This window comes from Corythoichthys intestinalis, chromosome 11, assembly GCF_030265065.1.
Source record: "Corythoichthys intestinalis isolate RoL2023-P3 chromosome 11, ASM3026506v1, whole genome shotgun sequence".
NCBI classification, from domain to species: Eukaryota; Metazoa; Chordata; class Actinopteri; order Syngnathiformes; family Syngnathidae; genus Corythoichthys; species Corythoichthys intestinalis.
The window spans coordinates 6778007-6922185 of record NC_080405.1 but is presented as its reverse complement, the minus strand read 5'-3'; the positions used below and the strand labels follow the sequence as shown (position 1 = coordinate 6922185).

General features: G+C 39.3%; 1 protein-coding gene across 3 annotated transcripts; it reads right to left on the bottom strand.

Annotated features, from left to right (window-relative positions):
- Positions 1-35545: 35545 nt before the first annotated feature.
- pcdh10b (protocadherin 10b) lies at positions 35546-97508 on the bottom strand. Of its 3 annotated transcripts, XM_057850111.1 has the most exons (6): positions 94562-97508; positions 90090-90148; positions 89775-89881; positions 55520-55651; positions 55289-55439; positions 35546-38265 (listed from the first exon to the last, which is right to left on the bottom strand). In XM_057850111.1, exons 1-5 carry the CDS (start codon positions 97073-97075, stop codon positions 55336-55338), a joined length of 2916 nt encoding a protein of 971 aa, XP_057706094.1. In that variant the 5' UTR covers positions 97076-97508; the 3' UTR covers positions 35546-38265; positions 55289-55335. The 3 variants fall into 3 exon arrangements, with proteins under 3 accessions (XP_057706094.1, XP_057706093.1, XP_057706095.1); XM_057850110.1 differs by having other exon boundaries at positions 55289-55651; XM_057850112.1 differs by lacking the exon at positions 55289-55439 and having other exon boundaries at positions 55494-55651.
- Between the last annotated feature and the right edge of the window lie 46671 nt (positions 97509-144179).

The following is a 144179-nucleotide window of genomic DNA, read 5'->3' as shown; positions in this document are numbered from 1 at the left end:
AGCAGGTAGATTGAAATATATAGACAGTTATGGATATGCAGTGCTAAACAAAAGCGTTTTTAGCCCTGATTTAAAAGAGCTAACAGTTTGAGCATACTTCAGACGTTCGGGTAACTTGTTCCAGAGGTGAGGAGCATAATAACTAAATGCTGCCTCACCCTGCTTGGTTCTTGTTCTTGGAACATGCAGAAGACCGGTTCCAGACGACCTTAGGGGTCTAGATGTCACATAGGAATCTAACAAGTCAAGCATGTATTTAGGCCATTAAGTGTTTTGTAGACGAGCAGTAGTATTTTAGAGTCTATCCTTTGACTCACTGGAAGCCAGTGTAGCGATTTCAAAACCGGTGTAATGTGGTCCAGCTTCCTTGTATTTGTGAGGACTCTGGCTGCAGCATTCTGTACAAGCTGCAGCTTCCTGACGGATTTTTTATCAAGACCTGTAAATATACCGTTGCAATAGTCCAATCTGCTGAAAATGAATGCATGCATAAGTTTTTCCATGTCTTGTTGAGTCAGAAGCCCCTTAATTCTGGTTATATTTTTTAGGTGGTAATAAGCGGATTTAGTGACGGACTTTAGATGGCTATCAAATTTTAGGTCTGAGTCAATAATTACGCCAAGGTTTCTGACTTGTAGCTGTAAGTGACATTGTGCTAAGTTGGCTGCTTATCTTTGACCTTTCCTTTTTTGGCCCAAAAATGATCACCTCTGTCTTCACCACATTTAACTGGAGAAAATTCTGGCACATCCATTCATTGATTTGATGAATGCATTTACTCAGGGAGACTAAGGGACTATAATCATGTGGGGACACAGAAATGTACAGTTGTGTGTCATCTGCATAGATAAGGAAAAACAATGCTATAAAATAATGCAAACTGGTTAAACTTGAGAGTAGCTGAGATCTGTCATGACAGAACATCGCTTCAATGATATCTGGCGCCATCTAGCGTCGTGAATGGGGAGAGTAACTGAGATCTGTCATGACAGAACATCGCCTCAATGATATCTGGCGCCATCTAGCGTCGTGAATGAGTATAATGTCTAGACCGCGCATAAAAGACGACCCCCTCTTTTTCAGTCTTATTTCAATGCAAAAAACACCGTCTTATATTCGGGCCAATACGGAACCTTCGTTTTATGGCCAGGTTGAAACATAAGCGGTTACGCGACGTCTGTAAACGGGGGTTTTCAGGTTAAAACGGACTAATTAAAAATAGTTTGGGGAATTCATGCGCCACGAATCTGCTATGGCAGCATACAGACATATTGTTCTATCAAACACAACAGTTGTTTTGGCTTAAAATACAGCAGTTTCTTTTACAGAGGAGTGCAAGAGCAGAAACTGCTTTTTCAGTCTTGTCTGTGTTTTCCACCATATCCATTTTTTAAAATCATACTTAGGGGGAAAAAAAGTGAAAAAACATGTCTTTTATGTATCTCTTTCCAATCTCAATCTAAATCTGAATAAATACATCACTTCAATGATATCTGGCGCCATCTAGCGTCCGTGAATGGGAGTAATGTCTAGACCGCGAATATAAGACGACCCCCTCTTTTTCAGTCTTATTTCAATGCAAAAAACCACCGTCTTGTATTCAGGCCAATACAGTACATTATTTTTTTGTGTGCTGAAGCAATATCTGGGGGTACCAATGTAATACTTTAAAAATTACAAGAAATGCAGTACATGAATTTTTTGTGTGCCGAAGCAATATCTGGGGCTACCAATGTAATACTTTAAAAATGACAAGAAATGCAATTCTTAGTCTAGAAAGACAAAACTTAACATTGTGTAATCGTTAAAAATATACTACATGCACAGAGGAATAGCATTTTATGTAGGAGAGTTCGTTTATGATCACTGATGCAGTTCATAAAACATTTAACTACAAACTTATAATTATTACAAATATAACTTTAGGAACAGATAAACACTATTCTCCAGCTATCACAAAAAAGCACATGATGCTTATTAAAAGCTATGACAGCTATGAAAACACACTGATGAGCCTTTTTGGTACGGATTTTAGAAAGTTCACAAAATTGTCGAATTTTACGCAAGCCACATGTACCTGCAATTTTTTTTGAGTCTGATTAGACCTTCAACTACTCCACTTTCATTTGTAGTGAGAAAAAAATGGCAAAGGTCATTTTCACCTTCCTGTTTGAACCACTCTGCTTAACAAGAACTCTATTTTTTTCATCAGTCACCTGAACACGTCTTACAGTGGTATGAAAAAGTATCTGAACCTTTTGGAATTTCTAACATTTCTGCATAAAATCATCATCAAATGTGATCTGATCGTTGTTAATATCACAGTGATGAAAATACAGTGTCTGCTTTATAGGTTTTCATATTTTAATGAGGATTGCATGCAAACAACGACAGAAGGGGGAAAAATAAAAGTATGTGAACCCTCTACCTAAAGAGACTTAAAGAGCAATTGAAACCAATGTTTACCAAACATTTTATGTCGGGTGTATGCCCAATCACTGATGAGTGGTTTAAAGCTGCCCTGCCCACTATAAAACACACACCTGGTACGAAATGTCTTGATGAGAAGCATTGTCTGATATGCATTATGGCTAGGTCAAAAGAGCTGTGTGATGACCTGCAATCAAGGATTGTTGATTTGTATGAAGCTGGAAAAGGATACAAAACCATCTCTGAAGGTCTGGATGTTCATCAATCGACAGTCAGAGATGTTGTCTACAAATGGAGAGAGTTTGGCATTGTTGCCTTGTATTGTTGCCTCTCTCCCAAGGAGTGGCCGTCCACCAAAGATGACGCCAATAGTTCAGCGCAGAATACTCAGAGAGAAAAAAAGAACCCTAGAGTGTCTGCTAAAGACTTACAGAAATCACTGGTACAGTCCAATATCTCCGTCCACACATCAACTATATGTAAAACTATGGCCAAGAATGGTGTTCATGGGTGGACTCCACGGAAGAAGCCACTGCTGTCTAAAAAAAGACAACAAAAAAAAAAAAACATTGTTGCTCGTTTAATGTTCGTAAAAAGGCACTCCACAGATTGGGAGTTGTTTGGGAGTAACACACAACATCATGTGTGCGATGAAAAATGGAACAGCTCACCAACATCAACTCCTCATCCCCACCATGAAGCATGGTGGAGGGGGCATCATGATTTGGGGCTGTTTTGCTCCCTCAGGGCCTGGACAACTTGCAATCATTAATGGAAGAATGAATTCAAAAGTGTATCAGGATGTTTTGCAAGAAAACCTAAGGACGTCTGTCAGACAGTTGAAGCTAAAAAGAGGATGGATGCTGCAACAAGGCAATGATCCAAAACGCAGAAGTAAATCAACTTCAGAATGGTTTCAGTAAAACAAAATACACGTTCTGGAGTGGCCAAGTCAAAGTCCAGACTTGAACCCCATTGAGATGCTGTGGCATAACCTAAAGACAGCGAGCGATTCATGCCAGGCATCCCAGGAAGCTGACTGTACTGCAGCAGTTTTGTAGAGAAGATCTGCAGGTATAGGAAGCGTCTGGTTGTTGTTATTGCTGCCATAGGAGAGGCCATAATTTGTAGTACATCTGGCCCATGCCCGCACCAGTTATACAGTGTATCAGAAAAGTGAGTACACCCCTCGCATTTCTGGAAATATTTAAATATATTTTTTCATGGAACAACACTGACAAAATGACACTTTGACACAATGAAAAGTAGTCTGTGTGCAGCTTTTATAATAATTTATTTTCCTCTCAAAATAACTCAAAATATAGCCATTAAAACCTAAACCCCTGGCAACCTGCAAACAGTTTGCTGAAGACATGTCAACAAAGCACATGATTTACTGGAATCATGTCCTACGGTCTGATGAGATGGGCGGGCTTTCTTGTGTACCGTCTTCAGAAGAGGCTTCCTCCTGTGGTGACAGCCATGCACACCAATTTGATGTAGAGTGCGGCGTATGGTCTGAGCACTAACAGGCTGACCCCCCACCTCTTCAATCTCTGCAGCAATGCTGACAGCACTCCTGTAACGAGTCACATGACATTTTGGAGGGAAAATGACAAGCAGTACTTAATTTTGACATTTAGGGATGTAGTTTCTATGGGGTGTACTCACTTTTGTTGCCAGTGGTTTAGACATTAATAGCTATATTTTCCGTTATTTTGAGGGGAAAATAAATGAACTCTATAATATAAGCAGCACACAGACTACTTTTCATTGTGTCAAAGTGTCATTTTGTCAGTGTTGTCCCATGAAAAGATATACTTAAATATCTGCAGAAATGCAAGGGGTGGACTCACTTTTGTTATACACTATAGATATTTTTCATCAGGCACCTGAACACGTCTTATGGCTCCCTTAATACAGGTTTGAGATCAATTGATTTATGTTTTTTGCGATTGGAGTAGGAAACTGTCTAGTAAAATAAAACAACTTTAGATCGCATATGTCTCATGAACAGTCTCACAAAAATTTGAGGAGGATCCAACCAACTACCTAGGCGCCAGTGTCTCAAATGTGCACCCTGTAAATCGATAAAAAATTCACATTCAATCCAAAATACCCGATTTCCTGTTGGGTTTGGGATATTATCAAAATTTACAGCAAGTATCTGCAAATTTTGGTGAGTTTTTGAGCATGTTTAGGCTTCCAAATTGTCCAGTTTCATTTGCCATGAAAAAGGAATAATAATAATCCTTTGCATTACTTTACAACTCTCACATCACTCGGTGCATGCACCCTAATTAAACATTATGTATAGACACAATCCTCATTATTACAGTATCGAATGTTCAAAATTTTACCTAACCTAAAGAGATCCAGTGAGTTTCCCGCATATTTTCAAGCCCAATCAACTTCCCAGACCTAAGGCAAGTGTATAGCAGAATGACGAGTCATGGGAGAATGACTTGTGAAGCGTCGAGAACAAAAAGTAAGAGACAGTGAGCAGTACTTAAACCCAGCTACTTTGGTCTAAGTCTCCAACTCCTTTGAGATGCTGTAGCTGCTACGCTGATTTACAGTCACAAGTTAACGAACTGTCACTGATAGAAACTGAGAAATGAATTGAAAAGGAAATTGTCACGGGAGAAAAGTCATCATATCATCGTGCACAAACCGTGAAGCAGAAAAGTGACAGCGATGGCAGAGATATGCTCCTGTGACCGAGCAAAAATGTGACAGCAGTAGAATAGCGAAATTCATTGCAAATACCATTAAGCACAAACCTCATGTGTGTGATCTAATTAGCTGTGTGTCTGTTTGTGCGCACGCTTCAGAGACTTCTCGTCTGTCAGGATGGCAGGATGTTGTAGTGATTTTTAAGTCATGTCGGCTGCCTTGCCAATTTCAATTAACAGACTCCTCCTAATGATCAAACCACAGCCCACACTAGCCTTAACACAGACACAAAAAAACTTCAAACCTTACTAATTGTAATCATAATCCTACCAGTCCAACTACAGCCCTCCCACCTTCACGCTTAGTTTCACACTTTGTATCTGACATCCTCCCCCAGAGAAGTGGAATTGGGAGCATTCTGGGTAGAATTTTTAACAGACACGGAAAAGACTGCCTTTCTGTCTTCACCACCTTTTTCCTGGTTTTGTCTACCTATGATCTGCCGCCTGAAGGGAATATATAAACAACACAACCTTACTCCCCTCAACTATTGTTCCCTGCAAAAATTCCTAGCAATTAATGAAGGGAGTGTGATAGTATGCTGTATGCTGTGACACAGATAACAAGGGGAGGCCAAGTGACACTGATGAGCTGGTTCCACTCGACATGCGTTATACTTTGCTCATCTCCAGATTCTACACTTGTTCTCCCTTTGAAACATCATTTGGATCAAAGTTACATACAGCACAGGGGGAAGAATTAAATTGGGAATTCTTGGGCCACTCTATCATAAAAAGTCAGAAATAGCTCTTTAAACTACTGTAATTTCCCAAATATAAGGCGCACCCGTGTATAACGCGCACCCTAAATTTACTTGTAAAATCTAGGGAAAATTTTTGTACCCGTGTATAACGCGCACCCTAAATTTACTTGTAAAATCTAGGGAAATTTTTTGTACCCGTGTATAACGCGCACCCTAATTTTAGCACCACTAAATAGAGGAATACAAGAAAACAGACCTCGTGTACAGATACAGAAATGTCCTTTTACTGACTGGTGAAACACAGCACAAGAATAGCACATTGGTAGTTCAAAACATTACAGTAAACTGACCATATGTACGGTAATAATATCTGATCTGATAACTTCTTGAACTTACCAGAAAACAAAAAAGATGTGACTTTTCTTTTAAAAGCTGCTGTATAACTTGCTCGTTTCATCATGATGAATAAATGTTTCCTCCATGGATTGATACGGTAAAATGAAAGTGAGAACGTAAGTCGGAAATCCGAGAGAGCTCATCGCTGTCGACACGACAGTAACAATAGGAACTATTGTTATTTGGGTTTGAGTTTAAAAATATAAAAATCGGTTTATACATATATGTATATATATATATATATATATATATATATATATATATATATATATATATATATATATATATATATATATATATATACGTACAGTGGGGAGAACAAGTATTTGATACACTGCCAATGGGTTTTCCCATTCACTGTGTATCAAATACTTGTTCTCCCCACTGTATATACAACCCTGCAGAGTTCTCAGCCATTCTGATGTACAACTACAGCAAGCACTCAAAAACTAATAAAAGTCTCTTTGTGTCAAATATGCATTGCAATGGAAAAACTGCTGCTTTTAATAACTAGCAAAGCAGTTTCCCTACAAACTCACAAACCAATCCATCAACGACAAAATCTGATTAGTCAGTCTCACTCTTTAAACATGAACCTTAAATTCATATGCACAGAACATTTCCCTGCTACACGTTGTATTTGATCAAATTTTAATCTACCTAAAGTTAAATATTTTGAATCTAATTAAAGAAGGAATTAATAGTAGCATGTTACTGCTCTCTAATGATAGATGATTAAAAACAAATCCAATAAACAATAGTCACTTGCAATTAAAAAAAAAAAAAAAAAAAAAAAGTAATAATAGCTAATGTTAGAAGTACAGTAAGGGGAGATGTGTCTATTTAAAATGTTAAGTAACAATTCATATATTTTTTATACCCAACTTGCTTGCTAGTAGTTCGCTTGACTATCCGATGGAATGTGATGTGGGCTGATATGTCCTCATTGTATCAAAAATTAATAAAATGGAGACTCACATTTAGGTTACAGTAATACTTCACTGTTAAATATGTCACTATGGTCATTTAGCCTTTTTTATATCATGTGGTATTAACTTTGCTTTTCACAAACAAGATGTAGCTATAACTTCCCATTACAAAGCATATTCAATGGTGCTGCAAAGTTCTTTTTATGTAAGATGACAAAAACGACGCCATATTTATCATTTCATATTGCACATCAGCCACTAATGCTTATATCGTCTCTGATTATCTATAAGCACCTACGTTACCTGGATAAGTCCTGCCTTTCGCAAATGCAACTTCTAAAGAGCTTTGCTTTTGCTTCGGCAGCGTGGTCTTTTTTTCTCGTGTCCTCCTAGGCTTGAGCGGCACGTTTTTCATGTAATTCGTCATGTGCTTCGGGATACACGTTTTTAAGGTGTTTCGTGAGATTTGTGGTATTACCACAATATCTGACAGTTTTGGCACAAACTGTGCACTTCGCCTAGTTGCTATTTATTGAATTGAAATATGTCCAAACCAGACTTCTTTTACGTTCCGTCGTCAATGCCGCAGCCAAGCTACCAGCCTACCAGCTTCCAAATGTTTGTTGTGGCTGTGTTGGTGCCTCGTGAGAGGGGCAGAGGAAAAGGATGCTGATTGATACACAGGATAGGGACGTAAATGGTGGCGGGAGCAGACGCCGGTGCACTGCTTATGTGTGTGCACTGCTTACGTGCGTGTAGAAGGCGAAAGAGAAACATAGTACATAAAGTGTGCACAAAAATATAGCCATAAAATAGACAAAGAAAATATAATACTGTATATTAATTCCAAATATCGATACTTTTGCTTGGGGATCGATACCTAAAACTTAACGCGCTGGATCGAAATATCGATATTTTGGTATCGATCCGCCCATCAGTAATCCAAATGCTCTCTAGCGAACCACAGACGGGCCTGGACGTGTACTGGCTTCAGCAGGGGGACACGTCTGGCAGTGCAGGATTTAAGTCCCTGGCGGCGCATTGTGTTACTGATAGTTGCCTTTGTTACTGTGGTCCCAGCTCTCTGTAGGTCATTAACTAGGTCCCCCCTCGTGTGGTTCTGGGATTTTTGCTCAACGTTCTTGTTATCATTTTGACGCCACAACATGAGATCTTGCATGAAGCCCCAGATCAAGGGAGATGATCAGTGGTCTTGTATGTCTTCCATTTTCTAATAATGGCTTCCACAGTTGATTTCTTTACACCAAGCGAAGAGTAAAGAGTTACAGAAAACGTTTGGGCTCCGTTATTGCCAACAAAGAGTACATAACAAAGTATTGAGATGACATTTTAGTATTGACCAAATACTTATTTTCCACCATGATTTGCAAATAAATTCTTTAAAAATCAAACAATGTGATTTTCTGGTTTTTTTCTCCACATTCTGTCTCTCATGGTTGAGGTTTACCCATGTTGACAATTACAGGCCTCTCTAATCTTTTTAAGTAGGAGAACTTGTAAAATTGGTGGTTGACAAAATACTTATTTGTCCCACTGTATCCATTCCCACCTTTTTCCCAGACCCTATACAACAAACACGAAAAAAATGACACACACAGCCACCATAACATAAATAACAACATGTAAATAACATTTTTCACACTTACACAATACAATACACAAAAGTACAATACAATAACCCAAGGTGCTATTACACTAGGATGACGGGCATATCAACACTTTTCCAATACAATACACCACATTAAATATGGCTCCAATTAACAACTCAAGGTGTCATTGCACCACCAGGCATAGAAATCTAAGAATAGCATCAGTAAACATCGGGGAACATAAAAGTGCAGCTGCATGACAGTTATTGGAACAAAATACAAAATAAAAAAGTTTTGAACTTTGCATTTCTACCACAATTGAAACGAGAACTTTGTTTTACTTGTTTTCATCGTAGCAAATGTACTGCTTATTGGAACAGTCAGATCGATCCGATATAATTTTCAAGGTCCCGATAGGCCTGGTGCAGGCCTGGTCCATGAGGGTATATGCCTTTGAAAACGTCCCCGAAAGCACAGCATTAATCAACATCAAGACTTCCTGCATCATTAGGTCCTTTGAGTAAAACTGTCCCAATTCATTTGAACTTGTCACAGTACCAGAATTTCAGTAGTCAATGCCAATACAGGTAGTCCACGGTTTACGAACGAGTTCTGTTCCTGCACCTGCAATGTTACCCGCATTTCCTCGCATGTCGGAATTAACCCTTTAAATACCTCAAAACACCCTCTAAATAATAATTTAAACAAAGCTATCCAAAAACATGTACACTGCTGGCCAAAAGTATTGGCGCCCCTGCAATTCTGTCAGATAATTTTGAATTTCTCCCAAAAACTGTTTTTAATTACATATGCTTTGGTAGTAATACCTTCATTTATTTTGCTTGCGGAAAAAAAAAAAAAAACACACACAAAAGAGAAAGGGGGGGGGGGAATCATTATCATTTTACACAAAACTCCAAAAATGGACTACACAAAAGTATGGGCACCCACAGCCTAATACTTAGTAGCATAACCTTTAAACAAAATAACTGCGAACAACCGCTTCTGGTATCCATTAATGAGTTTCTTACACTGTTCTACTGGAATTTTAGACCAATTCTTCTTTGGCCAACTGCTCCAGGTCTCTGGGATTTGAAGAGTGTCTTCTCTAAACTGCCATTTTCAGATCTCTCCACGGGTGTTCCATGGGATTCAGGTCTGGACTCGGGCTGGCCACTTTAGAAGTCTCCAGTGCTTTTTTGAAGTGTGTTCTGGGTCATTGTCCTGCTGGAAGACCAATGACCTCTGAGGGAGACCCTGACACTGGACCCTAAATTACACTGCAAAATTTGTTGGTGGTCTTCAAACTTCATAATGCCATGCCCATGGTCAAGCAGTCCAGTGCCAGAGGCAGTAAAGCAACCCCAAAACATCAGGGAACCTCTGCTATGTTTGACTGTGGGGACCGTGTTCATTTCTTTGAAGGCCTCATTTTTTCCCCCTCTAGACTGTATGGTAATGCCTTTTCCAAAAAGCTCTACTTCTGTCTTATCTGACCAGAGAACATTCTTCCAAAAGTTTTTGGCTTTCTCAGGTAAGTTTTGGCAAACTCCAGCCTGGCTTTTTTATGTCTCTGGGTCAGAAGTGGGGTGTTCCTGAGTATCCTACCATAGAGTCCCTTTACATTCAGACGCTGACGGATAGAAAGGGTTGACACTGTTGTACCTTCGGACTCTAGGACAGCTTGAACTTGGTTGGATGTCGAGGTTCTTGATCCGCCATCCGCACAATCGTTCGTTGAAATCTCTCGTCAAATTTTCTTTTCCGTCCACATCTAGGGAGGTTAGCCACAGTGCTATATGCTTTACACTTATAGATGACACTGGGCACTGTAGACACAGGAACATTTAGGTATTTGGAGATGGACTTGTAGCCTTGAGAATGCCCACACTTCCGCACAATTCTGCTTCTCAAGTCTTCAGACGGTTCTTTGGTCTCCTTTCTTTTTTCCATGCTCAATTAGGTACATACAAGAACACAGGACAGAGGTTGAGTCAACTTTAATCCATTTTAACTGGCTGCAAGTGTGATTTAGTTATTGTCAACACCTGTTATGTGCCACAGGGAAGTTACAGGTGCTGTTAATTTCACAAATTACAGAAACATCACATAATTTTTCAAAGGGTGTCAATACTTTTGTCCGACCCATTTTTGGACTTTTGTGTAAAATGATGATGATTTTATTTTAATTTTTTTCATTCTCTTTTGTGTTTTTTCAGTGCAAGCAAAATAAATGAAGATATTACGACTAAAACATTTATAATCACAATCATTTTCTGGGAGAAATTGAGCATTATCTGGCAGAATTGCAGGGGTGCCAATACTTTTGGCCAGCAGTGTATTATACGTCATTGTACTGTACTCGCTAAGACGTTGGAGCTAAGTCCTAGCTAAACAGTGAGCTAAGCTCCGAAATGACAATGTCAGACGTCAGTGTGGTTTGCTGACTTTATTAAGTTGTTCATGACATCAACACTTGCAGAATGAAAATAAAATAAAATGAAATTAAATCAGTCTCATCTTCAATTACAACAATTCAAATTTGTGTTTACAAGTAGCTGCTGATACAGCAATAACAAACGATTAGCATTTATCAGTTAGCATCCGCACATCATCAAAAACAATCACATAAATTCGCACCAAGTATTCAACCACAACTGAAAACGCACAATAAACAATACGAAAGGGGTTATGTACAGCCGTTACCTCTGGATGCTTCACAAGCAAGAAATTAATGCGTAGGCTGTCACCTCTGCCACTCGGCTGCTCTGTGTGTGTGACTGTGCGTGTGTACATGTGTTTGCTTCCTGTTCTACACTTCCTGCACCAAAGTAAAAGCATGCATCACAAAACAAAAGTCAATATAAAAAAAAAAAAACGACGAAACGCAGTCGTCGTAAAGTCGAAATCGCGTAAGTCGCATACATCGAAAACCCGGGCACTTCATAATGGTATTGACAGGTAAGGTCGGTCATGCACTACGCCTCGCATTGAAGTAGGGGGCCGCCCACATCAAGAAGAGCTATTCACAAACACATGCGCGCAGCGATCTATTGTGTTGAAAAAGCATAAAAGCTGTACAGCATACAAACAGGAAGGATTGTCTCAGGAGTGATATGTTGGAGGATTCAAGGTAATTGTTATATTTTTCGCACCATTTTGAAACGTTGTGAAAAAAATAAATGGGAGAAATTAGCCGCCACTGCATAGTTAGCAACATTTACTTATTTTCCACCATGATTTGCAAATAAATTCTTAAAAATCTAACAATGTGATTTTCTGTTTTTTTTTTCCACATTCTGTCTCTCATGGTTGAGGTTTACCCATGTTGACAATTACAGGCCTCTCTAATATTTTCAAGTGGGCGAACTTGCACAATTAGTGGTTTACTAAATACCTATTTGCCCCACTGTATATGGGCACACAAATCTCCAAAATTGGATTCAGCACGACGTAGATGAGATGTAAATGAGATTGTATGATTGTTCTTATCACTTTGTTGATTATTCTTGGACAAAATTATAACAACCTGTGAGCCTGTGTTGTTGACGTGAGGTGTAGATTGAGACGCCGGCCACTTGAGTGACCAAAATGAGGTGAAATTATAAATTATATCACTTTTGCCGAAGGCAGAAAGTCTGACTCGGATTTTGCTGTTACAAGGAAATACTACAAGATATGTACATATAAACAACAATTGTATGCCATTCTTTTTTTATTGCACATATTGATCGCAATAAAACGTCTGGACAACATGATTCTTTTTTTTGTTTCATTAAAAACAATTGGTGCATGTGTAAAACAGGTCAATAAATCACAATTTCTAAAATTATTGGGAAAATAGTATACAAGAAAGTGATATCTGACAGCAGAGCGCCAGAGCCTCGCCAAACTTTCACCCGACATTACGGCCTCCAGAAGGGCTTTCTCTCGCTTTCCTCGGTAATTCCAGCTCCAATAGCATATCTTAAAATGGTTGCAGTTAAAAAGCTTGTAGTAGGATCTCGGGATCTGCTGACGATTCGTCTCGAGGCGAGCCACCACCTCCAGCCCCAGCCTCTCGGCCCCCTCCGGGTAGAACGACGTAGTCTCGATATATGTCCAAGATCAACTTATCTTCCCTTGCCTATCAGCGTTTTCCACCTTGAAGGAATTTAGTCCTCCCAGCCCAAACCGCACGGGGAGGCCGGCAACAGAACGGAAATGTGCTCCGCCGCTCGACGCCCCCGAAGAGCCAGGCCAGGAGGAAGCTAAACTCCGCGCGTTCCTGTGTTAACCCTTTGCACACTGACTCCATGTTTCAAAAGCTTGAAGAACACTCGCCGAAAACAGGTTGACAATTTATTCGTCGACAATGGTAAAAAACAAGGCAAAAACAGACGACGGAGGGACAATTCTGGATCCAAAACAAGGCTATATGTTTCCGAGCAGAAGAAATCTGTCTTATCTCAGTGTCCAGTCTTTTTTAAGTCTTTGCTGACGCGGGTCTTGTCGAAGGCATTCCTGGGCGTTGCTTTTGGGCCACCCCCGCTGTGGCCGGTTTTGGGCGGCTTAGGTTCGTGCGCGGATTGGGACGCCCGCTATCAACTCTGCTGTCCACGCTGGTTGTACTTGTTTTAGGACAAAGCGCTTTGTCCTTGGAGTTTGCTGGGAGAGCAGATTACCCGAGTTGGTGCGTCACTCTTGTGATAAGACGACATTGTGTATCTCTTCTATTTCTTCTCATTAAACTATGGTGTGCTATTTATTTTATATTAGTAGTGTAGTCCTACCGTAAATATGAAAATGATACTATTTCCTGATTAATTATATTACGTGTGTTAGCCTAATGCAAACAGTTAGACGGTGCCTACGAAAACCTGTACCATATGTATGTGTTAGACTATATATGTGTTAGACTAATGCAAACAATTATATGGTGTGTGCGATGACGATATCGTTTCTCCTTCAACCTGTAAACAAACAAACAAAATCTTGCATTTATGCGTTGACATAACTGTGCCATCCTACACGTACTGATTAGCAACTGGCTAGCAGCAGATAGCGTGTGTTGCAGCCACAGTAGTTGTAGTAAATAATATTAAAGATCATCAAACCCTTATTATGTGGTGCACCTTATAGTGCGGAAAATACAGAACGCATTCCACTTTTTATTTATTTCAATTCATATTTCAAATTGTATTTATTTATTTAACTTATTTTGTTTTTTTTCCCCACCACGATCGTTATCATGCTACTGCAGAGCTTGCTGATGAGCTGATGATTTGATTCAGGTGTGTTAAAAAACAGGAGCTATGGGAAACAAGCTGGATAAGGGCTCTCTAGGACCGGACTTGGATACCCCAGGCCTAATGCAAAATCAGGTCACAGCAAAATATTATAACATGCAAAATTATCAAAGGATTTACCATTGTTTGGCTATTTTCAATTTTCATTCTTGCTGCTCAGACCTCAATGCCAAGCTTTCTCGCTTGCGCCGCCTGTCTTTTTGCTTGTGAAACAGATTCCGCTCTAACTTGACTCAGACTACCTTTCGGCATAAACACAAGCTAACAAAGGAGTCATAAACAACCTTTGGCGAAAATGCGGTGTTTTAGAATGTAGAACTCAGGAATATGAAACTATATTGACAGGTTTGAGGCCTGAGCGTCTCCCTGCGGGAGCACACTGAGTGGCCGTCTCTGTCGCCGGGCGAGGAGAGGAGGAGAGTGGCGTTGTAAGAACATCAAGTGAGTTCAAGCACAAAATCATTGAAATTGACTGGAACTCGTGGCCTCAGAATCGGCCATCAGAATCTCATGCTTTTGTAATGTGAAAGGCTGAATGATAAGATCGGACTGAGCATCATGCCTTGCGGCAGGAACATAGCCATATGAAGATATGATGTCCCTTCTTGCCTTTTTCCGACTGTGGCATCAGTGCTAAATAAAATGGCAGATAAAGGCTTCAGGCAGAAGCACCAAAGTCACAAGTTGAAAGGGCACAAGAATGGACATCATACCTTTTTTTTTTTTACCTGTTCAGCTGCTCTGACACAGAGAATAGGGATCAAAGTGTCCTTATGGTCTGAACAGTTTTAATTTATCACATGGGAGTCAGATATACAGTGATTCCTCATTTTTCGCGGTTAACGGGGAACAGAACCCGCCGCGATAAGTGAGAAAACGCGAACTAGCGCGCCATGATTTTTTTCAATTCAGTGTATTTATTCAGATCTTTCAATGGAAAGATATACATTTAAAACATGTTTTTTTTTTACCTTTTACCCCCAAAGTATAATAAAAAAAAACAAACTTGTGTATATACAGTGTATTACATAAGTGAGTACACCCCTCGCATTTCTGCAGATATTTAAGTATATCGTTTCATGGGACAACACTGACAAAATGACACTTTGACACAATGAAAAGTAGTATGTGTGCTGCTTATATAATAGAGTAAATTTATTTTCCTCTCAGAATACCGTATTGGCCCGAGTATAAGACGGTGTTTTTTGCATTGAAATAAGACTGAAAAAGAGGGGGTCGTCTTATATTCATGGTCTAGACATTATACCCATTCACGACGCTAGATGGCGCCAGATATCATTGAAGCGATGTTCTGTCATGACAGATCTCAGCTACTCTCAAGTTTAACCATTTTGCATGATTTTATTGTAATTTTTTCCTTATTCAGAATTGTTTAAAGACTAAAGTTACAGTTAGACTTCACTTTGATGGTTAATGCAGGTATTGCGATTTGGTTGGTTTATCACAATAGATATATTTAATTACATTTCAAAAACCAGAAGCCATTCTTTCACAAATGTCATTGCACTTTAGTTTACGTATATAAATGTTCAGATATTAAGATTTGAATGAGGCAAAATAACATGCTTTTTCTCTCAAATATATTGTAATAATCATTTGTTTCGGCTGTACTGTAATTATTTTCTGTATAAAAATTAATTTGGTGTTCAAAAAGTCTTTTTTCAAACTTGAGTCTTGAAAAAGAGGGGGTCGTCTCATAATCAGGGCCGTCTTATATTCGGACCAATATGGTAACTCAAAATATAGCCATTAATACCTAAACCCCTGGCAACAAAAGTGAGTACACCCCTTTGAAAAAAACGTACATCCCTAAATGTCCAAATTGAGTACTGCTTGTCATTTTCCTTCCAAAATGTCATGTGATTCGTTACAGGAGTGCTGTTAGCATTGCTGCAGAGATTGAAGCGGTGGGGGGGTCAGCCTATAGTGCGTAGACCATCCGCCGCACTCTACATCAAATTGGTGTGCATGGCTGTCACCCCAGGAGGAAGCCTCTTCTGAAGACGGTACACAAGAAAGCCCGCAAACACTTTGCTGAAGACATGTCACAAAGCACATGGATTACAGGAACCATGTCCTACGGTCTGATGAGACGGGCCGGCTTTCTTGTGTACCGTCTGAGTTACTAACGCAATTACTACATAGAAGAAGTAATTTGTAACTGTAAATAATTACTTTTTTTAAAGTAAGATTAACAACTCTGATGTTGACATCCTATTCTATGCTGCCTGATCGCAAATCTTGGCACTGACAATTTCTCCAGTGTGTCTAATTACACCCAGTCATGTGTGAATCTCATCAGATGTGTGTTGCAGGCAAGTGGAAATGCTCCGCCCCAGGGCCACAGCACCTCCCAGCCAATTGGGGGGGTGAGCCAGCGCGGCCCATCCCCCTAGCCTGGAACTCCAGACTCACCAGCTATAGAGTCTGGCAACTGTTCAGCGGATCAAATTCCCAGGGCGGAGCAAGCAACAGCAAACAGACAGCGGCGTGGACCAATCAGCAACGAGCGGACGGGACGTTGGTAAAGCGACAAGAAACTCTAGCGTGAGGACATGAACATACGAGGAGAACGGAGAAGTTTATTCAACATGGCTAGCGCGAGACAGACTGTTGATTTTAACGACTCAATGTGTTTTTGGTCATTTAAAACTGAATTTACCGCGGATAGGAACATAGTCTCGGCTCTCCCGTTCGCCATCTGTGTTGTTGTGGAGACAACTTCCGACGCGCAAGAGTGACGTTGCTCGTTGAGAACACATCACAAAAAAACCACAAAAAAAAACAATCTGATTGCACGGACGATTTCGTTAAGGCTCGAGAGGCCAATAAGGAGCTGGGACTCTATAGCTGGAACAGCGGTGAGTCTGGAGTTCCAGGCTACCATCTCCCCTCCCGCAGCTCCGGCAAAAAAGGCAACTGCCATCTCCACGGGACCCAGGGTGGTTCCCCGGACCATCCGCACCCCCAATAATTGGCCTTCAGGGAAGGGATAAGGGGAGATACCAATGCCCCCTATGCCCACCCGGCCCACCGCCGCAACCCCCAACCAACACGACACACTGCTGGACCCACACCTGCACTCAGCTTGCGACCCACGCCAGGGCCCATCATACCTTTTTAAAGGCACGAATTAAAACACCCTTGAGTGTAGCAACTTCTTTAGATGTGCTGTAGGCTATAAGTAACTTTCAAACATTGCTTGGCTTTTTGCGCAATTGGCAACTGCAGCAGCAAGGTAAAAAATAAAAAAATCCAGCAGAAGCGGGCTGTCCAAATAAAAAACAAACAATGACAAAAAAAAAGCAGAAATGGGATTCTTGCCTTGTTAAAAAAAATTGGCAAACTTCTTTTTACTGGCGGGAGTGGGCTTCTTGCCTACTTTGAAACAAAAGTTTGCATACTTTTTATATTTTCTTACCGGTAGGAATAGGCTTCCATAAAACGTAGAGTACCCTGTCATGCAGTGTAGAACGACAGTGCCCATTCTCCCTCGTAAACGTGTACATGTGCATGTTAGTCCCAAGAAAGAGGTATTTCTCCACCTCACTGAACAAGAATAATGAGTTCGCAGGTCTGTCAGGGGAGGGGACAACTATCCTCTCCTCTCCCCCTCGGGCTATTATTTGTCAATTACCTATTTACAAGTATCCAGCATGAGCAACTGCACTCAGAATTGCTTGTCACCCAGTAGTAAATTACGATGATTTAAAGAATAATTGATTCAATGCTCACCTAACTTGATGGATAGCACTGGGGTAAAATCATATTGATTAGCTAATGATTTACCAATTAGTGAATTAGAAAAACTTGAATCTAATGTTGAGCTTTCAGATGAAATAATTTCATGAAATCAATAAGGCATTTCTCGATTGTACTTTGAATTGTTATCTGCAATACAATAATAGCAGAACTGTTGTTAAAGACATTTAATTCCAGTGGGGATTGTCTCACATGTCTAGACAAGTTTAGTTGTTTTTGTTGTTGTACATCATGGAAATCATCATTTGGAACCATCATATCACAGTCGTGGGCTTAGGACCCTAAAGAAAGTAACTGAGTAAGTCAGGGTTGAGCAGAAAATCAAGTTAATTGAATATAAGCCACAGAACAGTCAGGCACTGGTAATGGGTAGTGTGTAGTGGTGTTTCAACTTAGGTGAAAATTCAATTAAACATAAAGAGGTCAACATAACCAGAGGCTTCAACCAAAACTGACCTCCCGACCCTTCTCTGTGGCCGCTTAAATAAGGACAGACTACTAACTGACCACTTGAGGGAGGTATGATAACAACAACAACAAATTTTTTTTAAAAATAAATAAATAAAATAACCAAAAAACTTAATTAAACAACAGATGGAAAAATTACATACATTAACTGCAAACAAACAAGATTCAACATAAATCTAATGGTATCGTTATTATTGTGGCCTATTAAATATTGTCTCAGAATATAATATAATTACAATAGATTATATACTAATAGAATACATTAAACAGTCAACAAAATATGTCAATTTTATTTACAATTTTTGGGTTTATTTTTTTAATGTAATTCATGCCCCTGTCAGTGCTTCAGCCTCCTCAAGTTTGGTTCTCACGTCTAGGATCTCCTGACGACACAGGCATACTCTTGGAAGGGTAATTACTTGAAGGTTTATAGCAACACCTGGAAAATAAAATCATTTTGTCATTTATTTTGAAAAATCAGTAACATATATCATTTATTTACCCACATTTGGGCTAGCTTTACTATATTTAGATCGGTAGGAGCTGTCCCATAACCTAATATCCAGTTTTAGCTATGTGGAGAGCATGGAAAATATATACAACCATGTAGTCGCATTCTCTCAAATAGAACAATCACGATGCTGGACTTACCACTCACTCTCCCGTTCGTGAAGTGTCGAGCTGTCAATTGGCGTCATGACGACATCTGCTGTGTCAAGTAAATCGTCGTCATCTGATGCCTCAGGTTCAAACATGTAGGGATTAATTGTAGATCATCTTTCCTGGGAGCCTTTGCCAACGGTAGCGTCACGAAAGAGTGATCCTGAACGGTTACCTTTGGCGGAAACATCACTGATAGTTGTTGCTGCTATGCTAGCTGTGGATACTAGTCTTCTGTTGCGTCGGGGAATTTACGTCACACTTCCGGGTTTGGGAAGGGACATTTAACGGAGTGCAAAAAAACGCAACTTATCCTTGCAATTACGTTGTTGATCATGTCATGGTTGTTTTGACGAACTCGTCCAAAGTTTATATTCGTAAAATTACACCGAAATCCGGGAAACTCTTCAGTTGCCCTTTAATGATTCGGTGATGTATTTCTCCATGGCCTTCTCGTTCGGGATGTGAGATGTTGTTGAGGTGGCCCCTGGGCGGAGTGACACGAGGGAAGAGCTTGATGGTGCTATTATGCAGGCGATAGGGAAGAATTGCCACTGCATGGTCCTTGCAGAACTTGTAAAAAATGTGTTTGGGGTTGTGGCTATCTAGACTGCTTTCTACAGTTCAGGAATTGCTGGCTTCAGATGCCGAACAGCTGAGGTACAATGAGGACCTATCTATCAGGACCGTCAGAGCTTGCGGAGACTAGCCGGCAGCAAAGGATATTCATTGAGATTTTTATGGACATTATTAATAGACTTGCAACATAGTAAGAAAAACTTCCATTAAAAATTTATATGGAAGAGAGAAATATTGCACATGTACATACTGATTTCTGTTCTACAGATTTTGACTATGCTCCCAGATTTTTAGTATTTTATTGCGTTAGAGACGCTTCTTCTTTTTACTTAATTAATTACACAAAGCACTGTTTTATTTTAACAGTGTCTGATAGCGAGTCCACCAAACTATTTCTTTACCTGTGGCGTGCAATATACTGAAGAGTCTATAATATGTCAAATCCTTGAAATGTAATTAAAAAAAAAAAGCTTAGTTGGACAACACTAACAACTGAATCAGTAAAGTTTGTAATACCAACATCTCTCTTTTTATTTGGCATCGACAGACCACGGAAAATTTGAGACATGATTGTTTTAAATTCATGGTCGGAAATGTTTTATTCACTAGAGGGCATTCATGCTCTTTGGACAGGTGATGTTTCATTTTTCAAGTTTGAATTTGTTTATTTTTGTCTATTTTTGAAGGGCTTAATATGGACCTGTACTGTGATAAGTTATAGTGAAACGGGTGCACGCAGGTCTGTTGTGTGCGGTGCTGTGCGTGACAACCTCCCTCCGGATGCCTTCACGTGGGTGCGCTGGCAGCTAAATCTGCTAGCCTGGGCTTGTGGCTTGGTGGTCAGATCTGGGCGAGGGGGATCGGATCGCATCACGCGGTTGTGGTTCAATGCAAAACACTGGTTACTTGGTGCCGTGACCCGGATCGGCAGTGAAGATTTCGGTCTAGAGCAGGGGTGGGCAAACTATTCCACAAAGGGCCGCAGTGGGTGTGGGTTTTGGTTGCAACCCATTAAGAGGACACCTTTTCACCAATCTGCTGTTTTACAAGTGCAATCAGTCGATTGCAGTCAGGTGCTTCGCATTTCTGCTGAAACCGCATTGGTTAAACTATCTGTGCTGGGTCAGTTGGAACAAAGACCAGGACCCACTGCGGCCCTCGAGGACCGGTTTGCCCACCTCTGGTCTAGAGTGTAATGAGTACACGCGGGTCCGAAGTGTGCGGTGCGTGAAAATCTCTCTGCCCAAAGCTACTAGCCCAGGCTATTGGCTTTGAGGTCAGAGCAATTGGTGGCCGTGCTGGACGTGTCGTGCGCGCGGGTTTGAGTCCTGACCTGGATGAGGTCAATTGCACCGCGTGGATCCATACAAAACCGGTTGTAATAGTACAGTATAATAATAACAGTTCATATTGATGATGAATGCGCTGACAAAAAAATATCCTGTTAACAAAAAACTACTTTTACTTTAAATTAATTAATATTATTTTGAAGTAACACTACTCGAGTAAAATTTTTGGCTACTCTACCCACCTCTGCCCATGAGTAAAGCAGAAGATAAAAGATTCAGAATGAATAATGTATGATTGGCCCTGTGTGAGTGAACCTTGAAAGATCAGATGTGAGGGAAGCTAGTGCTCGGAACCATTAAGAGTTAGCGTGTCTGTACACGTGAGGAATACAAGCTGGTAGAGAGGCTTGTTACAGCATATATTACGATGTTCCAATAAACAGACAAGACGGTTTGGACATCAGTGGCATGTTTGCGTGACGTTAGATTTGTCTCTTGTTTGCTGCTCACTTTTGACTCCTGGAATAGAGTCGTCCAATAACACTAGGGAACAAAATTGTTGTTTTAAATCTGACAGTTGTCTGTAATTCATTGTGGGGTGGAGAATACTCATTTTTTTCTACTCATTAACGTCAGATTTTTCAACCATGGGATCCTCACTTAATTAAAATATGAAAAACAACATACTTAACAGATGACTGAACAGAGAAGCTTTATTTAGTACAGGGTCACCCAAAAAAAAACAGGCCTAAAGTTTGATAGGTGTCATTTCTTGATTTTTTATTTCCCGGAATAAAAAGAGACTGCAGCTAAAACTAGTTTATTCTTAATATGATGAATGATGTACAAAAAACAAACAAACAATACAATTCAGTAGTTATAGTTAATAGCTGGCGCCAGTTCTTTGGGGGGGTGGGGGTGGGGGGGGGTCCACTGTGTATACATGACCTTGATTTCTCATAAAATCCAAATATTCTTAGAACTAATATAACGCTGTACAAAATATTTAAACAGAAATAAGCACTGACATTTGGGAGAAATGTGGTGTCAGTTATACCCAAGCTCCTTTGTGCTGGAAGTAACTTACGGACTGTCGGCCAGGGTGTGTTATGAATCCCACAGAGGGCTGGCATATGAAATTCATAACTGATAGTTTGAGCGATGACTCTTTCTCAAGTTAATGTGTTGGAAAGCCAGGCTCACCTTTTGAGAGATAACGTCTTCATTGGGAGACGAATCATCGTGGCAAAAAAGCGTCTGAGAAATCAATATGGGGATGAGTCGTTTATCATACTTACATACTTATATTACACACTATTACATATCAATGAAAAATAGTCCTATGTCTGTGCACTCTTTGCAATAGGATACTGTGTCAGCAGGCACTGTAACACCCAACACGTGAATGCAGATAAACATTGAACACAGTTATAAGGAAGCAAAAATAAACTAGGCATGAACGCTCAGTTACTATATCCCTCCATGACGTTGCCCCCCCATCAGATGCAAATTTATTTTAAAATAATGGTAATCGTTTGTGCTTATCTTTTTTTTTTTTTTTTTTAGATATTTACAATTGTTTTACAGGTAAATCTGAGGTCAACCAGTCCCCCTTTTTGAGAAAAAATGCTGTCAATCATTTGCGCTGTAAAAATTTTCGTTTGTCCTGCTAACGTTTTATAGATACTGAGATATTAAATCCGAGTGATGACGTTACGCAACTCCTCGTCTATGGCAGAGCGGAAACCACAATGGTGCTATTCGTTTGTGCAAAGTTTGTGCTGTTAACATTTTCGTTAGTGCTGCTATAGTTTTTTAGATATTGAGTAGGGCTGTCAAATGGTTAAAATTTTTAATCGAGTTAATCGCAGCTTGAAAATTAATCGTAATTAATTGCGATTCAAACCATCTCTAAAATATGACATATTTTTCTGTCAATTATTGTTGGAATGAAAAGATAAGACACAAGACGGCTATATAAATTTAACATACTGTACATAACTACTGTATTTGTTTATTATAACAATAAATCCACAAGATGGCATTAACATTATTAACATTCTTTCTGTTAAAGGGATCTACGGATAGAAAGACTTGTAGTTCTTAAAAGATAAATGCTAGTACATGTTATAAAAAGTTTATATTGAAACCCCTCTTAATGTTTTCGTTTTAAAAAATTTTGTATAATTTTCAATCAAAAAAATAAACTAGTTGCTCGCCATTGTTGAAGTCGCCGAGCGGTGACGTCACATAGGCTCCCTGCCGTTCTTCCACAGTGTCTTTAACTACGTAAGGTAGTGATTGAAATACACGACAAGGTGTCAATGGGGAGTTATAAATTACTTAGAAATCAAGCCAATGAGTGTGTTTTGTCTCTCGACTGACACCATAGTTCCCTGTTTACTGGTCCATCCACGTCATTTCAGTGCTGGCTTCACAACGTACGAAACCTCTGATAGTTTGTATATTGTGACAAAATATTGCCATCTAGTGTATTTGTCGAGCTAAACGACAGCTAAACGAAATGTTTGAATAGGTTGTCCAAAGTCTGAGCCTCATTAATACAGATAGAAGTGCTTTTCTTTTTGTGAACATTATTATTATTATTTTTTTTTTGAGAGCTAGGAATATTATTTTTACTGTGCTTTCACTAAATGATACTTATGTTTTTTGTGAAGGAGTTGCCGAAGCTTATGCCGATAAACGGCGCGGTCCAATGAACGCCTGTGTCCACTCGACTTTCTCTGCCTCTTAGCTCTCAATGTGCAAAAAACGGCGTCATTGTAATCCGTTTGAGGCCATGCATGAGCGGGTCGTTCTGCGCATGCGTTAAGTGCGTCAAATATTTAAAGGTGATTAATTTAAGAAATTAATTACTGCCCGTTAACGCGATAAATTTCACAGCACTAATTATTAATTAATAATTGAGATATTAATTACAAGTGATGATGTCAATCGTAGCCCTTCCCCATCGAAGGCGTAATGGAATATTGAATATATGGAATACGGAACATATGGAATGCAATATTGCTATTCGTTTGTGCTAGGTTTGTGCTGTAAAAACTTTCGTTTGTGCTGCTATCATTTTATAGGTATTGAGCAAGGGCGTAGGTTTGCATAGGGACGTTAGGGACAAAACACTACCAACTTTTCAGGAGGCTCAAATTGTCACCACTAACTTTTAGGCAATCTTATTTGCATTGAATAATGACATTACTTATATAGGTCATTTAGATTGTCTTTCCATATGTTGTATGGATAGAATTGACCCTAATGTTATGAAATGAATGCTTCTCATTATGTTCAGAATTATATTTACCCCTTATTCTTGCTGAATGTACCGGTCCATTTCCCCCCCATCAAACCTACATTTCATTGACTGATGACTAGACACCCCCTTACTCCCTCTTCCAACTCAAACACACAAACCCAACCTCGACGGAAATACATGCCGTCTCATCCTCCCGCTTTGAAGATGAGGGATTTTAGAAGTCCTTTTTGGCCACCAGAAGAAGCAGCCACTGTCTGTAAGTAATGTAAAAAGATTGTATATAGTAATATGAAGACGGTACACAAGAAAGCCCGCCCGTCTCATCAGACCATAGGACATGGTTCCAGTAATCCATGTGCTTTGTTGACATGTCTTCAGCAAACTGTTTGCGGACTTTCTTGTGTACAGTCTTCAGAAGAGGCTTCCTCCTGGGGTGACAGCCATGCACACCAATTTGATGCAGAGTGCGGCGTATGGTCTGAGCACGAACGGGCTGACCCCCCACCTCTTCAATCTCTGCAGCATTGCTGACAGCAGTCCTGTAACGAGTCACATCACATTTTGGAGGGAACAGGACAAGCAGTACTCAATTTGGACATTTATGGATGTACGTTTTTTCAAAGGGGTGTACTCACTTTTGTTGCCAGGGGTTTAGATAAGGGCTGTCAAACGATTAAAATTTTTAATCGAGTTAATTACAGCTTAAAAATAAATTAATCGTAATTAATCGCAATTCAAACCATTGTAAAATATGCCAAATTTTTCTTTAAATTATTGTTGGAATGGAAAGATAAGACACAAGACGGATATATACATTCAACATACGGTACATAAGTACTGTATTTGCTTATTATAACAATAAATCAACAAGATTGCATTAACATTATTAACATTCTGTTAAAGCGATCCATGCATAGAAAAACTTGTAGTTCTTAAAAGATAAATATTAATACCAGTTATAGAAATTTTATATTAAACCCCCTCTTAATGTTTTCGTTTTAATAAAATTTGTAAAATTTTCAATCAAAAAATAAACTAGTAGCTCGCCATTGTTGATGTCAATAATTACACAATGCTCATGTGGTGCTGAAACCCATAAAATCAGTCGCACCCAAGCGCCAGCAGAGGGTGACAAAACACCAAAAAACACAAGTAACAAGTGGATGTTACACTGTGCTGTCATTTTAATCTGTTTGAGCGGGGCATGTGCGTTAAATGCGTCAAATATTTTAACGTGATTAATTAAAATAATTATTTACCGCCCGTTAATACGATAATTTTGACACCCCTAATTTAGATATTAACTCATTCACTCCCAGCCATTTTCACCAGAGCAAGGCCCTTCGCTCCCAGCCGTTTTACTGGATTTTGACTGATTTTGCAAGGCCCACAGAAAATTCTGTTCAATTGCTATATAAAAATGGAACCCACCAAAAGAACGATTAGACTCTCTTCTTTCAGCAGGAAAAAAAAGTAAGTTCGTATCCTTTTCCATTCTTTATAAATCAGCATTAGAAAATAGCTTAGTTTGAGCAATTTTCCAATTTCTGATGAAAAAACAGAGAAATTAAGCTTTTTGTGAAAGCATACATTTCAAGCATACAGCTGTGGTCAAAAGTTTACATACACTTGTGAAGAACATAATGTCATGGCTCTCTTGAGTTTCCAGTTATTTCTACAACTCTGATTTTTCTCTGATAGAGTGATTGGAACAGATACTTCTTTGTCACAAAAAACATTCATGAACTTTGGTTCTTTTATGACTTTATTATGGCTTAACAGAAAAAACTGATCAAATCTGCTGGGTCAAAAATATACATACAGCAGCGCTAATATTTGGTAACTTGTCCCTTGGCCATTTTCACTTCAATTAGGCGCTTTTGGTAGCCATCCACAAGCTTCTGGCAAGCTTCTGGTTGAATCTTTGACCACTCCTCTTGATAGAATTGGTGCAGTTCAGTTAAATTTGATGGCTTTCTGACATGGACTTGTTTCTTCAGCATTGTCCACAAGTTCTCAATGGGGTTTAAGTCAGGACTTTGGGAAGGCCATTCGAAAACCTTAATTCTAGCCTGATTTAGCCATTCCATTACCACTTTTGATGTGTGTTTGGGGTCATTGTCCTGTTGGAACATCCAACTGCGCCCAAGACCCAATCTTCGGGCTGATGACATTAGGTTATCTTGAAGAATTTGAAGGTAATGCTCCTTCTTCATTGTCCCATTTACTCTCTGTAAAGCACCAGTTCCATTGGCAGCAAAAACGCCCCACAGCATAATACTACCACCACCGTGCTTGACGGTAGGCATGGTGTACTTGGGGTTAAAGGCCTCACCTTTTCTCCTCCAAACATATTGCTGGGCATTGTGGCCAAACAGCTCGATTTTTGTTTCGTCTGAACACAGAACTTTCCTCCAGAAGGTCTTATCTTTGTCCATGTGATCAGCAGCAAACTTCAGTCGAGCCTTAAGGTGCCGCTTTTGGAGCAAGGGCTTCCTTCTTGCATGGCAGCCTCTCAGTCTATGGAGATGCAAAACACGCTTGACCATGGACACTGACACCTGTGTTCCAGCAGCTTGTAATTCTTGGCAGATCTGCTTTTTGGTTATTCTCGGTTGAATCTTCACCCTCCTGACCAATTTTCTCTCCGCAGCAGGTGATAGCTTGCGTTTTCTTCCTGATCGTGGCAGTGACAAAACAGTGCCATGCACTTTATACTTACAAACAATTGTTTGCACTGTTGCTCTTGGGACCTGCAGCTGCTTTGAAATGGCTCCAAGTGACTTTCCTGACTTGTTCAAGTCAATGATTCGCTTTTTCAGATCCATGTATGTATATTTTTGACCCAGCAGATTTGATCACTTTTTCTGTTAACCCATAATAAAGTCATAAAAGAACCAAACTTCATGAATGTTTTTTGTGACAAAGAAGTATCTGTTCCAATCACTCTATCGGAGAAAAATCTGAGTTGTAGAAATAACTGGAAACTCAAGAGAGCCATGACATTATGTTCTTCACAAGTGTATGTAAACTTTTGACCACAACTGTAACTTTGACTTTAACACAGCTATTTTTTGCTTTTGTTACATCCCAAACATCTGAATACTGTTTTCCTTTTACACAATATCATAAAGAACAAGACAACTAGAGCTTTTGATAGCAAAGTAACAACTTATTTACATATAACTAACTGAGAGATGACGCTGTTATCGCCGAGATGACACTGTTGTCGCTGCGACAGCTGGGTCAACTTTTCCCTCATCGTTGCCTGTCTCATAAAGATGGATTTTTTTGAGTCTCTGCTGGGTCTGCTCGGCGAGCCCGCTGCACTGGTAGTCCCGGTCGTTCTGCTCGGTCATCCGGTGCTTGGCATCCTGGGCGTCCTCTCGGTTGTTCTGCTCGGTCGTCCGCTGCCTGGCAACATTCCGCCAGCGCTCCGACTGCGCGGCGCGACCGTTCGTTGCTGTTGAATCGGGTTGCGAGTCTTACCAAATGCGCAACTACCCTCCAGTGGCCAGTTTTATTGCTTAAAAATTGATTTTTAGCTTTGGAGCTCAGTTGAATCAGGACCCAGAGATGTCTTTTATGAAAAAAACGTAAAAGACGTATAAATACGTCTTTGGAACATTGAAACAATTAAAAATAGAATGTATTTATTCGTTTTTGGGAGCAAATGAGTTAATGGCTATATTTTGAGTTATTTTGAAAATAAATGAACTCTATTATATAAGCTGCACACAGACTACTTTTCATTGTGTCAAAGTGTCATTTTGTCAGTGTTGTCCCATGAAAAGATATACTTAAATATCTGCAGAAATGCGAGGGGTGTACTTACTTTTGTGATACACTGTACATGCAGGTTATGCTATTATATCGTCCCTACCAATGTTTAGACCAAACCTCCGCCCTTGCTTTCAGACCTAGGACAACAAATTCAAAATTTTCCCCCAAATTATTGCTTAATGTAATAGAAACTATAACTGCAAGTAAAGCCCTGAAATTTGTTAGCTGGTAAAACAAGCATGAAACAATGTACAGAAACGTTTCAGTTGACTCTCTTTAATGAGACTTTCTGCCATGGATTTTGATAACGAGAGCCACAAAGGTTCATCGTCACACTCCTCTGTTTTTCTCAAGTCCAAGATTCATTCATCCACATTTGAATAGCCCATCATCAACCTTCACGGTTACAATTCACACTCTTGCCCGCTTCCGCAGTTGCGGATCACTGGGGAATTGAAGCACAGATTCTTTTTATATGGTGTAATGTCCAGCAGCACTGGCAGAGGAGCACTCCAACGTTGCATCCTTTAATCTGCTTTGCTTTTGTGCAGAAAGTGACTTTGAAACTGACTATCACAGAATCCCACTGCCCCCTTCCACCAGCTTCATCCCAACCCACTACCAAGTCATCTAAGAGGACATGAAAGGCAAGAGCTCACTCTCCCTTCATTTGAACGGCACCCTTTTCAAACTCAGCTAACGATTTTTGGGGACCATAAAGTCTTCCGTATTTGTTAGTTCTACTCTCAAAGTAGGATCCGGTGTTCTACCAGTGGTCACATGGAGACCTCTTTGCATGATTGCACACTTTTTGGCTTGCGACAGAGATGCGTGTCAAGTGGAGGTCAAACATAAAAGCTTCTATTTTAAAAGAAAACATACTGCGCTGGCTTGCTGAACAACTTTTGTCCTCCAACTAAATGCTGCAGCTCTGCTCCCATTATGCAGAGACAAAAGTCAGGCTGCTGGTTTCACACAGATACCGTTGCTGTTTTCCAAGCATTAGAATGTTAAAATGAGACATATTTCAGTAACTAAGCATTGCCACAGTGAAGCACTTGTTTGTACATTGGTACCTCTACATACAAATTTAATTCGTTGCAGGACCTGGATTGTAACCCTGGTAATACACCAGGCGTGATCCGCTGCCGACGCATCAACGCAGTGAAACACTGCTGTCAAGGTCGTTTCAAACTAGTGGCAGACTCTTGTGAAGGGCTCAGAGGCAACCCATTTATTGTGTATGTGGGAGGGGACTTCTCAGCGAAGTGAGCGGTGGGCGGCCGTTTTGGGCGGAAAGGCAAATTTGAATGTATTTGCGCCGAGAGGCAGGGCGCTGAATATACAACCCCTAGCAAAATGTATGGAATCACTGGTCTTCCTCCCATTTCTTCTTCATTTGTCTTGTTTCACATCTTTTGTTTTCAAGACATATGGCCTTTAGTTGTTTGTCATGACGTTTGAATGTCTTCCTCGGTCTACCAGTACGCTTAACTTTAACAACCATGCCATGCCTTTTGTACTTGTTCCAGCTGACTGTAAATGGCCCACATCTTTGGCTACCATACGTGTTGTGTTACCTTCTTCAAGAAGTTTCATATTCCTCACCTTGGTCTCAAGAGACATCTCTCTTGTTGGAGCCATGGTTCTTGTGAATCCACTTGGTCCAGCAGCCCTCCAAGGTGTGATAACTGCACTGTTTTTAACTGCTGACTAACGAGCACATCGAATGTGAGGCAGGGGCCCAATTAAGGAAAGGAAATTGACTGGGTGTGTCTGTATTTTCTACTCAAAATGGAGTGATTCGATATTCATTTCCCTGCACTTGCTCTATAAAAGTAACATTTACTGCCCACCGCAATGTTTTTTTTAAATTAATTCCTTTTAGTGTTTCTGAATGCCAAGGAGTTGCACTTTTGAACTAATTCATTATTTTTTCAAGCTTTATATCTGAGTTTGTTGTACATAATAAAATGTCTGAGTGAGTGCCCGTCTGAGACTGGTGATTCCATACTTTTTGCCATGGGTTGTAGCCTTGCTCTGTTTTCAGAGCGCCGTGCTGGCGTCAATAATGGATCCAATTGCAGAGGGGCAGGCGTATTTACATCAGTGCTGTCAGGCTTTTTCGGATATACTCAAAACCACAACCGATGAAACCTTGATAAATGCGCTTTCGTGGGCTCTCATACACTCAAAAAATGATTCTCATACCGCTCCTTGCTAAGCTAAATGGTACCTCGATGTGCGTTTCTGTAGACATGTAGTTCATTTAAAAAAAAAAAAAAAAAAAATCATCTTCTCACCAAAACTAGTTAAACTCTTCACATGGCCATTATAATGCCCTCTACTCTTTGAAATCTGAAAAGTCGCTGTTTTCTTGTGCAGCAATGTAAAACTAAGCGCATTGGTGTTCGGGACTACAGTAAACATGCTTGCGGCTTTTCACTTCCTGACAGCGTCTACTTCAGGCTCTGTGGCTCCTCCCGTTTTGCATTTGCCGTGCACCGCTCTACACACTGGGCGGACGCTAGTGTGAAAAAGACTTTAAGTCAAGTAGAGTTTATTACATTCTGGCCAAAAGTATTGACACCCCTTGCAATTCTGTCAAATAATGTTCAATTTCTCCAGGAAAATGGTTGCAATTACAAATGCTTTGGTAGTAGTATCTTCATTTATTTTGCTTGCCATGTAAAACCAAAAGAGAATGGAATAAATAAATAAATCATTGTAAATTTACACAAAACTCCAAAAATGGGTCGGACAGAAGTATTGGCACCTTTGAAAAATCATGTGATGGTTCTCTAATTTGTGTAATTAACAGCATGTATTACTTACCTGTGGCACATAACAGGTGGTGGCAATAACTAAATCACACTTGCAGCCAGTTGAAATGGATTAAAGGTGACTCAACCTCTTTCCTGTGTTCTTGTGTGTACCACATTGAGCATGGAGAAAAGGAAGAACACCAAAGAACTGTCTGAAGACTCGAGAAGCCAGATTGTGAGGAAGCATTGGCAATCTCAAGGCAACAAGTCCATCTCCAAAGACCTGAATGTTCCTTTATCTACCATGCACAGTGTCATCAATATGTGTAAAGTCCACGGCACTGTGGCTAACCTCCTTGGATGTGGATGGAAAACAAAAATTAACGAGAGATTTCAACGAAAGATTGTGCGGATGGTGGATAAAGAAACTCGACTAACATACAAACAAGTTCAAGCTGTCCTGCAGTCCGATGGTACAACAGTGTAAACCCGTACTATAGGTCGACCTCTGAATGAAAAGGGACTCTATGGTAGGATACCCAGGAAGACCCCAGAGACATAAAAAAGCCAGGCTGGAGTTTGCCAAAACTTACCTGAGAAAGTCAAAAACGTTTTGGAAGAATGTTCTCTGGTCAGATGAGAAAAAAGTAGAGCTTTTTGGGAAAAGGCATCAACATAGAGTTTACAGGGAAAAAACGAAGGCTTCAAAGAAAAGAACAGTCAAACATGGCGGCGGTTCCCTGATGTTTTGGGGTTGCTTTACTGCCTCTGTCACTGGACTGCTTGACCGTGTGCATGGCATTACGAAGTCTAAAGACTACCAACAAATTTTGCAGCATAATGTAGGGCCCAGTGTGAGAAAGCTGGGTCTCCCTCAGAGGTCATGGGTCTTCCAGCATTACAATGACCCAAAACACATTTCAAAAAGCACTAGAAAATGGTTTGAGAGAAAGCACTGCAGACTTCTAAAGTGGCCAGCAATAAGTCCAGACCTGAATCCCATAGAACACCTGTGGAGAGATAGCAGTTTGGAGAAGGCAACCTTTAAATCTCAGAGACCTGGAGCAGTTGGCCAAAGAAGAATGGTCTAAAATTCCAGCAGAGCATTGTAAGAAACTCATTGATGGATACCGGAAGCGGTTGTTCGCATTTATTTTGTCTCAAGGTTTTGCTACCAAGTATTAGGCTGAGTGTGCCAAAACTTTTGTCTGGCCCATTTTTGGAGTTTTTTGGAAAATGATAATGATTGATTTTTTTTTTTTTTTCTTTTCACAGGATACTTTTATACTTGTACTTGATGCAAGGTTTTGGTTGATTACTTTTAAATAAGTAATATTATTATTTTTAACTTATGCTACTCTTACTTTCGTGTAATTCTTGGCTACTCTATCCACCTCTGCATTGACTTCAAGCTTCTGTCTGATATGGCCCATACTATTAGTTCACTATCTGTTAATACTATAATCTACTAGTGCAGCATCCATTCCAGACAGATGAAAACACAAGATCCGCTAAATCCAAACAACTGTTGTAAAAAGGAATGAGAGGATTACGGAGCGTGTCAACATGACAGAGGCGACGGTGCGGGGCGCTAAAGGGGATTTTCTTTCTTGATTTGTAATATAACATACGAAATCTATTGAGGTCACACTTCTTATCATATGTTTCGTACAATAATCACCACTGTTTTTTGTTTGTTTTTTTAAGTCGGATTAAGCATATGAACACGTCCCATCATTCACAATGATTGTTTTTTGCTTGAAATAAAAGTAACACCATAGGAAAATTTTTGTTAAATAACTATGGAATGACTTCCTCCTTTAGGCTTAAAAAAACTGCAATATTTTGCTTTATGTATTTGTCATCCAAGGATGAAAACAATAATCAACAAATTACATGATATAAGCAAAAGACAAACTGAATATTAGCTTGTGACTATATGCACATGGGAGCTGGGTGAAATTTCATCCTTTGGGTGCAATGACAATGAAGGCATGCATTCATTCAATAGGCTAGGGGTGAATACATAAGATACCTGGTTGTGTCAGGTACGCCTGCATAGCATGAATTTTTGGAACATTTCCAAATTGGAACAGTGAGGACAAGTCGCGAAAAAGTGGATAGAAAAAACTGATATGAGGTGAATGAATAATAATTGAAAACTAGAGAAACTATGTGTTAAATTATAAAAGTAACTAGGCCTGCAAGCAGTTTCATCACAAGTCCCTTGCAGTTTGGTGCAATTCAGATGGCATGCAGCTCAGGGTGGTGGCAGGTCGTCCTCCTCTCATCATCTCATGAGAAAAAACTAACGTAGTCGAAACTCGCCTCTTTTTTGTTGTTGTTGTGGGCATGGCTGACAGATGTTTTTGTATATCCTGAGGTGAGAAATACATTCACACACCTAGGTGAAAAAAATCCTATTGACGAGGGTCCTACAAAAAAGGAGGCGATACTGAGCTGTGTAGCCACGGCCTTATTCAAAACCAAAATTAATCTTATAATTGGGCCAATTCGACGAAGTGTGCCAAATTTCATGGCTCTATAAGCTACCTAAGTGTCTGAAGAAATCTACTTTTTTTGATGGTGAACAAAGGGTCGTCATGTCAACAGACATGTGGACATGGACCTTAAAATGTAGTTTTACATTTTGTAGGTCTTATAACTACACTGACAAGCCTGAATGGAACTGAACACGCAGTAAAATGAGTGACTTTCTGTTGCCACTAGTTGGCGCTGTAGGGTTGCTGCAAATGACCCCTATACGACCCTTCAGGGTCCAAGTCTCATCAAGCACGGGAGATTTGGCGCAGATATGTTGTATATCTGCCAAGTTATGACTGTTCAAAACTTGTGGTGAGACAAAATGGCGAAAAACCATGAGGAGCCTGTCTATTTAATAAAGGTGTTTTCTCTTCCCAGCAGGGAGCGCCACGCCAAATGGGTAATATTTCAATGCAGTCTTGTTCAGGCTGGGATACCTCTCATACATGCCAGGTATGAAAAGGATCAGGATGTATTAGCCACTAACTAAATTTAGCGTGTTGCCCCCCAAAAAAAGGCCAACTTTGATACCCCGCCCAGGTAAGGTACGTGAATGAAAATCAGGGATCAATCACCATTTTGACAACTTAGGACCTCGTATGTCTCACGAACAGTCTCACCAATTTTGTGGAGGATCCAATTAACTCCCTAGGCGCCAATGTCTCAAATGTGCACCCTGTAAATCGACTGAAATGGCCTATTTTTTTCCACATTCAATCAAAAATACCTGATTTCCTGTTGGTTTTGTGATATGGGTCCAAGAGACTTTTTGGTGCAGTTTTGCAGAAGGTATTGGCTCCCCAATTTTCATTGCTCTACATTGAAAAAACCTGATAGGAGAGGCCTTTTTGAAAAATTCAAGTGGGCAATGTAGAGCCATTTTGTTAGTTTTTCACAAGATTGCAAAATTATTGAGATTTACGCCAAGCGGCATCTGACTTTTCGAACATGTTAATGCCTCTACATTGTCCACTTATATTTGCAGAGAAAAAAAAAAAAAAAAAAACTAAGCCTGCAAGCAGGACTGAACGGGCCCTCGCAGTGTGGCACAACTTGGACGGCAAAGAACTGGACATGTATAGGAAAAATGAGTGACTTTCTGTTGCTACTAGTGGGCGTTTTAGGGTTGATGCAAATGACCCCTACAGTACCCTTCTGGGTACAACTCTCAACAAGCACGGGAAGTCTCCAAATTGTCCATTTTCATTTGCTTTGAAGAAAGAAAAATAATAACTCGCCCTGTAAACAGGACTGAACGGGCCCACGCACAACGTATTGACTCCCCTAATTTCATCGCTCTCCATATGTATGTAAAAAATTTGGTATGTTTTTGAGCATGTTCAGGTCTTAAAATTGGCCATTTTCATTTGCCATGAAAAAGGAAGAAGATTTGGACCTCACTGCTTCCAAAAACTCAATATTTTTCATCAGATACCTGAACACATGTCTTAAGGCTCCCGTGATTCAGGTTTGAGGTCAATTGATTTTTTTCCCCAAGGAGGAGGAGCCTTTTTCGTTAAAAAGGGCGTTTCCTGTTCCCATTAGGGGGCGTCAGGCCTAATGGGTAATATTTCAATGCAGTCGTGTTCAGGCTCGGGTAGCTCACATGCATGTCAGATATGAAAAAGATTGCACCTTGCATCAGGAAGTTATTAGTCATTTACTGAATTGGCGTGTTGCCCAAAAAATGCCCGACTTTGGAAACCCACCCAGGTCAGGCCTGTAAACGAAAACTCACCATTTTGATAACTTAACACCTCATATGTCTCATGAACAGTCTCACCAATTTTGAGGAGAATCCAACTAACTCCCTAGACGCCAATGTCTCAAATGTGCACCCTGTAAATCGACTGAAATGGCATATTTTTTAACATTTAATCCAAAATGCCTGATTTCCTGTTGGGTTTGGAATATGGGTGCAGAATTTTGGAAGCAGTTTTGCTCAGCGTATCAACTCCCTAAATTCAATCATTCTACGTTCCAAAAATCTAAATGGAGAGGCCTTTTTTTAAAAATTCAAGGGGGTGCCACTGAGCCACTCAGTGACATTTTTTCGCAACATTGAAAAATTATCAAAATTTACGCGAAGCAGCATGTAAATGCAAATTTTGGTGAGTTTTTCAGCATGATCAGACCTCCAAATTGGTCATTTTCATTTGCCTTGAAGAAGGAATAATAATAATCCTTTGGATTACAATAGGGCTCTAGCACCACTCTGTGCTCGGGCCCTAATTATAGGTAAAGTTGGTCTCACCTTTTATAATGGACATGTAAAATAAAAATACATAATCCCATAATTTAATATTTTCTCAGTTTATTGTTGGCAGATTGGTGTATGTGACGTGTTAAAAGAGTAGAATGTTGAATGAATCCAACTGCATTGTGTACAACATATTTAGTATCCTTCTGTTACTTTATGAAATAACTATTAGAGTTCGGGTTACAATGACACAAAATTACCACAAAATTTAAACTCTTGTATCCTTTTTACACAGTTTTGAATCATATCTAAAAGTGGAAAAAAGTTATGAAACAATTTATTACATTTGCTAAGGCCATTCAATCACTCTCTTTCTCTCTCTGGGATGTACAAGCTTTCAGAAGGATCATTAAAAATATAAATATACGTATATATAAAGAGTCAAAGCTGAATTCAGAATCCAGAAAACAGGTGACACGGCTCCATGATAAGTAATACAGATTCCTATATACTTCAATATTTAGCATGAACGTTTTTAAAAGAGCACAGTAAACACTTCTCCTAAGTGACAGAAACTACTTGATTCTTCAAGAACACGTCCAAACCCACAAAAGTAGTGGAGAAAAGTAGGGATGTCCCGATCGCATATTGTTTGACCCGAGTCACCTGATTTTGAATCTGCTGATACTGAGTCCCGATCCAATACAGAATAAAAAATGGTTTTTTTTTTTTTTAAACAAAAGTTCCAAACATGTTACTGTCCCACCGTGCCACCTTCATAATGTGAATTATTTTTAAACAAGAATAACGTAGAAAAATACTTATCTTTATTAAATGCTTCATTGCGTAAGTCCACTCAAATTCACTCACGCTTTGACTAACAATGATTGACACATTTGTGGCTTTGATTGTCCGGCTAGATCCATAGACTTCATAATGTATTGACAGGTCAGATCGGTCATGCACTGTGCCTCGCATTCAAGTAGGGGGCCGCCCACATCAAGAGGAGCTATTCAAAAAAACACGCACACAGCGATCTAATGCCGGATTTCTGTTGAAAAAGTACAAAAAAGCTGTACCGCATACAAACAGGAAGTAATTTGTTCGAGGATTCAATATTTATATTATACTTTACGTACCATGCATTAATTTTGATGTGAAAAAAATCAATGGGAGAAATTTGCCACTACTGCGTTGGCATCATACTTCGCAATATTTATGTAAAATAAATGCTAACTGCACATTTTTCTTTTTACCGAGAATCAAGACTGTTTTACGTCCATATCTATAAAGAATTAGGGGAATTAAGCATTTATTCACAAGAATTTTCACCGGAAAAGCTCTGTTTATATCAGGTGGCCGCTAGCCACATTTACTAACAGTCTAGCATTGTACTTTGACATATTTATGTAAAATAAATGCTAACTGCATGTTTCTTTTGCTTTTAACCAAGAATCGAGACTGTTTTACGTCCATATCTTTAAAGAATTCGGGGATTTAAGCATTTATTCACAAGAATTTTCACCGGAAAAGCTCTGTTTACATCAGGTGGCCGCTAGCCACATTTGCTAACAGACTAGCATTGTACTTCGACATATTTATGTAAAATAAATGCTAACTGCATGTTAACCAAGAATCGAGACAGTTTTATATCTATATCTACAGTATAAAGAATTCAGGGATTTAGTCACAAGAATTTTCAACGAAAAAAGCTCTTTGTTTCTGATTCCACTCGGTCAGCTTTGACAGCCTCGCCAACAATGCAGGCCCCTATTTATTGGCCTCCTCGCCCCGTGTCCCGTCTGTACACTATGAAATTTATGCAAGATCAAAGCTACAAATCAGTCAATCATTGTCAACTTTAAGTACCAAACAAAAACCGGACATTTTGGCCGCATTGCACAGCAGGAGGGAGGTTGAGAGGCTGTGGCGCTGTACAAACATGAAGCAGAAAAACATAAATATATTTTTTAAATTTGAAAACCCGATTCTTTTCACCCAATTCCGGTCCTCTGAAAAATGGCGTGATCAGCCCGATTTCAGATCACGTGATTGGATCGGGACATCCCTAGAGAAAAATATACATCCATTTTTTTATACTGCTTATACGCATTAGGGTCCAGCCAAATAATAATTAAAAAAAAACAAAGTAATACAAAAAATGTAAAGAATTTGACAAAAAACGTATAAAAAGAATATTATACCACAAATCTTTTCCCACAAGTTGTAAGGAGATTGAAAAGACGCCCGATCACAAAAAACAGAATACAAAAATTGAAAACAATGGCATTGAGTTTAGAAATTCTCAAATAATCTCCTGTACAGTTTGGCGTCTCCGAGTAACAAGTTGTGGCTGTCCTTCTTTTCCCGTGAATGCCTGGTTTTAATTTTCCTCCGAGATATACATCAGTGCTTTAAACAGGCTCGCAAAAAGGAAAGAAAATACATCAAAGTCCAATGTTCATCTCTCCACCGGCGCCATCAGTCCATCATTTGTTTATCTGCAGTTTCTCAGTCCTGCTGAGACAATAAGGTCCTCCCACTAAGGCCATTCATCTACCTGCCTGCAGCCATTCATTCCACGCGTCTCCGCTGCTCCGAGTCTTCTTAGCCAAACGGTGGAATTCCCCTGAAGCCTTTTCCACAATGAATTCCATTAGATGAAAAGGACAAGAGGGTCATTTAGTCAACCGTCCTCATTTTGTGTATATGTGGGTATTTAGTTCTTCTTTTCTTTGTCTTCCAGGGAAGTCCTGTTGGGTGATGATTGTGCAAATTCATGCGGTCTCTGGAATGTCGACAAGAAAAGAACTACTGAATTCGTTTCCTCTCTAGAAGAAGAGAAAAAAATACAGAAGTTATGGTGAGCATTGTGCAAGTGTGATATATTGTGTGTAAAATCAGGGGCGGTTAAGAGAAAGCAAAGACGGAAGAATTTAGTTATGGCCTCATTCCAGTTGTGGATGAAGTATTCACTGGTTTTACTTAATCCTTTAAGGTCTGTGCCGATTTTGTCCCATTTTGCATGCCTTTGATGTTGCCTTTATATTTCAATGAAAGAATTGTTCACAATGGTCTGGTTGGGTGCATTTTTTTCAGGAAATCATAACCTTCATGTCAAAGCTGGTGTTTTCTTCACTGATCACTTATAATCCACATTTTAGACCAAAAACACAATAAAAACCCCCTAAAAGATTTTTGTCAAAATTTGTATTATTCATGTCATGCTCAACGAACCATTTTGAAACTTGATAATATTTATTCAACTTGTTAGGGTAAAACATTCAACAGAAAAAAATGAGACTGAATAGTTTTATACATAGACTTCATAATTATATTGACGGGTCACCTCCATCAGAAACTGTGCCACGCCTTCAAGTAGGAGACCTGCCCACACACAGCATCAAGAGGAGTTCTATCTCCATCTAACGCTGGATTTAGGTTGAAAAAGTACGAAAGCTGTACCGCATAGAAACAGGAAGGATTGTCTCAGAAGGGATTTGTTCGAGGATTCAAGGTAATTATTATATTTTTCGTACCATGCGTGCATTTTGAAACATTGTGAAAAAAAATACATGGGACAAATCAGCCGCTACAGCATTAGCATCATAGTTCACAAAATTTACGCAAAATAAATGCTAAGTGTCCTTTCAGTCCTTTATACATTCAACCCCTAGCGAAAAGTATGGAATCACCAGTCTCGGACGAGCACTCACTAAGACATTTTATCATGTAGAACAAACTCATATAAAAATCTTGAAAAAATAATGAATTAGTTCAAAAGTGCAATCTTTAGTATTCAGAAACACTAAAAGAAATGAATAAAAAAACATTGTGGTGGTCAGTAAATGTTACTTTTAAAGAGCAAGTGCATTCAGATTGCAGATTCTTGACAAGGTGATGATGCTGGGACTTTGGTTTGGTGCTGTTCCAGTGAGATTTACAAAGATGATTGCTTGAAGAAAACTTAAAAAAATCCCTCAGTCCTTGATGATATGGGGCTGCATGTCAGGCAAAGGCACTGGGGATTTGGCTGTGGTTAAAACTTCAATAAATGCACAAATTTACATTGAAATTTTAGACAGCTTTCTTATCCCGTCAATTGAAAATATGTTTGTAATTTTCCAAGATGACAATGGATCATGCCATAGAGCTAAAACTGTGAAAGCATTCCTTGGAGAAAGACTCGCCCATTCAATGTCATGGCCTGCAAATAGCCCAGATCTCAACCCTATTGAAAACCTGTGGTGGAAATTGAAAAAAAATGGTCCACAGCAAGGCTCTGACCTGCAAGGATGATTTGGCAACTGCAATCCAAGAGAGTTGGCACCAAATTGATGAAGAATACTCATCAAGTCCATGCCTCAGAGACTGCAAGCTGTCATAAAAATCAGAGGTGGTGCTACTTAATACTACAGATGTGTTTTGATTGTTATTTCTTTGACTGTTTCTCATTATTCCATATTTTTTTTTCCTCAGAATGGAGTGATTCCATATATATTTCCCTGCACTAGCTCTATAAAAGTATCATTTACTGACCACCACAATGTTTTTTATTAATTTCTTTTAGTGTTTCTGAATGCTAAACAGTTGGACTTTTTATCTGAGTTTATCCTACATGCTAAAATGTCTGCTGGAGTGGTGAGACTGGTGATTCCACACTTTTTCCTAGGGGTTGTACTATGTATCCATAAGCGGAGTTTGGGGGGGGTCAGGGCCCCCTGGTGGCAGAAAAGTGTCTTGCATGTAAGTGACTTTCCTATATACAGTATATATATATATATATATATATATATATATATATATATATATATATATATATATATATATATATATATAAAGATCGTAACACATTAAAGCAAACAACAAAAATGAATGAAATGAATAAAAAAAGATATGTTTATAATGGGTCAAAATAATTTTTCGAACAGATCATGTGATTAGCACCTTAGATGGTCATTTGCTTTGCATATTAAAAAAAAAAAAAAAATAGGACAGGGGAATGATATTTTTCAAATGATTTTTTTCTTTGTTTGAAATTTTTTTTTTTTTTTTTGATTGAAGCAACTTTTTGGGGGATTGAATGATTTAGACACAAATGCCCTACCCATAATATGGCCCAAACACAAAAAGGATTGCTTAAATCAAACTATTTAAATTAAAAATCAAGTGTTCAAATGCACATATTTAAGTCTTTCATATTTTTTCGCATTCAAAAACTTTTTTCCTATGATTGAAAGTTCTTTTTTTTTTGATTGAAGTGATTTTTCGTTTGAAAATATTTTTTTTTTTGTTTGAAGGAACTCATTTTTTTGATTGAATAATAAAGACAAAAATGTCCTAGCCAAAATGTGGCCCAAATGCAAAAAAAAACAAAACAAAAAAAACAAAACAAAAAAAAAAACAGTTGTTGCTTCATTTAAAAAAATTCACTTCAATCAAAAAAAAAAAATTCAAAGAAAAATAGCTATGAAATGCATTTTTTGAGTTTCAAATTTATTTTTGCATTCAAACACATTTTTAAATCAAATAATGAAGACACAAATCTACCTCCATATTGCTCCGCCCAGGGAATACAATTTTTGACTGCGGTAACTACATTGCATTGACGCCGGCAGGCGTACCTTATTCAATGGAAGACGATCTTGTGAGTAAAGCTGTCCTAAGTAGCCTGATTTAGAATTACCCTCAAGAATGATGAGAAACAAAAAAAACGCTAATTTTCAACTTATTATTATAAAAATTATTTTAAGTTAATTTTATTGCTGACACTGTGTTTTGGGGTCATCAACATGTTTGTGCCTCCCCGGCCCAAAAGTCAAACTCGCCTATGGTTAAATCCAGTAGACTAACTAGTGAAGAAAAAATATTTACACCATCTAACACAAAAACGGTTTGTAGGATATTTCTTTGTGAGGTTAGGTATTTCACTCATCACCCCTATCAAAACTGTTTACATACATTTCTGGAACACAGACATCTACTATTGCAATATTCAAAGAAACGGATTGACCACAGAAAACCGATCTTTTTAGTTATATAATATGAAATATGTTTTCTCCACTAGAGGGCAATCATGCTCTTTGGATGAAAAATGCTTCATTTCTATAGATTTTTTTACATCACATTTCCAAGTTTTTTTTTTTTTAAACATTTCTTGTGCTTAATGTGTTTATCTAATAGGTTATAGTACAATATAATAATAACAGTTCGGATAACTTTGTGCTGAGAAAAAAATACCATTATTTGAAGAAGAAAAAAAAAAAATCAAACATCGTATGCAGTTACTCACAAGGTTATTCGTTACTTGTGTATTCTTTTCACCAAATACTTTTTACCTGTACTTGAGTATTAATTTGAAGTAACACTATTCTTACTTGAGTAAAATTCTTGGCTACTCTACCCACCTCTAAGTGTGATATACTGTGTGTAAATTCAGGGTGGGATGATGGAAAACAAAGAAGGAAGAATTTAGTTATGGCCTCATTCACACAGTCCACATGCACAATGAGTATTAGGATGTCTCACATTCCACGATCCTCAGCAATGGGCTATTTTTTTTTTTTTATTGTTGTGAAATGGTTCATGTATAATAAGTGTGTAATTATGCAATGTGAATGGTGTTGCCAAGGGAGGTCTCTGTTAAGGGTAGAGTGGATGGTGAATATTGCGTGGCCAATTTATTTTAGTACGCCAACAAAAGAGCCCCACTAAAACAAAGTTGAAAAAGTCTCATTCAGCATGCCCTTCCCTTCTTCGACCCCCCGCCTCCATATTGTCTGGATTTCAGGATAGTAATCTCTAAACTATCATCCTACCCCTAACTCTGTTTACCCCACCCAGGCCTGCCTCTCCCAGGACAAAAGGGTCTGTGTATCACTGACTTGATCAGATTAGAGGGATTCATTCCCATGCTTCATTATTCTATCCCTTCCTCCACTATACTTCTTGCTTCCCTCCGCCTACCCCCTCCCCACTTAGCAATGACTGCAGTTGCCTCTTAGCCACGCCACCCACCCACTCTGCCAACACTACACTCATTTGCATAAGGGTTTCCGTGATATATTGTAGTTTGAGTGGGTAAGGAGTTGGCAGTGCTTATGTGAAATATGGCCATTAATGTTCCCTTTTACAATGTACTGTATGCTTTAAACACACATAAAGAAATGACTTTCATAGAACATTTATAGGGAAAAAATGTAAATTTAATTATATGGTATGCAACTGAAGCGCAGTGAAATGTTTGCTGTATTTCCACAGGAAAGATCACACCGTATAACTGTGTTCTTTTTTAAATCATCGTTATTTGAGTGTTTCGTGTGTGTATTTGTTGTTGTACTTTCAGAACTGCACTATCACACTGCTGGCTAAAAGTATTGGCACCCCTGGGATTGTCACCCCTGTCAGATAATGCTCAATTTCTCCCAGAAAACGATTGCAATTACAAATGCTTTGGTAGTAATATCTTCATTTATTTTGCTTGCAATGAAAAAACATAAAGGAGAATGGAAAAAAAAAACCTCATTATCATTTTACACAAAACTCCAAAAATGGGCCGGACAAACGTATTGGCTCCCTCAGCCTAACACTTGGTAGCACAACCTTTAGACAAAATAACTGCGAACAACCGCTTCCGGTATCCATCAATGAGTTTCTTACAATGATCTGCTGGAATTTTAGACCATTCTTCTTTGGCCAACTGCTCCAGGTCTCTGAGATGTAAAGGTTACCTTCTCCAAACTGCCATTTTCAGATCTCTCCACAGGTGTTCTATGAGATTCAGGTCTGGACTTGTGTTGGCCACTTTAGAAGTCTCCAGTGCTTTTTGAAGTGTGTTTTGGGTCATTGTCCTGCTGGAAGACCCATGACCTCTGAGGGAGACCCAGCTTTCTCACAAAGGGCCCTACATTATGCTGCAAAATTTGTTGGTAGTCTTTAGACTTCATAATGCCATGCACACAGTCAAGCAGTCCAGTGCCAGAATAAGCAAAGCAACCCCAAAACATCAGGGAAACGCCACCATGTTTGACTGTGGGGGCCGTGTTCTTTTATTTGAAGGCCTCATTTCCGCCCCCCCCCCTAAACTCTATGTTGATGCCTTTTCCCAAAAAGCTCTACTTTTGTCTCATCTGTCCAGAGAATATTCTTCCAAAACGTTTTAGGCTTTCTCAGTTAATTTATGGCAAACTCCAGCCTGGCTTTTTATGTCTCTGGGTCAGAAGTGGGGTCTTCTTGGGTATCCTACCATTGAGTCCCTTTTCACTTTGACGCCGACGGATAGTACGGGTTGACACTGTTGTACCCTCGGACTGCAGGACAGCTTGAATATATTTGGATGTTAGTTGAGGTTCTTTATCCACTATCCGAACAATCTTTCGATGAAATCTCTCGTCAATTTTTCTTTTCTGTCCACATCTAGGGAGGTTAGCCACAGTGCCATGGGCTTTACACTTATTAATGACACTGTGCACGGTACACACAGGAACATTGAGGTCTTTGGAGATGGACTTGTAGCCTTGAGATTGCCCATGCTTCCTCACAATTTTGCTTTTCAAGTCCTCGGACAGTTCTTTGGTCTTCTTTCTTTTCTCCATGTTCAATGTGGTACACCCAAGGACACAGGACAGAGGTCGAGTCAACTTTAATCCATTTTATCTGGGTGCAAGTGTGATTTAGTTATTGCCACTACCTGTTATGTGCCACAGGTAAGTAACAGGTGTTGTTAATTACACAATTTAGAAAAGCATCACATGATTTTCAAAGGGTGCCAATACTTTTGTCCAGCCCATATTTGGAGTTTTGTGTTTTTTTCCATTCACTTTTGTGTTTTTTCATTGCAAGCAAAATCAATGAAGATATTACTACCAAAGCATTTGTAAATGCAATCATTTCTGGGAGAAATTGAGCATTATCTGACAGAATTGTACGGGTGCCAATACTTTTGGCCAGCAGTGTAATTGAAGGTCTGGTTTTAGTGGAAGATATGGTGACTATGAATTGCACTACCTGTAGGAGCAAATTGGGCTATTTTTAAGTCCAGTATACAGGTGTACCTCTACATACGAATTTAATTCGTTCCAGGACCTGGTTTGTAAGTCGAAATGGTTGTATGTCGAGCGGTATTTCCCCAAAAGAATACATTATAATTTGATTAAATTGTTCCACAGCCCAAAAACCTGCGCTAAATCCTTAATAAATACTGGGGCGACAGTAATGCAGTTGATAGCTCGAGTTGTGTTGGGACCAAAGGGTCAGCGGGTTCAATTCCTGGCCACGACTGCCCAGTGTTGAAGTGGCTTTGGGCAAGGCACTGAACCCTAATTTGCGCCCAATGGGATGGCAGCGCCTTGGATGGCAGCAGCACCATTGTTGTGTGAATGTGTGCTAATGTAAAGCGCATTGGGCATGGTAACCGGTCAATGCACTATATAAATACTCTCCCTTTACCATTTACCATTACTGCTGGTGCAATTAAAAAAATAGTGACTACACATAGCTAAACAAATAAATTATAAATACAAATCAGAATATTATATTTATTATTACGTAACAAATTGGGTTCCAATTTGTCAGTTGTGTTTTGCATGCTGTTCCTAAAAACACCGTGTGACTCATGAGTGAGAGATATGCGGAAGTTTATACTTTTCTTTTCATATTGTTGTTGGCATCGGCTATGGCGGACAGTAGCCGTGTTGTGTTGCACATGTTCTGAAATAAATGATTAAAACTTGATAAAGCTGGCGACTTCCTTGCCGATGTTACAATATTAATAATTGTCATCTTTACTTATAAAAGACTGACAAATGGATATATCGGAGGTGGACCGTCGAGATCATAGACATATTGCGGCCTTACACGCACACCACGCTCATATTTTTCTATCACTTCCATTTCAAATTCAATGCTAAGCGTCACCTTTTTTCTTTGTTCACCACCTGCACTAACATTCTTGGAACCCATGTTGATTTCTCTCACAAGAAAATCCGCCGTGTGTCCGTCTTGCAGGAAAACAATGAAATTGCGACGCTTTCATAAATCGCGGTATTTCCAGCATGTCGTTACGTGTCGAGACAAATGGCGAATCAAATTTTACGTCGGATGTCGAAAGGATCGTATGTCGATGCGAATGTGTCGAGGTACCACTGTATTTTATTTACTGCATAGTGTTAACATCTTCCTAATTTCATAGTTGATCATTCAGTTAAAAGTAGTGTCATGACTATTGCATTAATCTGCTTTTAATTTGTGTTTAATTTACCTTGACATGTGACTAAATGTATGTTGAGACATTATGCTTGCAGTTACGGGATTAATCGAAGGGAGGAAGGAGCAAGTTTTTAAGTAAGGCAGTTTCAATGTGGCTCATGTGGAAGCCAAGGGCGAACTGGCTAACGGGGATTTCCCCGGTGGGCTGGTGGGTCGGGTTTGGGAGAAAAAGGTAGGGTCGTAATTCCCAAAATAAGTAGGGATTGGTGTTACTACACATGCGCGAACTGCGGCCCTGCATATTTTACATGTAGATAAGTGTTGGGTGAAAAATAAGTAGAAGTAGTGACTGCGTTTAAGCCAGTGGACGTTCATGTTCCTATGGTCAAATGACCCGTCCCTAAAATTAGTGAACTTTCATAATCCAAGCATTATGGTTAATGCATTCCGACCGAGCGGCAAGACAGTTGACTTCCATGCCCTCACGTTGTTCCCAAAACGTAAAAACACTCTCAATGCTCTTAAAATATGCAAAGCCACCATTGTCATAATTTAATAAAGGAAATAAAGCCGCCTGAGCTTAAGACAACACCATCTACACGTGCGTTATGTGCGCTGTCACGTCATGTACAATATTATGTGATTCCCCTTAGCAACGGGTCGTTTTAGTAGACGGTAGGTTACAGTTCATTTTTGTGGCACTGTAAATCCACAATTCTGAATAAATTCTGGCCAAGGCTGGTAAATATTAGTAGTGGACCTCTCTGAGTACTCGCAAACTCAAAACTAGGCATTATTACAGTACCAGTATTTAGGAAATTTGAATTAAAAATCCTACATGTGTACTTTGATCGGGTTACAGTTCTCTAAAGGTTTGCTTATGTTTCACGACACTGTTGTAATTATTTTACTCTGGGTTAATTAAGGGCTCGGATTATTGTTTACTATATGATTTTTGTCCAAAACATCAAATGCTGTTTTTTTTTTTTTTTTTTTTTTAATCAGAGTACAGGTACAGACAGGTACTAGTGTTGCCTACTGGATAGTACCACCATCCATGAAGTGGGCCAGTCTTTCATTGACTCCCGGACCACTCCAACACCCCCCAGTCCCTCAAGTGAGATCGTTTTTGACCAGCAGCACAGCAAATTACAGCAGTACATTGACAAGCGATCATTTTCCCCTTTATTTTCATTAAAAAGCGTGAAGATAAAATTGTCCTGCTGTGAATGTCTCCTGCGTCAAAACCTGTCGCTTTTGTGGCTTTGAGGTGCTTGTTTGGAATATTGCACCAACACTATCTTTTCAAGATTGGAGATGAATTTAAGTTTGAATCAAGCATTCATTAAAATCTGAGTCATATCTTGGGTAAACTGCTTATAGTTCTCCGAGACTGAGGAAAAAAAGATGCACGACAAACTCTGCCCTGCCATCTCACTCGCTTTCTCGAAAACCTTGACTTTCTGCGAGCTCCTCATGCCCACAACATCACTGGCCAGAGAGTCCTTTCAGACCGAAATTAAAACACTTGAAGTCACATCTCAGCGAAAAATGTTCAGCCACCACATTTTTGGTGCATCACTACTTCACAACCAGGCCCTTGATCTGTGATTAAAGTGTGGCTGCCATGGCTCCCGAAATCGGTGAAATAGAGCCACTGTATTACTTTTTGTATTACTGTTACTGTTACTGTTTGGCTTAATGCCTTAGTTAGCTTTTCATAGTTGCCTTTTCTTTATTCTGGTGTTTTGGATGCCTTCCTAATAGCTGTTATAGACCACCTGTCTTATTCTTTTGGAGTTTTTGCATCAATATTCTTGTCTTTGTTGTTTTACTTTTGTGATTTTGAATGCTCAATATCCAGTGCACTTTTGGATAAATAAAAGAGGTTGTTTTGCACTATTTTCTCCACTAGAAGGCAGGGCACTCATGCTCTTTGGACGAATAATGCTTCAGTACTGTTTTTTTTTTTCTCCCTTGAATTTTTAAAACATTTTTTTGGCTTAATATGGTTATGAATGGGTTATTGTACAGTATCATTAGAACAACAGTTCTTATAGATAAGTTTGTGCTGAGAGAAAAAAAAAATAGCTTTGTTTACAAAAAAAATAAGTAGTTACTCATAATGTTACTCATTACTTGAGTATTCTTTTCACTGGATACTTTTTTTACTTGTAGTTGAGTACATTTTTTTGGATGACTACCTTTACTCTTACTTGAGTCATATTTTTTGAAGTAACGCTACTTTTATTTGAGTAAAATTTTTGGTTAGTCTACCCACTTTAGTCGGTGAGCCCTAGTATATGATAAGATAATTATTAAATGGTTATTAAATATTTGCTTTTACCAATGAATGATCACAATAAAGTTGTTGATGATTGATTGCTATAATAGGATATTCCATGATTGATTGCGACAAAGATATATTTTAGTGATTCATTACTACAGATATGTTTAGCTCTTGATAAAACTGCCTTGTCCTTCTGACGGGTTCCACAGGTCAACTTTAAGGACAAGCCGCAGACATTAAGAAACTAAACTGTCTGGTACATTTAATAAATCATACTGTTGCATTTTATTACTTGCCAAATGCTATTGCTTCATGAAATGTATTAGCGCACATGAATGTAATTGCACCTACATGCACACACACAGCCAAACAAGTTCAAGGGGTGTCGCCATCTTACTTCCCCTTTCCCTTTTAGGGCAAGACACCCGTCTGTTGCTAGGGCCAACTCTCAAATAAAAAGAAAGGGCGCAGGAGGGTAGGTTAGAGCAATTTTCATGACTGTATAGTGTAATCTAGAATTCCACTAGTACCTCTCGCTCTCCTTGCGCAAGTTCACAAAAGCTGAGTGCCTTCTCTCCTTATTTTGGGTAATATTACAAATGTCTACCTAAGGATTATTGTTTGAACTTAACACTATATATGATAAACAGTTTCAAAATAGGCCATTCATTGAAGGTGCGCCTTATACTGCAATGTGGCTTATAGTGCGGAAAATACGGTACATCATAATTAGATTAATTCGTTCCACAGCCTAAAAACCTACGCTAAATCCTTCATAAATACTTCAGGTACAATTGCAAATAACAATTACACATAGCAAAACTAATAAACCCTAACCCTAATAATATAACAATAATAATAATCTAACGAATCGGGTTCTAATGTGGCGGTTGTGTTTTGCATGCTGTTCCTGAACCGACTGATGAGAGAGTGAGAGAGGTGCGTTTTTACTTTCACTCTAAATATTCTCTCTTTGTTGGTGTTGACTATGACAGTAGCCGTGTTGTGTTACACAAGTTCTGAAATAAATGATCAAAAACCTGACAAAGCTGGCGACGTGCTTGCCGATGTTACAATAATAATTGACACCTAGACTGAAAAAGCAGTTTCTGCTCTTGCACTCCTCTTTAAAAGAAACTGCTGTATTTTAAGCCAAAACAACTGTTGTGTTTGATAGAACAATATGTCTATATGCTGCCATAGCAGATTCATGGCGCATTAAGCCCCCAAACTATTTTTAATTTGCCCGTTTTACCTTGGAAAGCCCCGTTTACAGACGTCGCGCAACTGTTTTTGTTTCAATAACAGCCATGAAACAAAGTAAGTATTTCTATTTTTTATTCAAAATGTCTGTCATTTTTAGCTTAGAACCATTAATCGATGTCTAATATTTTGTTTGAAATAAAAAAACTTTAACAAATTATTCACTCGCATATTTTAAACTTTTAAACAAATTACGTCACGTCGCGCACACCACGCTCTTGTAAATCGTCTTATTTTGAGCATGTCATGTCAAGACATATGTCGAGTCAAAGTTTACGTCGGATGTCGAAAGGTTCTTATGTCAAGGTACCACGTTAGTCTTACATCAAAGATCTCTTGCGCGCACTCTTTTCATGTTTTCTTATTTTTTGAGTATTCTGCGCTGAACTCTTGGCGTCATCTTTGGTGGACGGCCACTCCTTGGGAAAGAAGCAACAGTGCCAAACTCTCTCCATTTGTAGACAACTTCTCTGACTGTCAATTGATGAACATCCAGACTTTTAGGGATGGTTTTGTATCATTTCCCTTTGCTCTTTAAATCTCCTTCGGCTCCTTAGGTTTATTTACTTATTTTCCCCCTTCTACCATTGTTAGCATGCTATCCTCACCAAAATATGAAAACCTATAAATGTTTGGGTGGTTTTGGTTAATGCAGACAGATTTTGACAAAGATCAGATCAAATTTGATGGTGATTTTATGCAGAAATGTGAGAAATTCCCAAAAATTCAGATACTTTTTCATACCACTGTATAATTAGTCATATGATGTGTTCATTTAAAAAAAAAAAAAAAAAAAACGACGTTATTTTTCTTTTAAAACAAATGATTGATCCAGGATGAAAAATGGCAGGGGAGGCATGGATTGTGGTAAAAGCATTAATTAAAAGGGAACAAAAAAACATTTCCCCTGCTGTTCTAACAGCATACTGTGGTTTTAAATGATAGCGGTGGGGAAGCAGTTGGGACTCTGACAGTCTGATAATTCCGGCTAGCGGTGTCTGCTGATGAGAGAGGGGGGCTCTTCAGTCGCTGCTTGACAAAATTATAATTTAGTATTATCACATAATTACAGTTCTTGAGGCTGTATCTCTTTGTGGCCTTTGAATGACGTTTTAGAAACAGCGGTTCCATAGAAATGTGCCCTTTCCCTACCGTTTTTTTTCCCTTAGCCTCAATCATCTGAAGATGATTCCTTAATTTTATTTTTCCCCATGCTCCAGAGACGACAACTGAATGAGAATGAGATTCTTCACCATCTTTTAAAAAGTCATTTTTCGTGTGTGGCTTGCCGAAAGACTGAGCGTCTTACATTTAGTTCAGTACCTCTTCTAATATGAGAAAGTGACGGCGTTAGATGAAGCTAGCAACCAAACCATACTGTATGGAATGTATTAGAGAGGTGAGTGAGGATGACATGATTAGTGAGAGAAAAAAAATCATTTTGGAAGAGTTAGTAAAACACTTTGACAAGAAGCCAGAACATGGGTCATATCTGAAATGTATTTCACACTTCTTTCTAACAGTTAATTGACCTTTCACAAAAGCTCCCCCCTTTAGTTACGGCAAGTTAAGCCGACAAGCTCGTCACTCTAACGGCAGTATCTATGCTGCAGTATCTTTTGTGATTGATTTTTGGAGCAATACCAGTGCAACATCCTCCAAATCGAGGTAAAAGGGTTTGCAATATTCTGCAGAGGGTTGAAGTGCTGGCCAAAAGTATTGGCACCTCTGCAATTCTGTCAGATAATGCTCCATTTCTCCCAGAAAATTATTGCAATTACAAATGCTTTGGTAGTAATATGTTAATTTATTTTGCTTGGAATGAAAGAACACAAAAGAGAATGGGGGAAAAAATTAAATCATTATAATTTTACACAAAACTCCAAAAATGGGCCGGACAAAAGTATTGGCAACCTTGGAAAAATCATGTGATGCTTCTCTAATTGGTGTAAGTAACAGCACCTGTTACTTACCCGTGGCACATAACAGGTGATGGCAATAACTAAATCGCACTTGCAGCCAGTTGAAATGGATTAAAGCTGACTCAAACTCTGTTCTTGTGTGTACCACATTGAGCATGGAGAAAAGAAAGAAGAGCAAAGAACTGTCTGAGAACTTGAGAAGCAAAACTGTGAGGAAGCATGGACAATCTCAAGGCCACAAGTTCATCTCCAAAGACCTGAATGTTCCTGTTTCTACCGTGCGCAGTGTCATCACTAAGTGTAAAGCCAACGGCACTGTGGCTAACCTCCCTAGATGTGGACGAAAAAAATTGACGGGAGATTTCAACGAAAGATTGTGCGGATGGTGGATAAAAAAAACCTCAACTAACATCCAAACAAGTTCAAACTGTCCTGCAGTCCGAGGATACAACAGTGTCAACCCATACTATCCGTCGGCGTCTGAATGAAAAGGGACTCTGGTATGATATCAGGAAGACCCCACTTCTGACCCAGAAACATAAAAAAGCCAGGCTGGAGTTATCCAAAACCTGAGAAAGCCAAAAACATTTTAGAAGAATGTTTTCTGGTCAGATGAGAAAAAAGTAAAAAAGAAAGAAAAGAAAAAGAAAAAAGAGTTTTTGGGGAAAAGGCATCAACATAAGAGTGTACAGGGAAAAAAAAAAAAAAAAACGGGGCGTACAAAGAAAAAAACACTGTCCCCACAGCCAAACATGGCGGTGGTTCCCTGATGTTTTGGAGTTGCTTTGCTGCCTCTAGCACTGGACTGCTTGACCGTGTGCATGGCATGATGAAGTCTGAAGACTACCAACAAATTTTGCAGCATAATGTAGGGCCCAGTGTGAGAAAACTGGGTCTCCCTCAGAGGTCACGGGTCTTCCAGCAGGACAATGACCTAAAACACACTTCTAAAAGCACTAGAAAATGGTTTCAGAGAAAGCACTCGAGACTTCTCAAGTGGCCAGCAATGAGTCCAGACCTGAATCCCATAGAACACCTGTGGAGAGATCTGAAAATGGCCGTTTGGAGAAGGCACCATCCAAATCTCAGAGACCCTTTTAAGAATGGTCTAAAATCCCAGCAGAACATTGTAAGAAACACATTGACAGACACCGGAAGCGGTTGTTCACAGTTATTTTGTCTAAAGGTTGTGCTACCAAGTATTAGGGTGAGGGTGCCAACACTTTTGTCCGGCCCATTTTTGGAGTTTTGTGTAAAATAATAATGATTTTTAAAAAATTCATTGTCACTTGTCTATTTTTCATTGCAAGTAAAATACAGTAAATGAAGATATTACTACCAAAGCATTTGTAATTGCAATCGTTTTCTGGGAGAAGTTGAGCATTATCCGACAGAATTGCAGGGGTGCCAATACTTTTGGCCAGCAGTGCATATTGGAAATATAAAAAACTGTCGCAAGCTACCGAGGCCAAATCATACAGGTACAACCAGGGGTGAAAGTGTCTAGAATTTCTTGCCGAAACTCCCAATAAAACACAACAGGTTTTACACATACATTAGGCTACTGCATTAAACTTACTTACTTACAAGGTATATATGAGAAACTGATTTTCATTAAAAACTATTTTTTTCCCCAATGATTTGCAATTTCACAGTTAAAAAATAACACCAGTTACGCCAATCTCCATCTCCTAATTTTCATTTTCCCTCACATCTAAATGCAAAACCTCACATTTAACCACAGAAGAACATAAGGTCTACATTAAAAATAAGTAACATTTACTTAAATCTTTTTTTTTTTTTTAATAAGTAACATACATTAGCCAAAATAAGTAAAAATGACTTACGTTATGCACAGTGAAATGAAATATATTTAGCAGATAACGCAAACATTGACTTTTTTTTTTAATATTATGTGGAAATAAATAAGAAGCCTAACATAGGTAAATGAACAAAAATAAGTCCAAAGTGCACATTAACTACATTGCCAAATATATCACATTTGAGACAAGCATTTCTGGACCTCATTGCAGTTAAAAATAAAGTTTAAAACCTTATTGTGTTCAATCTCACTTTATATTTTTTTCACCATTGGAACTGCATGCAATGCTTAATGTATCTTTTATGATAAAAATTAGAGAACATACAGTACAGGGTTTCCCCTACATATGGATATGGAACGATTGTGGCGCACCCCCGCACCAAAATAAAAGCCGCCACGCCTTGAAAATGAGATGTTTAAAAAAAAAAAAGATTTAAAGATACATCTTAATTTATAATTTGTATAATTTAACATGACATATCTCATTATTCACACATTATTTGCCATAAGTAGTCTGAAATAGCACGTCAAATACAGATTGTTCCTTTACACACTTTATTTTGAAAATCACAACAATTCTCCTGTTTTAAGATTGCGCCTGACTACGTCGGTGCGGAGTTGGACATCTGGAGAAAAATCCACAGAAATGTATTTCAACTTAATGAATGTAATTCTGGTTTAAGCCTGTGAAAACAACCCTAATATGGACACTGACGTAACGCTTAAGTTCTTTACAGCGCGTCTTTAACCCAAATCATCGCGTCATTCTTGTGGTGATGTAGACCGTCACACTCCACAATATTTAATTAGCCTCTGGGGCTAATTAGATATTTCGGAACGTGAGCCTCAAGTTCCAAGGTGCCCTTTAGATCCGAAGGTATTTACCCTCATGTTCCGAGGAGTAGAAATAACCAAATAGTTATGGCAAGCTTAGTTGAGTTTTTCTTTAATCACAGACAATTGTTTTTTTTAGGTTATTATTTACCTGACATGTTTCGGCGACTACTTCCGGGTGGAAGTGTCGAAATATCCAAAACAATACAAATCAGACGTCAAATTTGCATTGGCTAATCAATTGAATGTGTTTCAGAAAATTGACTAGGGCAGCATGAAGCCAAAGATGGCATTACAGACTGATGAATGCGGAGGGCTGTACCATCGCTTGAGCAAACTTTCGGCCATTGCGTTGACAGTGCCCATTTCAACAGTAAACTGTGAGAGAAATTTCTCTGCAATGAACAGAGCAAGACATTTGGTCAACTGTACAATGTACAGAACTGTACAATGTAGGTTAGAGATACTTGTGTTTCTTCATTTCCTATATCACTCTTAAAAAAAAAAAGTTTATTATATCATGTTAAAAGACCACATAAAGCTCTCAAAGAAAAAAAAAAATATATATATATATATTCATTCATATATATATATATATATATATTAATTTTCTGTTTATTATTTCTGGAGTCAGGCATTTTCACATGGATGGTGTTCTGAACATCCCCATCAGAGTAAATAAAATAAAGTAAAATAATATAAAATAAGCTTCTTCAACGCTTTCCTTTCCTTTTCTGTTGCATTGCCTTTTATTGCATTAATTTAACAAGCTTGTTCTTTTTTTGTAGTCCCAGAAAACATGTGCATTTGAGTCAATCAGAGCTAACTATCCATGCTGATCACATGTCGGTATGTAAGCCAATGGAATGGACAACTGGAGTCCAGGGTTGTTTGCTGCGCGTATGCATACATTGACGCTACTCATCAGACTCATCAGATACACAAGCTGGGAGAACCTGTGTGAAGTGGTGCTCCGTGGAATAAACAAATAATAAATATGGGTGGAAACGGATGAGACTAGACAAGCACTTTATTAGGTATGTTGTTAATACTTGTGTATGTAAATCTGACATTTATAGATTGTTTTCCCCTTGGAAATCAGATGCGTGTGTGGTAGCTTGGAAGTTTTTTTTTTTTTTTTTTTTTTGACGTCACTCATAGAGTGACTGCGACCGAGGACATAAGGTGGCCAACTAACCTTAGCTAATGAAACAGCTATACTTCGACATTATAGCATTGATATGTTTTGAGCCTTTTTATCTTCTGTAAAGTTTTATAGCACTTGTTGATCTCAATACCATCAAATCTGATTTGGCAATGGGGCATTTGAGAGGTTGTCAGATCATGCAACCGTAACAATGGTCTCTAGGGTGTATGATTGGTCAAAGGCCGTTTATGACGTGGAGTTTGCGAAAGGTCAATTCAGGGGATAAAATGGAATTCTCTTATTCCCCTAGTGGGACGGCCAGATCAGAAAGTAAAGGGCAGACACTCGGACAGCAAAATAGGATACTCACTTATATATGCTGAGGTATAAGGTGATTTTGAGCTAGGCAGAAATGCATCAAACTCTTTCCTCTCTGGGATTCCATGATGGTTGTGGCTGAGGTGATGGTTGTGGAGACCATGATGGTGATGATATATGTATTGGTGATTGACAGGTGTCTCCTTGCCGAAGGTGAAGAATGACATATCGGCCATTTGCTCAGAATTTTGAAATACCTCTGTGTCCGGAACTGAGTCCATACCAGGCACATGGAGGTTGCTGCGGTAGTCTGGGGCCTGCCGCCCATCAGTGGGCATGAAGCTTGGCATCCAGCAACGATCGGAGTGCCCCAAGGCTTTGCACTCCTCTGTGCAGTTAGAGAACAGATCCGCACCTGCAGACAAAGACAGCGTTGCAAAAGTTGAAGAAATGGGAAGAAAAACACAAGTCGTTAAGATCTTCTGTAATAAGCAGGATGAATAAGGAGAGACATTTATCAAAGCAATTATTTTTACCAAAGAACTTTCATTAGGTTTGCTGATGTGTCATGCTATTTGAATCTTCACCTTAATGATTTCCATTATTGTGATTGTAGATAAAAGGGGAAAAAAAATTATGCAACAACAGTCAGAGTCAAATTCCGCTACAGCAGGTTTCTTTTATTATACTGAACTGAAGAAGGTGCTCATTTTGACGACACGACAAAACCACATAACACGACAAACACGAACAAACTATATTAAGAACAAATAACACATGGAAACAAATACCAAAATAAACTAGGCCTGCAAGCAGGACTGAAGGGGCCCTGGCAATTTGGCGCAACTCGGACGGCCCGGGTGGTGGCAGATTGTCCCACTCTCATAATTTCATGAGAAACTAACATGTGCTCGAAACTAGCATCTTTTTTGTGTGGAACCTCTTTTGTGTTGTGGGCATGGCTGACAGAGATGTTTTGTATTTCCTGAGTTAAGAAATACATTCACACACCTAGGTGAAAAACACCTTACTGAAGAGGGTCCTACAACAAAGGAGGGGCTCCTGAGCTATGCGGCTACGCCCTGATTCAAAACCAAAATGAATCTTCCAATTGGGCCAATTCGACCAAGTGAGCCAAATTTCGTGGCTCTATAAGCTGCCCTACTCCCTGAAGAAATCTACTTGCTTTTCATGGTGAGCAAAGGGTCGTCAACAGACAGACACATGTGGACATGGGCCTTTAAAAGTAGTATTACAAAAAGGTGAACTACACTGACCAACCTGAAAGGAACTGGACAAGTAGAAGTAAAATGAGTGACTTTCTATTGCCCCTAGTTGGTGCTGTAGGGTTGATGCAAATGACCCCTTTAGGGTGCAAGTCTCATCAACCAGCGGGCCATGCGCATGCGTCATTTTACGCCATAAAAATACAGTTGTACCTCGACATACGATCGCTTCGACACACGATCTTTTCAACATCCGACGTAAAATTTGACTCGCCATTTGTTTCTACATCCGACGACATGCTCGAAATACGACGATATATGACAGCGCCGCAGCTACTTTGTTTTCACGCAAGACTGACCCACACCGGATTTTCTTGTGAGAGAAACCGACATGGGTTCCAAGAATGTTAGTGCAGGTGGCAAAAGAGGAAAAAGGTAAGGCATGGTAATGATACAAAAAATGAGCATGGTGGGCGCGTCCGTGAACTGACTTGACAATACCACCGTAGAATGTCTAAAAACTCGACGGTCCTCGTCCGACCTCCGTTCGACAGTGTTTATAAGTTGAGGTTACAAATATTATTGTGGTAACATCGCCCAAAAAGTCCTCCGCTTCGTCGTGTTTTTAAAACCCTCTTAATGTTTTCGTTTTAATAACATTTGTGAAATTTTCAAACAAAAATAAACTAGTAGCTCGCCATTGTTGACGTCAATAATTATTGGCTCATGGATGGTGCCATAAAATCAGTCGCACCCAAGCGCCAGCAGAGGGCGACAAAACACAAAAAAACAAGCAACAAATGGACAACACTGTCATTTTAATCCGTTTGAGCGGGGCGTGTGCGTTAATTGCGTCAAATATTTTAATGTGATTAATTTAAAAAAATAATTACCGCCCGTTAACACGATAATTTTGACAGCCCTACTTTAGACACATTCAAAACTCGGTTGAGGAGAATGAGGGAAAGGTGCAGCACATCTCACATGGGTGAGATGACCCAAACACTGCTACGACGCAGTCTGACGTACTCCATGTACAATATAAAATGCCACGCATTGTGATGATATGAGAGATGTCAAATTTTTGTGTCGTCAGACGAAAACTGGCATTTGTCTGGCATTTGTCAGTTTTAGCTAGTCATCGTGACATCATCTTCATGAAAAATTTGTCGACGAAATATTTTCGTTATCGTCATTGTTTACGAAAACAACACAGTAGCAAAGTGTAAACAACAATTATTTCGATCTTATTGAGCTGGGTTGAGGAAAGTACATTTTGTTTACAAAAGTGAAATACTTTTGTGCACATACAGTATGATACTATGAAAATATATATAGAATAGAATAGGATAGAATAGAATAGAATATACTGTAATAGAAAGCCTTTATCGTCATTGTGCAAAGTGCACGAGATTTAAAGCTTTGCCATAATGTGCACCATATAAAACAAAAGCAAAAGTATGATAAGGCTTAAAAAAAGTGCTTATATGACAATTTACAGTACTCAGACCAGGAGGCAGATGGCTGACTTGATATGACAGTTTGTGCATAGATATTGATCCAACAGTGCAAAACTGCTAAAATGACCGTACAAATATTGCATATGAAGTTCCCAGATTGAGACAGATGTCTGAGAACATATTACTTCTTGAGATGCATGTGACAATGCTGTGCAATGTCAGGGACATTTCATATATAACTACATGATCAAAGTCATCCACACAATAAATTCAATATCTTCAGAGAATACGCCAACATACTACTAAAAAAAAAATTAAAGTACACTACTCTCCTGCAGTATTTAAAAATTGTAAAATGCCACTCTATAGAGATTTTTAATGTAATCACAACATACTCAATTGCTCAAAAAATTAATCAAGCCCTCTGTGGCCTGTGGACGCGGACTTAGATACAGCATCCGTGTGGAGCAAGGCCAAGTTTGGTTGCACAATCAGAGGCAGTGTGCTCGTCTCCATGCAAATTGTTGCCAAACACAATACAGGCAAGCGGCAGAGGTGACGGTGGCCAGTTGGCTTGAGCATACTCGCTGAGTGGAGGAAGGTTGGGTGAAATTTGAGAACATTCAACATTAGCTCTCCACTCAGTCAAAGTGAGCTGGTATATGCACATCCATGGCCTGAGAAAGGGTAAAAAAGTGGTACAAAAATTGGATATATGGTTTCTCCATATAATGACTACACCAAATGAAGGTGGGTTTTACAACGAAATAGTACAGAACTAAATAGTTGAATTGACCTATAAATAAGTTTTTCACACATTAGATTTTCCATGATTTTTTTTTTAAAGTGACTGCTCCTTTTCTATTAACAAGTCAACGAAAAACATGTCCAAACAAGTAGTTGTAGTTGACAGTGGACGATTGATTGAAAAGAGCTGTAGCTCAAAAGCTTTATTGTAGTTACACGGACAGACTAATATGAGTGAAGGCTTGAAGAAAGTTGAACATACATCGTAGAGATGAATCTTATTCTGCCTTCATGTGGTGTCGTATTTATGGTAAATACTATGTCAATTGAAAATTGCATGTAAATGCCACTCAAGTCGTAGTTTCTACTGGAGTACTGGAATTTTATTATGATACCCGAGTTTCTGTGAGAGGAGGTACTTTTACTTTTCAAAATGGCGGAGCACGAAGAAATTGTAAATGATAGGAGACTACACAGTTTTAAAGAAGATTTATCATCAATTTGTACGTTTTTTGAGGCATGCATAATAAAATAGTGTACACATTCACAACATGTATTTATTTAAACCTTGTGTTTGTGATCATTTTAAGTTTTACAAAGCGAAAGAGACTGAGAGGGTTAGCACTTGGTTGGCAGCAGGGGCGCAACTACCCATTGTTGTTAGGGCAGGGGTTGGCAACCCAAAATGTTGAAAGAGCCATATTTGGCCAAAATAACAAAAAACAAATATGTCTAGAGCCGCAAAAAATTAAAAGCCTTAAATCAGCATTATCATGACGGCAACACATGTTGTATGTACAGTGCTGCTCGAAAGTTTGTGAACCCCACAGCGATGGTCAGATTTTTTGTAAAAAAAAACTAAAATAACCTTATTAAATGTTAAGTTATACCCAAATCCACAATACTGACATTCCAAATAATGGACTGAAACAAAAGAAATAGTTATATTGTCATTCTTTATTTAACAAAAGTGGTTGATTTAAGAAAAACTCAGATATCATGTGTGCAAAAGTATGTGAACCCCTTCAGTTAATAGGATAGTGCGCCTCCTTTTGCAGAGATTACCTCAACCAAACGGTTTCTGTAGTGACTAATCAGCCTCTCACATCTACTTTGGGGGATTTTTGCCCATTCTTCCTTGCAGAACGCAGTCAGTTGAGAGAGGTTTGATGGGCGTCTGGCATGAACTGCTCGCTTCAGGTCCCGCCACAGCATTTCAATGGGATTTAGGTCAGGACTTTGACTGGGCCAGTCCAGAACACGAATCTTCTTCTTTTTCAGCCATTCCTTGGTTGTATTGCTGGAATGCTTTGGATCATTATCATGTTGCATGATCCACCTTCTGCCAAGCTTTAACTTCAAAACAGATGGCGTCAGGTTATGTTCTAGGATTTGACAATATTCCTCAGAATTCATGATTCCCTGGACTATGTGGAGTTGTCCAGGTCCTGAGGATGAAAAGCAAGCCCAGATCTTGACATTCCCACCTCCATGCTTCACTGTTGGGAGAAGGTTCTTTTGGTGGTATGCAGTGTTGACTTTTCGCCAGACATGGCGGTTTTGGTTGTGACCAAACAGTTCAATTTTGCACCTACATCAGTTGATGAAAACTCTTTTTAATTTAGTCTCGACAACACAACTGTTAAAAAAAACAAAAAAAAAAACTACTGAATTGATTGATTAGGAAATCAGGTTGAAATAATAGAAAATTCCAAAATGTTGAGGGGGTTCACAAACTTTTGAGCAGCACTGTATCTATATTAGCCTACTATCAAACTGACTAAGTTGGCTATAATCAGGGGTGCACATATTTTTTTTGCCCAGGTTCTCAGAGGAGGACCTGGAGATGTGACTTGGTCCTCATTGAGCTTGAGAGCCGACCCGCCTCATGCGATAAAATTATGACAAGCTTTACTTAGAGCCAATTACCTTTAATTAATCATATTAACAATTAATGCTTGATTATCAAGTGGCACAACAAAATTGCCATTACTTTGAAGTGAAATGTAAAGAAATAAACATAAAAGCACTAATTCAAAATAAAGGGCATTCAAATGCGGCTCCCACATTAACTCCAAGCCTTTGTAAAAGTGTGATGTCCTCCTCATAAGAGCTCATTGAACGTGCAGGTTTAGCTTTGTGAAATGCGAGCAAAAACCCGTTTGTCAGTGCATGGCGCTGTTCTTCAATAACTTTTTTCCGCCTCTTGTCCATAGGGCGAGTGGGGTCCTGTCTGGCATCGATAGTTTGCTTAATTGCCACATGCTCTGTTTTTTTCGTGCTTTTCAAAGTTTGGATGGCTAAAATTCTTTGACCCTACATAAAATGCGCTGCTCTTATTAACGACATTGGGATTCTCACGGCAAATGTTGCACCACATTTCCGTGCGAGCATCATTTGCTTCTAGCCATGGTACCTCCTACAGCCACTTTTCAGCAAAAGTCCTTTTTTCCGGTAGCTCCGGTGACGTCTCTGTCATCTGTCTGTCTTTTGACGGGGTGGGGGAACACGGAAATAATTACTCAGTGGGGCCTGCCTCTTTGACATTTTGAGAAGTGATTTTCTCGTGTCCGCCGCAAATACAGTGGTCAGCCATCGGTACGCAAAAGCGTATGGAAGCCGTTGAGGGCCAGAGCGTTTGACTACGTCCAGTACGCATGCGCACATGCGGACCACTTATGTGCACCCCTGGCTATAATACATAATGAGCCTTCATGATTAAATGTTTATTTTCCTTGCAGTGCGTTCTATAGAGAATTACACACACGTTACTACTTGCTGTTGTTGTACGATGCCTAACTTCATAACAATATTAAAGAATTGTTTAATTGCTTTGATAAAATTAAAGAAATGGAATAAAGAAATCCAAATTTTGATTTCATTTTTATTTTGAAGATTTGAAAAAAACAACAACGAAATGGAATCTGCATAACGTGCCCCTTATCCAGGCAACAAACATAGTGCAACAAAACACAGCCTGGATTTATAAAAATAAAACAGCCCCCTTTTGAAAAGGTAAAGTATATAATCGGAGTTCACGTACCTGCATAAAAGCAGAGTGTTCAATAACGATCACATCACATGACTCATCACAGGTATGCTGCCGCTGAATTAATGTCCTTGATTCGCTGATTGGTGATGTTGCCTGCCATTTTTATGGCCTTTTCCTTCACTGTCTTAGTGCGAGAGGCATTTAATTTGATTTTCTGTATTATCTCGGTTTTGTTTTTGAAGTCTGCAAATAGGTGTTTAGATATGTTGATGAATGACTCCTTCATTTACCAGTCACCATCTGTGAACGGTTTTCCACGCTTTATTATCTCCCAGGTTGCGACAACAACTTGCAGCATTAGTGGAGTTTGAAGATGCAATCCACTTTTTAAATGTATTTTTGAACTCCTGTAATTTCTCCAGAAGTAATGCAGTCGCTCTTACTGGGTACTCGGCTCCAAAAGTAGGTTGCTTTCCCTAAAAATGTCTTTCCACATTACTCCTTTTGTGATTTGACAACTTCTCGCTACAGTGCAAACATTCAGAAAATCCTTCCGCATTGGCAATGAATTTCGGCCCAAGAAAAGTTGAATCCTATGTTCTCAGTTTTTTTCTCGTTTCCCCTTCATATAGCTGCCGGTTTGTTTACAACAGCCGCCCTGCTGATACAAATGTGCGTTGCAGGCTATGACGCAAATATTTGTTGACAGAAATGTTGAAATGTAATATTTATTCTACGCATTTTTGCAGCATTGGAAAATGTTAAGACTGTTTGTGTCATGTTTGTCCTCCTACAGAAACCATGTTCAAACAAAAATATAATTCCCTCCACAAACTTTTTCCATTTTCAAACATTTTTGAAACGCTCCAGGGAGCCACTACGGCAGCGCTAATGCGGCTCTCAAAACACGGGTTGCCGACCCCCGTGTTAGGGTATGCGAAATGAAAAATGCACCCTCCCCCCTCCCTGTCACATCACAACCGGCCCTAAACCAGCAGACACACACTTTTTGGGAGCATCTTTGCTGCTTTTTTAGTATGTTAATGATACAGCTGCAACTAAAGATTATTGTTTATAATCGATTAATCAGATGATTAATTAAACAATTAATCATTTAATCTGATAAATGACACTTTTTTAAATTACTTTCACAGTTGCACTTGATGTTGTTTTAGTTATGTTGTAAGTAACAATGACGACTAAATGAATGACTATTACCTTCAAAAGTAATATTTTATTATAGTTTCCTGACTTAACAGTAGTCTAAAACTGTACTGTTTTAAGTACATAAAACTTTTTAAAATGTTTAATTAAAATTCTGAGTATAAAACATAACAAGAATTTCTCAGTACACAAAAAGGTCCTAATTTTAAACAAACTAAAAAACAAAATTGAATAAGGCAGACTAATGAATCAGCTTTCTTTTTCAAAGTTATTTATAAATACAATCCAAATCCAATTTTAATGCACAATCTCATATTGACAATTTACAGTTTGAATGGGAGTTTGTCCTGAGACATGAGAAATGACATGAGAAATGAGTATGTGTGTGTGGTTTCTTTGTAAAAAGAAATGAGACAACTTTACTATCTAGCAATAATTCAACCGCTAATGTGCTTCTCCAAAACACAATACAAACAGACACTGATCAGCATGATCGCTAACTAGCGTAGCGCTCCGTGCCAAGTAGCAACGTCTCATCAACAAAGAATACAAACAATACATTTGGCTACATTTACTCCCCTCTGACGGAGGAAAACTGGATCTAACAACACACAAGACAATCCAACTCGTGACACTTCTCAATGTTATTGATTCAAACCACCATCATCACCAAGTGTCAAGAATCTGCATTGGACAAGGTGATGATGCTGAAACTTTTGTTTGGTGCTGTTCAGTGAGATTTACAAAATGACTGGCTGAAGAAAACATCAAAATTCCCTCAGTCCTTGATGATATGGGGTCCGTATGTCAGGCAAAGGCACTGGGGAGATGGCTCTGGTTAAATCTTCAATAAATACAGAAGTTTCCATTGAAATTTTAGACCGCTTTCTCATCCCTTCAATTGAAAATATGTTTGTCATTTTCCAAGATGACAATGCATCATGCCACAGAGGTAAAACTGTTAAAGCATTCCTTGGAGAAAGACTCATCCAGTCAATGTCATGGCCTGCAACTAGCCCAGTTCTTAACCCTATTAAAAACCTGTGGTGGAAATTGGGGGAAAAAATGGCCCACAGCAAGGCTCCGACCTGCAAGGATGATATGGCAACTGCAATCAAAGAGAGTTGGTACCAAATTGATGAAGAATACTCATCAGGTCCATGCCTCAGAGACTGCAAGCTGCCATAAAAGCCAGAAGTGGTGCTACTAAATTCTAGAGATGTGTTTTGATTGTTATTTCTTTGTTTGTTTCTCATGATTCCATATTTTTTCCTCAGAATAGAGTGATTCCACATATATTTCCCTGCACTTAATCTATAAAAGTAACATTTACTGACCACCACAATGTTTTTTATTAATTTCTTTTAGTGTTTCTGAATGCTAAAGCGTTGCGCTTTTGAACTGATTCATAATTTTTTTCAAGCTTTTTATCTGAGTACTCATCCGAGACTGGTGATTCCATACTTTTTGCTAGGGGTTGTAGATTGCTCTTACTGGAGAGGCGTGTGTGGCAGCGTGGCAGGTTTTTATTTAAACATGGGTTTTGAAAGTTGCCGTCATATTTTCGGGAGCAAAGCACTGCTCCGGCCCACTTTAACCCCTTGTCATATGAATAGGCATGTATGTGTGAATAAACAATAAGAAATAGCAACAACAATTGGTAATCACCAGACTAGACAATAAGTGAACCTTTATATTTTTCACTCTATTGTCTGTCATGTAAATTGATGGTAGAGGTTTTGCTGTGTTTGCTGATCTGAAGTAAACAATACAAAATTGTTTGTATGACTCCATATGTTTTTGAGTCAAAAACCTGTGTATACTTTTCCCCCTAAAACGTAAATCCTCTTGGTTTGTATTTGTGTCTGAGTCCCTGTTTATGGACAAAATCTGAACCGTACAGTTCAAGCTATCTGCAGCTAATCCTCCCCAAATACAGTCTGATTAAGCTAAAACCGCTGACATCCTAGTAAGCATGAGCATGCATGTGTGTGTGCATGTGTGAGGGTTGTCTTATGTGTGTCAGTAGCGGTCAGCAAAGGGGGAATTTGCTTTGTTACAAAGCGGATTAATTTGGCTTGCCGTCACTAACAGCTTGGAAAAGTGCCCAGGCCCCTAATAAGAAGGGTTCCTTATTAAATATTAACCAACATGGCATGAATACATCACATTGCATTTTAATATGGCACAAAGCACAGGGACGAAGCAACAAACTGCTGTATATTGTACATCTAATTGCCTCTCCATCCATTCGTATATATTTAGCCCGTAACAGAACACGTATCTATATCGCAAAACTCACGACCGTGTCGTGTGGTGTGAGGCAATAGTATAGGGTGACCAAACGTCCTCTTTTGCCCGGACAAGTCCTACTTTCACGTAGTATCCTCGTGGTCCGGGCGGGTTTTATAAATTCATAAAAATGTCCGGTTTTTATGATTTTTCATGGGACCAATTTGAAGAGAATCCCTCCGGCCGCTGGGTGGCAGCACCTGCCTGCGATGACATGGCTCCTAGTAGTAGGGAGGGAAGGAGTACTTCTTCTTGTTTTTGTTTGCAGTTTACCCCTATCATGAGGCATTACCGCCATCTACTGGGTTGACGACTTGGCCACAACGCCTGCCAAGTAGTTAAGCTTTTTGCGATAAATACGTATATAATGGCAACTGTTGACTTCTGTCGGAGCTTTGACCGTAAAATCCCGTTTGGTGTCGCATCGTTGCGCTGCCGATGATCGTAAACTTTTATAGCAAAGTTTGATTTTTGCCTAGCTATCAGTAAAACTGCTAGGCATTATGGGAAACGTAGTTTTGAACTGCTATGTTTGGAGACATGCTGGTTGAATAGTTTATCAGTTGATATCGGTTTTTGTTTGTGTGCAATCTAGAACATTGAATGATAATATCAATTGAATGGGAATAACAATTTGTCAAGGACAATTGTCGTGATAGTAATTTATAAAAATGTTTAGTTGGCACATAGCCTACTGTGTGTATGTGGATTGACTGGACTACATTTCTATGGGTCTGCATTATATATATGTGTATATATACATATATATATATATATATATATATATATATATATGTATACAGGGGTGCACATAAGTGGTCCGCATGCGCGCATGCGTACCGGACGTAGACAAACGCGCTGGCCCTCAACGACTTCCATACGCTTTTGCGTACCGATGGCTGACCACCGTATTTGCGGCGGACACGGGAAAATAACTTCTCAAAATGTCAAAGAGGCAGGCCACACTGAGTATTTACTTCCGTGTTCCCCCACCCCCGTCAAAAGACAGACAGACGACAGAGACGTCACCGGAGCTACCGAAAAAAAGGACTTTTGCTGAAAAGTAGGAGGTACCATGGCTAGAAGCAAATGATGCTCGCACGGAAATGCGGTACAAAATGTGCCGTAAGAATCCCAATGTCGCCGATAAGAGCAGCGCATTTTATGTAGGGTCAAAGAATTTCAGCCATCCAAACTTTGAAAAGCACGAAAAAAACAGAGAGCATGTGGCAATTAAGCAAACTATCGATGTCAAACAGGACCCCGCTCGCCCTATGGACAAGTGGCGGAATAAAAGTAATGAACAGCGACATGCACTGACAAACGTGTTTTTGCTCGCATTTTACAAAGCTAAACATGCACGTTCAATAAGGTCTTATGAGGAGGACATCCCACTTTTAAAAAGGCTTGGAGTTAATGTGGGAGCCGCATAATGCCCTTTATTTTGAATTGGTGCTTTTTATTTCTTGACATTTCAAAGTAATGGCAATTTTGTTGTGCCAGTTGATGTTAATCAAGCATTAATTGTTAATATAATTAATTAAAGTTAATTGGCTCTAAGTAAAGCTTGTCATAAATTTATCGCATCAGGCGGGTTGGCTCTCAAGCCCAATGAGGACCAAGTCACATCTCCAGGTCCTCCTCTGAGAACCTGGGCAAAAAAATGATGTGCACCCCCTATATATATATATATATATATATATATATACACACATATATATATAATGCAGACCCATAGAAATGCTACTTTGTGCTACACTATAGTCGTTACATTTCTCTTCTTTATTATACATATTGACTCCATTTTTGTCAGATGTGCCCCTTAGTCTGGATGGAAAAATGCTGTTTGAAAAAAAAATAAATAATGGCTTAAAAAAATAAATAAAAATAATAATAATATAATATAATGCAGACCCATAGAAATGTAGTCCAGTCAATAAATATATATATATATATATATATATATATATATATATATATATATATATATATATATATATATATATATATATATATATATATATATATATTTTTTTTTTTTTTTAAATTTATTTATTTATTTATTTTTTAAAGTCATTATTTTTCAAACTGCATTTTTCCATCCAGACTAAGGGGCACACTTAAAATATATTAAAGTGATATAGGCATCTTTGAGTGAACTTCGAGTAAAATTCAAGTATCTTGAGGCCGGGCCGAGTGTCCTCTTTTTTGGAAATCAAAATATGGTCACCCTACAATAGTATCATAACCAGGTGGGTAGTAAAGCGTTACTCTTACTCCATTACATTTACTTGAGTAACTTTTTAACAAAAATTTACATCTTAGAGTAGTTTTACCACACACTACTTTAGAGCTGTCCCGACTAGTCGACATTGTCGACGTCATCGATGACATAAATGCGTCGACGGGCAAAACATACCGTCGACGGGTAATGACGGGTTTTTAAAAAAATTACGCGGATAAAGTTACAATAAAGTAAACTAAAGTAGAATGGCGGGCACTCGCGATGCAAGCGGTTGTTACTGGCACCCCCAAGGGGGCCGCTGTTATTTCAATGTGACCAGCATTGTCAGATTGAGCAAAGAGGAAGAAAGTGGGCGAGCGAGAGAGAGGGAGCAAGATCGGTGAGTTGGGAAAGTGTAAGGGTAGCGCGGAGTTCAGTGGCTGCATGCCCCACATTTTTGTTTTGGTCAATAAAAGTATTCATAAAGAGCCATCTGACACCTATAGGTGTTTTTATGCACGCCGCCGCCTTCCTGGGGAGGAAATCGGACAAACCGACGACAACGAGCCAAGTGAATCACCGGTTCACTCCTCACTATGGCGAGGAGTTGAAAACACCGCCAATTACCAAAAAGGGCAGAATTGGTGACACGTGAAAGTGGCATAAAGCCAAAAAAGCAGACCACAATGGCCAGAGCCTGGAATTATTTCAAGGAAAATATGGAGGGTGCCACTGTGTGTACTCTTTGCTAAGCTGAGCTCGCATACCACGGTAGCATGTCGGCTATGAACGAACACTTGAAGCGCCGTCGCCCAAGTATAATTTTCGAGGACAACAAGAAACAACAAGCTAGCGGATTGTAAATCCATACAACTTTCTAACGATTTTTTAAAAATGGAAGTTACCTTTATGTGCGTTGTATCAACGTGCATTTTTATTTAATAAAATAATTTATATATATATATATATATATATATATATATATTAGTGATGCACGATAATGCATTTTTCAGCCGATACCGATAACCGATAATTTCCTCCTCGTTCCAACCGATAACCGATAATGTCAAGCCGATAATTTTATTAAAGATTTATGTAAAATTTTAAAGTATACACAAGAGAAAATATTGCTGTGCAAAAATAATATTGCTCTTTTTTTTTCAACATCAAATGTGAACAAGTAGTAGTAGTAGTAAATTCCAACATCTAAATAAAGACAGATTGTCTGACATTGTGTAATGGTAAACTTTTGGCAGCAATTACTTACAGAGTAAATACATAAGTTGCACAAAAATGGCTTTAAAAGTATGCCATTCCTAAAGTATAACATTACTACACAGCAAAAACACAGCTCCTTAAGACTAGTTAAAGTCCCTTGTTTTCAGTGTAAATCTATTGGAAATAAGTTAAATTAACTGCCAGCACTTCAAGTATATTTCACTCAGATTTCTTGAAGAAAAATGGCCAGCTGAAAATAAGATGAACAGCCTTATTTTAAGCAATAAATTATTACACATAATCCTAAAAAAAAAAAAAAAAAAAAAAAAAAAACTTGTCAGAAATGTTCTTTATTCAAGAATATGTATGGTTCAAAACATTATTTGAAAGCAATTTTTTCTTGATTTAGGTGAAAATGACCTTATTTTTTTAGATGTTTGGGCTTAATAAGAACAAATTGCAATATTTAGTTCAAGTAAGTGGAATAATCTGGCGCATTCAACTAGTCTTCAACACTCAAACAAGATGGGGAAAATTATTTGACTAGATTTAAGAAGAATGATCTGATTAAGACGTCATAAATTTAAAGCGTACTGAATGCATTACTGACTGGATGACTTCTTTGTGTCGTTTGGTGCATGTTACAATTATCAACTAACCACTGTGCCGTCATGATAAACATGGTTTGTTGACATCACCTGTGTAAATGTCCGTGGTAAAACTGATGTGATCGGCATGTCTTTCACGAAGAATCGTGGTCGTATAAACTGCATTATTTTTTCATCCAGGGATTTGGCTATCGGGTCATTTCGGGAATTTCCTCCCGCCTGTGCCCTTCAGTCCGCCCGGCTGCCAAATTAGCACCCGCGCCAGGCCTCTGTCTTGAACCGGAGTGGCGGCGGCAGCTAAGTTCGTACCGGATATCCGCCCGCTCCGGCCGGCTCGCTGCGGCGCATTCGGTGCATGGCTCTGCTCTCATCCTCTACCCGCCTAGGGCGAGGCGGCGGCGGCGGCGGCCTGCCGGACCGGCGGGCTCCGTCGGAAGACAGCTACTTGTCAACTATCGATCTCGTGAGGTGTTTAGCCATAGATGGGAGTTTACCACTCGCTTTGGGCTGCATTCCCAAACACCCCGACTCCGGGAGGACCGCAGCGTCTCTGTGTAGTCACAAGCCCCGTAGCTTCCTTTATAGTTTATTTGTTAACAATAGCTTTAGCATTCGTGCTAGCAGCAGCCTCATATTTAGGGCTGCAGCTATCGAATATTTTAGTAATCGAGTAATCGACTGAAAATTCTATCGATTAATCGAGTAATCGGATAAAACAAATATATTTTTAGGTGAAGAGCAATTATAAATATACATGAGAAAACAAGACATTTCATCTAATCTTGAACCATTTTCAGTCAATCAATGTCTTTAATTTCGATGTATATTGTAGCTAGAATAAAAAAAAAAAAGACTAATTCACTGCTTTCACTCAAAAAACTTTTAGATCTTATTTATTTATTTTTAAAAAAATATATATATTACCTAAAAATGCCGTTACGCTTGATAACACACATCACTTAAAAGGATTTTTTCCCACGTGTTTCAATTGAATTTCTCTTTGTGTGCCATTTTTAAGTTCTAGTTAAGTTTTAAGTTAGTCTAAACTGTAAGTCCTGATAGGATTTTGAGTTTTTGCAGTGTTCAAAATAAATGTATGATACAGGCTGTACTGGAGCACATTAGGGACCAGTGCTACTTGGTGCTTTTTCCAGCAATGACTCCTGAGCTAAAATTGATAGTTAGCATGATTAAGTTTTTATTTTACACCCTCATCACTCCACAATGCTATGTTATCTTAAAGCCTGTATGTAAGACGCGTTAGCCACGCAACGACAGTGGTCATAATTAATTGAAACCTAGTCCTCCGCAGGGCTAACTTTACGTGAGCTAGTAGCGACAGTAACGTTAATCTTATTTATTAGCGCTTAGCGCTCTTTATTAGCGCTTAGCGCTGTACTGCTTTAAGATGGCGGCTGTTTAATAACGCTGCCCAGACGCGGCCGAGTCTGTCATTGCGCATCTAGTTCAACATACATGTGATCTTTATGAGACGCATCAGACGCTAGCTGTTACCAACGTAGCATCGTGCGGGCTAGTATTTGGCAACGTCAGCGTCGTTTGTGGCGGCTGTCAGCTGCAGTAAGTTTTTTTTTTTTCCCCCTTCTTCCTCTCCGCACGTGACAGCGCGTTGTCCCGCATTAAAAGTAGTCCGAGCAAAACGTGATGCTTAGAGCTGTCAAAATAAACGATTACTCGAGGTGAATAAAATTACTCGGATCAGTTTTTAAACTCGAGTTACTCGAGTTGCTCGAGTACTCGTTTCAGCTCTACTCATATTCGTTCCAAAAATCATTGTGATGCAGTTTTAAATGGCTGCTGGGTTAGTGCTAGTGGTGTTCAATGAGGACGCTTTCTTTAGGCCTTGAGGAACTGTTTTGTAGATGGCGAGAGCATCGTTTATTTCATTTCACACACGGGAAAAGCAACGCACGCTAGTGAGAGCGCCTCAACAGTGTCAACACTGATGTGTAACACCGCCTCCTCTATGACGCCGTACTCCTAAACCCCTCCTCCCACAGGGGCTTCAGAGAGGGGAGGGGTTGAGCAGGCGGCAGTGAAGAAGTGGAGAAAACTGCTTGGTTGCGCACATTTGGAGGCTAAATCAAGTATATAATTATCGGATTGCATTATCGGTTGATTTTTTTATTATCTGTATTATCTGTGTGACGTCATAATTGCCATTATCGGCCGATAATTATCGGTAGCCGATATTATCGTGTATCTTTAATATATATATATATATATATATATATATATATATATATATATATATATATATATATATATATATATATATATATATATATATATATATAATTAAATATTTAATTTAATTTATTAGGATGATGGAAGCTCCCACTTGGGGAAAATATATACATATATCCCATATAAATATATAATATAATAAAAATATATATGGAAACAGCACTGGCCTGCTTACTCTAATCCATGACTGCACTAATGTTAGTTACGTTACATTATAAAGTATCATTGTGTATACACATATAGTAGTATACTATAAAATTAATACTATATATTTAATTTTTGTTACTGTGAGTACCGTATGTGTGCCTCTCATTCAAAATAATTGTGGTAATATTTCAGTGTGCCCTTTACTCTATCTATTTTCAGGTTAAAACAAACAAAAGTTGAACAGTTTTTCTCCTCCCCCAAAAATGCGGAATGCACACCAGAAAAAGCATCTGAACTCACACAAAGTATTCTGAAAATGGTTGTCCGGGACATTGCAATTCATTTTAACATTTCGAACAATATCGACAATGACATACCACAAAAAGAGTAAGAATTGTTATGACTCCTGTTAAAGAGATGAAGTCTCAGTGTTTCCGATTACATTTTTTTTTTGGCACTAGTTCATGCCAGCAGCATTTGACCTCATTGTTTTTGATTTATTATTGATATTTTTTATTTATTTAAACGTTAATAAAGAATTTAGCTGTTCCAAAATGTTTTTTTGTGAATTAATAAGCTTCAACTAAAATGTCATTATTAAAGTAATTAAAAATAAATAAATAAATAAATTATTAGATTAGTCGACTAATCGTAAAAATAGTCAGCTGACTAATCGGAGGAAATTAGTCGTTTGGGACAGCCCTACACTACTTTTTACTTTTACTTGAGTAGAATTTTGAGAAGAAACATTACTCTTACTCCGCTACTTTGTGCTACACTACAGTCGTTACATTTATCTTCTTTATTATACATATTGACTTCATTTTTGTCAGAGATGCTGACAGTAGCAATACCTGTTGAACTATTGAGATGTCGCAACAATAAACACATGACTCCATTATACCATTCAGAGGTAACAATGTTTATTCTCCACTAGAGGGAACTCTTTGGACGGGTAATGGGTCATAATGTTCTGGTCTAAATTTAATGATTATTGTGTCATCTTTTTGGTATAATATGGTCATGTATAGTGGCATAGAAATGTATCTGAACCTTTTGGAATTTCTAACATTTCTGCATAAAATCAACATCAGATGGGCGCTGATCTTTGTCAAAATCACACAGATATAAAAACAGTGTTTTCTACAACTAAAACCGCCTAAACATTTTTAGGTTTTCATATTTTAATGAGGACAGCATGCAAACAATGACAGAAGGGGGAAAAATAAGTTAGTGAACCCTCTGCCTAAGGACAGTTAAAGAGCAATTGAAACCAATTTTTACCAAACAACTTAAGTCAGGTGAGTGCCGAATCGCTGATGAGTGGTTAAAAGCTGTCCTGCCCACTATAAAACACATACCTGGTAAGAATTGTCTTGATGAGAAGCATTGTCTTATGTGCATCATGGCTCGGCCAGAAAAGCTGTCTAAAGACCTGCGATCAAGGATTGTTGATTTGTATAAAGCTGGGAAAGGATACAAAACCATCTCTAAAAGTCTGGATGTTCATCAATCGGCAGTCAGAGAAGGTGTTTACAAACGGAGAGAGTTTAGCACTGTGGCCGTCCAGCAAAAGATGATGCCAAGAGTTCAGCGCAGAATAGTCAAAGAGATAAAAAAGAAACCTAGAGTGTCTGCTAAAGACTTACAGAAATCCCTGGCACAGTCCAATATCTCCGTGCACATATCAACTATATGTAAAACTATAGCCAAGAATGGTGTTCATGAGAGGACTCCACAGAGGAAGCCACTGCTGTCTAAAAAAATAAATATTGTTGCTTGTTTAATGTTCGCAAAAAGGCACTTGGACACTCCACAGAAGATTTGGCAAAAAAATTTGTGGACTGATGAAACCAAAGTTGTTTGGGAGTAACACACAATGTCATGTGTGGAGGAAAAATGGAACAGCTCACCAACATCAACACCTCATCCCCACCGTGAAGCATGATGGAGGGCGCATCATGACTCAGGGCCTGGACAACTTGCGAAAATTAATAGAACAATGAATTCAGAAGTTTATCAGGATGTTATGCAGGAAAATCTGAGGCCGTCTGTCGGACAGTTGAAGCTAAAAAGAGCATGGATGCTGCAACAAGACAATCATCCAAAACACATAGGTAAATCCCCTTTAGAATGATTTCAGAAGAACAAAATACACATTCTGGAGTTGTCAAGGCAAAGTCCATTGACATGCTGTGGCATGACCTAAAGACAGCGATTAATGCCAGACATCCCAGGAATCTGACTGACACAGCAGTTTTGTGGGGAAGAATGGGCCAAGATTACTCCTGATGGATGTGCCAGACTGATTTGCAGCTACACGAAGCGTCTGGTTGAAGTTATTGCTGCCGGGGGGGGGGGTCACAAATCCCATTCCAATTCCGAACCGGTTCCTAGTGTTTCGAGGCCTCAACATCACAATGAAAAAGCCTTAATGATCCCTTTAACGATTCCCAAAGACGCGTATTGCGTCGTGACGTGTCTTGTTGTCCAGATGCATCAAACTAGCATGGCGCCAAGAACCACTCGCTCCAAAGCTACACTTCACCAGGAAAGAGGGTGAAAATGAAAGGCTACGATGGTTTAGCACGAGCATTGCAGCCATAAACATAACAATGACAGCACGAAGGTTCAAACGCTCGAAAGTGTGTATTCACTTCACGAGGAAAAAATACAACAAAACGACTTGCAGTCATTGCAAGGTGGAGATAACCGCATTGGGAGGGAATACGACTGTACTGTCCTTACTGAGACGCTAAGGCTCAGTCCTGGCTATACAGCTAGCTAAACTCCCAAATGACGATGCAGAAGACTTTTGTATAATTTGCTGACTTAATTCATCCATCACTTGAAGAGTGAAACTAAAAATAGAAATAAATCAATTTCGTCCCCAAAAACAAACAGGTTCGCATCAACGTAAATCAGTAATGATTAGCTGCTAATATAATAATAACACAAACAGTTAGCATGCGTTCGCTAGCATTAGCACATCGTTCAAACCACTGCACAACTGGATTTAAGTGTCCGATCGCGAGTGGAAACACACAACAACAACACAAAAGATGATACATACAATCGTACCTCTAGATATTTTACAAACATTAACAAAGAACGTAGGCTCTTGGAAGTGTTTCCCTCTCTCACTAACTCGCTCACTCGCTTGGATGCGGCACTTCTTCGTGTGTTAGCGCGCTCTTCTTCACGTGAGTGCGTTCTTCTTCTCGTGAGGAAGCGCAAGGGCGCCCCCACTTGAGCGTGAAAGCACCATAAAAACTAAAAGGCATGCATTTCAATATAATCATAAATAATACACTTTAACTGTTTAAGTTTAATATCCCCAAACTACGGCCCGCCTCCACATTTGGTCCGGCCCCCTGAACATTTTTTTTTTCCCCCAATAGTGTTATTTATTTCCTAGCTTTTTTCTGTGAAGAACCCAGAGAGGGTTATTTGGTTATTATTTATTTAATTAATAGTGTTATTATTATATTATATTATATTATATTATATTATATTATATTATATTATATTAAATTATTATTTTTACCCTATTTACTTTTGTTCCATTAAGAATCCAGAAAGGGTTATTTATATATATATATATATATATATATATATATATATATATATATATATATATATATATATATATATATATATATATATATATATATATATATACAGGGTGACCCAAAAAGATGCGTACCCATGAAAATTTCAATTGTGACTTTGATTAAAAAGCTATTTATTTCAAATTACAACCACACATTATTCAGTTTATGGAAGACCATTCACCAGAGTTTCAGCTATTTCTGTCAATTTTTAGTCAATTTATGGCTTTCCCAAGATGTGTTCCAAATGTCCACCATTCCGTTGCAAGCAAACCTGTACTCGTCTGACAAAGTTGTCAATCACTTTTACACACTCCTCTTTCGGGATGGCTCTTCAAAGACAATGTATACCAGGGAAATCCACAAACAATTGAGGAACTGAAAACTGCCATCACAGCAAAAATAAGAGCCATACTCTGGGTGTCAAATTCGCCTCTTGTAGCACATTTTGGCAGAACAGCGTTTTTTTCCCCCTACTCTCGTCTCATCCTGTCTTTCCTGTGCATTTTGCTTTTCCTGCTTGTTTTGTGAAATATCAACAGTGCTGTCATGCTTATTAATGTTCCTCTCGGGTTGAAATTGAAAGGGTTGAACAGATGACATGTTTATGTCGCTAGAGTCATACTCTGGAAGCCCGGGAGCATAACCATGTGACGTCACTGCCCTACGACGTCAACAACAATGGCGACCTATTGGTAAAACTAATTTACAAATTGTATAATAATGAAAACATCAAGAGGGGTTTCAATATCAAATTATTTTAACTCATAATAATGTTTGCCTTTTAAGAACTTATGACTGAGGAGCAGATTCTCGTCTGACATGCCTAAAGGACAGCTGCACTCTGGTTTGGCCCACATAAGGCTGTAATTTATTTCAGCTAATATGTGTTGGTGTATGCATTTGTAATTAAGTTTACAGCTACAGTTTGTGGAGTTACGTGTGAGCGATTTGCGATAAAAAATGTGACTACGTTAGCATTCGTAGCATTTAAGGTAGCAGACTTCTCTTAGGCAAATTAGGCTAAATTAATTTTTATTAAATATTATTTTAATTAATTTAAATTTATATATTATTCAGACTAGATGGGTGTTTGACCACAATTGTTTTGTGTCAAGTGTTTTATTGTTAAAATGTGTGTCGTTTTGGACATAAGTATACACATGTTACAAATTGTAAAGTAAAAAGCTTTAGAAAAGCACAATTGCCCTTTTTGATGTCTGTAAAGCTGAACAACTTCACATTTAATGAGGACAGAACACGTCATATTAATAAAGAAAAGTAATAAAATAAGATTCTGTGAGGTACAATAGAGTACTGTTTATGCGACTGGGAAAAAAAAAAAAAAAAAACAGAGACAAAATGGCAGACGAGACTCCGGTGTCGTAAAGTCAAAATCTCTTAAGACAAGTGCGTCGTAACCCAGGGACTATCTGTACATTATATATCCACACATTGCTCCAAGAGTAAATTCCAATACTAAAATAGGTCGTGTTAAACTCAAATGGAAGCAGAATCAGTCTTCTTTGTACTCACTTCAAGGGTGTATGGGTATGCACCCAACCCCCCCCCCCCCCTCCCCACACACACACACACACCCAAGAAGCTAGATAAAGCTGTCTTGATATTTCTTGACATTTCGGTAAAATTGGAAAATGCACAGCCGGCAGTTTGAAGTGAATCAGGAGAATGAAATCCTTATGAAATGATGTGCTTGAAAAAAAAAAAGAATGAACTTTTGGGTTATGCCTTTATCTCAGAATTAAATAGTTCAACTATTATCTCAGGGCAGAGAGTCAGAGCGAGAGCGATGCCAACAATAGCATCTATCCTGGGATTCTGCTGGTAAAGATTATGAACTGTGTCGACATGTTTGACTCCATATACTAAGCAGGAAGAGAGTGGCCAATACAAAGATAGCTGACCCTTATTTCTTCTAATATTTCATCTCATTTTAGCATTCCACATGGTCGCAGTGCAGGGAAAAAGCAAATCCCTGATAATAACCTTCATTTGGTAATTGGTATGCAGAGGTCTGAAAAATGAATTACTGATCAGTGAGCTGCTACCACAGCGATAACGTGAACTGCTGCTCTAAAGAGGAATTAGTAATGGCACCAAGGAGAGATGGGAGTGAAGTTAGGAGGAAAGTGTTGGCGGTTGTAAAAAGAAGATAAGCGCCTTGACTCATTTTCACCAAGTGCATGACATTGACCACATTAGTGTACTTTACTGGAAGTTGGCTCTCCATGAGGGATACCAGTGTCCCTTCATTGGTCCTGTGCGGTCCTGCAGCTAATAAGGATCACTTTAATTGAACTGCGGGCTCCACTGACCATCACTCAGAACCAGTGTTGTTAATAACGGCATTAGAGTATAATAGCGTTTCTAACGGCGTAATTTTTTTCAGTAGTGAGTAATCTAACTAATTACCTTTCCCATCTTTGCAACACCATTACAGTTACTTAGGATGTGAAGGGGTGCGTTACTAGAGTTTGGTTGAATGAAACGTGAGTTGTCTGATTTTGTCACAGCTTCCTGGGAGAGGCCAGAGTGGGAGGGGGGAGGAGGGAATGGGATGGTGACGCCATTGCAAACGCGATGATGATTCTTTAAAATAAACTGCTGTATTTTAAACCAAAAGAACTGTTTTGTTTGATAGAACAATCTCTATATGCTGCCATAGCAGTTTCATGCCGCATTAAGCCCCCGAACTATTTATAATTTGTTCGTTTTACCCTGGAGACCCCCGTTTACAGATGTCACGCAACCGCTTTTGTTTCAACCCAGCCATAAAAAGAAGGTAAGTAATTATATTTATTTAAAAAGTCTGTCATTTTTAGCTTAGAATCATTAATTGATGTGTAATAAAAAAACGTTAAAAAAAAAAAAACTACTTAAAAAAATTATTCACTCGTATATTTTAAAGTTTTAAACAAATTACATCACAACGAAAAAAATGGTGTCTCTAAATAAGTCACAGATATCTACCTCATAACGATCGCTTAATTGTATTTTTTTTGTTACTGTCGGGTTTTTCCCAATATGTTAGATGATAAATAATCGATAATCGAAAAATTGAAAAAAAAAAAAAAAACCTTTAAAAGGCTAAATATATGAATAAGAAAATCTTGACCACTCCTTGATGTCTGCGATTTCTGCTTCGCGACCCTTGTTATATTACAATTTTTCACCCATAAAATTACTCCAAAAATCCGACTGTGGTCATTCACAGCTGAGTCTTGACATTCGGTGATACAAGCTAAATTGAGTTTTTTGATGGGAACAAGGTAAGTAGGCGATAATATCTCGATAAAATCATGGCGTCTTTAATTCTGCTCTCGCGTGATCTCACCTCCAATTAGGGTTTTATATTAGTTTTTTTTTCTTTAAATGCCCTTCTGTTCAATTTTTTCTTCCCCCAGAAAATTGAGATTTTAAGCTTTCCAATGATATATCACACATGCATATCGGACAATTTAGAAATTTGGCCAAATTCGGGGTCTCAGAGCGGAACTTCCAAGTCACCTGAGTGTTTTCCGCCATATACTGTATATATTAATTTTTTATCATGAATGGGACACTCCGCACCCATGTTACAGTTGGGTTTCCCTCAAAAAAATTCCCATGTTAACCTAATTTGTAAACAGAATACTGGATGATGTCAAAACTGGACTAGATTCATAAGTTTGTAGTTTTATGCATTTATTATGAAATGAGTTATTGGTTAAACAATGGAAATTAGAGGAAAACTTAGCATGCCGACTTACAATGTGCGACCCTGAATCTTCTGCCTGCGCCCCTAAAATTTTATGTTATGGGGCACTGTGCTCCTGGTAACAAATGTTAGTCTGGAGCCCTGACAGTTCATTTTAAAATTGCTGAACTGCAATCTGAACTAGTTCATGTAGAAAATGAACTTTCCAAACACTGGCGGGCAGTTTTAATGATCAACCATTCCCCCCAAATTTCTGAAATCGACCGATTGATCGTTGCATCTTTATTGACTTAAAAAAATACACATTGAAATATCCATCTTTTGTGTGATGATTAGTATCTGAAAAAGTATCACAATCTTTTGGAATTTCCCACACATCTGCATAAAATCACCATCAAATATAATCTAATCTTTGTCAAAATCACACAGATGAAAAAAGCTAGTGTCTACTTTAACTAAAACCACTCAAACATTTCTAGGTCTTCATATTTTGATGAGGATAGCATGCAAACAATGACGGAAACGGGAAATAAGTAAGTGAACCCTCTGCCTCACGAGACTTGAATAGCAATTGAAACCAACTTTTACCAAACATTTTAAGTCAGGTGTGTGCCCAATCACTGATGAGTGGTTTAAAGCTGCTCTGCCCACTATAAAACACACACCTGGTAAGAAATAACTAAATGAGAAGCATTGTCATATGTGCATCATGGCCTCGGTCAAAAGAGCTGTCTGAAGACCTGCGATCAAGGATTGTTGATATGTATAAAGCTGGGAAAGGATACAAAACCATCTCTAAAACTGATGTTATTTAATCGACAGTCAGACTAGTTGTCTACAAATGGAGAGGATTTGGCACTGCTGCTTCTCTCCCAAGGATTGGCCGTCCACCAAAGACCACAAGAATTCAGCGCAGAATACTCAGAGAGGTAAAAAAGAACCTTAGCGTGTCTGCTAAAGACTTACAGAAATCCCTGGCACAGTCCAATATTTCTGTGCACACATCAACTATATGTAAAACTATGGCCAAGGATGGTGTTCATGTGAGGACTCCACGGAGGAAGCCACTGCTGTCTAAAAAAAACATTGTTGCTCGTTTAATGTTCGAAAAAAGGCACTTGGACACTCCACAGAAGTTTTGGCAAAATATTTTGTGGATTGATGAAACCAAAGTTGAATTGTTTGTGAGTAACACACAACGTCACGTGTGGAGGAAAAATGGAAAACTCACCAACATCAACACCTCATCTCCGCTGTGAAGCATGGTGGAAGGAGCATCATGATTTGGGGCTGTTTTACTTCCTCAGGGCCTGGACAACTTGCAATCATTAATGGAAGAGTGAATTCAAACGTTTATCAGGATGTTTTGCAGGAAAACCTGAAGCCATCTGTCAGACAATTGAAGCTAAAATGAGGATGGATGCTGAAACGAGACAATTATCCGTCTACTTCAGAATGGTTTCAGAAGAACAAAATACTTCTGGAGTGGCCAAGTCAAAGTCCAGACTTGAACCCCATTGAGATTCTGTGGCATGACCTAAAGACAGCGATTCATGCCAGACATCCCAGGAATTTGAACAACAACAGTTTTGTAGAGAAAAATAGACCAAGATTAGTCCTGATCGATATGCCAGACTGATCTGCAGCTACAGGAAGCGTCTGGTTGAAGTTATTGCTGCCAAAGGGGAGGCCACAAAATATTAAATGTGATGGTTCACTTACTTATTTCTCCACCTTCTCTCATTGTTTACATACTATCCTCATTAACATATGAAAACCTATAAATGTTTTGGGTGGTTTAAGTTAAAGCAGACACTGTTATTTTCAGCTGTGTAATTTTGACAAAGATCAGATCAGATTTGATATTGATTTTATGCAGAAATGTGAGAAATTTTACATACCACTGTATTTTTCAACAGTCATCAATATTAAAATATCAAGCTTTTCTCATTTGTAATGTAATCTTGCACTGCTAAATGAATTACTGCCGCCAAAATAAGGCCAAGTTAATTTTCTAACAGGACTTTTTGATAGTATCAAAACAGATTGTCTGATCATAATGCTTCATCAGAAAATTGCAAATTTTCAAAGGACTGCTAAATATAGTAAATTAATTCAGGTTCGTGTATTCATGTACATGTTCATGAACACGCCGTGCCGAGCTCCCTCTTTTGTTAAACAAAGGGGGCTCACATTCAAAATGCTAATACACAGGAAACAGGACAAGTCCAGTGACAAGCAGCAGCTGCTGTTGCTTAAATTAAAAATGATAGTATGGAGGGAGAGGAGGGTGTATATTCTTGGCGTACTGGAGTGACAGCATAACTAACAAGCAAGCTGCACTTTATTACCACAACGACATACTGTACTGTACGGCTTCCCATACAAAGTGATTGGCAATGTCTACTTGGTGCCCACAACCACAGAAACGCCTACCAATGAATGAAGACATAAAACAGCATTCATAACAATGGGCCTTTTGTACAAGCTCATTAGCTTCATTGAAGGTAAGGAACATTTTAAAAAATTAGCTCTGGGTCAGTTAGTATTGGTGTAAAGTAGTGCGCTTGGAGGGTAAATCCACAATGACCACATTACTAATTTAATGCACGAATGAAGCAACTGTTTTGTTTGCAAAAAGGCTCAATACTGTGTGTACTTGACGCAGCCTCATTAAAAGGCATGTCACATCCAGTCGAGTAGTCTCCAGCACCAAGTGATTGAGCTCGCAGGGAGCGAGCTCATCATTAACTTTGCTGCATATTTTTAAACAGCCAACATGAAACCAACATGTCTTCAGGAAAAAAAGTAGTGGTGACAGTTCAAGGTCAATCTTTAATTGGATCGTAAAGTACTCCAACGTGTTAGATACCTACTTAGATCCTTCACAGTTGTTTGAATTTGTCAATAAAATGCATGTATTAATGACGATAAAATTAATGAACATTTTTTTAATGAATGGGGTGAAAAACATGCATATGCGCCATTATCTTATTGCTAGACTACTCAAATAGGGGGCACACAGCAGTGCCGGGGGTGGCGCACATGACCTCGGGGAGCATACTTTTTTGCCATACTAGAATAAAGTGTAATTGCACATCCACTCACTGGGTGGCAGTGGCACTCTCATTTTCAGAGTGTGCCCAGTATTTTTGAACCAAACAAGAACACACAGCAAAGAATACTGGAGATATGAAGAGCTAAGACCAGAAAATATGACTAACGCTAATCTCTACGCGACGCTCTCTCGCTCTTTGCTGACGTAATTGCTGAATGAATTCCGATTTGGTAGACTTGACAGTTCAGATACTCAAACTAAAACGATGGGGATCGGATCGGGAGCAAAAAAACATGATCGGAACAACCCTAGTGATAATACATACTCAGCAGGAAAACAGTACATTATTTTCAATGAATTATACCTACTTGGATGCTACGAACTCTATGAAAAAAAAATCTGAAAATTTAAGAGGATGCTCACCGTTAGAGTTAGCCTAATGCCAATGTGAACGCAAAAGCTACGCTACGCTAACACTACGAGTGTATGATGCTCACTCAGCACAGACCATTAAAGGCTAAAGCAACATTGCATATTTTCTCTGGCCAATATAAGAAAACAAATCCTACCCTCTGTGCAAGCCTTGAGACTGGCGGACACTGCACTAGTGAGTGGGGCGAGGGGGCACAGAACGTCCCAAGAGTGACACAAGCGGACACTGCTATGATGCAGGCTAACTACACATAAAATCTCACATTGTGAACATGTGACAGAAACCATTGCACATTTTTGTCTTATTCTCGTTTCGTCTGAGCAAAACTGGCATTTAATTAGGTTCCTTATGTTTTAGTTTCCCCCCCAAAAATTTTAGCTTGTTATTGTCTCGTCATCATCATTAAAAAAGTGTTTGTTGACAAAATATTTTTGTTCTCGTCATTCTTGACAAAAACAACACTGCTTTGAAACCCCCTGGGGGGGGGTTGCACCACACTATTTGAGAAGTACTGTGCTAGGGTCACAAAATTATTATAATACCCAACAAATGGATTTATTTGATCATGTTAATGACCATGAATGTCCACAACCAAATAATGGCGGGCTGATGTAACTAACTAGCGATATAGAGGAGAGGTGGGTGGGCAGCAGTGTTGTGCATGAACGCGTTCCCATATTGAACGGGAACTGAACGTGCAATGACGTGCAACGACATTGGGGAACATATTTTTTTGCCTTACTAGAATAAAGTGTAATTGCACATCCACTCAGTGGGTGACAGTGGCACTCTCCTTTTCAGAGTGTCCACAGTATTTTTGAACCAAACAAGAGCACACAGCAAAGGTCACTGGAGATATGAAGAGCTAAGACGAGGAAAGACCAGTCCGTTTACTGTGTCTTAAATGTTTGCAGCAGACAGCAGGAAGCCAAATCAATGAAGATGTCACTTAAGACATTAGATCACAATCACATTGATAAGCCGCTTGATTATTATTTGTTTTTTGGGGGGGCGAAAACGTGCCGAATATCGCTTTGTCAGTGTCACATCAGTAAACCAGCTAGCACTATTTTCATGACATAAGGTGGCATACCAAGTTGCTCCATGCAAAATAACCTCACACATAGACTTCATAACGTATTGACGGGTCAGACTGGTCATGCACTGTGCCTCCCATTCAAATAGGGGGCCGCCCACATCCAGAGGAGCTATTCACAAACACACGACCGCAGCCATGTAATGCCGGATTTCTATCAAAAAAGTACGAAAGCTGTACGGCAAAAAGGAACGATTATCTCGGAGTAATTTGTTCAAGGATTCAAGGTAATTATTATATTTTTCGTACCATGCATGCATTTTGAAACGTTGTGAAAAAAATCAATGGGAGAAATTAGCAAATACTGCATTGGCATCATGCTTCGCAATATTTCCATAAAACAAATGCTAACTGCATGCTTTTTTTTTTTTTTTTTTTAACCAAGAGTCGAGACTGTTTTACGTCCATATCGATAAAGAATTTGGGGATTTAAGCATTGATTCACAAGAATTTTCACCGGGAAAGCTCTGTTTACATCAGGCGGCCGCTAGCTACATTCACTAACAGACTAGCATTGTACTTCGACATATTTATGTAACAAGAATGCTACCTGCACGTTTTTTTTTGCTTTTTTTTTTTTTTTTGCTTTTAACCAAGAGTCAAGACTTTTTTACGTCCATATCTTTATTGAATTTGGGGATTTAAGCAATTTATTCATGATCATCTTTACCGGAAAAGCTCTGTTTACATCAGGCGGCCGCTAGCAACATTTACTAACAGACTAGCATTGTACTTCATTTGTACTAAAATAAATGCTAAATGCACTTTTTTCTGCTTTTAAACACCGATTTTGGGTACCCGACTCCTTATCGTGACATAAACTGGAGTATGATTGGAAATTTTGTGGTCTCAGGACGAGTTCTGACGCACGGGACGGGAACGGATTGGAGGAAACATCGGTTTGGGCATCAAATATGGATCTGGCGACTGGATCGACCGAAGCTTTTCCAAATCACGGCTTTTATGCAACTCATCCAATGAGTTTACAGCGTCTGAAAGCACTGGGGCTTCCATAATTTGCAAGTGAATCCACCTTTACAAACTACAATCATTGACAATATGACACACAATGACGGACAATATGGCGGCACAATACAGCGATCACGTGATTTTGTGACGTTGGTGATTTGGGTCTAGGGCTGTCCCAAACGACTTATTTTTTCCCCGATTAGTCAGCCGACTATTTTTACGATTAGTCGACTAATCTTATAATTTTTTTAAATTATTTTTTTAAACTAATTTAGCAATGAATTGTTTTTTTTTTACGCTTGTCAATTCACAAAAACATTTTGGAACACTTAAATCCTTGATTAAAGTACAAATAAACAGATGAATATCAATAATAAATCACAAATAAACAATGAGTTCAAATGCTGATAGAATTAACTTGTGGAAAAGAATGGAATGTAAACAGATTCAGAACACTGACTTAACCTTTCCAAAATGATTCAAAACAATTCTTAAAAAAATACCTAGCATTTATATTATAGTATACTGTAGTACTATATATAATAGTATTATAATAATTATTCATTGCCAATCAGAATTATCATAAAGGGTGTCATTTTAAAGGTATTTTTAGTGTAGAATCTGAAGTATCTGGGATTAACTCCAGAAATCGTTATTTATATGACGGACATTACATGCTTTTATTTTGAAATGTACACTGGAAGTACATTCACTAAACCGCTAATTTAAGCTTTACACTCCGCAAAAAAAAACACTTTTTGTCATTGCATGTGTTGTCAGTAATAGATTTTGTTTTCCTTTTGCAAATGCTGTTCACCAGCGATTTTTCATGTTTGAAGTGTCACATTTTACCTGCAAGTTTTGGAGAAAGCTGCCTGTTTAATAGCCGGCTAAAGTAGGTCGTCTTTTTTCCCCATTCACCTCAATGTAGCAATGCTAACGTATATAGTGTTTAATATAGATGTGTTTTCTTATTTTCTATGTCTGAACTTTAATTCTACAGCGTGTTGATGAGAGAAAAGAATGAGTCTCATATGCCATCAGCACGCACGCAAAAATGTACGCACGCACGCGCGCGCAACGATAAAACGCAGCCGTGAAAATGACCACCCTCATTTTTATTTACCATGCGATAATTGGACTCATTGCATATTGCGACAGGCTTAGCAACTTCAATAAAACATGTCATTAGTTAGTTAGACGGACTTACAATCTCCTGTCGTTATCATTCACGGCCGACGTGCAGCCAAGCTTGGCATTGAAGAGACAGGACACAACAGTGTACCCTCCTTTGTTTCTTTAAAAATAAGTCACTGTTTTGGACTCTGGTGCGCTTTTTGGGCTTTGTGCCGCTTTCCCCGCTTGCATACCAAGTGTCCAACATTCTGAACTTTCCACGCATATATTTTTTTTAACCCTTCATTAACCGTCGACGGGATGTTGTGCTCGTCGACGGATTTACGTCATCGATGACGTCGACTATGTCGACTAGTCGGGACAGCTCTATTTGGGTCTATAAGGAATTCAGGGATTTAAGCATTTATTCACAAGAATTATCAACGAGAAAAAGCTCTTTGTGTGTGATTCCACTCGGTCAGCTTTGACAGCCTTGCCAACAATGCAGGCCCCCTATTTATCGGCCCCGCGCCCCGTGTCAATACATTATGAAGTCCATGCCCCACACCATAGCAAAGGAGCTGATATTGCCTGCAGCAAAAATAAAAACTGTCCATCTGTCCTATGACATTGTCATTTTTGTTCTATCATTTTTTGTTGTTTTTGGTCAAATTCTTTGCCATATTGTCCTTATGAGGTAATGTTGCTAATCAATAATGATTTATTATTATTTTTTGATGTTATTAAATTTTATTTTTTAGTATCAAATGGTCAAAAAATGTTCTTGGAGGGTATTTTTACAGTTTGAATTTGACTTTTTTTTCTTTTTTAATTCAGGCAAATTGATGCGCTTTAAGTCATTTCTGTTACAGACAAAACAATGTTAATAAAGTTCTACTTTATTGCAAGTTGATCTATATTAACTTTTTAAATGTTAAAACGGACACATTGGTATGCAGAGGTGTACTTATAATAATAATTTTATAGACAAATGACACTATTTACAGTGGCGTAAGAGAGTTGGGGGGGTGCGAAACGTTTATGTCTTTCTAGGGGCCGTAACAGAAAATAATTGAGAAGCACTGTCTTAATGTGTGCCAAAAATAACTATGGTCCTCCTTAGGCCCATGACTCACCCACCCACTAACTTTTGTTGAAGAAAAAAACAAAACAAACAACAACAAAAAAGCAAACAGGAGTAAAACACAACCTCCTAACAATGTTTTTCTCATTTACACTGAACATGTAGATGATGAAGTGCTACCATTTTCAATGCATTCTTTGCTTTTTGAATTAGAACAGTACAGTGGTATGGAAAAGTATCTGAAAGTATTCTTTTGAATTTCTCACATTTCTGCATAAAATCACCATGAAATATGATCTGATCTTTGTCAAATTCACACAGATGAAAAGCTGTCTGCTTTAACTAAAACCACCCAAACATTTATAGGTTTTTGTAGTTTAATGAGGATGGTATGCAAACAATGACAGAAGGGGAAAAATAAGGCTACGTCCATACTACAGGTCTTAATGCACAAATCTGATTTTTTGTCATATCTGTTTTTTTGGCATGCCCGCTCAGACTGCCTTTGTCCATTGAGACCATTCAAGTATTACGCATGCGCACTAATTCGCAGTCCGACACGCGCTGAGCAAGACGACCCACATGCGCAGAAGCATCAAAACAAATGACCACACATGTTGGCTGTCATCCGTCATTCCAGGGATTAGCATATTTTGCTCGTTAAAAAGAGGACACAAATAACAGACATTAATAATCCACGTTTAGTTTTATTTTCAAAGTTTATATGGACTGATAGAACGCATACACGCACAGACATAAGCCTTGACGTGTGTGCGTGAAATGACATGGGTGCGTCAGTTTGCCCCGACTCGGCCATGTGTGCAATAATGAAATATTGCTCATTCGGCGCACAGAATTAAAATCGAAAATTGACAGGGTTATCCTTTTCTTCATTTTATTTTTTTTTATGACTGTGGTCAAGCCCGCTTCGTGTTTAAAAGCAGAGTTCAAGCTAGGCGCTAATGCCTGCATCGCTGCCATCCTTCGTGCCTCTTGCCGTTTGCTGATGTAATTAGTGCATGAATTCCGATTCCGGAGACTGGACAGTACAGACCGCTGCGACAGTCTGGAAAAATGTGGCCCAGATCGGATTTGAACCACATACGAAAGTGACCCAGATCGGATTTGAAATGGTCCAGTTCTATGCGACTTGTCACGTTCAGACCGTCAAGTTAATGCCTCACTCGAGTCGGAAAAACACGAAAAAATTGGATTCGTGCATTAAGACCTGTAGTGTGAACGTAGCCTAAGTAAGTGAACCATCAAATTTAATATTTTGTGGCCCCCCTTCGACAGCAATAACTTCAACCAGACGCTTCCTGAAAATGCAGATCAGTCTGGCACGTCGATCAGGACTAATCTTGGCCCATTCTTCTCTACAACCTGCTGTAGTTCAGCCAGATTCCTGGGATGTCTGGCATGAATCGCTGTCTATTGGTCATGCCACAGCATCTCAATGGGGTTCATGTCTGGACTTTGACTTGGCCACTCCAGAATGTGTATTTCGTTCTTCTGAAACCATTCTGAAGTTGATTTAATTCTGTGTTTTGGATCATTGTCCTGTTGCAGCATCCATCCTCTTTTAATTCAGCTGTCTGACAGACAGCCTCAGTTTTTTCTGCAAAACATCTTGATAAACTTTTGAATTCATTCTTCCATTAATGACTGCAAGTTGTCCAGGCCCTAAGGTGGCAAAACCGCCCCAAATATAACTCTCCCACTACCATGCTTTACAGTGGGGATAAGGTGTTAATGTTGGTGAGCTGGTCCATTTTTCCTCCACACATGATGTTGTGTGTTACCCACAAACAATTTAACTTTGGTTTCATCAGTCCACAAAATATTTTGCCAAAACTTCTGTGGAGTGTCCAAGTGCCTTTTTGCGAACATTAGACGATCAGCGATGTTTTTTTTAGACACTAGTGGCTTCCTCCGTTGAGTCCTCGCAGGAACACCATTCTTTGCCATAGTTTCACATATAGTTGATGTGTGCCCACAGATATCGGACTTTAGCAGACACTCTCGGGTTCTTTATTACCACTCTGAGTATTCTGCGCTGAACTCTTGACGTCATCGGTTGACGGCCACTCCTTGGGAGGGAAGCAACAGTGCCAAACTCTCTCCATTTTTAGACAACTTCTCTGACTGTCGAATGATGAACATCCAGACTTTTAGAGATGGTTTTGTATCCTTTCCAAGATTTAGACAAATCGACAATCCTTTATCGCAGGTCTTCAGACAGCTCTTTTGACCGAGCCATGATGCACATAAAACAACGCTTGTCATCAATACATTTTTTACCAAGTGAGTTCTTTATAGTGGGAAGGGCAGCTTTAAACCACTCACCAGTGATTGGGCACACACCTGACTTAAATTGTTTGGTAAAAATTGGTTTCAATTGCTGTTTTAGTCTCCTTAGGCAGAGGGTTCACTTACTTTCCCCCTTCTGTCATTGTGTACTTGCTATCATCATCATATTATGAAAACCTTTAAATGTTGGGGTGGTTTTAGTTTCAGCAGACACTGTTTTTACATCTGTGTGATTTTGACAAAGATCAAATCACATTTGATGGTGATTTTTATGCCGAAATGTGAGAAATTCCAAAAGTTTCAGATACTTTTTCATACCTCTGTATCTATGGTGTGGAGGTATTTTTGCACTAAGCAACTTGGTATGCCACCTTTTATGAGGCTAACAGTGCTTGCTGGTTTACTAACGCAACACTGACAAAGCGGGACGATTGTCGATATTAGGCATATTTTCGCAAAAAAATAAATAAATCAAGCGGCTTATCAATGTGATTGTGGTCTAATGTGTTTAAGTGATGTCTTCATTGATTTGGCTTCCTGCTGTCCGTTGCAAACATTTTTAGACACAGTAAACAGACTGAAAATGTCTAAATGTGTCTCTTAGAACAAATTATTGTTGAATAGACTGGGTTGCGCCACATGATGCTGGCTGTGAGCTTTTCTGATTATAAACAGCTTCTAACACAATCTGCCCCTGGAGCCACTATGAATACATGTCACATGCTCATCAGCGAAACATGGAAACTGTTGTCCACGCACAGCCAAACAAAATAAGACAATAACACATGTTTTCTTACCAGAAGAAAGGCCTCTATTTGTGGCATCATGGTCACTATCTCCTTGCTCACTGTCTCCATGGCCACTGTCTTTGGAGCTGACCATATCTGCCTCCTGGAATGCTGAGCTGGAAGCAGACAGAGGATTAATTCACTTTCTGGTTTTCCATTAACATGATGCACAGGTATTATCTTTCTGATTACATCTCATCATCCAGAGTGCCACTGCAATAATGAGAGTTATCTGTGATTGCCGCCAGTAGATAAGCGGTTCATTACAGGTGGATGTGAGAGACATAGCAAAAGAAAGGACCTGCGGTCTTTCTCCATATTTACCTATTGACACGTCTTTGCCTGTCAACCATGTAGCTTAACTCTACTCGCTGATGTTTGGTCTGGGGAAAAAAAGGCACAGATTCCAAAATTGTATTAAATGAAAAGCACACAGCGTCAGATCACATAAAGCCAGATTGATGTTATTGAAATTAAATGAACTACAAGCATTTACTGTATATTTATCTCCATACTGAATGAGTCAAATTTATGAAGGAAAATGTGATTTTGTACCGTGATGTTTTTTTTTTTTTTTTTTCTTTTACAGATATCTTGCCAGCATAAAGTAGCATACAAACACACCCAAGCTAAATGACAATAACATTCTAACTGGAATACATAATGGGAAAAAAAAAACGCTTTCCTGTGAATATGTCTGCGACAAACATATACATTTACATTATATGTTTGTGACAAATTATTAAAAATTACGTGACATTATTGAGGATGTTCCCAATAGAATCAAGTGATCGGAAATTGGGTACGATCCCATCATTTTTAGAAGATCGGAATCGTGTGAAAAAGATGTTTTTGAAAATGTATTTACTACTTTGGTAAAGCATTCAGCACAAAGTATAATCCAACAGTGAAGCCTATAATATGACCGTTTAATGGCCACAGCTATTTTCCTGTATGTGCTTGTTTTATTCTGTGTCATTACTGCCATTATAAAATCTTAAGTGTTTCATTGGCATAAGAGCAAAATAGCTTTCATGTGGTTGCGTCTGTGTGGGGGGCGCATGGGTGCATGCATGTATTATAAAAATGCTCTGGAAAAAAACCTGACACCTTAGAAGTAAACACTTGTTTTGAGTAATTATGTCACAGCAACCATTAACAATAAGTTGTCTGTTTGAAGTGTACTGTTCAAGCTAAGTCATTCGTGTTACAATGACATGTTTGCACAGTCATCGTATTGATTTTTATAATGTTGTACATTGATCAAGTCATACAAGCTGTTATAAATGTTCATACTTGAATTCTTACTGTTTACAATAATTTTTTATATACTTAATGTTTAGACTGCATGTACAATTGTTAAATTGAAAGCTGGTAAATAAATCAACGAGAAACGATTAATTTGTATTTCATGCATTGATTCAGATTTTCAAATTATATAACAGTCCGCTTCGGCAAATTTATCGTCATTTATCGTTATCGAGGTAAATCTGCTCAATTTACCATGATACGTACTTAAGGCCATATCACCCAGCCCTACAACAGAGCCACCACCGGTGGGTGTACCATATTCAATGGATGACAATCTCAAGGTAATTATAGCTGTCCTAAGCAGCCTGATTTAGAATTTCCCTCAAAAATGATGGGAAACAAAAAAACGCTCATTTTCAACTCATTATTATTATAATATAATATAATATAATATAATATAAGTTAATTGTATTGCTGACACTGTGTTTCAGGGTCATCAACATGTTGTTCCCCCCCTGCCCCAAAAGTCAAACTCCGCCTATGTGCAGATCCATTTTATAAGGACAACTTTAAAAAGGAATCTGAATGAAATGCCATAGCAGAAGCTATGAGGATGGACGGTGAGTTATGCAAGTTATGTAGTTTAAGACAGTAATTATAAAGTATAGAACAGGTTGTTGACATGGTCGGGGTGTCACACACCATTGGTAAAAGCAAAAAAAAAAATCAGGAAAAATGTTAAGTCAAATCCATACCACTTATCTATCTGCTTCTCTGTTGAGTACAGACTCTGCGTGTTTGTTTGTTGTTGTTTTTAATGCCACACTATCGCGCGCGATCACGCGGGCGCTCACAACGGTGACAGAGCTGCCGGACCGCAGTTGTGCGGAGCCGGTATGTTCTGTCCTATTTTTGACGTACTGCGGCTGACGCAGTCAACGCGGAGCTTGGCGGATACGCACCGCATACGCATCCGGTATAATTTGGCCTTTCTGTTTTGCTTCATAAAAGCAGCTTGGGAACAGAGACATTGCCTCCCTTTTATATGGTCAACCAAAGTCTTCCCAAACGGAGCTATTCAAGTCATATGTTGAAATTCTTCCTGTTTTAATATCGCAATGTGGACCCTTAAGAGTGATCCTCATTCGGTCCTCTGTCGGAGATACTGCCAGGCTGCTTCTTTTAATGCTCAGCGGAATCACATAATAATGTCATGACGCGACAGCGCACATAACACACATAGATAAATTTTACCTCCGTGAATACTTTGTGTAACGTTGTTTATGTTTTAGTCCGCGTTTTATTGGCCACGCCGCCAATCATAAGCCCTATTGGAGGCATACAGCGCCTGTAAGAATTGTCAGCTTTAAAATACGTAATGATTTGTTGTAGCTAAAAAGATGGGATCAGGACATCTTCGTACCTGTTATATTTTACACAGGCATGAAAATGGGTCAGGGGTTAAAAAGGTGAGAAGCGTGTAGAGGAAATATGTTCTGGTACACTAGGGCTGTCCCAAACGACTACCTGTAATTTTCTCCCGATTTGTCAGCTGACTATTTTTTTAGTCAACTAATCTAATACCCCCCCCCCCTTTTTTTTTTTTTTAATTAATTTAGCAATACAATTTTTGATGACGCTTATCAATTCACGAAAACATTTTGGAACACTTAAATTCTTTATTAAAGTACAAATAAACACGTAAATAAGACCAATAAATCACAAATAAACAATGAGGTTGAATGCTGATAGCATTAACTAGTGCAAAAGAATGGAATGTAAACAGATTTAGAATACTGACTTTGCCTTTCCAACATGATTCAAAACAATTCTTGAAAAAATATCTAGTATTAATATTATAGTATGCTACTATATATAATAGTATAATAATCGTTGCCAATCACATTTTTCATAAAGGTTGTCATTTTAGAGCTATTCTTAATGTAGAATCTGAATTCTGAAGTATGTGGGATAAACTCCAGAAATCGTTATTTATATGACGAACATGACGTGCTTTAATTTTGAAATGTTCACCGGAAGTACGTTCGCTAAACCGCTAACAGTAAGCTTTACACTCCGCAAAAAATAGCTCTTTTTGTCATTGCATGTGGTGTCAGTAATCAAATTTTTTTTTTTTTTTCCGTTTGCAAGTACTGTTAACTAGCGCTTTTTCATGTTTGAAGTGTAACCTTTTAACCGCAAGTTTGCATTTTGGAGAAGACTGCCAATGTTTTAAAGCAGGCTAACATAGGTTGTCTTTTTTCCCCATTAGCCTCAATGTAGCATTGCTCATGGTTACAGTGTTTAATATAGATGTGTTTCCTTATTTTGTATGTCTGAACTTTAATTCTACAGCGTGTTGATGACCAATAAACATCTGTGAAAGGGACATATGCTCATATGCCATCAACACGCACGTGTACACGCACGCACAATTGTATGCACGCACGCGACAATGAAACGCAGCCGTCAGAATTACCGCCCTCATTTTTCTTTACCGTGCGATTATTGGACTCATTGTATATCGCGACAGGCTTAGCAACTTCAACAAAACGTATTGTTAGTTAGTTAGTTAGATGGACTTACAATCTGCCAGCTTGTTAATTGTCTGCTGTCGTCTTCCAAAATTACAACTGGGTGACGGCGCTTTAGGTGTTCATTCATGCAGCCAAGCTTGGCATTAAAGAGACAGGACACAGTGTACCTTCCTTTGTTTCATTGAAATAAGTCAATGTTTTGGCCCCTCTGGTGCGCTTTTTTGGCTTTGTGCCGCTTTCCCCGCTTGCATACCAAGCGTCAGACATTAAAAAAATCTCCCAAACCCCCCATAAATTCTCCTCAGATCTACACAATTCAAGTAGGTCACCTTTTTTTATTTCAAAACGGCGAATTTCGCCGAAAGGTGAGAGATTTTCATGCCTTTTTACAGGAGCAAAATGCAAATTGAAGGGATAAAAATCTGTCCATTTTTTCCTCTACTCACAACAAATTAGTTTTAGGCGCAAATGCGAGCAAAATGCCGGCTTTGTACAGCCCTAGAGTACTATTATTATTACTTCATTCACCACTGTCTGCAAATTCTGAAAATCAGGTGACTCGGACTCGAACTCGGGTGCAAAATTTTAATCGGGACAACTTTAAACATAACCATTTGTGCTTTTTTCAGTCAAATGCTCATAATTGCAAGCAGCGCATGAATTAGCCAGGTTGGCATTGCAAAAAAGAATCTTCTCATTTGATGGATAAATAAGAGTTAAATAAATAAATGAAGACTCGATTAAATACGGTTCAATTAAATTTGACTCTTTGCTCAGTTTGTTTTAACATCATCCATTCATACATAACAGCAACTGCATGAGGCTCTCATAACATGCTGAACCTGTCATGAAGCTAAAATGAGGGGAAATATTTGAGGAATGAAATGTTTGCGTATGTCATATAGGAACAGTCAACATCAAATCAAACAGACAACCTATTAGTGAATCAGGTTTTACAGTAAAAATGTTATGAGAGGTACAAATTAAGAACATGAAAAGGTTTCTTACCTCATTTGATAATATACTGCCATTTGATATGATGTCAGGCTGTTGGTCTGTGTACCCTGTTACTATGGCTCCACATGGGTTGTGGTCCGTGTCTGCGCTCCTAGACGGACTACACGGCTTTAGGAACATGAGGTCAGTTTTAGCAGACTCAGGAGTCAGACATACCTGGTAACAATAATTCTGATTTTGGTGGTGTGAGCCAAAACTGCCTGACTCCTCCACAGGGACTTGAGCTGTACCTGTCCCAGTGACATTCACAGCGCTTTGCACAAGCATAATATCAGATTTGGTCAGCTTTTTCTTGCGGGCCCGGCCTTGTCGTGAGCAACAGGAGCTACAGCCCAAGCAATAGTCGCTGGTCAGGCAAGTGTAAATGTTGACCTTTTTGTCCTTCTGGCAACGCACGGCCAGCACAATCATTACCAGGAGGAATATCAAGGAGACAGAGACCAAGGCGATGATGATGATGAGCGTGAGGTTCAGCGTGCTGTCTTTAGCTTTAAAAGCACTTCCTCGGTCCCCGGTGCCGCGACCCTGTGCCACGCTGTCCACCAACACCACCAGTATGCTAGCACTAGAGGACAGCGGAGGCTGACCGTGGTCCCTCACCTCTATCAGCAGGTCGTACAACTGATGAGGGTCTCGTTTAGGGGACACTCGTCTCGCCGTACGGAGTTCGCCTGTCCGCCAATCCATCCTGAACATTCCATTCTCATTGCCCCTTTGAATGCTGTAGGAAAGCCTGGCGTTCTCGCCATCGTCGGCATCCATTGCCACAATGCGCGTCACCAAGTAACCGGGCTCAGCTGAGCGAGGGAGAGGTTCTTTCGCCGTGCCGTTCTTCCCCACAGGGGCTAATACCAGTGGGGTGTTGTCATTCTGGTCCACAATGATAACTTTAACAGTGGCATTAGTGGAGAGCTCAGGGGTGCCCGCGTCTTTAGCTTGGACCACAAAAGTGAAATCCTTCAGTTGTTCATAGTCAAAAGACCTGAGCGCATATAAGTACCCTGTCTCCTCATTAATTGACACATATGTTTTCACTGACATGCCTTGGATGTTGCATTCTAATATGGAATAAGTGATGAGCGCATTCTGCCCTATGTCAGGATCCAAAGCGGTCACGGCGTGTATATACGCCCCTGGCACATTATTTTCAGTCACGTATACATCATATGTGGCTTGCGTAAATGTGGGGGCGTTGTCATTTTCATCTGACACTCGGACTTTAATGGACTTGCTTGTGGCAAGAGAAGGTGATCCTTTATCCCTCGCGACTACAGTCACTGAATAAGAGTCTGCCTGCTCCCTATTCAACAGCCCGTCTGTCACAATGGTGAAATAATTCCTAAATGATGATTTTAATTTAAAGGGGACTTCTCCTAGGATTTCCACGTTCATTTGTCCATTCTCCCCAGCATCCAAGTCTGTCACACTCAGCAAGGCGATGACAGTGCCAGGGGCCGCATTTTCACTTACAGACTCTGTAACAGTGCTGAAGGTGATTTCTGGTGCATTGTCATTCACGTCCATGACTGTGACGAGCACCTTGCAATGCGCAGGCACGGCGTTCGGCCCCATATCCTTGGCTTGGACAAAAATTTGGTACAGGCTGCTCTCCTCAAAATCCAGCTCTCCTCGCACTTCGATGCGACCCGTGCGCTGATGTATGCTGAAGATTTCTTTAACACGGTTGGAGATGTGGTTACTAAAAGAATAAGCTATTTCGCCGTTAAGTCCCTCGTCCATGTCAGTGGCGTTTAGTTGGATAACCAGCGTGCCGGCTGGTGCGTTTTCAGAGAGTGTTACGGAGTAAACTGGTTGCTCAAACACAGGCACGTTATCGTTGGAGTCGAGCACTTTAACCACTAAGAGAGCGGTGCCTGTCCGGGGAGGTTGGCCGCCGTCCACCGCTGTCAACACGTACCTGTGAGCCGCCTGCTGCTCTCTGTCCAGGGGCTTCTCCAGCACTAGCTCAGCGAATTTGTTCCCGTCTGTTTGAGTCTGCACGTCCAGGTAAAAGTAGTTGTTGGTGGTGATATCATACGTGCGCAAGGAATTGGAACCCACGTCCTGGTCGAACGCGCTTTCCAGCGGGAAACGCGTCCCGGGAGTCGCGCTTTCGGAAATTTCCACCATGATGTCCGTTTCGGGGAAGCTAGGCGGGTTGTCGTTGATGTCCACTACTTCTATCTCGACTCGGAAAAGCTCCAGCGGGTTCTCCAAAAACACCTCCATGTTGAGCTGGCAGCTTGCGCTCTGCTTGCATATCTGCTCTCTGTCAATTTTCTCGTTCACAAACAGGACGCCGTTTTCCATGTTCACCTCCAGATAAGGTGTGCGAGAACTGGGCACCACTTGGAAATGGCGGGATGCCAGTTTAGTAAGGTCCAGTCCCAGGTCCTCGGCGATATTTCCCACCAAGGTGCCATGGTCAGCTTCCTCCGGTACAGAGTAGCGGATTTGGGCGAGCGCTCCATCCGCGATGCACAGGGCAATTAAAAACACAATCATCGCCGAGGGGGGGAAGTAAACAAGTGCACTTGCAAACCTTAAACATACAAAATGTTAATTACCATGTCCCGTCTCGTGGAAAAAAGTACAAAACAGGTTATGACACGTTATGAAATGTTCCCAAATTCTCTGAGTTCCTATTAACATTGATTAACTGAATCAAAAATCTGTTTAATACTTCCGATTTGCGCCCTAGAACGATTGCCGTGCGCATTCCAGTAAAATGCAGCGCCGCTTGAGTGATGGAAAGAAATTGGCTGAGATATATAATCCACTTAAGGAAAATAAAAGTGAGTCATTTTCCCAAAAAATTGCGATGCATGAGATATTTGTCTCTAACTTGTCTTCTTAGTTTTCTGGCTCCATGTCTTGCACTCTGCTTTTTCACTGCGTCCTCTGTCTGTCCGGATGCTGTTCAGTCTACTGCTTGCTCCCCTCCTTCAAGCAGACGCGCACACACGCATGCACCCGTCGCGCCTCCCCATATCCACTGCGGTTGTAAATCACCCCGGGATCTCTCCCTATTGGTTGGCTTGCATTGCTCCCCTATGTTACCCCCGCCCATTTCTCCTCCATCTCGCGTTACATCCAACTGTGGCTTGCTTTTAAATGATATGCAGTATACAGATATCCCTCGTTTTTCGCGGTTAATAGGGACCAGAAAAACAGCGAAAAGAGAAAAACCGCGAAGTACACAGTCCCCCCGCCCCCAAAAAAGTGTGTTTTCAATGTATTTATTCAGATTTAGCATTGGAAAGATGGCGGAAAACGCAGACAAGACTGAAAAAGCAGTTTCTGCTTTTGCACTCCTCTTTAAAAGAAACTGCTGTATTTTAAGCCAAAACAACTGTTGTGTTTGATAGAATAATATGTCTATATGCTGCCATAGCAGTTTCATGGCGCATTAAGCCCCCAAACTATTTTTAACTTGTCCGTTTTACCCCAGAAACACCCGTTTACAGACGTCGCGGAACCGCTTTTGTTCCAACCCAGCCATAAAACGAAGGTAATTAATTATAATTATTATTCAAAATGTCCGTCATTTTAAGCTCATCATCATTAATCATTAATCATTAATTTATGTCTAATATTTAGTTTAAAAAAAAACTTTAAAAAATTATTCACTCGCATATTTTAAACTGTTCAATAAATTATGTCACAATGAAAAAAATGGTGTCTGTAAAAAACTCACGGATATCCACCTCATAACTATCGCTTAATTTAATTTATTTTTGTTGTTGTTGTTACTGTCGCATTTTCTGCGAAATCTTAGATGATAGATAATTGATCCAAACCAAGAAAAATTGAAGAAAAAAATATTTAAAAAGGTAAATATATGAAAAAGAAAATCTTGACCACTCCTTGATCGCTGCGAATCTACATTGCAACCCTTGTTATATTACCATGTTTCACCCATAAAATCCCCCAAAAAATCCAGCTGTGGCCATTCACAGCTGTGTCTTGACAGTCTGTGATAAATACTACATGGAGTTTTTGGATCAAAACAAGGTAAGTACACAATAATATCTCTTTAAAGTCATGGCGTCTGTAGTTCTGCTCTCGCGTGTTCTCACCTCCAGATAGGGTTTTGCTGTTGAAAAAACTTTTTTTTTTTTTTTTTTAAATGCCCTCCTGTTCAAAAATTTTCTTCCCCCAGAAAATTGAGATGTTAAACTTTCCAATGATGTATCACACATTGAAATTTGGCCAAATTGGGGATCTCAGAGCGGAACTTCAAGTCTCCTGAATGTTTTCCGCCATACAGTGGGGAGAACAAGTATTTGATACACTGCCAATGTTGGCAGTGTATCAAATACTTGTTCTCCCCACTGTATATATGTGTGTGTATATATATATATATGTATATATATATATATATATATATATATATGTATATATATATATATATATATATATATATATATATATATATATATATATGTGTATATATATATATATATATATATATATATATATATATATATATATATATATATATATATATATATATATATATATATATACAGTGCCTTGCAAAAGTATTCGGCCCCCTTGAACCTTGCAACCTTTCGCCACATTTCAGGCTTCAAACATAAAGATATAAAATTTTAATTTTTTGTCAAGAATCAACAACAAGTGGGACACAATCGTGAAGTGGAACAAAATGTATTGGATAATTTAAACTTTTTTTAACAAATAAAAAACTGAAAAGTGGGGCATGCAATATTATTCGGCCCCTTTGCGTTAATACTTGTAGCGCCACCTTTTGCTCCAATTACAGCTGCAAGTCGCTCGGGGTATGTTTCTATCAGTTTTGCACATCGAGAGACTGACATTCTTGCCCATTCTTCCTTGCAAAACAGCTCGAGCTCAGTGAGGTTGGATGGAGAGTGTTTGTGAACAGCAGTCTTAAGCTCTTTCCACAGATTTTCGATTGGATTCAGGTCTGGACTTTGACTTGGCCATTGTAACACCTGGATACGTTTATTTTTTAACCATTCCATTGTAGATTTGGCTTTATGTTTTGGATCATTGTCCTGTTGGAAGATAAATCTCCGTCTCAGTCTCAGGTCTTGTGCAGATACCAACAGGTTTTCTTCCAGAATGTTCCTGTATTTGGCTGCATCCATCTTCCCGTCAATTTTAACCATCTTCCCTGTCCCTGCTGAAGAAAAGCAGGCCCAAACCATGGTGCTGCCACCACCATGTTTGACAGTGGGGATGGTGTGTTCAGGGTGATGAGCTGTGTTGCTTTTACGCCAAACATATCGTTTTGCATTGTGGCCAAAAAGTTCAATTTTGGTTTCATCTGACCAGAGCACCTTCTTCCACATGTTTGGTGTGTCTCCCAGGTGGCTTGTGGCAAACTTTAAACGAGCCTTTTTATGGATATCTTTGAGAAATGGTTTTCTTCTTGCCACTCTTCCATAAAGGCCAGATTTGTGCAGTGTACGACTGATTGTTGTCCTATGGACAGACTCTTCCACCTCAGCTGTAGATCTCTGCAGTTCATCCAGAGTGATCATGGGCCTCTTGGCTGCATCTCTGATCAGTTTTCTCCTTGTTTGAGAAAGTTTGGAAAGACGGCCGGGTCTTGGTAGATTTGCAGTGGTCTGATGCTCCTTCTATTTCAGTATGATGGCTTGCACAGTGCTCCTTGAGATGTTTAAAGCTTGGGAAATCTTTTTGTATCCAAATCTGGCTTTAAACTTCTCCACAACAGTATCTCGGACCTGCCTGGTGTGTTCCTTGGTTTTCATAATGCTCTCTGCACTTTAAACAGAACCCTGAGACTATCACAGATCAGGTGCATTTATACGGAGACTTGATTACACACAGGTGGATTCTATTTATCATCATCGGTCATTTAGGACGACATTGGATCATTCAGAGATCCTCACTGAACTTCTGGAGTGAGTTTGTTGCACTGAAAGTAAAGGGGCCGAATAATATTGCACGCCCCACTTTTCAGTTTTTTATTTGTCAAAAAAGTTTAAATTATCCAATAAATGTTGTTCCACTTCACGATTGTGTCCCACTTGTTGTTGATTCTTGACAAAAAAATAAAATTTCATATCTTTATGTTTGAAGCCTGAAATGTGGCGAAAGGTTGCAAGATTCAAGGGGGCCGAATACTTTTGCAAGGCACTGTATGTGTATATATATATATATACATACATATATATTTATTTATTAGGGCTGTCAAACGATTAAAATTTTTAATCGAGTTAATTACAGCTTAAAAATTAATTAATCGTAATTAATCACAATTAATCACAATTCAAACCATCTCTAAAATATGCCATATTTTTCTGTAAATTATTGTTCAAATTAAAAGGTAAGACAAGATGGATATATACATTCAACATATTTTACATAAGTACTGTATTTGTTTATTATAACAATAAATCCACAAGACGGCATTAACATTAACATTCTTTCTGTGAAAGGGATCCACGGATAGAAAGACTTGTAATTCTCAAAAGATAAATGTGAGTACAAGTTATAGTAATTAAAAGATAAATGTGAGTACAATGCCAGTTCTCTTTGCAGTGAGCGCTTTTCTTTTTGTGAGCATTATTTTTTTTTTTGAGAGATAGGAATATTATTTTTGTTGTGCTTTCACTAAATGATACTGTAGCGACCTAAATGTTCTTAACTGACCAAATGCATGATGGGAATTTGGGCAACCGTGAGTCACAATGGTGGCTACAAATGGTATATCTTCTCTGCATAGTGTACAATACATGGTGGTAAGATAAAGATCATTTCTAGTCATTCTTCCCCATTTCGCGCACCACAATAATTTAGTGACGAGATTTGTCGTTCACTTGAGTAAACGAATCCATTCCGGTTCGTTCAGTAAAAAGATTCGTTCAAACAAATCGTTCAACGAATCGTTCGCCCCCCTCATCTCCCTCCCCGCCCAAACGAATCGTTCGGTTACTGAACGGGAAGTGACGTTGCCGAACGAATCACCAAAGACCGCTTCGCAGTATAACTGAACGGGAAGTGACATTGCTTGGTCCCTCCCTCTCTTCCACATTGACCACTCGTCGTAGTTTCAGAAATGAGTGACAGGCGGTATCATTCTGCTTTCACAGACAGCCTCGTCTCCCTCCTGCTGCTGCAAAAGCGAGGGAGAACTTCCGCGTCGTCTGTCCTAGTTCTATGGGCTCAAAGTCATGGCTTGTGCTTGCATTTCGATTTAGGACACGGTTAAACATTTTCCTTTTGTGAGGGGAGTAGGGGTCGGGGGCGCACGGACTTTCTTTAGCAGGTTCTTGATCACACATACATATACAGCATGTTTGCTGTCACGAAAATAAAAATACATCGAAATATTAATTTCTGAATATGGAACGACCAACACATCATATTTACATCTCGCTCTGTTGTATTTTTGTTTTTTAGTATTAAGATGATCGTGTTGAATTTTTGCACTGGTATTAATAAATAAATTAATCCGGTCAGCTCCCCTGTCGTCCCCGCATCTCAGATCGTCAAATGCTGACGAGAAATAATTGTTTGCTCTTTACGATGTCGCCTTTCTACTCTCATTAGTCTGTTAAGAAAAATGTAGACATATTGCGACATCTCCCGTGTCCGCGTGCTTTGTTTTTGGGCGCTTGAGTAGCACATGATGGACGGATTGACATAATTTGTCAAACCAACCAACACCTGACACGAGGAAAAAAAAAACACTCGGAAAAAAATTACATGTATATACAGTTTCATTGCAAATCAGTATTATGGTGATCATATTGTTTTTTTTTTGCACTGGTATTAATAAATAAAATAATCCGGTCAGCTCCCCTGTCGTCCCCGCATCTCAGATCGTCAAATGCTGACGAGAAATAATTGTTAGCTCTTTACGATGTCGCCTTTCTACTCTCATTAGTCTGTTAAGAAAAATGTAGACATATTGCGACATCTCCCGTGTCTGCGTGCGTTGTTTTGGGCGCTTGAGTAGCACATGATGGACGGATTGACATAATTTGTCAAACCAACCAACACCCGACACGCTGACACGAAAAAAAAAAAAAAAAAACACTCGGGAAAAAATTGACATGTATATACAGTTTCATTGCAAATCAGTATTATGGTGATCATACTAAATATTTTTTTCTGTGCACATATGAGGTAAATATCGCTGCCATGAAGCCTTCATATAGTGACAGTTCTCTGCCCGCTTCACTGCCGTCACGCGACCACAGCTCAGCTTTTGCTTGCCTCGTAGCTACCCGTGTTTTAAATTACTGTAAATTTGATAGTATGTCGTCATAGGCAGTCACGAGTTTGTTGAGAAAAGTACTACTCTAAACAATGCTCGCTAGATTTGTGTGGTGTTTTTGTCTGTTTGAGCAGCATTTGATAGGCTCCACGTTAACAAATATGTGACAAAGTCCTTTCCTTTCATTTTCTGATTCGTTCACTGCATAGTCATTACTGGAAAATCAAGTTAGCAGCAAGCTAGGTCAGGAACCGGAGGACCGAGTCACTGAACGGGAAGTGACAAAACTCAGTCTTGCCCCCCTGCCTGCACGCTGGCTGCTTATTGGCCACACGTGGACGTGAGTGACAAACGCCCTGATTCTGTTTCCGCTCCCTCCCCTGCCCGCGATGAGGCTGGCGTCTAATTGGTCGTGTGCGATGTCAGAAGACGCTGCCGCTTGCTCAACGCCCTCCCACGCAGCGAACAAGCACCACCTTCATAGAACGAATCAGTGCAGATGATGATTAGTTCGGTCTCGTTCACCAAAACAATTCGTTCAAAAAGAACGAATCGTTCGCGACCGATACAACACTACAATAATTATAAGTATTGTGTTTGAAAAGCTACAGCTTATACCAATAAATAGTGCGGCTCCATTGAATGTCTGTATTACCTACTCGCCTGTTTTGGTAATTGGTGGTGCTTTCAACTCCTCGCCATAGTGAGGAGTGGACCGGCGATCCAGGTTGGCTCATTGACATCGGTTGACTTGGTTGTCCGACTTCCTCCTTAGGAAGGCATATAAGTACCGAAAGGCGTTGGATGGCTTTTTGTGGGTACTTTTATTAACAAAAGAAAAGCATGTGAGGGACGCAGCATTTTAAGCCTAATCTCTACTAGTGACGGGATCTGTCGTTCACTTGAGTAAACGAATCCATTCCGGTTCGTTCAGTAAAAAGATTCGTTCAAACGAATCGTTCAACGAATCGTTCGCCCCCCTCATCTCCCTCCCCGCCCAAATGAATCGTTCGGTTAGTGAACGGGAAGTGACGTTGCCGAACGAATCACCAAAGACCGCTTCGCAGTATAACTGAACGGGAAGTGACATTGCTTGGTCCTTCCCTCTCTTGCACATTGACCACTCGTCGTAGTTTCAGAAATGAGTGACAGGCGATATCATTCTGCTTTCACAGACAGCCTCGTCTCCCTCCCGCTGCTGCAAAAGCGAGGGAGAACTTCCGCGTCGTCTGTCCTAGTTCTATGGGCTCAAAGTCATGGCTCGTGCTTGCATTTCGATTTAGGACACGGTTAAACATTTTCCTTTTGAGGGGGAAGTGGGGGTTTGGGGTCGGGGGCGCACGGACTTTCTTTAGCATGATCTTGCTCACATATACAATGCTGCTCCTACCAGCCAGCGCGGCATGCTTGCTGTCACGAAAATAAAAATAAATCGAAAGTTTAATTTCTAAATATGGAACGACCAACACATCATATTTACCTCTCGCTCTGTTGTATTTTTGTTTTTTATTATTAAGATGATCGTATTGAATTTTTGCACTGGTATTAATAAATAAAATAATCCGATCAGCTCCCCTGTCGTCCCCGCATCTCAGATCGTCAAATGCTGACGAGAAATAATTGTTTGCTCTTTATGATGTCGCCTTTCTACTCTCATTAGTCTGTTAAAAAAAATGTAGACATATTGCGACATCTCCCGTGTCCGCGCGCTTTGTTTTTGGGCGCTTGAGTAGCACATGATGGACGGATTGACATAATTTGTCAAACCAACCGACACCCTCTGACACGAAAAAAAAAAATAAAACACTCGGAAAAAATTGACATGTATATACAGTTTCATTGCAAATCAGTATTATGGTGATCATACTAAATATTCTTTTTTTTCTGTGCACATATGAGGTAAATATCGCTGCCATGAAGCCTCCATATAGTGACAGTTCTCTGCCCGCTTCACTGCCGTCACGCGACCGCAGCTCAGCTTTTGCTTGCCTCGTAGCTACGCGTGTTTTAAATTACTGTAAATTTGATAATATATCGTCATAGGTACAGTCCCGAGTCTGTTGAGAAAAGTAGAACACTAAACCATGCTCGCTAGATTTGTGTGGTGTTTTTGTCTGTTTGAGCAGCATTTGATAGGCTCCACGTTAACAAATATGTGACAAAGTCATTTCCTTTCATTTTATGACTCGTTCACTGCATAGTCATTACTGGAAAGTCAAGTTAGCAGCAAGCTAGGTCAGGAACTGGAGGACCGAATCACTGAACGGGAAGTGACAAAACTCAGTCTTTCCCCCCTGCCTGCACGCTGGCTGCTTATTGGCCACACGTGGAAATGAGTGACAGACGCCTTGATTCTGTTTCCGCTCCCTTCCCTGCCCGCGATGAGGCTGGCGTCTGATTGGTCGTGTGCGATGTCAGAAGACGCTGCCGCTTGCTCAACGCCCTCCCACGCAGCGAACAAGCGCCACCAACTTCATAGAACGAATCAGTGCAGATGGTGATTAGTTCGGTCTCGTTCACGCAAACAATTCGTTCAAAAAGAACGAATCGTTCGCGACCGATACAACACTAATCTCTACTGTCTACTCTCTCGCTCCCTCTCTCTGACTCGCTCGGCCACTTTCTTCCTCACTGCTCAATCTGACAATGCCGGTCACATTGAAAATATCAGCGGCCCCTTGGGGGTGCCGGTAACACTTGCATCCACTCCACTTGCTTAGCTCTCAATATACTTCAAACAGCGCCATTGTAGTCTGTTCGCGGCAATGCTTGAGTAGTTCGTTCCACGCATGCGTTAATTGCGTTAAATATTTTAACGTGATTAATGTTAAAAATTAATTACCGCCCGTTAACGCTTTAATTTTGAACGATTAAAATCTTTAATCGAGTTAATTACAGCTTAAAAATTAATTAATCATAATTAATCGCAATTCAAACCATCTATAAAATATGCCATATTTTTCTGTAAATTATATATATATTCTGTAAAATAATTTGTTGGAATGGAAAGATAAGACACAAGATGGATATATACATTCAACATACGGTACATAAGGACTGTAGTGGGCATTTCACTCTACTGTCATTTAAATCTGTCTATGCTGTCCTCACTCCGAAGCGTCTACTTTTTCCAAAGCTAGACAGCTAGTGAACGACGCCTTAATAATCAGACTTCTTCCTTTTTCATCTGATTTATTAATAAAATGGCCTCAAACCACTGTCCTCTTTAGACTGTAGTGAAACTACAAAAAAAAGTACACAAGCATTGCATTAGCAACAACGTTAGCTTAGCACGCTATACAGGTTCACTAAACATAAACAAAAAGCGTCTCATACAAAAAATATAACATTTCGCTCACTAACATAATATGTACATTCTTTACAACAACCATACTTACGGACAAATCTTGTCCAAGGATCATATAAGCACAACATTACAACGTAGGCGTCAGCCCGAGACGTCGTGCAGCCATATTGAACTGGCAAGAAAGCAATAAACCATGTCGCAAAGCGACCACAAGAGTTCGCTGTTAGACAGCACAAAAAACCTTGCTGTAAAACTTACCAAAAGGCAGAATACTGTCTGAGCGGGACATGTGCGTTTATTGCGTCAAATATTTTAACGTGATTAATTTTAAAAATTAATTACCGCGCGTTAACAGCCCTAATATATATATATATATATATATATATATATATATATATATATATATATATATATATATATATATATATATACACGCAAATCATGGTGGAAAATAAGTATTTGGTCGATATCAAAAGTTCATCTCAATACTTTGTTATGTACCCTTTGTTGGCAATAATGGAGGCCAAACGTTTTCTGTAACTCTTCACAAGCTTTTCACACACTGTTGCTGGTATTTTGGCCCATTCCTCCATGCAGATCTCCTCTAGAGCAGTGATGTTTTGGGGCTGTCATTGGGCAACACGGACTTTCAACTCCCTCCGCAGATTTTCTATGGGGTTGAGACCTGGAGACTGGCTAGGCCACTCCAGGACCTTGAAATGCTTCTTACGAAGCCACTCCTATGTTGCCCTGGCTGTGTGTTTGGGATCATTGCCATGCTGAAAGACCCAGCCACGTCTCATCTTCAATGCCCTTGCTGATGGAAGGAGATTTTCACTCAAAATCTCTCAATACATGGCTCCATTCATTCTTTCCTTTACACAGATCAGTCGTCCTGGTCCCTCTGCAGAAAAACAACCCCAAAGCATGATGTTTCCAACCCCATGCTCTCCAGTGGGTATGGTGCAATTCAGTATTCTTTTTACTCCAAACAAGAGAACCTATTTCTACCAAAAAGTTCTATTTTGGTTTCATCTGACCATAACACATTCTCCCAGTCCTCTTCTGGATCATCCAAATGCTCTCTAGCAAACCGCAGACGGGACTGGATGTGTACTTTCTTCAGCAGGGGGACACGTCTGGCAGTGCAGGATTCGAGTCCCTGGCGGCGCATTGTGTTACTGATAGTAGCCTTTGTTACTGTGGTCCCAGCTCTCTGTAGGTCATTCACTAGGTCTCCCCGTGTGGTTTTGGGATTTTTGCTCCCCGTTCTTGTTATCATTTTGACACCACGGGGTGAAGACCATGATCTCGCATTTGGAGGTGCTGATATTCATCTTCAACTGTTTAACAAGTTATACGATGATTGACACATGCAGCACTTTGAAGCTCGGTTCTCTGGCAACATCAAACATCAACGTCAGTCAATCATTGTTAATTTTAATAGGCCACTCCAGTGCACTCACTGCCTGACCAACAACGAGCAGGGAGAGGGAGGGGGCCGGAGTGAGACTATGCGATCGGCTCGGAAAGGTTCATCAGTTTTTGTTTTTTTTTTTTAATTGAAAAAAAATCTGCGATGGACTGAGAGTGCGAAGTTTAAAGCGCCAAGTAACGAGGGATCACTGTATATTAGTTCCGGAATTATGACTTCCACTTTTTTGCATTTCATTACATTTTATTTTTGCAATAGAAGAAGGCTAATCAAAAGAAGAGAGAATAAAAAAACACACCAAATGAAGCAAAATAAACTGGACCACCTTTTGGTTTAAGATGGGCGTCAGCAACCCGCAGCTCTAGAGCCACATGCGGCCCTTTAGCGCTGTCTTCTTGGCTCCCTGGAGCTTTTATCAAAGATGTTTGAAAATGGAAAAAGACGGGGGAGGGAAATATATTTTTTTGTTTTAATATGGTTTCAGCAAAAGACAAACATGAAACAAACATTATTCTTATTACTTAATATTGTAATGAAGTAAAACTTGAGGTGGCATCATAAAACAAAGCAGTCAGGTGGTGCATCATTCTCTATAGGATGCACTTCAGGGAAAACAAACATTTAATCATGAAGGCTCATTATGTATTTGTGGCCAACCTTTTAATAGTAGGCTAATATACTGTAGATACATACAGCATGTGTTGCATGTGTCGACTTCATTATAAGGCTTATACAGTGGTACCTACACATATGAATTTAATTAGTTCCAAGACCTGGTTTGTAAGTAGAAATGGTCGTATGTTGAGCGGGATTTTCCCATAGGAATACATTGTAGTCCGATTAATTTGTTCCACAGCTCAAAAATGTACACTAAATCCTTAATAAATACTGTAGGTACAATTACAAATAGCAATTATACTTTAAAAAAAAAAAAATTATAAGTACAAATTGGAATAATAATGAATGGAAATTAAAAAAAAAAAAAAAAAAAGTTTTATTGTCACCTTAACTTTCAAAGACTGGCGAACAGAGGTGGGAGGAGTCGGCAGGTGCATGTGGACACGGTGAGCCGTGTTATGTCTAATTTAACAAATGCATTAAATAAGACACTTGTAAAACAAATAAATGATGAAAAATAAGAAATGACAAAAGCGTTTTTATGATCACCTTAACTTACTGGCGAACAGATGCCAGAGGGAGGACACAGTGGGTGTGTAGGTAGGTGTGCGTGTGTGTGTGTGTGGGGGGGGGGGGACTGGTGAGCCGCGTTGTCTATCCAGTTCACTCACACGCACACCAGGCTCATATTTTTCTACCATTTCCTTCTTAATTTCAATGGTAAGTTTCACATTTTCTTTAAAAACCTCTGGATATCTAGCGATGTGATACAAATTGCAATAACCATCTCACGAATGCTGAAATGACAATTATTGATACATGGGTCAGGAAATTATTCTACAGAACTAATAAACAGGAAAAACAAGCTATTTTCATCCTTCTGCTGTGAGATCATAACAATTAGACGCCCTAACCATTTGAAGTGGAAGGGTCCGTCCCACTTCAAACTGATTAGACATCTATGGCCGTGAGTTGCAGCCAATGCCAGGTAATAAGTTCATTTTGGGGCATTTGACGTCGTTTCCTATTGGTTTTCGGGCACTTCCTTTTCCTATTGAGGCATTCACAGGTCACTTTCTCTTGATTTGGGGGATATTACAAGTCATTTCCTGTTGAATTTGGCCTTATTAAAATGATATATCAATTCTTAGTGGGAGCATATTGATATCCTTTTGGGTTACAAAGAACTGGGCTACAAAGTACCGCAATATATCACCTTTTCGACACATTGTCACATGCCTACTTTGCACCGGGCACTTTTATTATTTTTACCAGGGGCCAACTACTGCTTAAATAAACCATCTTCCATTGTTTTTTGGTGAAATTTACCCTTCCCCATCTCTGCATATTCCCACTCACCTCTGCAACCGTGAATTACCTGGAAATGGCATCATAGCAACAAATTCAAGTCGCTGATGTACGCTGAGGTTGCGGACAATGTAACATAGAATAATCCCAAACTCTCGTATTTCGAGGACAGCCATTCATAAAACAAATACACACCATTGGAATTTTTCCGGCAGACTACAGTGATTTCCCAGACATTAGACGCATCTTTTGGAAATTGAATATGTACTTCAATTTTCCATTAAATATTTCAGACAATTTAAGACTTTGATTATCCGGATTCTAAATTTGAGACTTTTTAAGGACCCACGGGAACCTTGTGTAATGTCCACAAATTCATGTCTTTGAGCTGCAATGAGTAAAACTTACACCACGACACGCATGCATGCATGCATGATTCACACTGTCTGTAGAGAAACAGAACTACGACGACAGGCCACTAGAGAAGAAACATGAAGCATAGATTTGATAAATTCAGTCCCGTGAGGTCAGCAGTGCAATCACACATCATTGTTTGCAGAGACAAGCTTGGTGTAAATTTGCTGAGCGCTTGTACTGAAATGATATTCATAAGCACAAACGATAATGATTTCTCTATATCAATTATATTACCTTCAAGATGTCAGAAAATAATCGTCATGCCAACCCGTATTTATACATGATGTGGCACAAAATCTAATATCCGAGATTATCCCCTAAAATGCCATGGTTTAGGAAATAGAGGACATAAAATTTTGGGGAGGGGGTTGATCAATGTTATGTCATCATCAATTTGTATTTCTTTAGATATTAATTTCGAGTGAAGACGTGAATCACAGCCACCTATTTACTGCAAAATGGACCCGCAGGGGTAACATTCATTTGTGCTACGTTTGCACTAATTGTTGGGACACCCTTCTGTTATTGAGAGAGTTGATTGGCTTCGTCAGCCGTGACGGAGGTGCTGCGATTGACGTCATCACTCGAAATTAATATCTCAATATCCATAAACGCTAGCAGCTCAAACGTAGCACAAACAATTAACACCATTTTTAATCAAAATGGGGGGCTGGTTGACCTCAGATTGACCTATAAATGCATTGTGAATATCTCAAAAACATTAGCAGCACAAACGAAATTTTTTTTCAGCAGAAACGAATCACATAATTTTTCTATAAATTTGCGTCTGATGGGGGGCCAACATCACGGAGGTACTTTCAACGGGTTTGTTTGCATTAATAAATGTAACATTCTTAACAAGTAATGTACCGTATTGGGCCGAATATAAGACGGTGTTTTTTGCATTGAAATGAGACTGAATAAGTGGGAGTCATCTTATATTTGGGGTCCAGACATTATACAAATTCACGACGCTAGATGGCGCCAGATATCATTGAAGTGAATGCTGAACTTGAGGAGTAATCTTCTGTCATGACAGATCTCAGCTACTCTCAAGTTTAACCACTTTGCATTATTTTATTGCAATGTTTTTCCTTATTCAGATTTGTTACAAGACTACAGTTACAGTTAGACCTTACTTTGATGGTTAATGCAGTTATTGCAATTTTGTTGTTTTATCACAATAGATTGGTTTATTTCAAAAACCAGAAGCCATTAGTATACGAACAGTGTTGGGAGTAACGCCGTTATAAATAACGCCGTTACGTAACAGCGTTATTTTTTCAGTAACGGGGTAATCTAACTAATTACTTTTTCCGCCGTTACAACGCCGTTACCGTTACTGCCGGTCAAAAGCGGTGCGTTACTTACTCTGAATAAATTAAAGAAACTACCAGCCGTGTCAAGTCGACTCTGCTCTGTTGATTTGTCATCCAAGACTTGGGGTGCGTTCAGTTTGAGAATAGCGCACGTACTTCTGACTCCAAGCTGTTTGTCCCTGCTCATTCAATTAGACAATGCTTTCCAAAGTTTGGCAACGTTTCTGTGTTTGCTACACCCGCTGCTAGCCTCGTTCCCATCTCCCACTGTCAGCCAGCAATAATTCTGCTTTCATCTTGAGGACTGCAGACGCTTTGACGGTGACGTGAATTGTCGGGAAACGAGCCTACCTGAATGCAGCCCCTCGAGAGATGCGATGGAAGTGATTGTGATTGGCTGAGGGTTAGAGTCATGTGTCGTGGTAAGCCAATCAGAGCCGGTGATTTCACAAACAAACCGGAACAGCGCGTGCGGCAAACACACACACGCAAAACAGATGCACAGGGTCGGGATGGCAGAGCATTCAGAAGAAAAATTGTCCGTTAAGAGGTGGAGATACAGACACTGTTTCAAGTTTGTCGAAATTAAAGGAAAGAACCTGCATATAATGTGTAATTTATGTCCCGGGGCAAAGCTTTTGTCGACATCTGTGGTAAGCAATTCAAATCTGCTGAAGCACCTAACAAGTTAACTACCTGTCTGTTCTTCTCTATTCCACTGACTTGAATACTGCTCTGAAAATTTCAAATTCTTTGACATACAACAAGTTCTTTTTAAAGTAACGGAAATAGTTACTTTCCCTGGTAACTAGTTACTTTTACTATAGAGTAATTCAGTTACTAACTCAGTTACTTTTTGGAAGAAGTAGTGAGTAATGTAACTAATTACTTTTTTAAAGTAACGTGCCCAACACTGTTTACGAATGTGATTGCACTTTAGTTTACATATTTAAATGTTCAGATATTAAGATTTGAATGAGGCAAAATAAAATGTTTTTTCTCTCAAATATATTGTTATAATCATTTGTTTCAGATGTATTGTAACTATTTTCTGTATAAAAATTAATTTGGTGTTCAAAAAGTCTTTTTTCAAACTTGAGTCTTGAAAAAGAGGGGATCGTCTTATAATTAGGGCAGTCTTATATTCGGGCCAATATGGTATTTTGGTTGTGCTTAGTGTACTTAATGCGCTGTATTTTGTGGGTCAACCGTTGCTGGTTTTTAGCAATGGGTTCGCTACATTTTTTTTTTTTTTTTTGGCACCAAAACATCTTTTTGCCCAGGGCACCATGTAGGCTAGGACCGCCACTGCATACAATAAGCAATCAAAACAGGGGTCGGGAACCTTTTTGGCTGAGAGAGACATGAACACCACATATTTTAAATGTAATTCTGTGAGAGCCAGACAATATGTTTAAAACAAAAAATACAAGTAATATGGGCATTTTATGTAATTTCAACACTTTTAAAGTACAATAAGTCTCTGGATTATTTTTAATAACTTATATAAATAATAATAATTAAATTAAATAAGAAATAATAATTAAATAATATTAAAATAGTTATGTTAATATTTTGTTGTGTCCACAGATAGATTCACCCTATGTTTTAAATGTTTCATCTTAATTTGTTGTGTTTGTGAAAAATATACAAGCAAGTTTCAGCCTGAAAAGACTTGTACTTACGGTTTTAAACCAGCAGGGGCAGCGTTCACTTCTTGGCGTGCATGAGCAATAAGTGGTGGCATTTTAGAGCGAATAAGAAATGAGCCATCTGTGCAGCAATGCAAGGCGGACGTTGTTGTTAAAAGTTTTATTTTTTTTTTTTTTCTTGTTTCAAGTGAGAAAAAGAGTATAATTTCACTGTATATTAGCGGATTGTTTTATTTTAGGATGATTGTGATGTGTACTGTGTGTTAATATGGTTTAGAAATATGTTAACCGTTAAGTATGTTTATGTATGACTGCAGAAGTGATTATAATGGCGAACGGACGACGAGTGAATGCTACTGTCTAAAATGCAGAAGTTAAATGTTTTATCAGAAAAACTTGGATTTGTTTATTAACTATATAAGAATTCGCATTTTAGAGCGAATAAGAAATGAGCCATCTGTGTGCAATAATGCAAGACGGACGTTGTTTTTGTTTAAAATAAAACAAAATTAAATGTGCAGAAACAGACTGAAGCATTTAGTCTCTGTCTGCACCATGCCACGGAGGCATAGCTATTATTTCAACCGACTGCCATACACATCAACACTTTTCAGACGTTCTCCGAACCTGTCCTGAATGTCGCCTGATCACTGGCTTGCCAATGGAAAAAATGTGAGCGCCCCCTTTTTTTTTCTTTTAAATAATTGAAAATTTGTCTGCGAACCAAATGCAGCTGTCAAAAGAGCCATATCTGGCTCGCGAGCCATAGTTTCCAGACCTCTGAATAAGATGATGCCATTTAAAACAACCTGTACAATAATTAGATTAAAAAAAACATGTAATCATCAAATATTATGTGGAAACAGGGAGAAGAGTGCATCATTGAACCTAAGCCTCCTGTTAGCTCTAACAAGCACACACTCTCAATTAATACACAAGTGGAGTCTCATCCTGTGCGCCACACTCGAGGTAATTGAAGAAACCTCTTGTTGAGAAGCTGCCGGGGGCGATGTAAGACAGAAATACATAGAACATGCAAAGTTACTGTAAATAAATGTTAAAGCAAAACGATTTCCTGTACAAAAGACAGAAAGATAGGTATTTGTCACAATTTTCGATATCAGTTACACTCTATCTGTTCCAGTGCAACTACTGCAATGCTACATTAATCGCTGAAACATTATGTAACCCTGTTGTAGCTAATGAGATCCAATCCTTGATAAGTGCTTATGATTTTCGTTTCCTTCAATATATACTGTAGTATCTCTTTGAGTGAAGATAGTCTTTTAATCAAATTAGCAAGGATTATTACACTGCAGGCCAAAGGTATTGGCACCCCTGCAATTCTGTTTTGTCAAAATGATTGCAATTATAAATGCTTCGATAATAACATCTTCATTTATTTTTCTTGCAATGAAAAAAACAGAAAAGACAATGTGAAAAAAATTAAATCATTATCATTTACACAAAACTCCAAAAATGGGCCAGACAAAAGTATTGGCACCCATTGAAAAATCATGTGATGCTTCTCTAATTTGTGTAATCAATAGCACCTTTTACTTACCTGTGGCACATAACAGGTGGTGGCAAAAACTAAATTACACGTGCAGCCAGTTAAAATGGATTAAAGTTGACTCAACCTCTGTCCTGTGTCCTTGTGTGTAACACATTGAGAATGGAGAAAAGAAAGAAGACCAAAGAACTGTCTGAGGACTTGAGAAGCAAAATTGTGAGGAAGCATGGGCAATCTCATGTCTACAAGTCCATCTCCACAGACCTGAATTTTCCTGTGTCTACCGTGCACAGTTTCATCAATAAGTGTAAAGTCATGGCACAGTGGCCTAAATGTGGACGGAAAACAAGAATTGATGAAAAATTTCAACGAAAGATTGTGCTGATGATGGTTAAAGAACCTCGACTACCATCCAAACAAGTTCAAGCTGTCCAGCAGTCCGAGGGTACAACAGTGTCAACCAGTACTATCCGTCGGCGTCTGAATAAAAGATGGACTCAATGGTAGGATAACCACGAAGACCCCACTTGTGACCCATAAAAAAGCCAGGCTGGAGTTTGCCAAAACTTACCTGAGAAACCCAAAAACGTTTCGGAACAATGTTATCTGGTCAGATGAGACAAAAGTAGTGCTTTTTGGGAAAAGGCATAGAGTTTACAGGAAAAAAAACAAGCCCTTCAAAGAAAAGAACACGGTTCCCACAGTCAAACATGGCGGAGGTTCCCTGATGTTTTGGGGTTGCTTTGCTACCTCTGGCACTAGACTGCTTGACAGTGTGCATGGTATTATGAAGTCTGAAGACTACCAACAAATTTTGCAGCATAATGTAGCGCCCAGTGTGAGAATGCTTCGTCTCCCTCAGGGGTTATGGGTCTTCCATCAGGACAATGACCCAAAATACACTTCAAAAAGCACTAGAAAATGGTTTGAGAGAAAGTACTGGAGACTTCTAAAGTGGCCAGCAATGAGTCCAGACCTGAATCCCATAGAACACCTGTGGAGAGATCTAAAAATGGCAGTTTGGAGAAGGCACCCTTCAAATTTCAGAGACCTGGAGCAGTTGGTCAAAGAAGAACAGTCTAAGATTCCAGCAGAGCATTGTAAGAAACTCATTGATAGACACCGGAAGCGGTTGTTTGCAGTTATTTTGTCTAAAGGTTGTGCTACCAAGAATTAGGCTGAGGGTGCCAATACTTTTGGCTGGCCCATTTTTGGAGTTTTGTGTAAAATGATAATGATTTAATTCTTTTTTTCATTCTCATTTGTGTTTTGTCATTTCAAGCAAAATAAATGAAGATATTATTACCAAAGCATTTGTAATTGGAATCATTTTTTGGTAGAAATTGAGCATAATCTGATAGAATTGCAGGGATGCCAATACATTTGCGCAGCAGTGTATATAATTTAAATAATTGAAAATTTAAATTATTTGTTGATGCTGTTGGATGATGAGAAAAAAATTAAAGCTGTGTAAAGACAAAGAAACCTCATTCAGTGAAAATGGCATAGGATCTACTCAAGTATCATAAATGTGATATAGTGTCCACGGTGTAACCTTCTCTTCATCCTCATCTTGATGGAAAGAGGCTTTGGGTCGTGAGTCTAATAAAGGAAGACGGACCAGTTTCCATGTTTCTCCCCACAGTTAATATATAAACGCATAAACGGCGCTTCACAGGAGATTTTTAAATATCAATGCATTCGCTACTTGATTTTGACAATGTTCAGAGCGATCGATTTATTGACAATTTCACATGTTTAACAATGTGAAATATTAAAACAGCTCTTGCCTTTCATGGGAGTTCCTGTTTGAAGCAGAAGAACATTGCGGCTATGCGTTTGTCAATTTTAAACAGTGATGGAAACTTAAATACATTTTTGTGTATCTGTACTTTACTTGAGTACAAATATGAATTGTGTTTGACTTCACTACATTTTACAGCAGGTATGTGTACTCTTTACTCCACTACTTTTCAAATTTTGCGTTACACGTTACTTTTTTTCATTTTTCTCATTGTGAATTGTTTCATTTTCATGCCTCCAGCTCAATCGATAAGCCCCGCGCAACAGTACTAACTAGTAACTGAGCACTCGAGGCAGCAACACAAGTACAAGAGAGATTAGGCAGGTGAACAAGAAATTGACCAATAAAAAACACCACACTCTTTTATAGTACATGCATGAAAATGGGTCAGTGGTTAAAAAGGTGAGAAGGGTGTGGAGGAAATATGTTCGGGTACACTGTATGACTAGGGCTGTCCCAAACGACTAATTTTACGATTAGTCGACTAATCTAATAACCCCCCCACCCACACACACCTTTTTTTTTTTTTGGGGGGGGGGGGGGGGTTACTAATGTAGCAAGGTAATTTTTGATGACGCTTATTAATTTACAAAAACATTTTGGAACATTTAGATTCTTTTTGGAACACTTAAATTCTTTATTAAAGTACACATAAACACGTAAATAACAAAATAAACCACAAATAAACGATGAGGTCAAATGCTGTGCAAAAGAATGGAATGTAAACAGATTTAGAACACTGACTTCTCCTTTCCAACATGATTCAAAACAATTCTTAAAAAAATATCTTGCATTAATATTATAATATACTACCATATAACGTATAATACTAGTACAATAATTAGGCCAGGGGTGTCCAAACTTTTTGCAAAGGGGGCCAGATTTGGTGTGGAAAAAATGAGGGGGGCCGACCTTGGCTGACGTCCTTTACGTAGAACAATATATTTAAGGAAATTTTAGCAAGCCATTTTTTGTGTCACATTTGCTGTATTATTTTTTTAAATTAATAATTTCAACAATCTCGTAACTAGCCTTTGTGGCGTTCCCTTTTACTTTCGGGCTCATGCGAAATACTGCTGCTGTGAAATTAAACTGGCATCAAGTTGCTTCAATTTCTCGCTGCGTATCTTTCCTGTAATCTTGTCGTACACGTCAGCGTTTCTTGTTTGGTAATATCGCCTCACATTGAACTCTTTAAAAACAGCGACTGTCTCTTTGCAAATGAGGCAGACACAGTTGTTGCCTATTTTTGTGAAGAAATTGTCCAATTTCCACTATTCTTGAAGCGTCGGTCGTCGCAGTCAACTTTCAACTTTTGTTGATAGTCGCCATTTTAGAAAATTGGAAGTAAGGGGTCACATGGGGTAATGTTGCTTAGAGTGCTACTGCCTTTTAGTTGGTAAATGAGGAGCAGCATTTAGTGTGTAAACTACTTCATATGCTCGTAGCAGTACAGCTGACCAATTTATTAAATCTTTGTGCGGGCTAGACGTTACTGATTTTATGACAGAGGCTGGGGGCCGGATGAAATTTGACCACGGGCCCCATTTGGCCCCCGGGTCGGACTTTGGACATGTCTGAATTAGGCTATTCATTGCCAATCAGATTTTTCATAAAGGGTGTCATTTTAAAGCTATTCTTGGTGTAGAATCTGAATTCTGAAGTGTGTGGGATTAACTCCAGATATTGTTATTTATATGACGAACATGACATGCTTTTATTTTGAAATGTTCCCCGGAAGTAGGGTCGCTAAACTGCTAACCGTTACACTCAGCAAAAAAACACTTTTTGTCATTGTATGTGGTATCAATAATAGACGTTTTTTATTTCCTTTCATTTTTTGTTTGCAAATGCTGTTTGCTTCACGTTTGAAGTGTCACCTTTGCATTTGTTTGCGTTTTGGAGGAGAATGACAATGTTTTATAGAAGGTTAAGTGATTAGTAGGTTGTCTTTTTTCCCCCCATTAGCCTCATTGTAGCAGAGCTAACGTTTACAGTGTTTAATATTGATGTGTTTCCTTATTTTGAATGTCTGAACTATAATTATACGGCGTGTTGGTGTCCAATAAACATCTGTGAAAAGAACTGGAGTGTCATATGTCATCAACACACACGTGTACACACATGCACAAATGTATGCACACATGCATGCACTCAGCGATGAAACGCAACTGTGAAAAATACCACCCTCATTTTAATTTACCATGCGATAAATGGACATATTGCATATCGCTACAGGCTTAGCAACTTCAATAAAAACCGGTGTTAGTTAGTTAGATGGACTCTCCTGTCATCTTCCAAAATTACAACTGGGTGACGGCACTTTAGGTGTTCATTCATGGCCGATGTGCAGCCTAGCTTGGCATTGAAGAGACGGGACACAACAGAGTACCCTCTTTTGTTTCGTTGAAATAAGTCAATGTTTTGGCCACTCTGGTGCGCATTTTTTGCGCTTGTCAACGCTGACGAGTTCGAGTGCGGTCAGGGGGGTTAGCCACACTGAGCCACACGGTTGCTAACCGTCATATGCTTATGTTTAGGGCACAACTGGATTCATGACCTTATTACTATTCATCCTTCACATAGCTGCTGGAAACAGAAATTTTATTTAATCCATCTGCAGGCAACAGGGAGATCATGATTTTACTACAACATGCGTGTGTGCGCTGGTCCTCATGGGAAATGCCTTAAGGCAAAACACTACTGCTTTTGTCCACCGACGTCGCTAAAATTGGCCAAAACTGAAAAGTTACATGGTGTTGCTTTAATGCTTTTATTTCTTCATTTTGCTTTATTTTCGTACGTGCAGATTCAACAATCATTTTTTGATTGTGCAGTTTTAAGCATCATATAAAGGCTAGACCCCTCGTGGACTGCTAGCGCTTGTTGGCGCTTGTGAGAAATACGGTTGCCATCTTGACCCTGCCGTCTGCCTCTCTTTGCATCGCTAAATACTTCATTGATTCTCACATACATTTTTCCACTGTAAACATCATATACAGTGGGGCAAATAAGTATTAAGTCAACCACTAATTGTGCAAGTTCTCCCACTTGAAAATATTAGAGAGGGATGTAATTGTCAACATGGGTAAACCTCAACCATGAGAGACATAATGTGGAAAAAAAACAGAAAATCACATTGTTTGAGTTTTAAAGAATTTATTTGCAAATCATAGTGGAAAATAAGTATTTGGTCAATACCATAAGTTCATCTCAATACTTTGTTATGTACCCTTTGTTGGCAATAAGGGAGGCCAAACGTTTTCTGTAACTCTTCACAAGCTTTTCACACACTGTTGCTGGTATTTTGGCGCGTTCCTTCATGCAGATCTCCTCTAGAGAAGTGATGATTTGGGGCTGTTGTTGGACAACACGGACTTTCAACTCCCTCCACAGGTTTTCTATGGGGTTGAGATCTCGAGACTGGCTAGGCCACACCAGCAACTTGAAATGCTTCTTGCGAAGCCACTCCTTTGTTGCTCTGGCTGTGTGTTTGGGATCATTGTCAGGCTGAGAGACCCAGCCACGTCTCCTCTCCAATGCCCTTGCTGATGGAAGGAGATTTTCACTCAAAGTCTCTCGATACACGGCTCCATTCATTCTTTCCTTTACACAGATCAGTCGTCCTGGTCCCTTTGCAGAAAAACGGCCCCAAAGCATGATGTTTCCACCCCCATGCTTCACAGTGGGTATGGTGTTCTTCGGATGCAATTCAGTATTCTTTCTCCTCCAAACACGAGAACCTGTGTTTCTACCAAAAAGTTCTATTTTGGATTCATCTGACCATAACACATTCTCCCAGTCCTCTTCTGGATCATCCAAATGCTCTCTAGCAAACCTTAGACAGGCCTGGACGTGTACTTTCTTCAGCAGGGGGACACGTCTGGCAGTGCAGGATGTGAGTCGCTGGCGGCGCATTGTGTTACTGATAGTAGCCTTTGTTACTCTGGTAACAACAGCTCTCTGCAGGTCATTCACTAGGTCCCCCCGTGTGGTTATGGGATTTTTGCTCACTGTTCTTGTTATCATTTTGACGCCACGGGGTGAGATCTTGCATGGAGCCCCAGATTGAGGGAGATTATCAGTGGTCTTGTATGTCTTCCATTTTCTAATAATAGCTCCCTCAGTTGATTTCTTTAAACCAAGTGTTTTACCTATTGCAGATTCAGTCTTCCCAGCCTGGTGCAGGTAAAACAAGTGCCATCAATAGAGGTAACGAGTGGAGCCCTTTAGAAGAAGTTAGACCTCTTTGACAGCCAGAAAACTTGCTTGTTTGTAGGTGACCAAATACTTATTTTCCACTCTATTTTGGAAATAAATTCTTTAAAAATCAAACAATGTGATTTTCTGTCCCCCCCCCCCCCACGCCCCCCCCCACCCACCCACCACCACCACCACCACCACCACATTCTGTCTCTCATGGTTGAGGTTTACCCATGTTGACAATTACAGGTCTCTCTAATCTTTTCAAGTAGGAGAACTTGCACAATTGGTGGTTGACTAAATACTTATTTGCCCCACTGTAAAGTCTTTTTGTGGGGTGTTCTCAAATATTTAGAATATAATAAACAGTACTATAATGTATTGTTATGTGCAAGTTAGGCGTTGCATTTTGTAATACACACACTCTGCTTGAGGTAGATGTACGCCTGCTTTTTTCTGACTAAAATCAAGCTCAGACGGACACACAAGCAGGCATAAGTATTTTAATATCATTCACTACATGAATGTGGTTTTTTTTTTTTTTTGCGATACACATCCTCCCTGGAGGTGATCTGGGAAGTTAACGACAGAGGGAATAACCCCATTTTTGAGGCGCACAATTTGTCCTGTCCTGTCAAAATCCGCCTGCTTGAAATGTTTCCTGCATAGTAAATAGCAGCGAATTTGCTCCTCTTCAAAAACCACTTCAACTTCTTCCTTAAAACTATGTCTTTAGGAAAAATTCAAATGGACACAGGAGATTGCTGAAAATACATTTTAGAAAGTAGCTCACTTTTTTTCTTTGTCCTATTTTGTTCCTTGTTTAATTGAATCTCTCCTTAACGAAAGTTATTCCAAACTATACAAATGTGTTGGTAATAAACCAAAGCTGATGTAATAATTAACAAACCTTTTTGCCAATTACTCTCCAGTCAGATGTATTACTGACTCTCTTTACTGTGGGATCGGATGAGAGAATATTACAACCTCGGACTTAAGACTTGTAGGCTCTAATAAGCCACAAGACATAAAATATTGCCACTGATTTAAAAATCTATAATATTTTTTTACATGTTTTGACCTACAGAGGGTGCCATGTTTTATACGCGCAATGGACACTCGGGGTGATGACATACAGTGTATCACAAAAGTGAGTACACCCCTCGCATTTCTGCAGATATTTAAGTTTATCTTTTCATGGGACAACACTGACAAAATGACACTTTGACACAATGAAAAGTAGTCTGTGTGCAGCTTATATAATAGAGTTAATTTATTTTCCCGTCGAAATTACTCAAAATATAGCCATCAATATCTAAACCCCTTTGTAAATGCTTTTTGATGAATGAAAGTAACCTTTCGGAGTCCTTTCACAGGACTTCGCTTTCATGTTGTTTATCATTCTACAGTAGGGGTATGTCGATCGCAACTCTCGTGTGGGTAGCTCCCAATCTCAATTCCCCCCCCCCCCCCCCCTCATAATTAACTATTTACAGTGGTACCTGTGCATACGAATTTAATTCGTTCCAGGACCTTGTTTGTAAGTCGAAATGGTCGTATGTCGAGCAGGATTTTCCACTTAGAATACATTATAAATGCATTAATCCGTTTGACAGCCCGAAACCGCCACTAAATTCTTAATAAATACCGATGTTACAATTGCAAATATCAATTTCAAAGAGCAAAACAGATAAATTATTAATACAAATTGGAATATTAGTAATCGTAACACCTGCAATAATGTAACAAACCGGGTTCTAATGTGATTTTTGCTGTACCTGAATGCAACGCGTGGCTAATTTGACGGAGTGAGCCTTTTTACTTTCGTTGTGTTTATTTGCGACAGGGACACTATGTGTGTTGTGTTGTACTAGTTGATGGAATAAATGATTAGAAACCTGACGAAGCTGGCGATTTCTTTGGCGATGTTACCACGATAATAATTGCCGCCTTAATTTTTATAGACTGGCGAACGGAGGAGGACCGTCATAGACCGTCTACATCTGTATTGTTGAGCGAGCCATATCACAGATGTGCACCCCACGCAAGGTAAGTATCACCTTTTTTTCCTTTTTTTCACCACCTGCACTAACATCGTTGGAACCAATGTGGATTTCTCTCACAAGAAAATCTGCCATGCGTTCATCTTGCGGCTTGCAGGAAAACAAAGAAACTGCGGTGCTGTCATAGATCGTAATATTCAGAGCATGTCATCGGATGTAGAAACAAATGGCGAGTCAAATTTTCGGTCGGATGTCGAAAAGATCGTGTGTCGAAGCGATCGTATGTCGAGGTACCACTGTATAGATTTTTTGCGAACTTTTGTTTGTAAGTAAAAAACTTATCATAAATACTATTTATTAAATATTAAAAACTATTATCTTTGGGTAAGTGTAGTAACAAATAATGTCTTTTCAATTCAAGTTATAGAGGCCAGCAGAATCATGAAAAGTCTAGGTTTCAAAAGCAGTCCAAAATTGTTTTGGAGCACTTTGACACTGTACTAGTGTCATTCGCAGCACCAAGAGCAACGTAGGGTAGAGTATCTTGCTCAAGGATACTTAGGCGAGGTCATCAGGGAGGAGAGCCTACAGCCTTTAAGTTTGGAAACGACTATTCCACCACTGCGCCACGCCGCCCTGTACCACAAACCTCTATAACGTATTACCCTCTCCAACCATTTGTCCACAATACACACAGATATATGCAAGTTTAAAGTGCTTATGACACCAAGTAGCATGTTTATTTCATATTTCACGCGTTGTTTTATCAATGGCGCCACCAGGGGGTGGCCAGTAGGGGTGGCCACCCTACTGGCCACCCCACTGGCCAGTATAACAGTGGCACGAGAAGTGGGGTGTTGAGGGTGCTGCAGCACCCCGTGGTGTTGGTGAGAAAAAAAAGTGTTTTGGTAGAACTTTTTGGGGTGGAAATAATAAATAGATACATTATCGGTTGAAAATGTTTTATTTATTTAACTTTGGTGATTAAATATATATTTTGAAAAAGTTTTTTTCCTTTTTTTGAATAACATGGTCACCACCTGACACGTTGCTTGCTACCCAGTCACGTTGAATAAGGCGCTATTTGTGAAAAGGGGCGTTAAACTGAGGAGTAGACTTCATAATGTATTGACGGGGCGCGGGGCCGATAAATAGGGGGCCTGCATTGTTGGCGTGGTTGTAAAAGCTGACCGAAAGGAATCACAGGCAAACAGCTTTTTTGTTGAAAATTCTTGTGAATAAATGCTTAAATCCCCAAATTCTTTATAGATATGGACGTAAACCAGTCTCGTGTCTTGGTTAAAAGCAAAAAAAAAAAACCTTGCAGTTGTTATTTATTTTCAGTAAATATGTCGAAGTACAATGCTAGTCTGTTAGTGAATGTAGCTAGCGGCCACCTTATGTAAACAGAGCTTTTCCGGTGAAAATTCTTGTGAATAAATAAATCTCCGAATTCTTTATAGATATGGACGTAAAACAGTCTCGATTCTTTGTTAAAAGCAAAAACAAAAAAAAACAACAAAAAAAAAACGTGCAATTAGCATTTATTTCACATAAATATTGCGAACTATGATGCCAATGCTGTAGCGACTAATTTCTCCCATTGATTTTTTTCACAACTTTCAAAATGCATGCATGGTACGAAAAATATAATAATTACCTGAATCCTCGAACAAATCAATCCTTCCTTTTTGTATGCAGTACAGCTTTCGTACTTTTTCAACAGAAATCCAGCTTTAGATCGCTGCGTGCATGTGTTTGCGAAAAGCTCCTCTTTATGTGGGCGGCCCCCTACTTGAATACGAGGCGCAGTGCATGAGCGATCTGACCCGTCAATACCATTATGAAGTCTATGACCGAGGCTTATTGGACCTTGTAGTTTTCAAATGTGTTCTTGTGTCATTGTGCCGTTTAGCTGCAGGGAATTGCATGATAAAACACAGGCTCTTTTATTGCCAATACAATAACTCCAACACACACTGCAGGTGAAATACAACGCTGTCTTTGTAGTAGCCTAGTAGAAGTACGTAAACTATCCAGCATGTATGTGTACTGCCATTGTGTAGAAAATACGCAATCATGACAAATTTGGACCGAAACGGCTGTTCTTGGATGGGAAAACAAAAAAAATTTATCCTCAGCACCCCTGCTGTGAATGACTTCCAGCGCCCCTGCAGTATAATGTCAGATTGTAGTAGCTGTGGAACTCAAAATGTTGACTGTACTGTTATGGGCTATTCACATTAAATAATTAATAACATTAAATGTAACACAATACACCAAAGTATATCAGTCGGTGTGTCCTTAAGTCTTTCTGATAGTTTTCCTCTGGCCTTTTACTGCAACAACATAATTCACACCTGAAATTATGGCTTTTAATTTTGGTGTGCCACCCCAAGATTTTAAGTGGCCCCATCTGGCCACCCCTATGAACAATTCTTGGAGGTGCCACTGTGTTTTATGCCACTGAATGACATGGATTGCTTGGGTATGTGTGTAAGCAATCGTTTTGTATGTTCAATTTTTTAATTCCGCGCCATGAAAATGAGTTACTTCCGGCTCCAGTCTCGGGTTTAGGACAAATGCGAATGTGACGTCAACCGGTTTAGCACCTCACAATATAGCATTGCTTTATAGCATGCAGATGAAATGCGGATTCAGCTGATTTTGAGGATTAATCTGTTTGTTTTTCACATCACGCCAGCCAAACGGCTGCAGGCTTTTGTAGCTGCACCAGGGAGAGGCGTGCGAGCCTTTTTGGGTTTCAGAAAGTTCCCGTTCACCCCGAGATCGGCCAAAACAAGTGTGCGACAAGTGTGGGACCATTGGACTTACAAGGAGTAAGTAACACACTTACTGAGTAAACATTGTGTATTATATGATGGCAAATACTGGGATCATGACAAACGTTTTAATACGGAGATGGCTTGCATTTTGTGGCTGACATGCTCCTTGTCCACTCGGCCGACGACCGGCGGTTTGTCGCACATCCCCCCTCTGGGAGAACGCCATACTCGGCTAATTGCCCCTTTCGTGTGTCCTGTCAAATCTTCCATCTGATCAGAAATGCAACTTTGTGTTAAAAACGGCTGCAAATACAGCGATTACAAAGTAAACACTACGGACTATTTACTTACGTTAAGTCATTGACGGACATGTAGAAAAGTTCTCCTCAGACACATCCTGCCATGTTAGCTGCACAACAACTGCACGTCGCTCTGGTTACATCTTCGCCGTGTAGTTAAGCATTAATTTACCCCATATTCGTGTTGACCATTTGGCAGCTACACGCTCCTACAACGTCGGCCGGTTTCTCCAGCTGCTTACCCGGCAAACTTGCTCTCCTGCCCGCAGCAGGGGAAGAGCTGTAACTTGCTTGCCGCCGGGCGGGTTGCCGATCGGCGAAGACAATCGACAACCCCACTTCCTGTGACATGATCACGGGTAGTTTTAAGTGATTTTTCGCTTCTAAAGCCAAGAATAGACTTTGAAACATCACTCGGTTCGGTTTAGCATGTCGGCTAGCTGGTTTGTTTACCCTCTCATAAGCCGGGGCAGAGAAATGACAAAAGCCGGACTAATTCTGGTGCCATGGAATATCGTTCGGGAGGTGCAACAGTAAAGGTGAAGTCGAGTGAATAAATGCATTTTTATTATTTCACATTCCATTTAGCACAAGACTGTAATTTGTCATGACCATACCATTTATTTAGCAATTGAGGAAAAAAATGAATTGTAAATCAGATGAAACCATGACCCTGCTGACGTCATCCTCCTGTTGGGGACACTATAGCCCTATAATGGTGGGCGTGGCTAAACGGCAGATTAAAAGACAAATTTCTCGTCATCTGTGCTTTGCCAAATTGTTGTATATAGTCGAATCATCTCAAAATATGATTCTAATTCACATAATAATGCTATTTTAAGACGTTTTTTTCTCCTGTTGTAGGCACTTTAAAAAAATGAAGCTGTGTACAGACATTCAAGTGAGGAAATGTCACATGAATCCGGGTTGATCAATGTGGTGCCTGCGACAGGTAGCCCCCAAGAGCTACTTGAGAAACTACTTGTGGGAGTAACATTAAATATGCTTGCCTTTTTGACACAAATGTTTTATCCTGCTGATTATCACTTAGTGTGCACTTAGTCGTTTGATGAATGTCATCTTTTTATTGTTATGCATAAGAAAAGAAAGGCATGCATTTCAAGTTTGTTTAAAAAATTCATTAAGATTTGACTTGTGCAGACAGGTGTAGTACTATAATCCTGACTGACTCTCAGGAATGAGTCATGGCTGAATTGCATTGAAATGTTTTTTTTTTCTTTTCTTTTCTTTTTTTTTTTTTTAATGTTAATGGTGGTGCTGTTGTTTGCGGAGGGGGTTTGGAGTGGAAAGGCAGGCCATTAAATTTCATTTTCATTTGCAAGAAGTTTACTGCATCATAACACAAAGGAGAAAATCATTTTGACGTGTGGGGAAAACAGCAGAATGGAGTATAGCTTGATAGAAAAGGTAATCATGGAAATCATGACATTAAAAAAATTAAAATCACCATCATCATTCTTTCAAATAGAACAAAATTATTGTACAAAATTCTGTACAGGAAAATGTTAATTGTAGTGGAAGGGAATTTGAGCTCTGCACTGAGCTCTAATTAGTCTCAGGTTGTGAATAATAGATTAGTTATGTCTTAGCACATTTTCCTCCCATGTTTTATTGTTGAAGATTTTTTTTTTTCCTGTGCAAAAGCTTGAACGCTCATTTTTGCTTTTACTTTCTGTGCTGTAAATTTCTTCATGCACATTCCTTTTTTTTTTCATTTGTCCTCTGATACTGTACATTGTAGATGGCTTGACTTGATCTAGTTCTTTCAGGGCACGAGGGGAGGGGTAGAAATGTCCTGCTTTAATTGAGTTACCTTCCATATCCATTCCCTATTCCCACCGACCCAGGCGGATCACTCACTCATCATTTTGTCTCACGCCCTAAAATAATCATTTGGACATTTCAGCAAATGTGAAGGTGAAGCTACCTTCTGTAGGCTAAGTTTTTTACTTGTATTTAAAGCTCATCTCTTAAGTCATTGGAGTTACAAGAATAATAACGGCAGCAACTACTTTGTAAAATGAAATGTGATGTGTGAATGTAGAACTTCAGTAAGAAGTCAAAGCTCAAAATACTAATAATTATGACTCACTGGTCAGATCTCATTCAAAAGTGAAGGAAAATGCTCTGTGGTGTAGTAAAATGCGCGTTATTAGTCTTCTAAAAGCAAATTTGTCAGTTTCTGTAAAGAATAGAATAGAAAAAGTCTTTATTGTCATTGTCTACAATGAAATGAACATTGTGAAACAATTAAATTTGACGTGGAGCTCCAGTATAAACATAGAGAATGATTTTGGGAATATATTTACTCTGGGGTTTATACAGTGCTGGCCAAAAGTATTGGCACCCCTGCAATTCTGTCAGATAATGCTCAATTTCTCCCAGAAAATGGTTGTCATTACAAATGCTTTGGTAGTAATATCTTCATTTATTTTCCTTGCAATGAAAAAACACAAAAGAGAATGAAAAAAAAGTTGAATTATTATAATTTTACATAAAACTCCAAAAATGGCCCGGACAAAAGTATTGGCACCCTTTGAAAAATCATGTGATGCTTCTCTAATTTGTGTAATTAACGGCATGTTACTTACCTGTTGCACACAACAGGTGGTGGCAATAACTAAATCACTCGTGCAGCCAGTTAAAATGGATTAAAGTTGACTCAACCTCTGTCCTGTGTCCTTTGGTGTACCACATTGAGCATGGAGAAAAGAAAGAAAACCAAAAAATTGAGGACTTCAGAAGCAAAATTCTGAGGAAGCATGGGCAATCTCAAGGCTACAAGTCCATCTCAAAAGACCTGAATGTTCCTGTGTCTACCATGCATGGTGTCATCAATAAGTGGAAAGCCCATGGTACTGAATGATTTAAAAGAAAAAAATTAATGGGAATATATTTACTCTGGGGCTTATACAGTGCTGGCCAAAAGTATTGGCACCCCTGCAATTCTGTCAGATAATGCTAAATTTTTCCCAGAAAATGGTTGTGATTACAAATGCTTTGGTATAATATCATTTATTTTCCCTGCAATGAAAAAACACAAAAGAGAATGAAAAAAAAATGTAATCATAATTTTACACAAAACTCAAAAAATGGGCACCCTTTGAAAAATCATGTGATGCTTCTCTAATTTGTGTAATTAACGCCATGTTACTTACCTGTTGCACATAACAGGTGGTGGCAATAACTAAATCACACGTGCAGCCAGTTAAAATGGATTAAAGTTGACTCAACCTCTTTCCTGTGTCCATGGGTGTACCACATTGAGCATTGAGAAAAGAAAGAAAACCAAAAAACTGTCTGAGGACTTGAAAAGCCAAATTGTGAGGAAGCATGGGCAATCTCAAGGCTACAAGTCCATCTCAAAAGACCTGGATGTTCCTGTGTCTACCGTGCGCAGTGTCATCAATAAGTGAAAAGCCCATGGTACTGTGCCTAACCACCCTAGATGTAGACAGAAAAGAAAAATTGATGAGAGATGAAGAACCTCGACTAACATCCAAACAAGTTCAAGCTGTACTGCAGTACGAGGGTACAACAGTGTCAACTCGTACTATTCGTCGGCATCTGAATGAAAAGGGACTCTATGGTAGGATACTTCTGACCCAGAGACATAAAAAAGCCAGGCTGGAGTTTGCCAAAACTTACCTGAGAAAGGCAAAAATGTTTTGGAGGAATGTTGTCCTGTCAGATGAGACAAAAGTAGAGGTTTTTGGGAAAAGGCATCAACATACAGTTTACAGAAAAAAAATTAGGCCTTCAAAGAAAAACACGGTCTCCACAGTCAAACTCTCTGATGTTTTGGGGTTGCTTTTTTCTGGCACTTGGCTGCTTGACCGTGTACATGGTATTATGAAGTCTGAAGACTACCAACAGGCACCACACACATCATACTCCACGGGAGAGCTCCAGCAAAGGGCGGTGGGACGGACGGCTGGGTAGAAATTCCATGCAGTGGTCCCACTGCCCCAGTGGCGCCTCCAGAATTTTTTCATAGGGGTGACCAGATGGGGCTACTTAAAATCTTGGGGTGGCCAAAACTAAAAGCCATAATTTCAGGTTTTCATTATATTGTCGCAGTAAAAAGGTCAGGCGAAAACTTAAGAAAGACTTAAGGACACGGCTACTGATATACTTTGGTGTATAGTGTAATATTTGATGTTACTAATGATTTAATGTGCCTAGTCCATTACTGTCCAGTCAACATTTTGAGTTCCACAACAATTCTGTTTTATTGTGTTATGTATATATTAGGCATAAGGTGTACATTTAACTAGGGCTGTCAAATGATTAAAATTTTTAATCGAGTTAATCACAGCTTAAAAATTAATTAATCGTAATTAATCGCAATTCAAACCATCTCTAAAATATGCCATATTTTTCTGTAAATTATTGTTGGAATGGAAAGATAAGACAAGACGGATATATACATTCAACATCCTGTACATAAGTACTGTATTTGTTTATTGCAACAATAAATCCACAAAATGGCATTAACTTTATTAACATTCTTTCTGTGAAAGGGATCCACGGATAGAAAGACTTGTAATTCTTAAAGGATAAATGTGAGTTTGTATATTGTGACTAAATATTGCCATCTAATGTATTTGTTGAACTTTCAGTAAATGATACTGTAGCGACTTAACTGTTCTGCCCAAATGCATAATGAGAAGTGGTGCAACCATGACTGTGTGTGTGGTGGCTGCAAATGCTATATCTTCTCTGAGTTGGGTACACTTCAGGGTGTTAAGAAAAATATCAACTCCTATCATTTTTCCCCACGTCGCTTCCCACAGTATTTATAGGTGCTGTGGGAGAGATGAAAAAGCTTTTGCCAATTAAAAGCACGGCCCAAATGAATGCTTGTATATACTCCACTCTGCCTCTTATCTCTGTATATAAGTAAAATGGCGCCATTGTAGGCTGTTTGCTGCAATGCGTGAATGAGTCGTACAGCGAATGCGTTAATTGCGATAAATATTTTCACGTCCTTAATTTTAAAAAATTAATCACCGCCCGTAACATGATAAATTTGACAGCGCTACATTTAACAAAACAAAATAAATGCATTCATTTGGGATAAAATGCATAACTGATGCTACAACAATCTAACGATATACTGGCACGCGGGGTGGCCAGTGGGGTGGCCAACCAATTTATAGGGGTGGCCGTGACCACCCCTGGCCACCCCCTGGGGGCGCCACTGCACTGCCCTAAGCCGAGCTTTACTATTTTAATGTATACATTGCACTACCTTCCCCACACAATCCCATCATGATGCTGGGTAACATTAATAGGGTGGTAGGTCAGTCCCACACTTTTCCTCGATGGCGTGGCTCCCGGGGCGTGGCCCCCCCCTGCCTGGGCTGCCGGCCGCGGGAGTGGGGGAAGGTCAGGGCTCCGATCTCCCGTCGCCCCATGGTGGCTCCTCGGCGTTCTCCTGCCTTCGCCCTCCCCTTTCTTCTCTGCCTGGGTATCCGCCCTGCACTCCGCCGCAGGTCGCTGGCTGAACGCCGGTGTATCGGCTGGATGTCGCCTTCTCCGGCGGGGGACCCTGCCCTGCCCTGGGCTTGGTGGGCCGCTAGGGGTCCGGTGGCATGCTGTGCTGGTTTTGGGGGCTGCGGCTCGTGGGCCAGGTGGGTGGACGGGGTTGGGGGTGTGGCTGGTTGTGCATCCCCTCTTCCCATCCCTGAGGGCTGGTTGATGGGAGCGCAGGTGGCCCGAGGGACTACCCTGGATCCCAGGGGGGAGATGATGGCTCCTTTGCTGGGCTGCGGGAGGATGGATGGGCTGCAAAGAAGAATGATCTAAAATTCCAGCATCATTGATGGATACAAGAAAAGGTTGTTTGCAGTTATCTGGTCGAAAGGTTGTGCTACCAAGTATTAGGCTGAGCGCACAAATACTTTTGTCTGGCCCATTTTTGGAGTTTCGTGTAAAATGATAATACGTTTTATTTTATTTTTTATCTCATTTGTGTTTTTTCATTGCAAGCAAAATAAATGAAGATATTACTACCAAAGCATTTGTAATTGCAATCATTTTCTGGGAGAAATTGAGCATTATCTGACAGAATTGCAGCGGTGCCAATACTTTTGGCCAGCACTGTAAGCAGGGGTGAAAGTGGGCTGGAACGGGCTTGAACTCCGTTCCAGCATGAGATTTGGGGCCGGCATACGGTGCTTTGATCCTGAAAATATGACGGCAACTGTCAAAATCCTATGTAAAAAAAAAAAAAAAAAATCTGCCAGGCTGCCACATATGCATCTCATCTCCACAGGAAGAAAACAATCTACCAATGTTAGATTTACAAACACAAATGTTCACAACAAGCATAATAAAGTGGTTGTGTAGGGCAGAGGTTGCGCTACACTTTTTCGTTGTCTGTCATTTTGACTGACAGGGTCATAAAAATCCGGTCATAATCTATTTTTACCCGTCACTTAAATTTTAAAAATGATAATAATGACATATTCAATAGTATTTAGTTTTCATTTATTTTTAATTCATATTCTGTCCGAACAAGCTTAACAGAGAATCCACACCGTGCCATCACACATCAAGCAGATGAATATGTAACTTTTTCTCCGCAGTGGCAAAAACAGCTGACTGTGGGCCCAGTAGGTAGGCTACATATGGAACAATGAAATTAACAGTTCACCTGCTGTGGCCTGAACGCAGTCTCACACCTTCCTCCTGGTGTGCATGGACTTGAATTGCATGCCTGCTTGTGCATAACTCAGTTGCCTTGACATTTTTCCGAGTAAGGCCAACGACGTCATGCATCAAGAGACACAATAGCTAATTAATATGCTCACTCGCCACCCTGTGGTCTGGGGTGTGAATTGCAACCTGTCAAAATGACAGATGGACTTCAGTTTTTTCCGTTTTAAAAAAACGGTCAACGACGGAAAATATTCGGTTAACGCGACCCCTGGTGTAGGGTCATCCGTTTCCACCGATAGTTATTATTTATCTATTCCGCGGACGGCACGGAGCTTCCCCAGCTGCTGCCATTAACGAGTCGCGTCACTGCCGTGGACTCAGTTGTCCGCTCAGTTGGCTGACATACCTATGTTGTCTATTTTATTGTTTTTATCCAGTAAGTCTATGAGGCATTGTAATCACGCTGACTTCTTTAATAAACACTTTAGGTTTCACCTGCGCCAGTTGCACAGTATAGACTGAACTTGCTTCAACATAACATCAAGTGACTCAATGAGTAATCACACTGCATGCTGGGTAGTGTAATTCTAACTCCTTAAACCACAATACTGACATGTAATCAGCAGAGATAGTTAGCTCTGATTGGTTCAAATGCATGTTTTCTGGAATAGCAAAAAAAAATGTGGTTCAGTGGGTTTAGGAGGTTTGTCATAGAGCACATAAAGACAAACAACCATTCACGCACGGACAATTTAGAATGTTCAATCAGCCAACCATGCATGTTTTTGGGATGTGGGAGGAGAGGGGAGTACCCGGAGAAAACCCACCGAGATATTGGAAGAACATGCAAACACACGTGTAGAGGTCAAGTCCAATCAGGCAATATCAGATCCCTTGAGCGACCTCAAAACTAAACTAGAGGAGCTCATGAAATTGGAGTTTACTATGCAAAAACAAAACACAGAGCAAAAATATGAAAAACTGTACGGTCAACCTAAAATGTCATCCAGACCAAAGAGAACCTACGGCTGTCTAAGTTGTGTGGAACAGAACGGACCAGAGTATAAAAATTGTTTCTCATGTGGAGAGGAAGGTCACTGTGCAGCAGGCTGTTGAAAGCGACCGAAATAGCAGGGCAACTTCAGTCGGTCACTGGAGATGGACGCCGAGTGACCGAACATAAAAATCATTCCCTACCAACAAAAGAAGATCTGGCAAACCGTTTTTTTTCTCCACAATCCCAGTCCTGACAAATACACAAAGGCACTGCAACCAAGAAAACGTGTCACCATCTCATTCACCAAATGTAACCAAGGCTGAAGCAATTCTTCTTTTCCTTTCGGCTTTTCCCTTCAGGGGTCGCCACAGCAAATCAGTTGTCTCCATCTAACCCTGTCCTTTGCATCCTCTCCTCTCACACCAACTACCTTCATGTCCTCTTTAACGACATCCATAAACCTCCTCTTTGGTCTTCCTCTAAACTAGAGCTGTCCCGACTAGTCGACGTCATCGATGATGTAAATGCGTCGAGGAGCGCAACATCCCTTAGACGGTTTATGAAGGGTTAAAAAAAATATACGCGTGGAAAGTTGAGGATGGTCGATATGCAAGCAGGAAAAGTGGCACAAGGCTAAAAAAGCGCACCAGAGTGGCCAAAACACTTGACTTATTTCAACGAAACAAAGGTACACTGTTGTGTCCTGTCTCTTGAATGCCAAGCTTGACTGCACGTCAGCCGTGAATGAACACCTAAAGCGCCGTCACCCAGTTGTAATTTTGAAAGATGACAGGTTGTTGGTGGCATATGAGACTCCATATCCTTTCACAGATGTTTATTGGTCATGAACATGCCGTAGAATTAAAGTTCAGACATACAAAATAAGGAAACACACCTATATTAAACACTGTAAACGTTAGTGTTGCTACATTGAGGCTCATGGGGAAAAAAGACAACCTACTTTAGCCTGCTATAAAACATTGGCAGTCTTCTCCAAAACGCAAACTTGCAGTTAAAAGGTGACACTTCAAAAATGAAAAATCGCTGGTTAACAGCTTTTGCAAATGAAAAAAATGGATTACTGACAACAGATGCAATGACAAAAAGCTTTATTGGTGGAGTGTAAAGCTCACGGTTAGCAGTTTAGCGAACGTACTTCTGGCGAACATTTCAAAATAAAAGCATGTCATGTTCGTCATATAAATAATGATTTCTTGAGTTAATCCCACATACTTTAGAATTCGGATTCTACACTAAAAATAGCTTTTAAATGACACCCTTTATGAAAAATCTGACTGGCAGTGATAGTACTATTATATATAGTAGTATACTATAATATTATGCTAGATATTTTTTTTGAAGAATTGTTTAGAATCATGTTGGAAATGCGAAATCAGTGTTCTGAATCTGTTTACATTCCATTCTTTTACACTAGTTAATGCTATCAGCATTTGACCTCATTGTTTATTTGTGATTTATTATTGTTATTTACATGTTTGTTTGTACTTTAATCAAGAATTTAAGTGTTCCAAAATGTTTTGTGAATTAATAAGCGTCAACAAAAATTTTATTGCTAAAGTAGTAAAAAAAAATGTATATATATTCTGGTATATGAAAAATGATTTGATTAGTCGACTGATCGTAAAAATAGTCGGCTGGCTAATCAGGACAAAATTAGTCATTTGGGACAGCATCCTTTTACCAGTATACTCACTATCTCTCATCTGGACATGCCCAAACCATCTCTGTCTAGCCTCTCTGACTTTATCTCCAAATCCTATAACATGCGCTGTCCCTCTGATATGCTCATTCCTGATCCTATCCATCCTGGTCACTCCCAAAAAGAACCTCAGCATCTTCATCTCTGCCACCCCCAGCTCTGCCTCCAGTCTTTTCAACAGTAGCACTTTCTACAGACCAAACAACATCGCTGGTCTCACCAGTTTTATATACTTTAATTTTATCTGAAACCACACATCACAACTGTCACTTTTCTCCACCCGTTCCAGCCTCCTAACACACGCTTCTTCACTTCTTGCTACTCTAATTGGTAAAAATGCCCTAGTTCAGAGCTATTTAAATGGTCTAACAGTCACCTCATTACTAGACTCTGCGTCCCAAGTTAGAATAGTTAGACACACTTGAAAAAAATGAATATCTACCAGATGTCAGAATTCATCCAGTTTCTGACCTTTTGGGAGAGAAGGACCTGAAGATGGTTGTAGAAAGTGTTGGTGTAATTCCATATGATGGCTGAATAGCTATTCGAGTTGGCGGGGAATTCGGATCCAAATTTGTCAGTTTGTTTTCCATTTCTTATCGGCAAATATCCCGGACGAGCCCCCAAGAATCTGTATTGGATAGTGGCTGGGCCTCCTCTGGCAGATTCCACTAATAATTTCACTAACTGGAGAATGAGCAACATGCCTTCCGTTTAGCTGATTAATGTGCCTTATTAGCAATATTAACAGCAATCTCCAAACATCAGCAGTACCTGCTACACAGGCAGGGCGTAGGTTTGGTCTCAACATTGGTAGGGACCATATAACAGCATAACCTGCTTGTAGACTTTATGCTGGAACATTAATAAAACCAAACAGATTGGGTGAACGGGGGTCATGGCTGTGAAAGAATATTTTATTCGTGCTTATAAAACGCATAACTGCTGTGAAACTATATTCATTTGTGAGACTGTATCCATCCATGTTCTTGCGCTGCACATACTGTATATTCCTTTGAACATTTTACAATGGGTATCTGTTGACTGCCTTATCTGATTTGACTCCCTGTTGAACCAAGTTTCCAAGGTCAGATGTTTTTCTGTGGAAAATCACCAGAGTTAGGCAGTAATAACTTTCACTTATGTTTTCATTGTAGATATTGTTTCATAGTAAGCAACGCCCTTTCAGCAAGCATATAGACCCTTGACTTGTGTATTTTCGTTGTAATTCTGCGTGATCACAGCTCCTGGCTGGATCACATCATTTTGTACCCTTGATATATGTCTTGTTTATCTATAAAGTCTTTAAAGCAGGCAATCCTTGGCTGAGTCTGATTCTTTTCTCTCATTTGAGTTGATACTTGTCCTGAAGTTCAAAAGTGAAGTTCCCTGACAAGGGCTACATTTCTCATGAATATGTACCTAATGAATTAATAGGCTAAATGATCAATGCAAAAAAAAATCTGTATTGACTTATACTAACTTTCATGTTTATTAGTTCAGGTGAGATACCGTTCCATTCAATTTTGAAAACTCGAGTTTTGCAGGTTAGCAAGTTCACACAGTTTAATGTTATGCTAACTGTGATGCAGGACAGACTTTCGGTAGCAAAATTAGTTGTGTGTTCTCCACCTCCACAACATTGACGTTGTTTTACATTACTTGCAGTGGCTACTGCTGCTGGCCGAAAAAAAAAAAAAAAAAAAACTAATTAACTAATATCTGTCCACTTCGAAGGGGGCGGAGGAGGAGGCATGACATTATTCTGTTGTAATTATACATGTGCGTGTGGTGGGGTTTGTGTGGTCCAAGTCATCAGCTGATAAGACGTGCGTTTGAGGAGGAGAAAATGGACCGGCACATTCTCCAAGTGAAAAGGGGGAAATGTAAGTCTGAATATAATGAAAATAATTCACCTAATAATGGTAGGGTCAATTTTATCTTTGCAGCACCTCTCTGACGACAATCTAAATGACCTATTTAACCTAACTCATGATATAATGCAAATCAGGTTGCTTAAAAGTTGGTGGGGACAATTTGAGCATCCAGAAAAGTTGGTAGTGTTATGTCCCTACTGCCCATACGCAAACATACGCCCTTGGGAAGAACATGCAAATACACCAAATCTTGAACCAACAATCTCAGAACTGTGAGGAAGATGTGCTAACCACTCTTCCATTGTGCCGCCCATTACATTAACAACGAGTGCAAAATAAGGCTTGACTTCTTCATGTTTCAAACATGGACTGTGAATATAAAAACTTCAAGTGCAATTGAAGGCACATCGTCAGCGCATCTTAACGAGAGAACAGAATTGCAAAATGTGTTAACATAAATACAACGTCCACTCTGCTGTGATGAGCAGGAATAATTACGTAGCTTTCTATTGCGTCCATGGTGAACGCAACGTAATCCACCAGAGATAATTCATTCAAACTGATTTTTATTTTTATTTTCATAAAAATGTCATTTTCTCACTGAAGTGGTTGCACCGGACAGGATACGCTCAATCACATTCATCATTATGTCTACCCTTTGTTTTGTGCAACCGAATATAGCCTCAAGTCTGCCGCAATAAATATTCCAATCGCTTCTGTAAAGCCCGGGCAGATTCTGCCTCAAAGGGCTGCTTAAATGCTGTGGTGATGAGTGGTTGTTATCATTAGCAGCCTTTGCCTCGGGTCCTACTCCTGACACACTGGGGAGAATGTCGCTTCAAATGGGTGACCACGCTCAAAGTATTTCCACCCTCATATGGTCTGAAAAAGCATCTGAACCTTTTGGAATTTCTCACATTACTGCATAAAATCACCATCAAATGTGATCTGATCTTTGTCAAAATCACACGGATGAAAAAAACAGTGTCTGCTTTAACTAAAACCACCCAAACATTTATAAGTTTTCATATTTTAATGAGGATAGCATGCAAACAATGGCAGAAGTGGGAGTGAACCCTCTGCCTAAGGAGACTTAAGGAGCAATTGAAACCAATTTTTACCAAGCAGTTTAAGTCAGGTGTGTGCCCAATCACTGATGAGTGGTTTAAAGCTGCCCTGCCCACTATAAAACGCACACCTGGTAAGAAATGTCTTGATGAGAAGCATTGTCTGATGTGCATCATGGCTCGGTTGAAAGAGCTGTCTGAAGACCTGCAATCAAGGATTGTTGATTTGTATAAAGCTGGGAAAGGATACAAAAGCATCCCTACAAGTCTGGATTTTCATCAATCGACATTCAGAGAAGTTGTTTACAAATGGAGAGAGTTTAGCACTGTTGCTTCCCTCCCAAGGAGTGGCCATCCACCAAAGATGGCGCCAAGCGCAGAATACTCAGAGGGATAAAGAAGAACCCTAGAGTGTCTGCTAAAGACTTACAGAAATCACTGGCACAGTCCAATAGCTCTGTGCACACAATAACTGTATGTAAAATATTGCCAAGAATAGTGGTTATGGGAGAACTCCATGGAGGAAGGCCCTGCTATCTAAAAAAACATTGTTGCTTGTTTAATGTTCGCAAAAGGGCACTTGGACACGCCACAGAAGTTTTGGCAAAATATTTTGTGGACCAAAGTTGAATTTTTTTTGGGAGTAACACACAACGTCATGTGTGGAGAAAAAATGGAACAGCTCACCAACATCAAGACGTCATCCCCACCGTGAAGCATGTTGGAGGGAGCATCATGATTTGGGGCTGTTTTACTACCTCAGGGCCTGGACAACTTGCAATCACTAATGGAATAATTAATTCAAAGGTTTATCAGGTTGCTTTGCAGGAAAACCTGAGGCGGTCTGTCAGACAGTTGAAGCTAAAAAGAGAATGGATGCTGCAAAAAGACAATGATCCAAAACACAGAAGTAAATCAACCTCAGAAGGGTTTCAGAAGAACAAAATATATGTTCTGGAGTGGCCAAGTCAAAGTCCAGACTTGAACCCTATTGAGATGCTGTGGCATGAGCTAAAGACAGCGATTCTTGCCAGTCATCCCAGGAATCTGACTGAACTACAACAGTTTTGTAGAGAAGCATGAGCCAAGATTATTCCTAATCGATGTGCCAGACTGATCTGCAGCTACAGGAAATGTCTGGTTGAAGTATAAAATAATAAATGTGATGGTTCAGGTTCATCTGCACAATCTTTCGTTGAAATCTCTTGCCAGTTTTTATTTTCTGTCCACATCTTGGGAGGTTAGCCACAGTGCCATGGGGTTTACACTTATTGATGACACTGCGCACGGTAGACACAGGAACATTCAGGTCTTTGCAGATGGACTTGTCGCCTTAAGATTGCCCATGCTTCCTCACAATTTTGCTTTTCCTCCTCAGACAGTTCTTTGGTCTTCTGTCTTTTCTCCATGCTCAATGTGGTACACACAAGGACACAGGACAGAGGTTGAGTAAACTTTAATACATTTCAACTGGCTGCAAGTGTGATTTAGTTATTACCGTCACCTGTTATGTGCCACATTTAAGTAACAGGTGCTGTTAATCACACAAATTAAAGAAGCATCACATGATTTTTCATCGGGTGCCAATACTTTTGTCTGGCCCATTTTTGGAGTTTTGTGTAAAATGATTATGATTTTAAAAAATGGTCCATTCTTCAAGATATTACCACTAAAGCATTTGTAATTGCAATGCAATCATTTTCTGGGAGAAATTGACCATTATCTGTCAGAATTTCAGGGAAGCCAATACTTTTGGCCTATATATATATATATATATATATATATATATATATATATATATATATATATATATAGAGAGAGAGAGAGAGAGAGAGAGAGAGAGAGAGAGAGAGAGAGAGAGAAAGAGAGAGAGAGACACTTAAATTTTTAAAATAATGATAATGACATTGTGGTGACCCTTTGTTTGGCATAATTCACCTTCCGTACTTGTGTGTCCATTTGGCCAAGTGCGTTAGCGGCTACGACACAGTCACGTGACAGAGACACTTAAGAGCCGCGCGCGTTCCGGTGTTCTGACAAATTTTGCAACCCATCAAAAATTGCAACCTTGCGGTTTTGCACATGCACGTAACGTTAAAAATGGCCGCGAATGCAGCGATTCCAAAGTAAACATTACAAACTTTCTTTGAAGAAAGGAATATTTACTTAAGTTTGATCATGTAAAGACATGTACTAAAGTTCTCAAACACATCCTACCATATTAGCTGCACACAGCAACTGCACCCCGCGCTCTCACTGTTAATGACTTCGCCGTGTCGTTAAGTATAAATTTACGTCATTTTCGTGTTGCACATGTATGTTAATGATGATGTCTAGTTTAGTTAGCACCTTTGGATAACATTTAGAGTACAATTAAATGTAAAAGAGGGCTTTTCCAGCGCCACAAAAGCTTTGGGAGCAAAATTTTATAAAGGATAACATTTTGACAGAACAGCCATCACACATCAAGCAGATGAATATGTAACTTTTTCTCCGCAGTGACAAAAACAGCTGACTGTGGCCCCAGTAGGTAGGCTACATTATGGAACAATGAAATTAGCAGTTCACCTGCTGTGGCCTGAACGGAGTCTTACACCTTCCTCCTGGTGCGCATGGACTTGAATTGCGTTGCCGCTTGTGCAGTCCCTGTTTTTTCACCTCTTTTATCGATACCATCGTCGTTTTGGGGCTTTTTGAAGAAACTTCGGACACTCAGTTGCCTTGACATTTTTCAGAGTAAGGCCAACGACGTCATGCATCAAGAGAGACAATAGCTAATTAACCCTTTAAGGTCTGGGCCTATTTTGTCTGATTTTGCATGCCTTTGAAGTTGCCTTTATATTTCAAAGAAAGAATTGTTTACGATGGCCTGGTTTGGTCCCTTTTTTTGTGACACCTTGAACTTTATGTCCAAACTGTTGTTTCCTTCACTGACCAATTATAAATCATCATTTTGGGCCCAAAAAGACCAAAAATTCCAAAATCGTTTTGTCAAAATTTTTAATATTGATGTCCAATTGACAACCAAACATGCGTAACGAACCGTTTTGAAACTTTGTAATATTTATTCAACATGTTAGGATGAACATTCAACCAAAAAAATTTAGAATAAATAGTCTTATATTTGACAATTCAACATAAACAACAGGTATAGCCATAGGCGTTTTTTGCCTTTATACATGCTCTAGTCAAAACAGGTTATATACAGCAGACCAAACAGTGAAGAACAGTGAAAAAATATACCATCTAACACAAAAAGTGTTTAGAGGCCATCTCTTTATGAGTTTAGGTATTGCGGCCCATCACCTGATGAAAACTATGTACACACAATCAAGCTTCTTGAACACACATTTATATACACAAATTGAGAAGACTGATTGTGGGAAGAAATATATATATACATATAACATTGGGAAAAAAAAGCATTTTCAAAAATATTTACAATAAACAAGTTAAAATTTTTTCAGACATGCCACTACGAAAAGCAGTTTCGTCCTGGAATTAGACACAGGGCTACATCACACAGACCACACTTCCATGGGGTGTCGGTCCTCTTTCCACCGTTCCATTTTCATTTCACTTTACTTTCATTGTCACTATAAATGTACATGAAAAAAAGTCAGTATTTATGAAAATAATAAAGTATAAAATAAAAATATATACAGCAATAAATAATAATGGAAATCTATATGTATGACAATAGAAAGAATACCATAGCTGAATATGTGCTACATCCCTAATCTTCATATAGAAAGAAGAACACCACAATGTGTGGGTCACGTAATTAAAACATGAGGGCGCTTCAAAGACGACGTGCGCTGAGGACGCGCCGGCGCGTCCTTCGACTCTCAAGGGTTAATATGCTCACTCGCCACCCTGTGGTCTGGGGTGTGAATTGCAACCTGTCAAAATGACAGGTGGACTTCAGTTTTTTCCGTCACCGTTTTAAAAAATCGGTCAACGACGGAAAATATTCGACCCCTGATAGAGAGAGAGAGAGAGAGAGAGAAAAAGAAATCACTGACTGTACAGTTAATAAATGTTGAATGACAATTTCACCCGAGAACAAGTTTAAAGCAAATTAACAAGCAGTCTCAATTATGGTGCCATGCCATGATGTTGCTACCTTTTTCTCAGTACATTTTGAAGGTCAGAATAAGCAGTGATTCATTGGTATGATCAAAGAGTTGGTGAGTAGGGCTGTGAGTGGGGTTGAAACAAATCGATTGGCATCCATTAGTAGGAATACTGCAGACAATCCCTCATTAATAGAACTAGTGTATGTCTCCATCCAGCACTGTCAATTCAACCCTTTTCACATCATTTTACTCCCAAGTGAATGTAATTATCAACACACTTAATATCTGTCTTAATTACCCCCATTTCTTCCACCACTGCCTTAATTAATTGACTCCATAATACATTTAAATGTCTCCTTTTAATTATTTTGAAAATTAATTAATTCTGTATTTATGCTAATCATCTATGCTAATTAGGATCATGTGTCTGTGCCTTCCCTATGCGTCACATGTTTTGAATGTTTTTACAGAGGCCTCATTATCTGCTCCTAATATGTCTCTGGAAATTATTTTCTGTTTTCTTCACCAATGTCTGATTGTTTACTCGGATGCATCCGATCCAAATGAAATTGCTGTGCTAGATATTTTCTACAACTTTCCAATCTGTAAACAGAGTTTGTTTATTTTTGTTTTCATTATATTAATTCATTTGCCTTTTGAAGGTCTGACAGTCCTTTTCTTTATCTTCTTGACAGACAGAAGGCCACCAATACAGTCAGTTGTGTGCCAAACCCAAATGAGAGGCTCTATCGACGAAATTACCATAACAACCTTAACCCATGTGCAAGCAAAATGAATCCTGAAGGCAATCTGAAGGACCGTTTACACACACACACTCCAACTGAATCAGCAGAAAACAGCCCATTACAGATTTGCTTGCACACGACCAGAACTCGTTTTCGATCTCCTTTCGAACGACCTCCATGAAGTTGGCCCCTCATCAGACGCAACTTAATGCAAAAATTATGTCATTCTTTTATTGCTTGTTTTTGCTGCTATCTATTTTGAGATATTAACAATTCCTTGAAAGGTAAATCTGAAGTCAACCAGCCACCCATTATGATTAAAAATGGCCAAAAAATTGAAAAATGAAAGATAAACATGAATGTGAAAAAATATCCGAACCTTTTGGAATTTCTCACATTTCTGCTAAAAAATCCCCATCAAATGTGATCTCAGCTGTGTCAAAATCGCACAGATGAAAAAAATAGTGTCTGCTTTACTAAAACCAACCAAACATTTATAGTTTTTTTTATTTTAATGAGGATAGTATTCAAACAATGACAGAAGGGAGGAAATAAGTGAACCATCACATTTGATATTATTGGCCCCCCTTTGGCAGCAATAACTTCAACCAGACGCTTCCTGTTGCTGCAGATCAGTCTGGCATATCGATCGGGACTAATCCCGGCTCATTCTTCTCTATAAAACTGCTGTAGTTCAGTCAGATTCCTGGGATGTCTGGCATGAATTGCTGTCTTTAGGGCATGCCACGGCATCTCAATGGGGCTCAAGTCTGGACTTTGACTTGGCCACTCCAGAACGTGTATTTTGTTTTTCTAAAACCATTCTGAAGTTGATTTACTTCTGTGTTTTGGATCATTGTCTTGTTGCAGCATCTATTCTCTTCTTAGCTTCAACTGTCTGACAGACCGCCTCAGTTTTGCAGGAAAACATCCTGATACTTTTGAATTCATTTTTCCATTAATGATTGCAAGTTGTCCAGGCCCTGAGGTGGCAACACAGCCCCAAATCATGGTGCCTCCTCCACCATGCTTCACGGTGGGGATGAGCTGTTGATGTTGGTGAGCTGTTTCATTTTTCCTCCACACATGATGTTGTGTGTTACTCCCAAACAATTCAACTTTGGTTTCGTCAGTCCACAAAATATTTTAACAAACTTCTGTGGAGTGTCCAAGTGTCTTTTTGCAAACACTAAATGGGCAGCTTTTTTTTTTTTTTTTTTGGACAGCAGCAGTGGCTTCCTCTGTGGAGTCCTACCATGAACACCATTCTTGGCCATAGTTTTACATATTTGACCAGTGATGTGCCAGTGATTTCTGTAAGTCTTTAGCAGAAACTCTAGGGTTCCTTTTTACCTCTCTGAGTATTCAGTGCTGAACTAGTGTCATCTTTGGTGGACCGCCCTCCTTGGGAGAGAAGCAACAGTGCCAAACTCTGGCCATTTGTAGACACCTTCTATGACTGTTAATTGATGAACATCCAGACTTTCAGAGATGGTTTTGTATCCTTTCCCAGCTTTATAAAAATCAACAATC

Bases quoted from the DNA above. Each gene is read 5' to 3' on its own strand.
- pcdh10b (XM_057850110.1), bottom strand. From the start codon at position 97,075: ATGATTGTGTTTTTAATTGCCCTGTGCATCGCGGATGGAGCGCTCGCC. The intron at 55,652-89,774 runs GTAAGAAAACAT...CTTTGTCTGCAG, and splicing joins AAATAGAGGCCTTTCTTCTG to GTGCGGATCTGTTCTCTAAC. The intron at 38,266-55,288 runs GTGAGTATCCTA...CTCTTCTTCTAG, and splicing joins TTATACCTCAGCATATATAA to AGAGGAAACGAATTCAGTAG.